This window comes from Camelina sativa, chromosome 4 (genome assembly GCF_030686135.1).
Source record: "Camelina sativa cultivar CO46 ecotype springtype chromosome 4, ASM3068613v1".
Lineage (NCBI taxonomy): Eukaryota > Viridiplantae > Streptophyta > Magnoliopsida > Brassicales > Brassicaceae > Camelina > Camelina sativa.
This window is the reverse complement of record NC_141883.1, coordinates 510,429-649,884: the sequence shown is the minus strand read 5'-3', so window position 1 is coordinate 649,884 and position 139,456 is coordinate 510,429. Positions and strand designations below refer to the sequence as shown.

Here is a 139,456-nt window from a genome sequence, read left to right as displayed (position 1 = left end):
ACTGGAAACCTTAAAGGATCTCCAATACTTTGAGGGACAACCACAGAAGGTAACAGTTTTTGCACATGATTTCATAGTCTCCATAGCGGAGAGAATGTAAACCATAATCCAAACAACACATCACAGCACAAGCGGGTTTAGGGAGTGGCGGGCTGTCAGGATAGCGATGGGTGGCTGAGTATAAGTTTTTCCGGGCCGTATGATAACGAGATAAATCAAACAGAAAATCATTACCGGTTACCATGGCATCCGAAGACATCAGAGGATAATGATTTGCATCAAACAGCTGGAGGTAATGGACAGCCATAACCTCATTCCCTTGATAAATACTTAGTACCCCACATGCTAAGGTGGCATAAGCATCGGCTGGTACAATACGACTAGAATATCAATCCCACGTTGGATATCTCTATCCTCAGCCACAACCCTTAGCCCTTCGTAGTAAATGGCAATGGGGTTGCCAGCCTCAAAGCATCTGACGAAGAAAGGCATGTGCCGCCCTTCAATTTGGAGGCCACCATCAGGGGCTTTGGATGTGTTGATTTCTTATGAGGGATCAGTACAAAGGCAATAGATAGTAGTTGTCTTTAGAACTTCTTTACTGTATACTGCATTTTTTCCCCTACGACCAGCCCTTAAAATAGAACCAAGTGAGGATCATCCACCATAATTTGCAGCATATTCTGCAACAAGGGAAACGATTTTTATGAAAACGTCGTCGGGGAGATCCGGCATCTTGGGTGCTAGAGCAGACATAGTGTTCTAAAAAATAATTTTATTCTAGTTTGTAGTTGAGAGGTAATAGACTAAAAACGGGAATATTATAACTCAGACACTTGGTTCTATTTGTAGATGAGAGGTAATAAATAGACTAATAATTTTATTGTTAAGCATATTTTGGCGGGAAACCATAAGTTATTCCTGTAATATACTAATAATCCTAGTTATAACTCAGCCGTCAAGTCATATATATATTTCAGTCATCACTTACTATAACTCAGCCATCACATGAATATACGAGACCTTTCGTTTTCCCGTAAAACTATAACTCAGCCGTTAAGAAATATTTTGGCGGGAAACCGTAAGTTAACCTAATAATAGACGCGACCTTTCTTTTGATAACTATAACTCAGCCATCACATGAATCCGTAAAACTATAACTCAGCTGTAAAGCAATATTTTGGCGGGAAACCATAAGTTAACCTAATAATCGACGTGACCTTTCGTTTTCCTATTGTTTTTCCTTTATATTCTCTTAATTCATTGTATCGTTTCGGTTTCTTACTCATTGTATCGTTTCCTTCTTCTCCGCTCACAATATATTGCACCTACAAATCTCCTCTACAACCAATATCAATATATCCTTCGATCATTGCATATGTAAGTCTCCTCTCCATCCCCTCTCAATCTATTGCATATTTTCCGATCATTGCACCTATCAGTTGGTGACGGTTGTTTTTATTTTGATAGTTGAGCTATGGACAGAGAGGGTTCCAGTAAACGTCAAAAACGCAAGGCAGACGAAGCATTATCGCCAGCAAGAGTCCCAGATTACGAGTGGGAAGAGGAATCACAATTGGCCGTGTCCGAAACCATTTCTCAAACAAGAGCCGCGGCCGAGGCAGAGTCAAAGCGTCGCTACACAGAAATTCTGCGTATGATGGTTGAGCATATGAAGCAGAAGGAAGAGAAGACCGTCCTTGATAGAATCCTGGAGAGGAATCTGCTCCCAAGAACACACTCGCAAGGTCTTGAAGATGATCGGACTAAGTGGTGATGAACAATGGGTCGAAGATGCAAAGACAAGATCGACGAAGAAGGTGAAAGGGTGGTTTATACAGCGGATCGAAGATGGATGAAAGGTGAAATGATGCAGCGGATGAAAAGGGGGATTGAAATGAAATTCTAAGAGAGATGGAAATCTCTTAGACTTCAGGCTCGAATTCAACTTAGATATGACACACTAAGTAGAAAACAAGTTGAGAAGATATTACACACTTCTCATAATCAAACAAGTAAAAGAAAGGTTTTTGATTAAAATGTTTGATGAGAAACAAAGAAGAGATACATGGTCTTTAAATAGGAGAAGGGAAGGACGAGATAGAGAAGAAAAACCCTAGACAACCTTGGAAGTTCAAATTCGAGTTCATGCAAGATGTCTAGGAACTGACAAAACAATAAATGCAAAGTTTGAATGAGAAAGAGATAGAAAATGGGCCAAGGCCTTTGTGGAGAACCTTGGACCACGACTTGGGCTGGCAAAGGAGGTTTGAAAATGTTACTTAGGCCTCATTAAAAAACTTGTCAAGAAAACCCAATGGGACAAAACTTGACCAAGGGAAAAAAAGCACCAAAGTAACACTTTACCCTTTACCGAGCACCTTGAGCTGTGAGCAACGTCCAAGTGATTTGAGTCACATCTTCTAGATTCTTGTCCAGCTCCTTGAGTAGTCCAGTGATAGCTTGGTTGAACCTCTTGGACCGTGACCTTGTTATAGGACCCGCTGGGACGATCAATGCTTCCTCCGGTGCTTCCTCTGGTTCAGGCTGGTCCTCCGATGCTTCCTCAGGTTCTAGCTGCTTCTCACGTCCGTGTGTTTCGGTTGAGCCATCCATGGTCTCATCAACCTCTCCCACTTGAAAAGGATTTGACCTCAAATCCGAATTATCTGCACAATAAGGAAGAAGATCAGAAACGTTGAAACTGCCACTAACTTTGTACTTACCTTGGAGGTCGAGTTGGTAGGCATTGTTATTGATTCGTTTGAGCACGGTGAATGGTCCATCAATCCTCGGCATTAGCTTGGATGCTCGCTCCTCCGGGAAACGCTCCTTCCGAAGATGAACCCACACTTGATCACCCTCATTGAAGATGACCTCTCTACGCCCTTTGTTGGCATATTTCTCATACAGCTTCGTCCGGGCCTCCAGATTCTCCTTAGACTTTTTGTGAACTTGTTTAACTAAATAGGCCTTTTTCTTGCCATCAAGACTTGTTCTCACACTCAAAGGTAAAGGCATTAGATCCAAAGGAGAAGTGGGATTGAACCCATAAACAATTTCAAATGGAGAAAACTTAGTCGCTGAATGCATAGAATGATTATAAGCAAATTCTACATGCGGCAAGCAATCCTCACAAGTCTTAAGGTTCTTTTTGATAAGCACACGCAACAAAGTAGACAAAGTTCGATTCACAACTTCAGTTTGCCCATCAGTTTGCGGATGACATGTAGTAGAGAAAAGCAATCTAGTTCCTAGCTTAGACCACAAAGTTTTCCAAAAATAACTAAGGAACTTAGTATCACGGTCAGAAACTATGGTATTACGTATGCCATGCAATCGAACAACTTCCTTAAAGAACAAACTAGCAACATGAGATGCATCATCAGTTTTATGACATGGAATGAAATGCGCCATTTTAGAAAAGCGATCAACCACCACAAAAATAGAGTCCTTACCAGCCCTAGTCCTAGGCAATCCAACCACAAAATCCATTGATATATCAGTCCAAGGATGCAAAGGAATAGGTAAAGGGGTATACAAACCGTGGGATTGAACCTTAGCCTTGGCTTGTTTACAAGTCGCACACCGTTCACATAGGCGTTCAACATCTCTTTTCATGTGCGGCCAGTGGAAATGTTCTTGCATCACCTTATAAATCATAGCAACTCCAAAGTGACCCATTAGACCACCTCCATGTGCTTCCCTTAGAAACAATTCTCTCAAAGAAGAGTCGGGCACACAAAGTCTATTTTCAAAGAACAAGTAACCCTCATGCCGATAATACTTTCCAAAAGCAAACTTCTTACAAGATTGAAATATTTTGCTAAAATCCGAATCAGTGGCATACAAATCTTTTATCTGCTCAAAACCTAGCAATCTTGCGTCCAAATAAGTAAGCAAAACATACCTGCGAGATAATGCGTCGGCTACAACATTATCTTTACCTTTTTTGTATTTGATCACATATGGGAAAGTTTCTATGAATTCGACCCACCGCGCATGGCGTTTGTTGAGCTTTTGTTGACCCTTGAGGTGCTTAAGAGACTCGTGGTCAGTATGAATGACAAACTCCTTCGGCCAGAGATGGTGTTGCCACGTTTGTAGGGCTCTGACCAAAGCGTAAAGCCCTTTGTCATAGGTTGGATAATTGAGTGTAGCTCCTCCAAGTTTCTCACTGAAGAAAGCTATGGGCTTATGATCCTGCATTAAAACAGCTCCAATGCCTATCCCTGAGGCATCACACTCAATCTCAAAAGTTTTCATAAAATTTGGAAGAATTAAAACAGGGAATTAGTGAGCTTCTCCTTCAAAGCCTGGAAGGCATTTTCTTGTGCAGCTTCCCATTTGAAACCAACGTCCTTTTTAATCACTTACGTGAGTGGGGCGGCAATAGTGCTGAAGTCCTTGACAAACCGACGGTAGAACCCTGCTAGGCCATGAAAACTCCTCACCTCGCTCACATTTGTTGGACTCGGCCAATCTCTGATTGCCTTGACTTTCTCCTCATCAACCTAGATTCCATCTGCACTTACAACAAAGCCTAAGAAAACAAGATTATCTGTGCAAAAGGTGCACTTCTTAAAATTCGCATAAAGCTTTTCCTTGCGAAGCAAATCCAAAACAAGTCTAAGATGCATGACATGATCTTCTAAGTTCTTGCTATAAACCAAAATGTCATCAAAATAGACCACAACAAAAACACCAATATGCTTCCTAAGGACATGATTCATCAACCTCATGAAAGTACTAGGCGCATTAGTTAACGGCATGACTAACCATTCATATAACCCTTGTTTGGTTTTAAAAGCCGTTTTTATCTTTCGAATTAATGTTAATAAAAGGAATTTGATCACCTTCTTTCATACGGATTTGATGATATCCACTTTTAAGATCAATCTTAGAAAAGATGCTAGAACCATGCAATTCATCAAGCATATCATCTAGTCTAGGGATAGGATGGCGATACTTAACCGTTATGTTGTTGATGGCTCGACAGTCCACACACATACGCCAACTCCCATCTTTCTTAGGTACTAGCAATACTGGAACGGCACATGGACTCATGCTTTCTCGGATATGTCCTTTGTCCATCAGCTCGTTCACTTGTCTTTCAAGCTCCTTTGTTTCGGTTGGGTTGGTTCGAATAAGCTGGTCGGTTCGGTAAAGCGGCTCCTGGCACAAAGTCGATTTGATGTTCGATCCCTCGGATTGGTGGTAAGCCAATGGGATTATCCTCCGAAAATACGTCCTTAAAATCTTGCAAAACCAACTCAACTTTACTCGGTAGCACCGGTTTAGGGCTAGTAGAACAAGCAAGTGTTTCTTTGTAAACAAATAGCAAACTATTGTGACTTACCTTGCTCTTACCCTTGTTATCGATTGGTTCAGTTTGTTTGGTGGTTTGCTGTTTCATGCTCAGCTGATCTAGATAGACCTCATGCGGCGTCATTGGAATGAGAGTCGTCTTTCGGCCATTGTGTTTGAAGGTGTGTCCGTTGGTGAAGCCATCGTGATGAACTCGCCGGTCTGATTGCCACGGTCGTCCAAGAAAAATGTGGCTAGCGTCCATCGAAAGTACATCACACATGATCTCGTCCTGATACTTACCAATTGAAAGCGGCACTTTGACTTGCTCCTTGACGGACATCTCACCTTTTTCGTTGAGCCATTAAAGTGCATAGGGTTTTGGATGTTTGAGCACTTCTAAGCCAAGCTTTTCCACTATAGACCTGCTTGCAACGTTAGTACAACTACCACCATCAATAATCAAACTACATACCTTGTCTTTGACTAAGCATCGCGTGTGGAACAAGTTTTCTCTTTGCGCTTGTTCCTCGGATTTGGTTAGAACACTCAAAGATCTCCTAGCAACAAGCAGCTCTCCTTTAGCTGGGGCTTCCAAACCCTCGTCCACAGAGTCGCTTTCCGAACGCTCTTCTTCAGACTCCACCTCGCCGTTGTCTTTAAGAACCATGATCCTTTTGTTGACACATTCGCTTGCATAATGCCCAAGTCCTTGACACTTAAAGCAACGAATATCCCTTGTCCTTGTGATCACCTCCTTACATTTACCTTTCGGGTCTGACTCAAAACGGTTTTGGCTTGACGGATGGCTTGTAGTCCTTCTGGTAGCCGGGCTTGTCCTCCTTTTGGTAACTCGGCTTTCCTGAGCTGTAGCTGTTCTTAACTGTGCTGTAGCTGGATCGAGAGTTCTTCCTCTTGATTTGCTGTTCGAACATGACTGCTTTGTGAAGCATCTCCTCAATTTCCTCATAGTGCTGGGTCTCTAGACGTTCTTGGATTTCGCGGTTAATTCCTCCCATGAATCGCGACATCATAGCTTCTCCGTCCTCATGAATATCGGCTCTAAGCTTTAAGGTTTCCATTTCCTTGAAGTACTCTTCAACTGACCTGCTTCCTTGAACCAAATTCCTCAATCGCTGATGAAGATCACGATGATAGTGACTCGGCACAAACCTCCTACGCATCACGGTCTTCAACTGGTTCCATGTCTCGATCGGTATGTCTCCGATACGTCTACGGCTGGTAACAAGCTGATCCCACCAACTTAGAGCATAGTCGTAGAACTCAATAGCAACAAGTTTAACCTTGTTAATCTCGGTGATCTCTTGACAAACAAAAACTAACTCGATTTTCTGCTCCCACTCCAAGTAGGTATCCGGGTTGCTGGTTCCGTGAAAGGCTGGGATCTTGCACTTGAGGCCTCCCAAAGGATCTCTTGGTACTGGACGTTCTCGTCGACGCCTCCGCTGACTGCTGTGTGGAGAACCGTGACTGTAGTACTCCCAAGTCTCGTCGTTAGGTCTTGGTTCCTCCTGATTCGGGCGTTGATGCTGATTAACTCCTGGATTGGTTTGATTCAAGTTAAGAGCGCCAAATCTTGCATCCAGCATGGTCGTTACAGATTTAAGGATCTTCTTTTCCAAGCTAGAAGTTGATGACTCTTCCTCTTCCGACGTCACCATGGTACCTGAAAAGAAAAACAAAGATCCACCAATAAATAGTTTCAAAAACACGTAAATGAAAACGGATCTGGGAAAAATATGAAAACGAATCCAAAAATTCTCAAATCAATTTCCAAAAATACTAGACTCGTTCCTGATTCTAAAACAGTTGAGTTTATAATTTTTGAACGAGTAAAACATTTTATAAAACTCTCGCAAAATGAAAAGACAGATCTGAAAAACGAGAAAGTGACGATTGGAATTCAAAACCTGTTTGCAGAGTGGTTGCTCTGATACCACATGATAGACTCCTGGAGAGGAATCTGCTCCCAAGAACACACTCGCAAGGTCTTGAAGATGATCGGACTAAGTGGTGATGAACAATGGGTCGAAGATGCAAAGACAAGATCGACGAAGAAGGTGAAAGGGTGGTTTATGCAGCGGATCGAAGATGGATGAAAGGTGAAATGATGCAGCGGATGGAAAGGGGGATTGAAATGAACTTCTAAGAGAGATGGAAATCTCTTAGACTTCAGGCTCGAATTCAACTTAGATATGACACACTAAGAAGAAAACAAGTTGAGAAGATATTACACACTTCTCAGATCAAACAAGTAAAAGAAAGGTTTTTGATTAAAATGTTTATGAGAAACAAAGAAGAGATACATGTGGTTTAAATAGGAGAAGGGAAGGACGAGATAGAGAAGAAAAACCCTAGACAACCTTGCAAGTTCAAATTCGAGTTCATGCAAGATGTCTAGGAACTGACAAAACAATAAATGCAAAGTTTGAATGAGAAAGAGATAGAAAATGGGCCAAGGCCTTTGTGGGGAACCTTGGACCACAACTTGGGCTGGCAAAGGGGGTTTGAAAATGTTACTTAGGCCTCATTAAAAACCTTGTCAAGAAAGCCCAATGGGACAAAACTTGACCAAGGGAAAAAGAGCACCAAAGTAACACTTTACCCTTTACCGAGCCCCTTGAGCTGTGAGCAACGTCCAAGTGGTTTGAGTCACGTCTTCTAGCTTCTTGTCCAGCTCCTTGAGTAGTCCAGTGATGGCTTGTTTGAACCTCTTGGACCGTGACCTTGTTATAGGACCCGCCGGGACGATCAATGCTTCCTCCGGTGCTTCCTCTGGTTCAAGCTGGTCCTCCGATGCTTCCTCAGGTTCTAGCTGCTCCTCACGTCCGTGTGTTTTGGTTGAGCCGTCCATGGTCTCATCAGTCCTCGTGCATCAAGTGGAACTAATCGACGCTCAACTATCCCAACTGAATCAAATCTTGGGTGGAGAACTTGTCGACTTAGCGACAGAGCACAAGAGGTTAGAGGAGATGAGAGAGATTGCGGAGGCCGATGTCGACCAGTGTGTGGTTCCTCCTCCTCTTGATTGGGATTCACTAAAAGCTCATGGTTCCTCCTCCTCTTAATCGGTTTTTAAAAGTGAATTCCATTGTAATGTCGTGTCTTCTTCTTTATGAACTCCGAACTTGTTTTTTTTTTTTTTTTTTTTTGTAATGTTTCATATTAATATAACCCAGCCGGTATTATGATAAATCAGCCACTAAAGATTTATAAATCACTATAACTCAGCCGTTCACATGAATCGTCGAGACTTTTCGTTTTCCCGTAAATATTATAACTCATCCGTCAAATCATATATATCGTTCATTTACTTTCAAATTGTTTCTTGTAATAACTCAGCCATAAGTCACTATAACTCAGTCGTTACATGACCTTTCGTTTTCCAGTAATGGTTATAACTCAGCCGTAAAGCGATATTTTGGCGGAAAACCATAAGTTAAACTAATAATTTTAATATTCAAATTGTTTCTTGTGATAACTCAGCCGTTACATGACCTTTCGTTTTCCAGTAATGGTTATAACTCAGCCGTAAAGCGATATTTTGGCGGGAAACCATAAGTTAACCTAATAATTTTAATATGCAATTGTTGGCGGGAAACCATAAGTTAACCTAATAATATTAATATTCAATTGTTGACCCGAGTGATGTTCTTCTTCTTAAAAACGAAAATCCCTAAATGTCGAATGCTTAAACCCTAAAAAATCAAAATCTCGTAAATCATGAGCAATGTATCTGGAGACTCGAGTTGTGCATCAAATGTCCGAGAGAGAGGACGAGGTACAGTTGTTGGCGTACCTAAGAGATGTTGGTGTGGAGAAGCAATCGTGGCCAAAAATTTGAAATCGGAGTCAAATCCTTGTCGACGAAACTTCCGTTGTGGGTATGCAACTGCGAAGAAGGTAGAGTCTGTTCTTGTTTATGTTGAATCTGTTCTTGTTGGTTTATGTTGAATCTGTTCTTGTTCCAATTGTTGTCTCCATCACCTTGATAGCTTATGAATGATGACCACGTCTTCAAGTGGGTCGATGAGGCACTGTTGTATGAGGTAGAGTCTTTCTCTGTTCAAACTGTAAAACTACAAATGGAAATGGAGATTGAGAAGAAGATGCAAATGGAGCTTGAGAAAGAGCTATTTGAGAGGGTTGAAGACGCAAAATCAGAATTGAAAGCAAGGATGAAGGTTATCAGTCGTTTGCTTTCAGATTGTTTGTTGTGATACCTCAGCCATAACTTTACTATAACTCAGCCGATAAATGAGAGGAGATACTAAAATGTGGAAAATAGGGACCTTTAATACATGAAAAAAGATACTCGCCTAAGAAATGGAAAATAATTATTTTAAAATAAACATAATTTAGAGTCACGAGTTGATAAGGTAAAACTGGAATTCACTGCTGGAAACCCTAAAGGAGCTCAGAGACTTTGAGGGACAACCACCAAAGGTAACAGTTTTTGCACATTATTTGATAACTGTCTCCACAGTTGAGAGGATGGAGACCGTTGAGATGATGGAGACCGTTATCTAAATAACACATCACAGCACAAGCGGGTGAAGGGAGTGGCGGGCTGTCAGGATAGCGAAGGGAGGTTGTGTATGAGTTTTTTCGGGCCGTCTTATAACGAGATAACTCAAACATAAAATCATTCCCGGTTACCATGGCACCCAAAGACATCAGAGGACAATGATTTGCATCAAACAGCTGGAGGTAATGGACGGCCATAACCTCATTCCCTTGACAAATACTTAGTACCCCACATGCTAAGGTGGCATAAGCATCGGCCGGTACAATACGACTGAGAATATCAATCTCACGCTGGATATCTCTATCCTCAGCCACAACCCTTAGCCCTTCGTAGTAAATGGCAATGGGTTTGCCGGCGTCAAAGCATTTGACGAAGAAAGGCATGTGCCGCCTTTCATGTTGGAGGCCACTATCAGGGGCATTGGATGTGTTGATTTCTGATGGATCAGTACAAAGGCAATATATAGCAGATGTCTTTAGAACTTCATTACTATATACTGCATTTTCCCCCCTATGACCAGCCCTTAAAATAGAACCAAGTGAAGACCATTGATCTTCTGCAGCATCTTCTGCAACAAGGGAAACGATTTTTATGAAAACATCGTCGGGGAGATCCGGCATCTTGGGTGATCGAGCGGACATAGTGTTGTAAAAAATAATTTTATTCTAGTTTGTAGTTGAGAGGTAATAGACTAAAATAACGGGAATACTTGTATATATACAGAGATGGAATAATATTATATTATTTGGTTGGACCAGAGTACAAGAAAGTTATTTGGAAGATGAATTTCGTTTTCCCGTAAATATTACAACTGAGCTGTAAAGTGAATATATCAGCCATTCACATTGTTTCTTTTGATAACTCAGCCATAACTCACTATAACTAAGTTGTAACATGACCTTTCGTTTTTCCGTAAATAATATAACTCAGCCGTCAAATCATATATATCATTCATTTACCTTCAAAATTTTTCTTGTGATAACCCAGCCATTACTCTCTATAACTCAGTTATAATATGTCCTTTCGTTTTCCGTAAATATTATAACTCAGCCGTCAAGCGATATTTTGGCGGGAAACCATAAGTTAACCTAATAATAGACGCGACCTTTCGTTTTTCCTATTGTTTTTCCTTTATATTTTCCTCATTCATATGTCTGACTCTCTTTCATCTCTTCTTCGTTTCTATTGTTTCTCTTTATCTTCTCTTAAATCACAGATCTGTCTATCTGTTACATCTTCCTATCGACATGGAAGTTGTTCCTCACATCGATGGACAGTTTTTTAGAGATGTCGAAGCGATCATTTGCGCCACTGGTCGGGAGAATATTCCGGCTCTAAACCCTGGTGTGGGTTCCTTGGTTGACAAAACCATTGTTACGTGGTTCAAGTTCCTTCACGTTCTCTCTATCGCGATTGGAGGAATACTTCAACACAACTGGCACCATGCGTGGCCGACGTACCGCTTGATTCCCTTCCACTTAAAGAGATGGTGGTTTCTCCTCTTCGCTGTAAGATCAATAAAACAAACCATATTGAAATTATTCTATACTCTTATCGTTTCTTTCCTTTAATTGTAGCATAAATACACGTGGGATCCAAAGCATACTTTAACGGTCTGGACGCAGTTTAATTTGGTGGCTAGAATGTTATTCAGATCCCAGATACGTGCTCTCAAGAGGATATGGGCGAGTGGTGGCAATAAACCCAAGATGCTGACTAGCATAGTTTGGAATGATTTGGTCGATATGTTTGAAGAATTTGGCCCAGATGACGTCGGTTTCAAAAAGTGATTTTCATTGTACTTTTGTGTCGTCTTCTACATGAACTAATGAACTATGAACTACGAACTATGATTTTGTGTTTTTTTTTTCGTTTATGTTATCTTTCATATTAATATAAATCAGTCGTTATTACGATATCTCAGCCATCACGGAATGATAACTCAATCATAAAGTTCAATAAGTCAACCACAATATAGAATAACTCAGCCATCACTTTACCGTAACACTTTGAATAATAATTTTAAATTTAAATTTGAGTTATAATAATTTTAATATTCAATTGTCGGACAAATACTTTTACAAAAAATAAAAATGCGTGAAACGTTTTAATAATATCGAGAGGCGTTTTAATACTTTAAGAAAAATAAATTTTTTAATTCGAATAATAATTATTTAATTATTTGCAATAATATCTTGTGATAAAAAGCTCAGTTTATGAAATTATTATGCGTGTGGATTTGAGCAGGCACAGAATTAGTGAGCTTTTGCGTTTCCCTAACAACACTTTTGTAATATCGAGAGACGTTTTAATACTTATTAGGAATCTGATAAAACAAAAGACCCAAGAAAGAAAGAAGAATATGTTTTCATATCTTCATATTATTGAGAAGACCCTAAACGATAACTCAGCCATAACTTTACCATAACTCAGCCAACCCCAAATTAGAATGACTAAATAACCGACCATACCGAACCAAACCGGAAACTATTTTTTCCATTATTTTCGGTTAAATACGGTTATATTCGGCTTGCTATCGGTTATATTAAGTTAATCCACCTAATTTGGATAATATTTGGGTTATTTATGGTTATATATTCGTCTAACCGACACATAACCGGAAATAACCGAAAAGTAATTTAAAAAAACAATTTAAATTTGAAAAATGGTTATCATATTAGTATATCCAAATTACCACCTTAAACCAAACACAATATAACCAAAACCAAACTGTTATATTAAAACCCATAATGTTGAAAATATGAAACATACACCTCTAACCCTAACCCTAACCCTAAACCCTAACCCTAACCCCTAAATGTCATGTTTTGAATGTTTTACACATTTTGATCAGAATGTGTAAAAATCAATCTTTGTCTATAACTATTACTTTTTATTGCTTATTATGATTGTAATATTTATTTTGTCATTCTATATTTTAATTTTGAGTTATAATAATTTTAATTTACAAATATTTGATAAGTCAGCCGTGTGAAGTATGTAAATCAGCCGTAACTTAACCGTAAACCAGACATAATTTTGAAAATAGACAAATCAAAGTTTTACAAATCCAAGTACAATTCCAAAAGAAACGAAATGAAGGACATAATGCATTATTTAATCTGAACTCAAAAAATCAGGTGCCTCATCGTAGATTTCTGCTGCCATTTTAACCCGTATAGCCTGGATATTTTGATCACTGATTCCATCGAAAGAAACACCAAGCGCTAGACATTTAATAAACTTTAAAGCGTACACACCACAGTCACCAACATGTACGTTTTGAGGGACCTTGGAGGCACTCTTCCTCCTGAAACCAAACTAACTGGTAGTAGGTGTACGAATTTCATGAGGAACGTTCTCGTTCATCATTACTGGAATCATCCGCTTAAACGCCCTACAAGCATTCAGCATTCTAAGCTCACTGTCTACGGTTACTTGTCCCACGATGCTATCATAGCAATCAATATGCCTTCTGATGAGATCCACGTGCAGCGCCACCCAGTGATTGCCTCCAGTTTGTGGAGTAATATACAGGTGATCCACATCTTCAATCCACTTCAAATTAGTCGGTTCATCTAGTGGTAACAAACCTTTAACTAAACCTTCATAATTATTGCCAGTCATTTTAAAAAACTTGGGTTTCATATCGAACATCTTATAATCACGAATCATCGTTCTGGTGAACCACAGGTCTATAAACGCAATGCGTTTGTTGTGGAATGGGAAGGGATCTCGTTTGTACCTAATACTGAGGAGTCTCATAAACGCGCCCATGTGCTGTAAAACAGAAAACTGATTAGTAAACAACAACTCAGCCATAATGTAATATAAGTCAGTCGTAAACAATAACAAATCATACCACTGCCACCTACTATCATTATGTATTATAACACAGCCGTAAACATAATAACTCAGTCACTATGTATTATATCTCAGCCGTAAACATAATAACTCAGCCATTATGTATTATATCTCAGCCGTAAACATAACAACTCAGCCATTATGTATAATATCTTAGCCGTAAACATAATAACTCAGACATCAAGTTAAATTTACTTTATCAGACAGCCACCCAAATGTATCAGACAGCCAGTTCTTTCTTTCGGTGATGAGAGTCCTATAGAATTCAATATTTGGTGTTGATTTGCCTAATGGTGTACCCCTAAGAAAAAAATAAGAACATGTTAATATAATTTTAACAAGATGTGATTAACAAGGGTCTAAAGGGTCATACTCGGCTGTCTTTAGGTACTCCAAAAGTTTCTGCAACTTGACCGGATCAACAGGTGCCAGAGGATCATATATTCCAGGTCCAGGTGAACAGTTCTTCCTCATGCACGTCAGTCCGTTGTCTCCAATATAAGGGAAAATCCTCGCTTGTTTAGCTTGTAGTTTATTCAATGAACTTCCATCCGGGAATAGCTTAACATTCTCCAGCCTTAAAGCTTTGATTCTATCAAGCCAAATCTTTTCCTCCTCATCATCCTCAGATTCAGGTTCAAGGATATTGTTTTCAGCCATAATCTCGGCTATCATATCACATATACTTCTGTCAGCAGCGTCGGCACCAGCGTTTGCACCAGCTTCGGATACTTCCTCATTCAAATCAGGTTCTACATATTGCAATTGAATGACGTGATTAGGCTTAGTAGTCTTTCTACCTCTTCTCTTTGGCGGATTATTTCCATCCTTCTTTTCCGCCAACTCTTTGACCTTCTTTGCAGCCGCCGCCTCATCTTTTGCCTTCTTTTCCGCCAACTCTTTGACCTTCTTCGCAGCCGCCGCCTCATCTTTGGCCTTCTTTGCAGCCGCCGCCTCATCTTTGGCCTTCTTTGCAGCCGCCGCCTCATCTTTGGCCTTCTTTGCATCTAATTCTTCGTCCTTCTTTCCATCTTTGGCATTTTTCCTCGTGTTAGGCCATTGAATTGGTTTCGTAGCAGCTGGAGACTTCTCAATGAAATTAAGAGGATCATCTTTATCAAACTCTTCATTCAGATTCCTACTAACCCCAGCCAAACCATTGCCAACTACCTGTATAACATAGCGAAGACAATTAAAGGTAATGATAACTCAACCTAAACAATCTGGAAACTCAGCCATAACATTAACATAATTCAGACATTACCGGAGGACTGTTGATAGAGTAGTTTTGGTGCATTTTTCCTGGAACTACTGGTACTGGTGGACTTTTTGATGGACTTTTTGGTGACAACAGTTCATCCTGAAGGTCTTCTGGTAAAAGGTTCTTTATTTTGAAATTTTTCTAATTTTTATAAGTGTTTTGTGACAACAGTTCATCCCGAAGGTCTTCAACAGTGTTTTGGCCAGTTTGCCCAACACCCAAGGAAAGCACGTTCTCTTTCATCTGCTTGAGATCACTCTCAACAGATACAAACCTGGTTTCAAACCTTTCATTCATCCTCTCTTCTATTCTATCTCCAATGTTTTATTCCAAGGTGTCAAACCTTGAGGTTAAATTAGACACCAACTCAATGAGAGTTCCAACCGGTCCACCACCCTGACTGTTGGAAACTACCACCTTCTGTTCAGCTCCTTCACCAAATCCACCACCCTGACTGTTGGAAACTACCACCTTCTTGACTTTCTGCTTCTTAGAGTCAGAATCAACTTTCTGCTTCTTTGCGGGAGGAGAGTCAGAATCAACAGCTGCTTTAACATCCCAAAAACCTTTAACAAACTTATCCTCATGTATGTCTTGGATAAGGCGATCAACTGCTGGGTCGTCTTTTTGATCTGGCCACGTATGAAATAGCTCGCGTACATCATCCTTCATAACCATTTTAGTCACACGCAGCTGTAACATAAGAGAATATGAGACCCATCAGTGAATAATAACTCAGCCAACACTAAAGCATAAATCAGCCATTACTAAAACATAACTCAGCCGTTATTAAACCATAACTCAGCCATAACTAAATCATAACTCATCCATTACTAAACAATCACTCAACCAGATATAAACCATACCTCACCAAACGCTTTGATCTCTTCAGCAATTACCGATACCATCGTAGAACGTGTACGGTTTCCACCCCATTGAAGCATCGGTATGCCACCATCATTAGCTGATGCATTCCCAAACCGTTCTCCAAATTTTTTGATGGACTCATACGCCCAAGCCTGTAACACGGGTGTAAACCCACTGAGGGTGTACGACTTTCCCGTAGGGTTCAACATCTTTATGGAATCAACAAGAGCTTCAAATGATGACCGACCCCATGGATACGTCTTCATTGCTTCATCATCAAAAACTCTTTTGGCACTTTCATATGGAATTCTAGAGTTATTATGCAAACCATAAAGTCCAATGTGTTGAAGAAGCAAAACCCCCAACCATTTACGATGATCAAAGTTAACCCATCCCCGGCACACTTTTAATGCTTCCCTGAGTTCAAGTAGCGTTGGACCTGCCCCACCAGGCACTTTCAAAAGTCTGAAGAACTCTTTGTGTTCCTCTTCAAGTTCAAACCGTTCAGTAGGCATTGGGTCTATGTTTAACCCCGTCAGATAATGAAATTCATTCAACCTAAACCTGATAGGTTGACCGCCGACCACAAACCAAAGCTCCTTCTTATGTACCCTTAACTGGTTACATAGTAGGAAATGAACAACCTTACCAGACCAGACGAATTGGCTATCAACTAGCTTAGAGATTATTCCAATAGGTACATCCTTCGTTTTTTCCCACGCATCCAGTCATATTGATTCCCTAATCTGAGGTAATTCTAACATCGTGAAATTGGTGTTAATTTGTTTTGTATGTAGAATAGACTTCATTTCTGGCCAAAGTCTTGGTGGGTAATCCCTTGCTTGTTCTTCAGAAATATCCTTAGCCATCTGATAGTAAAACATAAAATAAATCTGCCATAATATATGACAAACGCAATGCATATAATAATTCCACCACAAATGCATAACTCAGCCGTAAAGCATAAGATAACTCAGTCCAAACTCAGCCATCAAAGACGGCGACAATCACCCGTAACTCAAAAATAAATAGGAAGACACATACCGGAACTCGAAGACGAGATGGCTTAGACGGAAACGAACAAGACAGCGATGACGAAGAGAAGAAAGAGCGAATGAGGATATCGAGCAGGACAGCGAGAGATGACGGCGAGAGAGTAGAAAAAGACAGATTATCGCCGGCGGAATTAGGGTTAGATTTCGCCGACGATGGGGACAGAGAGTTTTTTTCGCGGTTTAAAAACTATTCACTTTCCCTCTCATTGTAACTGTCGATTCTGGAAAGATAACTCAGCAGTCATAAACGGTATCTCAGCCAACCCTCAAATTAGAATGACTAAATAACCGACTAAACCAAACCGAACCGAAAAAATAATTTTACCCAATTTGGTAATTTTGTATTGGTATGTTTGCCTAGTTTTCTTATATTCGGCTTATTTCGGTTATATTATGCTAATCTACTTAATTACAATATATTTTGGGTTATTTATGGTTATATATTCATCTAACCGACCATAACCGGAAATAATCAAAAATTAATTTCAAAATGGTACTCATATTAGTATATCCATATTATCACCTTAATCCAAACACATTATATCCAAAACCAAACTGTTATATTAAAAACAAATAATGTTACCTCATCTAAACCCTAAACCCTAAACCATAACCCCTAAACGACATGTTTTGGTATGTTTGACACATTTTGATCAGAATGTGTAAAAATCACTCTTTTTGTCTATAATTATTATTTTTGTTGGTTATAATAATAGTAATATTCATTTTGCCATTCTAAATTTTAATTTTGAGTTATAATAACCTTATTTTACAAATATCTCATAACTCAGCCGTTTAAGTCAATAACTCAGCCGTTTAAGTCAATAACTCAGCCACTACTTAGTCAAATTACTGACCCCTTTTTTAATAATAAATAAAAATACATGAAAATTTGAATTCAAATTTTTGAATTTATTTTTAATAATAAATCGTTTAAATATTTTTATTAAGCGTATGGATGATAACAAGAAACATAATTATTGTTTGCGTCTCCCCAACAACCCTTTTTGCATTCCCGAGTGGGTATATAATAAATTAATAGGGTGGCACCATTATTAAGGCCGTTGCATAAGTCAGCCATAACATAGTTGTTAATTTAACTGACTATCCTAAGTCAGTCATGTAAAGAACACAACTCAGCCTTCAAGTATATTACTGTCGAACGACGTCGTTCGATATATTGTTTTAGTATAAATTATGAGATTTGTTGTGATTTATTGCTTCAGTAATCGAGATCGAGTCAAGATGATGGCAAATAGAGATATCTACGGCGGCAACTCCAGGGCTGATGAGAAAACTGCTTCTGAAGCACTAGCTGAGGTAGATCTCTGGACTATCTGAAATCTCAAAGCATTATCTTAATATTGTGTTTGTGGAACTGTAGGAGCTGAATCGTAATGAAATAAATATGAAAATGAGGTATGGCAAAATCCGGAGGCAAGACAAGGGCGTTCCAATCGGGTGTAATTGTGGTGCGGTGCTTCTCGTTGCCACTTCTAATGATTCTAATGACATCACAGATGTAAAGATTTTTGTACTCTTATTTTTGAGTTTTGTGTTCTGCTTCTGACTTTTTTTTTAGTCTAATATGAATTATCTACTATTTGTAAGGGTCCTGGTCAAGGCTGCGGTTTCAGGAAGTGGTGGACTGATGCATTGCGCGAAGAGTTTAGGGTTATTCAGGAGGAGAAGAATGAGATGAAGCAGGACTTGGATGCATCCAAGAAGCGCATCGAGATTCAAGAAGAAATGATCTTGTATTTGGAAAAGAAATATGACGCGCTGGAGAAGAAGTTTGAGAGCTTGAACAAGTATCTGTGAGATTAGTCAAGCTCCGTTGTTTTTTTTTTTTTTGGAATTGATATGAACTTTCTATGTTGTGGTGTTTTATCAATCTATTTTAATAACTCAGTCATGATTAATTATAACTCAGCCGTCATAAACGATATATCAGCCAACCCTCAAATTAGAATGACTAAATAACCGACTAAACCGAACCGACCGATAAAATAAATTTTCCAATTTGATATTTTTGAATTGGTATGTTTGGTTAATTTCGGATATATTCGGCTTAATTTCGGTTATATTAGGCTAATCTAATTAACTACAATATATTTTGGGTTATTTATTGTTAGATATTAAGATAACCGACCCATAACCGGAAATAACCAAAAAAAAAATGATTTTTTGATTTTTTTAAAAAATATTCAAATGGTAATAATATTAGTATATCCATATTAACACCTTAAACCATACACATTAAAACACATTAGAACCAAATCCAAAAATCAAATAATGTTACCCATCTGAACCCTACATCTCAAACCCTAAACCCCAACCCTAACCCTAACCCCTAAACATCATGTGTTGTATGTTTTACACATTCTTGGTGAGAATGTGTAAAATCAATATTTCTCTATAATTATTACTTTTTGTTGGTTATAATAATTGTAATATTCATAATTCAATTGTACATTTAAATGTTGAGTTATAATAATGTAAATTCACGAATATTTCATAAGTCAGCCGTGTAAGTCAATAACTCAGCCATCATTTAGTCACTTTGTCGGAATTTTAAGATTTTTTATTCGAATTTTGAGTTCAATTTTTTAATTATTTTGTATAATATATTGTGAAAAAGCTAACTTTATAAATTGATTACGCGTGTGGATCTGAGCAGGCACAGAATTATTGTTTGGGCTTCCCCAACAACACTTTTAATAATATCAAGGCACGGCACGAAAGACTAAACAAAGCCGTACCAAGTACATAACTCAGCCATAACTCACTCATCCGTACGAAGTAGATAACTCAGCCGTTCGAAATATATAACTCAGCCATAACATATATGTTTATTTAATATTTAATTATAAGTCAGCCGTGTGAAGTACATAACTCAGCCGTAACATTAAAAAGATACTAAACAAAGGACTTTCTTATCCAAGTACAATTCCTACCAAAAGAAATCCAAATTTTTTCAATATCAAAGTACAATTCCTACCAAAAGAAATCCAAATGTTTTTTTACATATCCAAGTGCAAGTCCTACCTACCAAAAGAAATCCAAATGTTTTTTTACATATACAAGTGCGAAATACAAATGTTTTTTACGTGAACTGATTCATAAAATCAGGTGACTCTTCGTAGATTTCTGCTGCCATTTTAACACGTATACCCTGGATGTTTTGATCACAGATTCCATCGAAAGACACACCAAGCACTAGACATTCTATAAACTTTAAAGCGTACACGCCACAGTCATCAACATGTACGTTTTGCGCGACCTTGGAGATTGTCCTCCTCCTGAAGGTAAACTGTTTGAAAGTAGGTGTACGAATTTCGTGAGGAACGTTCGCGTTCATCATTGCTGGAATCATCCGCGTAAACGCCCTACAAGCATTCAGCATTCTAAGCTCATTGTCTTCGATTACTTGTCCCACGATGCTATCATAGCAATCAATATGACTTCTGATGAGATCCACGTGCAGCGCCACCCAGTGATCGCCTCCAGTTTGTGGAGCAATATACAGGTGATCCACATCTTCTATCCACTTCAAATTAGTCGGTTCATCTGATGGAATCAAACCTTTAACTAAATCTTCATAACTATTGCCAGTCATTGTAAAAAAGTTGGGTCTAATCTCGAACATCTTATAATGACGGTGAACCATTTCACTGGTGAACCACGGGTCTATAAACGCAATGTGTTTGTTGTGGAATAGGAATGGATCTCGTTTGTACCTACACCTAAGGACTCTCTTAAACGCGCCCAAGTGTTGTACAACAGAAAACTGAGTAGTAAACAACCACGCAGCCATAATGTAATATAAGTCAGACAACGACAACAATAACTAAGACATTAAGATAAACTTACTTCATCAGTAAGCCACCCATATTTACCATATTCTTCTGGCCTCACTGGCCAGTCCTTTTGTTCGGTGATTAGCACCCTATAGAATTCAATTTCGATTCCGCCTTTGCTTAACGGAATATTCCTAACAAACAAATAAACACAAGTTAATATAATGTTAACAAGCTGTTATTAACTTGTTAAGCAAAAGGGTCTAAAGGGTCATACTCGGCGCTCTTTAGGAACTCCAAAAGTTTCTGCAACTTGACCGGATCAACAGGTGCCAGAGGATCATATATTCCAGGTCCAGGTGAACAGTTCTTCCTCATGCACGTCAGTCCGTTGTCTCCAATATTAGGGAAAATCCAGCTTGGATGATCTTGTTGTGTATTCAACGCACTCCCATCCGCTGACAGCTTAACACTCTCCAGCCTTAAAGCTTTAATTCTATCAAGCCTAATCTTTTCCTCCTCATCATCCTCAGATTCAGGTTCAAGTGAGTTGGCTTCAGCAATAAACTCGTCTGTAATATCATAAAGCTCAGCACCTTCTGCACCACCTTCTGCACCAGCTTCTGCACCTGCTTCTGAACCAGCTTCTCCCTTATTCAAACCTCTAGGTAGTACAAATTTCAACGGCTTAGCAACAACAGCATCAGTAGGATTTTTAGGCGCCCTACCTCTACCTCTACCTCTACCTCTACCTCTACCTCTACCTCTACCTCTACCTCCACCTCTACCTCCAGCCGCAGCTACTTCTTTGGCCTGCTTTGCCATAGCTACTTCTTTGGGCTTCTTTGATGCAGCTACTTCTTTGGCCTTCTTTGCCGCCTCTAACTCTTTGGCCTTCTCTACCGCCTCTAACTCTTTGGCATTTCTCCTCGTGGAAGGCTGTGTTTTTGTATCAGCTGGTCTCTTAGTAGCTGGAGACTTCTTAGCATCTCGGGAAGTCAAATAGTTCTTTTCCTGTATATTAAAATTATAATAACTCAGCCTAAACATTCTGAAAAATCAGCCATAAAACAAAGATAAATCAGACATTATGATAGCTCAGCCTAAACATTCTAAAAAATCAGCCATAAAACAAAGATAAATCAGACATTACCTTCTCTACCGCCTCTAACTCTTTAGCCTTCTCTGACGCCTCTAAATTTTTGGCATTTCTCCTCGTGGGAGGTCGTGTTTTCGTATCAGCTGGTTTCTTAGCAGCTGGAGACTTCTTAGCATCTGGAGACTTCTTAAGAGAAGTCAAATAGTTCTTTTCCTGTATATCATAGCGAAGACAATTAAAATTATAATAACTCAGCCTAAACATTCTGAAAAATCAGCCATAAAACAAAGATAAATCAGACATTACCGGAACTTTTGGTGGACCTTTTGATGTCTGAAGTTCTTGTCCATGTCCCAGGTTATTTAGTTCCTAACCCAAATTTAAAATCTGGTCAGTCGTGCTCTTTGAAAGCACGAGCTCTTTCATCTGTTTGAGGTCCGTCTCAAAAGATCTAAGCCTGGTTTCAATCCTTTCATCCATCTTCTTCTCCAGATTTGCTGATACATTTTCAATGTTCCTATCAACGGTGTCAAACCTTGTGTATAACTTACAGATCAATTCGTAGATAGTTCTAACCGACTCATCTTCGATAGTTCTAACCGACCCATCTTCCCCAACATCTTCCTCCTCACTTACCTTTTTTCCTTTCTTCTTCCTCTCCTGTGCAACTCCTTCACTAGTTTCCAACTCCTGACTGTTGGAAACTTTCATCTTCTGGACTTTCCGCTTCTTTGCGGGAGGAGATTCAGACTAAACAACTACTTCAGCTTTCTTTTTCTTTTTCTTCTTATCACTCCTCTTAACATCCCAAAAACCTTTAACAAACGTATTAATATGTATGTCTTCGATCAGGCGATCGATTGCTGGGTCGTCTTCTTGTTCTGGCCACGAATGAAATAGCTCGCAGCCATTTTCCTTCATAACCATATTAATCACACGCAGCTGTAACATAAGAGATTATGAAACCCATCAGTAAGTTTTAACTTAGCCAACACTAAAGAATAATTCAGCCATTACTAAAACATAACTCAGCCAACACTAAAGCATAACTCAGCCATAACTCATCCATTACTAAACAATCACTCAACCAGATATAAACCTTACCTCACCAAGCGCTTTGATCTCTTCAGCAATTACGGTTTCCAGCGATGAACGTGTACGGTTTCCACCCCATTGAAGCATCGGTATGCCACCATCTTCAGCTGATGCATTCCCAAACCGTTCTCCAAAGCATTTGATGGACTCATACGCCCAAGCCTGTAACACGGGTGTAAACCCACTAAGGGTGTACGACTTTCCCGTAGGGTTCAACATCTTTATAGAATCAACAAGAGCTTCAAATGCTAACCGACCCCACGGATACGTCTTCATTGCTTCTTCATCAAAAACTCTTTTGGCACTTTCATATGGAAGTCTAGAGTTATGATGCAAACCATAAAGTCCAATGTGTTGAAGAAGCAACAGTCCCAACCATTTACGATGATCAGGGTTAACCCATCCCCGGCACACTTTTAATGCTTCCCTGAGTTCAAGTAGCGTTGGACCTGCCCCACCAGGCACTTTCAAAAGTCTGAAGAACTCTTTGTGTTCCTCTTCAAGTTCAAACCGTTCAGTAGGCATTGGGTCTATGTTTAACCCCGTCACATAATAAAATTCATTCAACCCAAACCTGATAGGTTGACCGCCGACCACAAACCAAAGCTCCTTCTTATGTACCCTTAACTGGTTACATAGTAGGAAATGTACAACCTTACCAGACCAGACGAATTGGCTATCAACTAGCTTAGAGATTATTCCAATAGGTACATCCTTCGTTTTTTCCCATGCATCCAGTCCTATTGATTCCCTAATCTGAGGGAATTCTCTCATCCTGAAATTGGTGTTAATATCTCTACACTCTATATTAGAGTTTCCTTCAACGTATAGTCTTGGGGGGTAATCCCTTGCTTGTTCTTCAGAAATAATCACCATCGACATCTGTTATAGTTCATAAGTAAATCATAACATAAATCAGCCATAACATAAAACCAACTCAGCCATAACATAAAACAAACTCATACACAAAGCATAACATAACTCAGCCACAAACACATAACTCATATGTAAAGCACAAAATATCTCAGTCACAACTCAGTCATAACTCAGCCGCAAAATAAAACAAACAGTAAATCAGCCATCGAATCGAATAAATCTAACAAATCAGCCGTAAACCCTAAAATAACTGGCAGCAACATAAAACAAAAAGTAAATCAGCCATCGAATCGAATAAATCTAACAAATCAGCCGTAAACCCTAAAATAATTGGCCGCAACATAAAACAAAAAGTAAATCAGCCATCGAATCGAATAAATCTAACAAATCAGCCGTCATTAACAACGGCGACAATCAGCCGTAAATCATCGAAAAAATCTACATTCAGCCGGAAAACTCGAAATTAAACAGTCGACACATACCGGATAGACGAAGACGAAGAAGACGAAGAGAGAGAGAGAGAGAGAGCAAATTGAAGAAAGAGAGTGCGACGACGAAGATAGAGAGAACGAGTAAAGATGGCGAGAGATGACGGCGAGAGATGACGGCGGGAGATTGACGGCAAGAGAGTGGACAATGACAGTGTATCGCCGGCGACAAGAGACGAGAGTTTCGATAATTTTTTTTTTTTCGCGGTTTGTGAATAGTTAAAACTATTCACTTTCCCTCTCTTTAATATAAACAAGAGAAACAAAACTATGGATCTAAAAAAAATTGCTTAATGACGTGTTAAATCATATCTGATGTATATTTTAATTTGCTGATGTGTATTTTTTTTATTTTTTTACTCCAATTCGAAAAACAAAACCAAGGGGTAAATTGTAATTACACCCAGGGCACTAAACATTCTAGTAATTTTCAAAAGATTTATAGATTTGAGTAATAAACCAACTTTTGGATAACATTTGAGTAATTTTAATTTTATCTGATTGTACGCATTTTTAGATTGATGTTTTCGATGGCTTCGTGCTACAAAAAAATAATTCCTCTGTCTCACATAGATTGAAGTTTTGAAATATTTTTTGTCCCACAAAGATTGATGTTTTGTAAACTTCAAGAAGTAATCATTGAAAATATTTAAAATTTTGAATTGTTATTGGTTTAAATTTAAATAGTATCTCTTTAGTCAAGGAAAAAATATATTTAAACTCACTAATCATTGTTTTTTTTAAATATGTAAAAACTTGTAAACATCAATCTTTGTGTGAGACAGAGGGAATACCTAATAAACAAAAGTAACACAATGATAATCTAGTAATCTCTTACTACTATATTTCAAAAATCTGTATTAATTTTTTACACCCAAAGACATATGGGTGAATTATTATTACCATAGAACCTGGGAAGTGAAACAGTATCATGAGCTTGAGTTCAGCTTTTTTTAAGGTCAATTTTAATTATCCACTGGAAAAGCATAGTTCAGTTCTCCATCAAAAGACTCAAAACTAAACTAAAAAGCCCCTAACTCCCTATTTTTATAGATTTCACAAAAGGTTAAATGATTCTCTCCATCAGACTTATAGTAGTAGTACTACTTTCTTCAACATTTAACTTTTAAACTACAAGTATTATGAAAAAAAAAATCATAAACAAAAACTAATATCAAAATGTCTAGATCCACATCATTTTTTTTAGTACTCGATCAGATCTTGTGATCTAAACAAAAAATACACATCACGATTCACAATTCACAACAAACCTCAAATATGAAGTGATGTTAAATTAAGGGTGAATGTCATGAAAACCCACTTTGGGTTGAGTTCTGTCACAAAAACCCATTTTCCACTCATGGTATACTTTCCCAAGTTTTTTGCTTATGTGTCCATTTTCCTTTTACATTTTTGCCCTTACTAACAACTTACCTCTCTTTCTCTCCTTCTTTTCTCTCTTTTTCTCTTCTTTTTTGTTGTTAACACTTTAACAAAGTAAAATATATTTATTTGTTATCATAAAACAAATTTTCTATTTATTTATATAAAATATGTTATGATTATATATTTTTTACATTTTAAGATACATATTGATATATTTTTTATGAATTTTTAGATTATACAGTATCCATCAGTCGTTGAACATTTGTTCAATTATAAGTGGATAATCAATTGCAGTATTGTTAATAGATAGTTACTTGTGTTTATTCATACAAAATATACATACATAAATTTGGTTAGATCTTTATCCATAGCATATTATCCATAACACAACATAGACCAAATAAGTACAAAACCCTTTAATTCTAAATTTTAAATCCTAGAACATAAACCCTTGAACCTAAAACCAAAACTATTCACTTTAAAAAAAAACAAAGTTTAGTGGATAGAAAAACTGTGGATAGGTCTCCATGGATTTACAAAGCATATCTAGACATTAAGCTGAAGAATAGCAGTTGAATGGTGGCTATGGATATGATCATGTGGATATTTTTTTGTGGATACCAATGTAGACAGACCAAAGAATCATCATACAACATCCACACAATTAAATCCATAGACACCATGAGCTCCTTGCTTCATATTTTGTGTTGGTCCAGAAACATATACACTCATAAGTGGTTAATAAACAAAATAAAAATTAACAACATTGATTTATTTAGAACATTGAATATCAATCATGTGGATTAGTAGTTATGGATACTTATCTTATAATATCTTGCTCATTCTTTACATGAGCAGAAATTTGTCCAAGATAAATTAGCCACATAGATTTCTTTTAGCTAAATGTTTTTGTACTATTTTTCAGCTAGAAGTAGGTATATTAGAACTTAGAAGTGTCACTAGAAGCATACTACACAATAAACATGGTCATTATTAATCTCAAAGCCTATCCACCAAATTCTGACCACGTGGACAAGTAATCCAGATGAAATTTATTGACAAGTTTGTTGCATGGTCAAACATCACTATAGTTTAGCCACTTAGATGTCTTTTAGCCAAATGTTTTTGTACTATTTTTAAGCTAGAATTAGAAATATTAGAACTTAGAAGTGTCACTAGAAGCATACTACACAACAAACATGGTCATTATTAATCTCTAAGCCTATCCACCAAACTCTGACCACGTGGACAAGCAATCTAGATAAAATTTATTGACAAGTTTGTTGCATGTTCAAACATCACCATAGTTTAGGGTTTAGACTTTAGATGGTATATAGATTCAATGTCTATGTTTTGAGTTCAAGTTGTATTGTCTAAGGTTCAAGGTGTAGGATTTAGGGGTTAAGGTTAAAAGTTTAGGTTTAGGTATGTGGATGATGTGTCTATATTTTTAATTCATGGTTTAGGATTTAGGGTTCAAGGTGTATGGTTTAGGGTTTAGGATTTAAGATTTAGGGTATAAGGTTTACGTTTTTGGGCTTATATGGATTTAGTGTCTATGTGGTGTTAGGATTTAATATTTAGGGTATAAACCCTAAACCCTAAACCCTAAACCCTAAACCCTAAACCCTAAACCCTAAACCCTAAACCCTAAACCCTGAACCCTAAACCCTAAACCCTAAACCCTAAAAGAAATCCTTCTAGCTGAAAAATAGTACAAAAACATTTAGCTAAAAGAAATCTATGTGGCTAATTTATCTTGGACAAATTTCTGCTCATGTAAAGAATGAGCAAGATATTATAAGATAAGTATCCATAGCTACTAATCCACATGATTGATATTCAATGTTCTAAATAAATCAATGTTGTTAATTTTTATTTTGTTTATTAACCACTTATGAGTGTATATGTTTCTGGACCAACACAAAATATGAAGCAAGGAGCTCATGGTGTCTATGGATTTAATTGTGTGGATGTTGTATGATGATTCTTTGGTCTGTCTACATTGGTATCCACAAAAAAATATCCACATGATCACATCCATAGCCACCATTCAACTGCTATTCTTCAGTTTAATGTCTAGATATGCTTTGTAAATCCATGGAGACCTATCTACAGTTTTTCTATCCACTAAACTTTTTTTTTTAAAGTGAATAGTTTTGGTTTTAGGTTCAAGGGTTTATGTTCTAGGATTTAAAATTTAGAATTAAAGGGTTTTGTACTTATTTGGTCTATGTTGTGTTATGGATAATATGCTATGGATAAAGATCTAACCAAATTTATGTATGTATATTTTGTATGAATAAACACAAGTAACTATCTATTAACAATACTGCAATTGATTATCCACTTATAATTGAACAAATGTTCAACGACTGATGGATACTGTATAATCTAAAAATTCATAAAAAATATAGCAATATGTATCTTAAAATGTAGAAAATATATAATCATAACATATTTTATATAAATAAATAGAAAATTTGTTTTATGATAACAAATAAATATATTTTACTTTGTTAAAGTATTAACAACAAAAAAAAGAGAAAAAGAGAGAATAGAAGGAGAGAAAGAGAGGTAAGTTGTTAGTAAAGGCAAAAATGTAAAAGGAAAATGGACACATAAACAAAAAACTTGGGAAAGTATACCATGAGTGGAAAATGGGTTTTTGTGATAATACTTTAGTAGAAAGTGGGTTTTTATGACATTTGCCCTTAAATTAAATGGAAATAAAGATTTAAGGTTTTTTACACTGTTTTATTTGTATATTTACCTAAAGTAACAAAGTTATGGTACGATAATAAGAAAAGAAAATAAATTTTGTATGTGTGTTCTCATTTCATAGCCTTATCGCTTTCGAGGTGTAGATGTTATACATTATTCATTGGTCGTCGAGCCCCCATCACAACCATTCTTTTTTTTTTTTTTTTTTTTAATTTTCATCCAGAATAAATATCTTTTTATTTTAATATATAAAATTATTTGGTAAATATTTTTTTTTGAAAAGAATAAAAATTATTATTAGTTCGTATGAATGATGATTGAAGTGGTAGTAGCAGTGAAAAAACAAAGCAATCCATCCCCCACCCTTCCCCATTGCTTAAGATTCTTCTTCTTCTTCTCCCTTCTTCACCTAAAGAGAAGTCACATGTCCCTTCTTCTTCATCATCCTCCCCTATACCTAATCACCAAACCCTAGAGATCCCAGATCGGAGCCATGAAGAGAGATCTTCATCAATATCAAGGTCGATTGCCCAATAACCACGGAACCTCTTCTTCTTCATCTTCATCATCTTTACCCGTTTCTAAAGACAAGATGATGATGGTCAAGGAAGAAGAAGACGGTGCAAACATGGACGAGCTCCTCGCTGTGTTAGGTTACAAAGTTAGGTCATCGGAGATGGCAGAGGTTGCTTTGAAACTCGAGCAGTTAGAGACTATGATGGGTAATGTTCAAGAAGATGGTTTATCTCAACTCGCGACCGATACGGTTCATTACAATCCATCGGAGCTTTACTCTTGGCTTGATAATATGCTTACGGAGCTTAACCCTCCTCCTCCTGGTGCTTCTTCTAACGTTTGTTTAGATCCGATCCTAACTTCCCCGGAGATTGTTAACAACAACTCTTTCCTCACCGCCGCCGGAGGAGATTCTTCAATAATCATACCGGCTTCGGATTACGACTTCAAAGTGATTCCTGGAAACGCGATTTATCAGCAGCGATCTCAATTCGCGATTGATTCTTCTTCTCCTTCTTCAAATAATAATCAGAACAAGCGTTTGAAGTCATGCTCTAGCCCTGATTCGATGGTTACGTCCACCTCAACGGCTACTCAGATTGGTGGAGTCATCGGTACGACGGTGATGACAACCACCACCACCACCACGACAGCGGCGTCGGCGACGGCTGAGTCAACTCGTTCTGTAATCCTGGTTGACTCGCAGGACAACGGTGTACGTTTAGTCCACGCGCTCATGGCCTGCGCTGAGGCTGTCCAGCAGAACAATTTGACTATAGCGGAGGCTCTGGTGAAGCAAATCGGATGCTTGGCTGTGTCTCAAGCTGGAGCAATGAGGAAAGTGGCGACTTATTTCGCCGAAGCCCTCGCGCGGCGGATCTACCGTCTCTCTCCGCCGCAGAATCAGATCGACCATTCTCTCTCCGATACTCTTCAGATGCACTTCTACGAGACTTGTCCTTATCTCAAATTCGCTCACTTCACGGCGAACCAAGCCATTCTTGAAGCTTTCCAAGGTAAGAAGAGAGTTCACGTCATCGATTTCTCCATGAACCAAGGTCTTCAATGGCCTGCGCTTATGCAAGCTCTTGCTCTCCGAGAAGGTGGTCCTCCGATTTTCCGGTTAACCGGGATTGGTCCTCCGGCGCCGGATAATTCTGATCAGCTCCACGAAGTTGGGTGTAAATTGGCTCAGCTCGCGGAGGCGATTCACGTCGAATTCGAATACCGTGGATTCGTCGCTAATAGCTTAGCCGATCTTGATGCGTCGATGCTTGAGCTTAGACCGAGTGAGATTGAATCTGTTGCGGTGAACTCTGTTTTTGAGCTCCATAAGCTCTTAGGTCGTCCCGGCGGGATTGAGAAAGTCCTCGGCGTTGTGAAACAGATTAAACCGGTGATTTTCACGGTGGTTGAGCAAGAATCGAACCATAACGGACCGGTTTTCTTAGACCGGTTTACTGAATCGCTGCATTACTATTCCACTCTGTTTGATTCGTTGGAAGGAGTTCCGAGCAGCCAAGACAAAGTCATGTCTGAAGTGTACTTGGGGAAACAGATTTGCAACCTCGTGGCTTGTGAAGGTCCTGACCGTGTGGAGCGACACGAGACGCTGAGTCAATGGGGATACCGGTTCGGTTCGTCCGGTTTTGCGCCGGCGCATCTTGGGTCTAACGCGTTTAAGCAAGCGAGTATGCTTTTGTCTGTGTTCAATAGTGGCCAAGGCTATCGTGTGGAGGAGAATAATGGATGTTTGATGTTGGGTTGGCATACTCGCCCGCTTATTACCACCTCCGCTTGGAAACTCGGCGGCGCACTGAGTTGACTATGATGGATACGGTGGTGTGCTATGGTATTATTGGGAACCGATTCGGTCATCTAAGTTGACTCGAAGAAGCCGACGGTATCGGCGGCGCTATGGTGAATGGATTACTCGGTCATTTGAGATCGAATCAGTGGACCGGTGATGACATATGTTCGGACCAGACCAAAACCGAACTGAATCGAACCGTGTTTTGCCTTCTGTTTATTTATTTAATATTTATTATCACCTGTTTAAAATTTTATATATATGAAATATCGTTTTGGTAGGTCATTTTTCAATTTATGCCTTTTTTGGGATCAATTTTAAATAGGCTGAGTATGTATTTATTGAATCATATTTATGAATTCTTCTTAAAATAAAACTATGATTTAATCTCAATTTCTTGGCAGAAAGATTTAGAAACATTTTCTTCTTAACTTCACAACGTATGAATGGGTAATGTAAGAAGTATAGTGATATTAGATATTTCTAGTTTAGTATGTTAATGAATAATGAATAATGAATTTTCTAAAGTAAAGTTGAGAAAGAAAAAGGTATGAGGGCGAGATATAATTATTACGAAGAGTACTAACTACTACTATTTCATGAAAAAGGTTTTCATAACTTTTTATTGTGGAGTGTGATTCAACTATTTTTGCTTACTATTTTTACCTATTTCTTATTGGCTGTTATCACATGATGTTAATGGGTCATTTCATATCGAACAAACAAAATTTATAAGTTGGTGAAGCTATTATTTAGATCTACATATCAACTTTTTTAGATCTGATGTATATAATCTTTTGATAAATGGTAGTAAATTACTTTGTGCAGGGGTTTGTAACTTATAAACGTGTTCTTTGTTGTTATAGGTATCAGTCGTCATAACTCATAAGACACATACGAGATAGAGATTAACATTTTGATTTGTCTACACGTATGACTGTCTTTTTAAAGTCTAAAATCTGGTGTAGATGCATATTTTATGTGGATGTGAAAAGTACATGATATTATTATAAACCGCCGGAACAAATTAAAAAAATAAGAACAATGCGTCCTATATATTTAAATGTAACCTGCACATTTCGAGCTCGACTCGAAATGCTAAAGGAAAAAAAAAATACTCTTAAGTTTTAGTTAGACGATTATAATAACAAGGTTCAAGAAATTAGTAGATACCCCACAACACAAGGCAGCTCAAGTCTCAAAAGGATTGAACCGCCCCATATCATTCATTATTAAACCATTTAATCACAGACATGTAAATCAATAATCTCGATTAATAATGAGTAATTGTCCACATTTTCTTATTCACTGATGTAGGCTTAATTATTAATCTTATCTGTTTCTTAAGAAAATGCAAATTAATTAGATACAAAGGAAGGTCCCCATGGCCATATGCATGAAATGCTTTTTAACCAACAAATTGCCAACATGCATGTGTGCAAAATTCTCCTTTGACCCCACGCTCAATTTTAATAAGTACCATATAGTATTTTTTTTTTTTCTTTCCTCTATCACATCGAGTTTCAATTTTTTTTAATATGATATAGGGGTCCATTTAATAATCGATCATTGTCCTTTCAAATATTTCATCACACAATATATATAGTTTTTATATACGTCAAAGCATATAGAAACATTGGATTTGGCAATTATTTCTCTGCAAGATATTCGATTTTCTACAACTTTTATAATAGTGTGAATCGAATTTTCGTTTTTGCTTATTCTCAATATATTAGTTTGGTAGAAAATAAGTAAAGTTTTTTTCAAAAAAAAAACAACAAATCTTTAAACCAGATATCTATCTTAATCTTTTTTGAGTATATTTTTGTGTCATCCTTTCTTATATTTGTATCCAAACAAATACCAACTAAATTCTCTACAATCCGTACAACCAAATACAATGATTTCCTTATTTGATAATATTAATTTCTTAAAATCTATCTACCTAATTTAAAGCAATATGTTAGATTAAAATATAATTCTCCTTTCACTTTTATTTAATCTTATATTTAATTATTTAAATTACTATTTATTACATAAAGTTAATAAAATTTTAGATTTTTTTCAACATATGATGTGATTTGAATTTTTATAAACGGATATATATTTTAAAAATTGTTTTAGGATTTTTGTAACCAAACAAGTATATTCGAATATAGATTATTTTACATTTGAGTTATTTTAATATATAATGAATATCTATCTTAACATTTTTGAGTACATTTTTGTGTCATCCTCTATATATTATCCGGATTTTCACAAAATACACTTAGGTTTAGACAATTAATCAAAGTTTATTAAGGTTATTTGTGTGATCTTAAATGTCGGGTCGGTTTTAATTCTCAAATCAAAATATGATTGCACTAATCAGATTTTTTTTAATTATATAAAAAAATAAGGTAAACATGGAATTCTACAAATAAAGGAAGAAAATAATATCTATGATGATGTGAATAACAAAACTGTTTTCAAATGATAGAAGATACAATTAATAGATTCCGATAAATAAGGTAAGATGATTTCATTTTCCAATTATAAAGTTTTCTCACAAAACATAAAATCACACTCATTAATACATAGGATATTAGAAGCATATTCCGAATATAGTTTCCCGAAATTTTCATTTGGAAATCACATCAATATCTTCTAAACTTGCTCATCACGATTTTTGCGAATCCTAAATGAAAAACCCTACAATCTTACCTATACACTATAAATACTCTTCCTTCACTTCACCTTCAAGCACCAAACTTTTCCACTCTTCTCTTAAGCGAAAGCAACTAAACTATGGCTTTCATTCACCTCACAAAAAATAGACTCATGAGTTATCTATTTCAAATCTTTAAATTGGTTAATCATTATCAATTTCAAAACAATCCAGTTCGTAATAGTTATGTTATTGCTGCAATTCATTATAACAGGCCATATGTAAGTCCATCCAGTAAGTGATATTTTGTATTGGTAACTATCAAACAGAAGATATCCAATAAAGCAAAACCATCAACTATTCTTATTTGTGCTAATACAAATAAGAAAAAAAGTTGATCTATTTATAATATATACTTTAGATAACATAAATAAATTATTAATTACTGTGAAAACACATATATATAACAATGTAACATTTATATTAAAACTCAAAGAAACTTAATCTATTTATAATATATTCAAAAGTTTGTTTTTTTAAATTGCCTCGTGGTGTACCACGGGGTCAAACCTAGTATTACTGTCAAGATCGGATCACCATTCTAATCCCCTCATAAGCATTCCCTAATTCACACCAAAAGATCGATATTGCATATATTAAAAAAGGTCCATTGATTTGTGTAACGTCAGAGATTATATTTGGGACAGTAGTAGTAGGCGGACCAGATTAAATATTGCTTTACGTCGTTTTCATTATTTTACTTTTATTACTTACTTGTATAGTTGTATTAGTTGTATATAATATGAAAGGAGGTACTTACCTTTCTATTTATATCTTCTTCTTTTTTTTTCTCTCTTTGTCAACTTTTATATATAACTTCTTCATTATACTACGATTTATATATTTACATTTTATATAGACAACTACATTAATAAGAAAAGAAGATTTTTTTTGTTTTTGCCAAAGTTTAACCATAGGCTTTTTACTTTGTAACAGCTAAACACTTACACTTTTCTAATGATATTAACATTCACAGCAAAAAAAAAAAGAACCCTTATAAAAATGTTATTCTAAATGGAATAATAATTCGCACTAAGATTTTCTTATCATTATTGGGCGAACCTGGGAATAGAACAGTGCATGTCAACGAATGTGACATTTGATTTTTATCCACATTCGGATGTTCCATTGTTAATTTTGTTTTTACTTTTTCGGACGAACAATTCATTTTGTTTATAATAACTGTATTTATTGAAATTCATCAGATTATTTTGTTTGACCATATAGCCAATAAATACTGATTGTTAGATATAATACAGCCGTAAAAAAAAACGTTAATGAAGTCCCAAAGCCAACTACATGCATGAAATACAGATTATTTAACTAGTTTTGTTAGATTCAACTAGTTTAACCAAGATAAAAAAATTAATGGGCCTCTCTCATTTCATGCATTTCGATTGTTAGATATAATACAGCCGTAAGCAGTACTGCTACTGGCTTTGTAAATGGACATTTGAGTTAAACGTTCCTGATATTGGAGTTTTGGTACCTCATAGATGGAAACTTTCTGAAGTTGAGAAATAAACAAATGGTGCTGATGAAATAATGGTCATAATAGTGTTCAGATTAAAAACCTAAAATATTTAAAATGGGCCATCGATGAAGTCCCAAAGCCCATTTCCACGGTTTCTTTACCCCGCCCGTCCATTGTGATGAGTTTTGTCGACGCTGAAAGCCCGTTAGAAGTCTCTTCCTCCACGGTTTGTATTTTTTTTTGTGTGTGTGTTTGGGAGCAAAATCTCAAGGGGGAGAGAGAGAGAGAGAGAGAGAGAGAGAGAACGTGATGAATAGTTGGGGACGAGATCGCAAGCACCAATCCCATTTCTCTCTCTCTGTCTCTCTCATTTTAGATTAGTCTTCGTCTTCTTCCTCCTTTTACCATCATCATCATCTCCAAGAAGAGACCTAGTCAAAAAGTCCTTTCTTCTCTCTCAATTCCATCGATGGATCAAAGGCCTCTTGGATTGCTCACGATTCACGTCAAACGAGGGATTAATCTCGCCATTCGCGACCACCGTAGCAGCGATCCTTACATCGTTATCACCGTCGGCGATCAGGTTCCATCTTTTATTCTTCTTCTTTTTTTCTTCTTTCTCCTGGGGAATCTTGAAATCTATAGAGAACAAATCGCCTTATATTCGTAAAAAAAAAAAAAAGAACAAATCACTTGGGATCCTCTGTTGTTAGTTTTCTTGAATTGTTCATATGGTGGTGATCGTCACTTTTATTTCTTCCAAATCCTCTGTTTTTTTCTTCTAAAACAAGAATGAAACAAAAATGTTCAGACATTGAAGACACGTGTCGTGAAACGAAATTGCAATCCAGTGTGGAACGAAGAAATGACTGTTGCAATCAAAGATCTCAATGTCCCAATCCGCTTGGTAAACAACATTCAAGCTTTGGTTCAGACAAGTACTTACCTTGTTCTGTTCTGTTTCCTGTCGGGATAATAACATTATTGTGTTTTGTTTGTTGTTTATTATGGAATGAAATTTGTTCAGACAGTGTTTGACTGGGACAAGTTCACGGGGGATGACAAAATGGGAGATGCGAACATTGACATTCAACCCTACTTAGAGGCTTTGAAAATGGGGATGGAGCTTTTGAGGCTACCTAATGGATGTGCTATCAAAAGGGTTCAACCGTCAAGGCACAATTGTTTATCAGATGAAAGTAGCATTGTTTGGAACAATGGTAAGATCACGCAAGACATGATCCTTAGACTTAACAATGTCGAATGTGGCGAGCTTGAGATCATGCTTGAGTGGCATGAAGGTGCTGGTTGCAGAGGTATCACTTCCGTTGCCAAAGAAGGCTCGTCCTCTACCTAATTAATAATGTTCTCTGTGTGTGTTTTTGTAATGCATCAGTTGTTGTTGTTGTTGTTTCGATATTGTATAAGCAAGCAATTATGTATGTTTTCTTGATGACCATTTTCAATGCATGATCAAGAACAGAAGCTGGAAAAAATTTGAGACTTTTTTATGAGTTTTTTCAATTTCTGTTTTGGATTCTCAAGTTTTTGTTCTTCTTTTGTAATTTTTGCATATGTGATGTATTTTAGATGGGCTACAAATTTTAAACTTCAGTGGACCATTCCTTAGTAGATACGGCCCATTAATATAACACAGACTATGTACGCAACATGTTTATGGGATGGGATTGTAACGGACGCATTTATGGGGTTCTCTCGTAGCTTCATTGGATTCGTAGGTCAATTATAGTGGTTCGTACTTTGTAGTTTGCCTTAGTCATATGACTCATATCTAATCTTCATGGGCCAGTATATTGAATGCATATATATAAAATAAGATTAACTAACTGTACGAGATTTAATAAAGATAAGGCACTAGCTACCCGGAAAGTCTCATTTCTTAAATTAAATGAACTATAATATAGTCTGTCTATTTCCCGTCATGGTCATCAGCTCACAAATCACAATTATGTATACATACATACACGCAGGTCGCAGGTATATAAAATATGGAATAATGAGCAAGCATGGTCGATTTTGACGATGTCTAAGAGCTTCTCCAACAAACCCTCAAACCTTCAAATTTGAAGGGTTTTTGAACTCCAACAAACCCTTAAAGTTTAAGGGTTTGAATAGTGAGCCTTCAAATTTGAGGGTGCACTATTGAAACCCTCAAATAATTTTACAAATTTCATTTTAGTCCTTATAATATATATATATATATATATATATCTTACAAATAATTTTATCTTATTCAATTGTTATAAATATACCTATATAAATTCAAACACACTAAATTAAAATCATTGATATATAAAAGATATACCATTTACAAAATATTTTTTTTACAACAACAATGCAATAATTTATCATATATGGGAGCACTATGAAAATAGTTATATTGAGTAATTTTATTCTTTTACATGTAATTTTCTTTTATGTTTTTTGAAAATTACATATTAATTTGTTTTATCATATAAGGTATTTTATTTTTTAATATTGTTTGATATAATTTTTTTTTGTGTTTTATATATAAATATATTTATATGTAAGTTTTAATCATTATGTATGTAATTTATATTATCATGTAACTTTTATTATGTAATAATGTGTGTTGTATAATAAAATAAATAAGATTTTATGTTGTACAATATAGAAAATATATGTTATAGATTTATTTATGAGTTTGTATCATTATTAGTGAATTTTGGAAATATTAAGGACTACTATATAGCAAATTAATTAGTTTTTAAAGATTTTTTTGAGGGGTTATTGTTGGAGCAAACCACCCTCAAATCTTCATTTTAATGATTTACTCCCTTCAAAATGAGGAGTCTTGTTGGAGATGCCCTAAAGTGCGCATATACACATGGTCCTGAATATTTGCTTATATGTATTTTTTCAAGTCTTAAGAATATCTTATTATATACATATTGGGTCTGATTGGTGACCACGTTTAAACGAAGCGGTTAGAAAAGTACGAGCGGTTGTAAAGATAGCAGTTAAAGATAGCAAATAGAAAAGATGATGTGGTAAAAGAGAGCGGTTGAGTATTTAGTTTGATTGGCAGCATTATAGCGGTTGATTAGTGGAATGATATTAAAAATTACAATAATTTAAAACTAATTTAATTATATAGTAAAAATATGGACGAAGACATTATATTTTATAACATGAAAAATTATAAAATCAAAATTTTTAGTGGTTGTGATAATTATCTAAAATATTTAAACAAATAATTGTAATTTAGTCTCATCATTAGGCTAATTATATGTTTTTACAAGTCAATTTGTCATTAAAAGAAATTGTGTTTTTTTTCTCTTTTGTAAAACAATTAAAAATTGTTAAAACCAAAACTATTAATAAAACATAAAGCTTATTGGGTCAATTTAAAAATCCATTGAGATATAATTTATTTATGTGCATTATCACAAACCCGTTATCATCTTCTTCTTTTTAATAAACCTGCCATTTTGAACAAATGTTTAGTGCAAAAAGAAAAAAAAAAAGTTGATCACTTTGTTTGCAACAGATGTTGTCAAACGCTCAAATTTTTTGGTGGTTGATTCCCACTTTCTCAACCACTCAAAATCAGCTCCAGCCACCTCTTCCTTCCACTAACTCCAATTACTCATTCCAAACACCTTCTCCAACCGCCTTGATGATTGGTAACCAATTGAGCATTTCGTTTCCAAAAGAGGCGTTTAAGTGCTTCCAATCAAAGTCGTTGATTGATGGTCATTGGAGTGACTAGTTTGCAAACAAGGCGTTTGGGCGCTTCCAATCAGACCCATAGTGATTGTAAAAGAAGTGGTTTAAAAGAAAGCGGTTTAAGTTAGCTCATGGAAAATGTGGTAAAGTAAAAGAAAGCGGTTGAGTATTTAACTTGATTGGTAACATTACAACGGTTGAATAGTATAAGTTATAATAAATTGTAAAAAACAAAATTAGTTAAAAATTAAAAAATTAAATGAAATGATAAATTATTATCTAATTCATAATATAAAATATCAATATATTTAAATGATATTAACTAAATGATCAAATGTGATATTATCAAAATTATCAAATGTATATTGTTAAAATCTTCATTATATGATATTAACAAAATCATAATCTTCATTAAAAAAAACAGCATGTTACTATTTAAATCATAATCTTGATTTACTAAATTTTCTTTATTTTTGGCTTACTAACCTTTTCCTAAAAAAATATTGAAAAGAATAGCAACATATATCAAATCAAGATTATGATTTGAATAGTGAATAAAGAAATAAAAAACTGTGCAACCTTTTGCCCAAAAAAATAAAAAGAACTATGCAACCTCTTTATAATGTCAAACGTTGGTTTTTGTTAGTGGTTAGGATTAGTGTTTGTAACCACTAAAAATAAGCTCTAACCACCATCTTCAGCCGCTTTCCCTAACCTTAATATATATCCAACCGCTTTCTCCAAAAAACTTGTTGATTGGTGGTCATTGTAGCGGCTCGTTTGCAAACGAGGCGTTTGGGTGCTTCCAGTCAGAGCTTATTTTTAGTGGTTGGATATATATGAAGGTTGGAAAAAGCGGCTGAAGATGATGGTTAGAATTTCAACCAATCATTCGAGTTTTTTTTTGTTTGTTTACTTCAAATTGTGGACATATCATTTTTTATGTGTGTACGAAGTTTCTTTCTTTCGTATCATTTTTATTTTATTTTATTTATGATTAGATGAGAGAACCCTTTTTATTCGTCTATGGGTTAGAGCTTACTAAGTTGGAGTCCGGTTTGTGGTTCGTAGTTTTAGTGGTTTTCGAAGGTTGCGTGCCACATAACTTGGTTTGAGGATTGAGAGATATGGCCAAGTTCAAAGAATTCTAGAACAACACCACTCATTATCTATACTATTCAATGGGGAGTACATCTAGAGATAAAAAAATAAAAGGAAAAACAAAACATATATCCATGTTGCCAAACAGACCCACTTGCCTATATAATTAAAAAAAAAAAAACTAAACAATAGTGACAATTATTAAAGAAATAAATGCTTAACTATTTTTATAATTGGTTATAAGTTATAACGATGGATACTTAGATTTCATATATATATATATGGATATGGGTGTAAAGCATAAATAATTAATTTTTAATATATTAAGTTTTTCAAATAGTTTTCTAAATTAAATATTAAACATTTATAGTTAGGGAGTAAAAAAGAAATAAAAAATGCAGAATTCCATTCAATACCCTCTAAAAAAAATTGAAGAGCAATCAAAAAACAAAAAAAAAAAGGTAGTTAAGGGCTAAAAACTCAAAAATTTAAACCATATGTAAAGCTATCCGGATCATGGATAACCCGTTTGGATCTGGACGGAGAAGGACGCAGATCCTAATTTTAATGCTTAATTTTTGGATTAGTTACCTAACAAAATTAAAAACAAAAAAACGTGAATAATCTTATTAGGAAATAATTAAACCATTACAACATACTTACCATGAAATGAAATGTGGAGTGAATAATCTTATTTCATCATTCAAATAAACATATTCTCGAATCCTATATAGTACATACCATAAAAAGTGGAACAATAATATATTGTAGCAAAATATAGTTACCTTTTGAAATTAATACAACTAGAAATTTAGAATCCTCTAAGTGGCATATTCTCCAAATATTCGAACATAGTATTAGTACCTAAACAAAATCATTTACAATCTTCTACAAATCAAATTTGTTATGTCATGAGTTCCTAGTCTTCCCTTAAATATTACTATCATTCATTTTGATTGAACTAAAAAAATATTTTCCCTTAATCATATATTTAACAGTTACTTACTTTCTAAGATATTTTGAGATCACCTCAACAATAAATTCGACGCCTACCTTCTTTATAAATACCAATCTTTACTCAACTTTGAGACTCATCAAGAAAATATATATTTTCACCTCATTACGATCTTTATTCGACTCTACCAAAATGCTTCCTTTGTATTCCAAAGATATGTCAAACGGTACAACACATCTTGACATAGTTTAAGTGAGGGTTCTTCAGTGAGAAAGGAAAAGCCGGTGTACCCATGAGAATGGGAAACCATCGAAAGCTTTGGCTTCACTTATGCAAGTGGTCTATTCTAGCCAACCAATCTCAGTTTATTTTTCTAATGACATGAACGACTGTATGTGGCCTTTTATTTTATTTTTTGGTCATCATGTCTCTTTATGTACCTCTAATTTAGAAATTTAGAACTAATAGCAAAATGAGTTTTGGAAAAAATAATGGAGAAGTGGTCATATATTGTTATTCTTATCTCTCTCTTTTTTTTCTAGCTCTAGCTTTTCTGTTATATCAGTTTTTTTTATTCTGTACATAACAAAAACTGAAAACATTGATAATTGGACATGTCAAACAAAGGCAAATGAAAAAAACGATTAGTATAAGATACATGGAATCCTGCCATCTACATTGTTAAACAATATTTGAGAGTACATGCTCAAATTCTTACGCCTTTGAATTATTAATGGAGTCTTATTACCATAGTAAGAAGATAACTGTATATACTAGCTTACTCATTCTAAACTCCTCTTTCTACAAGTAAACAACTCTTTAGGGCACCTCCATTAGTTATACATGAGATGTTTTCTCTATTTTTTTTAATATTAGACTAAAGACATTTATCAAGATAGAGAAATAAAAATGTCTTTGAGAAGACATTTAAGACTCTGCTGAATACACTCTTAAATAATATGTTATATTTTGATTGGTTCTAATTTATATAAATTAATATTTTAAAAATAAAATTAAGTAAAGACATTTTTGAAGGGGTTGTGCGATGAGGATGGTCTAATGGAGTCACTATGCGATTCAAATTCAATAGCAAAGAATTTCGGGTGGGTGGATATATTACTTATTTCCCCATTTTTGTTCAATAACATTCTTAATTATTATCTTGAAGCCTTTCAGTACAACCAAAATTTGCGGGTGGGTGGATTTGAGTGCTAAAATATTTCAATCCGAAAAAAAATATTTAGCAAGGTAGAGTTTTATAAAGGGTAAGTTTGATATAATTTTTAGTATATTTTATGGACTTATGGTTTTTTTGTATACTTCGAAGAAAAAAAATATATATAATAAATTAAAATTTAATAATAAAAGCTTATAGTGCAAAATTTTCAATATAAAAAAAAATATGAAAACTAAGAAAAAATCACTTAATGTGGAGTAATAAAAATTACTACAAACAAAATACCAAACTACCAATTCACTTTGTTATTAAATAATAAAAGTTTAAATTTAATAACGGTAAATATGATAACAAGTCAAATAAAAAGTAATACTATAATGCTTTAACTAACACTTAAAAGATTTAAAATACAACAAAAATAAAATATATTCAAAATACAATTAAACAAAAAATTATCTTGTTGTGTACCCCATGTTCAAACCTAGAAACAAAATGTAATCTAATATAGGTGAACCATATATAATATAATAAAAATTAAGAAGTCAATTAATTTTGTAATATTTTTATTATAACATATGATATATAAATATACTATAAATTATATTTCTGTTTATTCCATATGGGAGTTCGAGAATTTATGTTTTCGTCCTGTCCCGTCTCGTTTTCAATTGAAAATACATATTTGTCTCATATCTAGAATGTCCCGTATTGGTAATGAATTCTCTTATGCAATAGGAATTTGAGAACGGGTGGAGATCATAATGGAACATGACAAAACGGAAAGAGAATTACGTCCACCCCTAAATATTTGTATTTGTCTCGAACGGGTTGTCATTGTTGTTAGCGGTTATATATCCAGTTTGATAGTTCACAAATTTAATAAAATCTAACCAATCATTTATTTGATTTAGTTTGTTGCCCATCCAACCGTTATGTTGTTTAAAGTTTAAAATACTGATGAAACCATTTTTAAACATTAATAAACTAAACCAAAAATCAAACTAAAATCTTAATTAGTATGAGTTTGACTATATATACAAAAATAAATTTGTTTATAAACATAACCTCGCGTGTACGTGCGGGTCCAAACCTAGTAGATATTAATCAAGAATTAAGATAATGATCACCACATAAACAATTGTAACAAAAATAGCATACGAGGGTGATATTGGTGATAGTGTTCGTGATAGTAGTGATGGTGATGATAATAGTAATAATGGTCATGATTGTTGGATATGGGCTACGCCCAATATGCCACTCGGCCCAACGACACTCATTAGTTGCATTCTCGGCCCAGCGAGAATGGAAGCAAGTCATTAATTCCCGCAAAAGGGCAAACTCGGGAATTCGTGAAGGGAACCCTAAACTCTCTTAGGTCAACAGTCTCCTATAAAAGGAGAAAGCATTTATTGGGATCACCATCCTGACCCGCGGACAATACCCCCAGAGCAATACTTTGCATCGAAAACTGCTATTATCTTTCGTATAACTCGTCTTATTTTCAGTTCGTCATTTTAAGCTTACTAGTTCGTCTGTGGACTAACAAGCTCTAATACAATTTGTTTAAGTGACGATCTCACGTTTTCCCCGATTAATAAAGAACTTGCTCGCTCTTTCCCACTAAATCTTATTTGTTTAAACTGTGTAATCCCCCGGTACAAACAATTGGCGCCCACCGTGGGGCAAGAGTAAAGCGTTTCTTTTAACGACTCAAAACCGACGATCCTCACTTCCTCGAAATCTCGAAAGTCATGATGAACCCCAGCGAAAACTTCGACGAAGCAACGGAGCAGCCAACGGGGCAGCGATGGGGGCGAACGAGAACGCAAACTGTCCCCCTGCCGAGCTCCCTGCCAAGCTCCCTGCCAACTCCCTGCCTAGCTCCCTGTCGAGCTCCCTGCCGAGCTCCCTGCCGAGCTCCCTGCCAAGCCCAACCGAAGGCTCCCTGCCGAGCCCAGACGAGGGCCCACTACCGAGCACAGTCTCTCCGCCGGCGCCTGACACATCCTCCGAGCCTCTCGTAGCTGCGCACGCCAGAGCCGGACCTGTCGCAGACCAACTAGTTACCAACGCCGCTGCCCTCCTAACCGCCACTCTCACCAACGCTACCGCTCCCCCCAGCGCCGCTCTCCCCTTACCTGTGCAAAGAAACAGACTCGACGATATGATGCAGATCATTCTCGGTCGTCTTGATGGCCAGGAAACACGAACGAACGAACGGCTCGAGGCCATCGCAGCCGCACAAGAGGCCTCACAGAACCAAATTAGCAGGCTCCAACGAAGGAGGGGCGAGCGCCGAAACGACAGCAGTCCTGCCGGCGAGAACGAGAATCCTCCCCCAGCGCAACCTTCTGTGGAGGACAGATACGACGGCCACAGACGCCGCCCGACGTCCATTATCGTAGGATCCGTTGATCGACGCAGTCGAGAGGAGCCAAATGAGGAGCTGCGAGACGGCCATGACCAAAGGAGCGGTAGCCCGCCAACTCCGACATTGCCGATCCAACAGCCCGAAGCCGACCTCAAGGATGAAACCATACGACGCCTAGAGGCGATGGTCCACGAACTCTCTTCCAGAGTCCATCGAGCCACAAGCTCTGCTCCCAACCTCGATCGAGTGCTCGAAGAAGTCCAACGCTCACCGTTCACGGCACGAATCTCCCGCATTCAAGTCCGCTACGTAAACAAGTTCAAGTTCACCCCGTACAACGGATTAGACGATCCGAAACCATTTTTGACGTCAATGAGTTTTGCAATCAGCCGAGCTCATTTCAGTGACGAAGAGTACGAAGCTGGCTGCTGCCAGCTGTTCGTTGAGAATTTAGCCCATGAGGCTCTAGGGTGGTTCTCCCGGCTCCCGCCGAACTCGATAGGGAGCTATCACGAGCTTACCACCGCCTTTCTCCAACATCACTCTACATTCAGGATTCGGGGCGCATCGAACGCCGATCTCTGGAACATGTTCCAGCGAAACGACGAATCTCTCCGAGACTTCATGGAGAGGTTTAAAAGAATCGTGTCAAAGTTCTCGATTGCCGACGACACAGCAATATCGGCTCTCCGAAATGCTCTCGCTCACGGCTCCCGATTTAGGGAAGACATCATAATACACGAGCCCCTGACTCTGGATGACGCACTACACCGCGCTAACAGATACATAGAGTTAGACGAAGAGAAGGCATCGAGGACAAACCGTCCAGAACCCCCGGCCCCTAAATCATCCAAAGGAAAAGAGAAGGCACAAGACGAGCATCACGAGCCTCGTCAACACTTTGACAAAGAATACGCCGATAAGTTGGACAAAGGAAAGAAAGTCCAAACGTTTGCAGTTAGTAATCAAGATCCCAAGGCATCTGCATCAAGGCCCTGGAATAACAAGTGGATCCGAGACCCATCAGGAAAGGGTGGCAACAAATATTGCGAATACCACAAGCGAGCAGGTCACTCAACAGAAGAGTGCCGCACCCTCCAACAAGTATTGCTCGACAAATTTAAGGAAGGCCAAATTGACGTCGATCTCGAGCGACGTCAAATAGCCGCTCACAGGGATAACCATTTCTTCAATCCTGAGAACGAAAACCCGAGCAAGCAATATGACGCCGCCACCGGGCCACAACCGAGACCCGAAATTCTACCTTCACCCCCACCAACCCATAAAAGGAATCCCGAGCGAACTGAGGATGCCAACCCTCCGGCTCCACGCCGAAGAATAAACATGATCATGGGTGGTCTGGCGACTTGCCGCGACTCGGTCCGTTCTATCAAAGCTTATCGACGGGGACTAGAGGCCAAGCGAGGATGGTTAGCTCAAAGCACGCCACCTACTACGAACTCCGATCCAATCGTGTTCACAGAAGCCGACGCATCAGGTCTCACTGGACCCCATAACGACCCACTGGTGGTCGAGATGGAGATCGGCGAGAGCATGGTTACCTAAATCTTGATCGACACAGGTATTTCGGTAAACATCATTTTCAAAGACGTGCTCATTCAAATGGAAATCGACTTGCGGACCACCGAACACGATGTTCAACCCCTCACCGGATTCGACGGTGACACGGTGATGACAGAGGATACGATCATGCTGCCAGTCTATGTGGGCGGGACGATGCATTGCATCAATTTTGCTATCGTCGACAAGCCGATCGTATACAACGTCATCCTCGGCACTCCTTGGTTGCATAAGATGAAGGCCGTGGCGTCAACTTACCACCAGTGCGTAAATTTCCCAACTCCTAGACGAATATTTACACTACAAGGGGACCCGCTGGTAGCACGAACCTGCTTCATCATCGAACGTCAACAACGCCACGCTCGGACGTTCACCATTTCGGACTCAGCCGAGCGCCCAGACAGTCGTGTTCGCCCTAACTCTGAATCTATCATCCAAGTAAATATTGACTCTTCCGACGCAACTTGATGCGTGGGAATCGGGACCGACCTACCACAACCAATCAAGGACGAGCTCGTAAAGTTCCTGTGCCAGAACGCAGCGACCTTTGCATGGAGCATGAACAGTTTGACCGACATCGGCCCAAATGTAACCTGCCACGAGCTCAATGTGGACTCGACGTTCAAACCGATCAAACAAAGGCGTCGAAAGCTCAGGCTAGAGCGTACCGCCGCCGTTAACGAGGAGGTCAAGAAACTACTCGAGGCTGGATCCATCCGTGAGGTTAAGTATCCTGACTGGCTGAGCAATCCTGTAGTGGTGAAGAAAAAGAACGGCAAGTGGCGAGTGTGTGTCGATTTTACCGATCTCAACAAGGCATGTCCAAAGGATAGCTTTCTCCTACCGCGCATCGACCAACTAGTCGAGGCGACCGCGGGGAACGAGCTCTTGTCGTTCATGGATGCGTACTCAGGATACAACCAAATTATGATGCACAAGAACGATCAGGAGAAAACGGCTTTCATCACCGATTAAGGAACTTACTGTTACAAGGTTATGCCATTCGGCCTCAAGAACGCTGGTGCAACCTATCAGCTCCTCGTCAACCGCATGTTTGCCGAGCAGCTCGGACGAACCATGGAAGTTTACATCTATGATATGCTGGTCAAGTCAATCCAGGCCGTTGATCACGTCTTGCATCTCGCTCAGTGTTTTGAAGTGCTAAACCGATACAATATGAAGCTGAACCCAGCCAAGTGTTTGTTCGGCGTGACTTCTGGAGAATTCTTAGGATACCTCGTCACGAAGAGAGGTATCGAAGCTAACCCGAAACAAATTTCGTCGCTCACCAACCTCCCATCTCCACGCAACACCCGAGAAGTTCAGCGCCTCACCGGGCGGATCGCTGCTCTGAACAGATTTATTTCACGCTCTACCGATAAGTGTCTACCTTTCTACCAGTTGCTTCGTAGCAACAAAAAGTTCGAATAGGATGATAAATGCGAGTCTGCTTTCCAAGAACTCAAGCACTACCTAGCTACTCCCCCTGTCCTAGCAAAGCCCGATCAGGGCGAAACCCTATATCTGTACATCGCTGTCTCCGGTTCGGTGGTCAGTGGCGTACTAATCAAGGAGGACAGAGGAGAACAACACCCAATCTTCTATGTGAGTAAAAGCTTAGACGGAGCCGAGCTCTGATATCCCACGTTGGAAAAACTCGCTTACGCCGTAGTTATTTCAGCCCGGAAGCTTCGGCCGTATTTTCAATCCCACACTGTTGAAGTCTTAACCAACCAACCCCTGCGAACCATTCTCCACAGCCCTAGTCAATCGGGCCGCCTGGCGAAGTGGGCAGTGGAACTCAGCGAGTACGACATCGAATATAAAAACCGCATTTGTGCAAAATCTCAGGTGCTCGCTGATTTCTTAATCGAACTCCCCCCCCCCCCCGAGCTAGAGTTTGGCTGTCCGCGAGAGGAGAAGTGGACACTGCACGTCGACGGCGCATCCTCTCGACACGGCTCCGGGATCGGCATTCACCTCGTTTCACCAACGGGTGAAGTACTCGAGCAATCGCTCCGGCTCGCCTTTCCCGCCTCGAACAACGAGGCCGAGTACGAAGCCCTAATCGCCGGAATGCGATTGGCAAGGAGAATAGGGGTGAAAAACGACCGCATGGATGCCTACCTTAGTGGCGATTACGAGGCGAAGAACAACCGCATGGATGCCTACCTTAGAGTTGTCCAAGATATGTCCAACAATTTTGAGACATTCGAGCTGAACAAAATTCTCCGAAGTGACAACGCACCGGCCGACGCTCTGGCCGTCCTTGCATCCACCTCCGATCCTGACTTACGCCGAGTAATCCCTGTCGAGAGCATCGATCGACCAAGCATCAATCTCCTCGCACACGCCGAGCCCAATATCCAAGATAAGAAAAAGAAAAAACAGATTATCGAACATGAGACTTTCAGCGATCGAGTCTCGAAAAAGCAAAGGACAGAGGACAGCGACCCCGTACTCACGCTATTCGTCATTGAACCACCGGCAGATGTGCCACCTGTGGAGTGCTCGGCCGAGCAGGGATCCGCAACCAGCGAAGAAGGACGAACTTCGTCGTCTCAGGAACAATCGTCACCATCTCACGAACGAGCGTCATCATCACACGCCCAACCCAATCCTGAACTTCATGAGCGACCACACGATTGGCAAAAAGATATCCGTTGTTTTATCGCAGACGGTATCATCCCTTCAGACAAGTGGGAGGCCCGGCGCCTTCGAACTCGCTGCGCGCATTACACACTTCTCGATGGCAACATCTTCCGTTGGACAGCATCTGGTACACTTTTGACTTGCGTCGGTCCCGAAGAAATCAACGATGTAATGAGAGAGGTTCATGAAGGTTCCGGCGGTAATCACTCAGGAGGTCGCGCACTCGCACAACGCATACGCAATAATGGTCACTATTGGCCAACCATGAACGACGACTGCGATAAGTTCGTCGCTAGATGCGAGAAATGCCAGCGCCACGCTCCGATCATCCACGCGCCAACCGAACTGTTGAGAACGACCTCTCCACCATATCCTTTTATGCGATGGGCAATGGATATTGTTGGCCTCTCCCTGCGTCCCGTCAAAAGAAATACATTCTCATTATGACGGATTATTTCACCAAATGGGTTGAAGGCGAAGCCTACGCAAAAATCGGAACAAACGAAGTCCAAAAATTTGTGTGGAAGAACATCATTTGCAGGCACGGAATTCCGTATGAGATCGTCACCGACAACGGCGCGCAATTCACTTCGCTCCAATTCAAAGGTTTTTGCGCGAAGTGGAGAATCCGTTTGAGCAAGTCGATCCCCCGCTACCCGCAGGGCAACGGACAGGCCGAAGCGACCAATAAGACCATCATTGACGGACTAAAGAAACGACTCGAAGATAAGAAAGGTCTCTGGGCCGACGAGCTCGATGGCGTTCTATGGTCGCACCGAACTTCCCCGCGCCGATCAACAGGAAAGACACCGTTCTCCCTTGCGCATGGAATGGAAGCCCTCGCACCGGAGGAAATCGGCGTACCTACCTTACGACGCTCAATGCTCGTGCACGATCCTACTCTCAATGCTAAGATGATGCTCGATACCCTCGATACCCTCGAAGAAGAACGCGACAAGGCTCTTCTTCGAATCCAGAACTATCAACAGCAAGCCGCTAAATATTACGACAAGAAGGTGAAGCCACGCCACTTCGACGAAGGCGACCTCGTCCTCCGAAAAGTCTTCGAGAACACGGCCGAGCTCAACGCAGGAAAAATGGGCGCTCATTGGGAAGGCCCTTACCTGATTTCTAAGGTCGTCACTCCCGGCGTCTACCAGCTGCTCGCCATGGACGGCACACCAATTCCTCGCTCATGGAATTCCGGCAACCTTAAACGTTATTACCATTAGAACTTGCTTACCAAAAAAAAAAAAAACAAAAAAAAAAAAAAGAACGCTCGTACTACCGAGCTCTCCCTTTGTAATACGAACTACGAATGGCTTGATCCCTTTTCTAAGGGTACGTAGGCAGCCCGTCACACGGCACAGCTATACCAAAAAATTAAAAACAAAAGTTTCAACCTATCAAAACACACGAGCTCTCTCGAACGAGTCCGTCTCTGCGAGATGTCCAGCTCTTACATCGACCCTCTGGCCAAGGGAACGATTTAAAACGCGTTCCTCATGGATGCAGCAGTGAAATAATCTGCATAAATAAGCCGACCCAGATCGCATTCAGCTAGCAGGCGGTTAAGTTTGTATAAGCCAAGTTCTTACTTGCACTCTCTTGCCGACCTCGTGGTACACACAGGGTAAGCCGGACACCAGAGCCGCACCTAAAAGGTACGACGAGCTCATCTCAACTACCACCCTAAACATTTGGTATTCGAAACACGTAATAGGATAAGCCAGGAGACGTCTTGCACCGTAAAATACAACTCGATACCAAAGATAGGAAAAACACAAAAACATTCTTATTTCATAAACATCCTTATTCCGGAAAAACACAAAGACAAGGCAACGAAAGCCAAACACGAAAGGCCACCTTCGGCACGGAAGAACTAACAAAACAAACAAAACTCAAAGCGCAAACTTAGTCTTCAAATCCAAGATCGGCATCGGAGGGTTTATCAAACTCGAGCTCGCCGATCTTCACATGCCAGACTTGGCACTCTCTCCGCAGACTTTCCAGCGTGTGCATCGGAACATTCGCACCCCTAGCAGCCATCTCCTCGAGATACGAGCGAATCCCCTCAGCACGGTTGCTTTCAACGAAGAAATGGTCCGTGCACTCTAACTGGATAATATAACGACGCAATTTGTCGACCCGAGTCCGGCATGCATCGAGCTCGGGCCGACCTTCAAAGGGCCTGCTCCCAATAGGATCGAGATCGTCCGGTTCAAGGACGGGAACCTCCACCTCAGCCATTGATTCCTCACGACGAGAGCGCTCCTCTAACAAACGATCCCACCTCCATTTCGGGACCAAAAACCCCTCGTCGATCATAGTTTCAAGATATCCGATAACTCCGTCAACACGATGAAATCAGAAATGACGCTCGAACTTTCGTCGCGTAACGAGAATGTAAGCTCTCAACCTCTGGATCCGAGCGCGATAAAACTCCATCTCAGAACGAACTACGTCGTCGGACCTCACAGAGAGTCGCTCTCGCGCCCTCCTCAGCCACGCCGACCTCGTTGTCACAGGCATATTACCAATCTCAACTACCCTTCAAAAGGAGAGATTTATCTTTAAAACAAGAAAGGAGGATGATGAGAAATGAGCAACTTGAAGGCCAATTTATAGAACAAATAGTGCAATTTTCGAGGCAAAGCAATCAATACCGCAGTTCTCGAAAAACACATCCATAGAAAGATGGACACATATCGTAAAACCAGCAGACAACACATAAAGCAAGTCCAATCATAATGCAAAGGTTCAAAAAGAAAAATACATCGCCTAAACAGCCCAACATCCGTTACAAAACGGGAATAGGTTCTAATAGAACAACAAGATAAAAGCGAGTCACTGCTCGGCAGCAACCTGAGCGTCCGATCCCGCAAGTGCCCCTGCCATGACAACCTCCTCTCCTACGATCACGGGAACCTCCGCCGCCTGAAGGTTCGTAGGAACGATCGCAATCTCTAGGAGAGCCTCGAGGTCGCTGTCCAGAACGTCGGCGATATCGAAACCAAGAACCTTGTCCTCCCACATCTTCGCATCAGCCTCCAAGCCGAGCAAAGTCTTCGACGGAACGATCGTACCACTCTTCGCCAACTCCTGAAGACAATCATAGGTGCCGCTCACCTGGCTCAAAGTCAGAAGAGACTCCTGCGCCGCTCTGTTGTCAATAATATGCCTCCTCATCCTCTCAATACGAGACCTGTAGCCAGCAACCTCGATATCGATGCCATGCCGCTCCGCTTGCAGCTGCTGCAACTGCGCCTTCTGAAACGCGTGATCAACCTCGAACTGCTCGAGACGAGAGCGGGAAGCATCAAGAGAAGCCTTGAGATCGGCCACTTGCTTCCTGAAACCGGCAGTTTGCTTCGTCAGAACAGCAGAAACCCCTCGCACTTTATCGAGATCCTGACGAAGCTCCTCAGCCGATCTCCTTGATGGTTCAGAAGTACGAGAATCAGCAAGTTGCTTCTCCAGCTCGGCAATGCGACGCTCGTACGAGACGACCATGCGATTCACGCCACCACCATCCTGAAATGCAAGAAATAAAGAATCAAGACAATCATTGAGAAAATTCAACCAAGAACATAAAGAGAAATGCTAACCTGGAAATGTTTCCGAGCCCACGACCGATACAGCTCGGGATCATAGAGAGAACCCACAGAAGGGAGCGGGTCGAACGACCCGCGAACCTTGCTAGCGAGCTCACCACAAGCAGCAGCGTTGTTGATGAACAACTCATCCTTCGTCTTGTAAGAAAAGGAGAACGAATCATCAATCTCAGTGGTGTCGCGCGGTATGCCATCCCTCCTAGATCTCTTGGATGACTCAGGCTCGAGAGCAACCACCTCACCATGCGAGGCTCTCTTCCTCGATGGAGTAGGACGTCCAGAATCAGCGACGACGATCGCTAGAGCATCAGAAGTCTCGCCACGTGATTTCTGCGCACGCGGAATAACAGCAGGAATCTTGGCAGCCCTTTTGTCGGCACGAGTGGTGGCAACCTCCGCCGATCTCAAATCTCCTGCAACTCGCGGATCGGGTGACGGGTCAACAACTTCAGTGTTGGCAGTGCGCGAAGAAGACCCAGCGTCAACGGCCTTCTTGAACTGATCGGCGTATCGAGGAAGACGAGTGTTAACTTTTCCCATCCCTAAGCGCGGTAGACCTAAAAAGGAAAACAAAAATGTGACAATCCAATAACCACTAAGGAAAGCAACAATCGATACAACGAAATAAGAAGGAAACTCACGAGATCTCTGAGTAATCGAAGGCCAATGAAGCGCCCCTAGCGTTCGGATATGTCTGAGGTTATCGAAAAAACCAGGAGGGTGAGCGCGCAAACGAACGACAGGCTCTGCAAACACCAACAAGAACAAGGAAAGGGTCAGAAACCAGCCAAATGGCAATCAAACAAATATGAGAAAGAAACTATGAAGCTACCGGGAAACATATTCCACTCGGTAGCACAAAACACATCGAGATCGTCAAATGAAATCTCGTCCCCGCTTGACAAAGAAAAAATAACGTTGCCAACGACGAATCTTCTTCTCAGCCCCGACGATTATCTGATGACCCGATTTAGAACTGGTGTAGAAGTACCCCGGACTACCTCTAACTTTCGTGAACTTGGTGGCTTCCTCCAAAAAATGTACATCGACTTCTATACTACAGTTTGTGCCAAGTATCGCCAAACCGACCGCATTACGGATACCTCCTACTGAAAGCTGAGAAATGGCAATCCTACGCCTCGCACAATAACGTATCAAAAATTCCGGCAAAAGGAACCAAAGACCGCATTCAGTGAAGTAATGCTCAAAAAGCGCGATAAAACCTGTCGGAGGCGTCCAAGGACGTTCGTGAGACTCAGGAACCCGGAAAACCAGTCCCTCGGGCATCTTACACCACCGCGCCATCTCAGCAATACTATCCGATGTGCACAACGAAGGACCGTGATCGGCCGGACCAACTGAAAGATTGGCAGCAATCGACGCAGCACTAAGACCCAAGACAGCCGAACGAGGACCAGTACCCTCAGTCGGGACAACATCCATAGGACTCCCACCAGGACCGCTGTCGCTATCCTCGCTGAACTCGAGAATATCAGCGAAATTGTAGTCTTTGGCCAAACTGTCAAGATCTCCACACTCTGCTCCAATGTCGACACCAACATCATCAAAAACATCTTTATAAGCCTCGTATTCCTTGGAGAAAGCGCGTTGGATTCTTGCAAGAGTCTTGCCACGCGTGCATACAGAAACTGGTGGTCTTGACGCGGGCCGATCGTCAATCCCCGATATTTGGCCGACCACAGCTCTCGGCCGCTCTCTCTCCCAAAAGTCGAATCCAATGTGATCTCCTCCGATCGACCCAATATTGCGAGTGTCGGACTTGCTCAAATCACGCCGACCTCCCAATATCTCCGTGTTTCGGCGCCCTCCCATCATAAGATCTGGGTCGCCATCGTCGGAATCAAACTCGTGGGAGATATCAACGAAATAGGAATCAAGTTGACCAACACCCTCAACTATGCCAGCCTCGGACATGCCTTCCATACCAATCTCACCGACGCTAGGCCGAGCTCCGAGACTCCTCATCCCGATCTCACCGATGCTAGGCCGAGCTCCGAGATTCCTCATCCTGATCTCGACAACGCCAGGCCAAGATCCGAGATCTCCCACGCCAAACTCGCCGGATCCAGCCATTCTCGGCGGAAGAGCGCCGATCCGATCCGCCGATCTCCGCCGATCCACCAGGCACGGACGCTTCGCCTCTCACAACAGGACTCACGAAATCGACACGGCGCCGATCTCCGACCATCCGGGCACCGATCTCGCTCTCTCGGCCGACCATCCGGGCGCTGACCTCGTCCTCTCGGCTGACCATCCGGGCGCCGATCTCGCTCTCTCGGCCGACCATCCGGGTGCCGACCTCATCCTCTCGGCTGACCGTCCGGGTGCCGATCTCGCTCTCTCGGCCGACCATCCGGGCGCCGACCTCGTCCTCTCGGCCGACCATCCGGGCGCCGATCTCGTCCTCTCGGCCGACCATCCGGGCACCGATCTCGCTCTCTCGGCCGACCATCTGGGTGCCGACCTCATCCTCTCGGCCGACCGTCCGGGCGCCGATCTCGCTCTCTCGGCCGACCATCCGGGCGCCGACCTCGTCCTCTCGGCCGACCATCCGGGCGCCGATCTCGTCCTCTCGGCCGACCATCCGGGTGCCGATCTCGCTCTCTCCGCCGACCTCCGAATCTCCCTGTTGGGACCCGTCGATCTCCGTCGATCGGCCGGATTTACGCACATCGCCTTTCTCGGCCAAGCTCGCAAGACTCATATGTCGCCGTCCGCCGACCATCAACGATCTCCGCATGAGAATCTCGGCGGCGGCGGCTGCTAGGTCTTCAAGGATGTGTGACCAAACAAAGGGGAGAGAAAAGTAGAGAGAGAAAGAAGTAAAAGCATAAAAATAAAAGCATAGAGAGAGAAATTTACCTTTTTATGGAGAGAAGGAAGTGAAGAAAAAGGAGGAGATGGGGAGACATAAATAAGTAAATAAAACGGAAATTTTACTGCCATAATCCGTCACCTCGATCCGCGACACGCCCCGTTTTCGGAAATTTATCGAATACCGCGCTCAAAGGAAGGACCGTCGGATATTCACGGTGTCTCTCGAAAGACGAGCCTGGCATTTACAAAAAGAGCTACTACAGCAATTTCTTCCCTAAAGGCAAACCGAGACAATCTGTGCCGAGCAGGCATATTACGAACGATTTAAGTATGCCCACCGATCGCAGAAAGACTGCCACTCTCCGGACTAAGGGGGGGGACTATTGTTGGATATGGGCTACGCCCAATATGCCACTCGGCCCAACGACACTCATTAGTTGCATTCTCGGCCCAGCGAGAATGGAAGCAAGTCATTAATTCCCGCAAAAGGGCAAACTCGGGAATTCGTGAAGGGAACCCTAAACTCTCCTAGGTCAACAGTCTCCTATAAAAGGAGAAAGCATTTATTGGGATCACCATCCTGACCCGCGGACAATACCCCCAGAGCAATACTTTGCATCGAAAACTGCTATTATCTTTCGTATAACTCGTCTTGTTTTCAGTTCGTCATTTTAAGCTTTACTAGTTCGTCTGTGGACTAACAAGCTCTAATACGATTTGTTTAAGTGACGATCTCACGTTTTTCCCGATTAATAAAGAACTTGCTCGCTCATTTCCACTAAATCTTATTTGTTGAAACTGTGTAATCTCCCGGTACAAACAATGATGAAGATAATGATTATGGCGATGAATAAATATGATGATCATCATGTTCATGATGTCTATTATAAATTTATTAAAATGTGGCTTCTACAACTTTTTAAGATATCACATGTTATTTTCTATTTCTTGAGTCACATTTTATGTTCTATTTCCAAAATCACCATCAAAATCCAAAATTACCAAAATACCACATACATTTAAATATATGAAAGGTTAAAATTTAGCAAGAGTTCAACATTCTCTAAACCTAATTTTTTTGTGACAGTATTTGAATTATGATGGTAAATTATAATCTTACCAGAAACATTTCAATTAATTAATATATGAAATAAATACCAAAAAAAATAAACTAGTGTAGTTTAGTCTTGTAATTTCGTTAGTCAATTTATTACAGAGAACTGTTAGAAAAAAAAACGAAAGAATAATAATGTTTAGAAACGGAGAAAAGAAAGAAAAGTAAAAAACTAATAGAAAAATTGGAAATAATTTTTTTATAAAAAAATACAAGAGAAACTTATAAAAAGCTCAATGCTTTTGAGTTTAGCAAGGTGCATGTTTATGTTTTTTTAACAAAATTACATGTAGTGTTTCATCTTGAAATTACTCAATACCCTTTGTTCTTATTTCACACAATCCAGGAACTTCGGGAAGAGCATTCAACACTTCAAGAAAGAGATATTATATGGAGTTTCCGCTTTTTGTCAACTGCTCTCCTATTAATTCGTGTAGGAAAATGGAATAGGATATCGTATAATACATTTGTCAAAATTACCTCTATATACTTTTCTTTCTGTGAAGTCAAAGAATTTTATAGTTTGAATCCAACCAAGGAAAGATGTTTTTACAGATAAGAATTATTTTTTAAGTTGCTCTCTTGATCAATGTATAACTTAGGATCAACAACACTAATCTACCACAAAAATTACCACTTTGTAATAAACTCTTACCTCTTCTCTCACACCAAAAAATGTCAAACGATTATAAAATCTTTTCCCGTCTTTTAACGTTTTAAAGGATTTTTTTTGGATCTAGAGACTTTTTCATATATGTGAACATCCTTTCCCTTTCTAACAAAGGCTTTTTCTTATAAGGAATTTTTTTTGTGGATCTAGAGACTTTTTCTTAACAAAGTCTACTAATTACATAAGAAAATATTATTTCTAAATTAATCTTTATTAAATTAATACTTTCATATCTCATTTAATATTGCAAAAATCTTTAAAAGTCTTCTTTCGTACTTTGCTATAATAATGTTTAATTATTTTATTTTTTTCGTGTACAGCACAAACATTGTGTAGAAATTATATTTAGAAATCGTATAAACTCAATACGTTAGGTTAGTAAATATTTACTGCTAATTTCGATAGTGTTGTAAATCATAATTCACGTTTTCCAAGTTGTTATCATACAATAAAACAACAAGTATTAGGTTTGACGAGATGCATAAAATAACCACTATCCTCGTCATCGTTATATTATATATATCCACACATTTAGAAAAAAGTAAAGTATAGACTTAAGCAATGATTGTGTTCATGGAACTCCGATCCGAACGTCCAACATATGAAGATAAGAGATACGGTGGATTCTCTCTACGAACGGTGTCTTTTTTTGCCTTTTCACGTCGTGAAAAAAGAAAACTATCAAACCCATCTTGAATCCTCTAATCTAATGATCACTCTGTAAAGACTATTAGACTATTATACTACAACCTTTTTAAATTCAACTGTTTTTTTTTTTTGTCCATTTTCCAAATATTATACTACAACTTTATACGTACGTACTGATATTTATTTCTTTATATACACTACGACCAATAAATAATGATACAGTACTACTCACGACGAATTTAGAAGAAAAGATGAATGCTACAACCTATATGACCATACAAGGACATCATTTATTACTCTATAGTAAATATAGAAACAAAGACAGCAATAATAGTACAATAGTAGCATATGAATAACATAATCACTAAACACTATATATATATATAATGAATGCTGTAAATGAGTAATACAACCACTAAAAGGAACGACAAAATGACCAATAAACACAACCACTAAATACTGTATATAACTAATGTGCCCCTTGGGCCTTGTGGAACTGATACATTTTTTTTTTGTTGTTGTCAAAAGTGGAAGCTGATACATTTATAGTGCAAATTTTTTTTTTTTTGTGCTAAAAAAGATAAATATTAGTTTACTTTAAAATCATTAATTAACAAGCTACGGATACATGTAAGGATGAACACACATGAAACCTCAACCATATTAAACATCATCAAAGCATATGCATATTACAGTAGATGAAACCATACATATGCGAACTGACATTTATTGTATTTAAAACACCATACACAGATACATGATACACACGAACACAAAAGAAGAGGGTGGGTGATGATGATGATGATGATGACAGGTGATGGTTTGAGGTGAAAGGGATTTAGGCTTTGAGAACGTGATCGTCCATGTCAGCAGCGAGGCTCTTGACGAACTTCATGTAATTGCTGGGCTCAGGCATGTCATCGTTTTGCTTCTCCCAGATCATAGTGACCTTACAGATGATATCATCAGGCGACTTTTGAATGAACTGAAAGATGACATCATACACTTTAAGTTGCTCCATCACATGACCTTCCAGTCCTCTGAACGTTACCGCCATGTTCTCATCGTCTATCTCTCTCCTCTCCTTGAACACCTCCGCTTTCCCATCTTCATACATATATATGTACATGTTAATAATAATTTTTATATATTCATAAATTAGTACCACATGCATATGAGATTATGAGATGAGTTTACATATATATGGTCAAACCGTATGATAAATGGATTCTCTGTATACTTGTGACAAATTGGTACCACTATAAATATATATATATATATATATATATTCATTTTCATGTGATTTCATATAGATAATCAAAGGATAATTTGGCAGTATTCTTTACAAAAAATCCCCAGTTTTCAGATTGAGTTATATAATTTAAGTAAGTTACCGCATGTGTAGTTCCAGATCTTGATGGCTCCATGGGAGTCCCATTCGCCGTCGTGGACGGTGACACCTTGGATGAGGTGTCCAATGGCGTCGGGGAAGAGGTGGTTCTCACTCCGCCACCGCTTATAGTGCTTCTCCGCTGATCCTTTCAGTGGAACCTCCGTCACATATGTACCCGACGTTGCCATCTCGTGAAGTGGATGTTTTTTCGTTTGTTTGTTTGTTTCTTTGGTGTATGAATACTTTCCCTTCTGGTTGCCTTCGTTTATATAGAGAAATGTCACGGTTAAAACGTAAAAAACATTCTTTTTTCTCCATTTGACTAAAACTCTTTTTTACCACGCGCTTCTGTGTCGATTTGCATTATTGCAGATTGGACTTTTAGAAAAACAATGGCCATGCATATTTATTACTCACAAGTCTGTCTTCATTTTACCGAGCCTAAATCTAATTAGGTTAAAATTTCACGGTGAATTGAGTTGTGTTGATTCACGTTTACCAAATTCTTATAAAATAAAATAAAAAAACAAAAAAAAAAATAGCTAGGATGAATTATTTCTTGAACTCGGAACATACAATATTGAACATTCACCACCTCACTTGAATCGTAGTTGTCAAAATGAATATATTACATTCCTAGAAAATAATAATCAAGCGACAGAAATCATATTTTTAATGAAACTGTTAACAATCACTATCGGCTTTCTACAAAAGAGAAAATAGGTGAACCGATGGGAAACCTGGTCGACAATGACTGCATGTTTTTTAAATGGTGATTTTAAAAAACATCTTTTAAAAAGTGTTTGAAACCTTTGACCGAATTATAGGGGTGATCAGTAAGTTACTTGGTCAAAATAGTTTAAATCCGATCCAATCTGAAAGGAATAAAAACAATCTATCCAAAAGCCAACCCCTTTCATCTTAAGATAGTTAGATTCAAGTTACATGCATGAACCAGAGATTGAGGTTAGTTTTAAAGCTGATCGGGTGTCGGTAATCTGGTGGTGAAACGGAGCCATTTTTCTCATTTTTTCAGAATGATGAGTTGAAGCTCTCTGTCTAACATGGATGGGGGCTACCTTATGAATACGACAAGGCGTATATGAATGTGATACCTTTAAAAATATATTATTTTCATTATTTTTAATATCCCTATATAACTTGTGTGTGTTCGGGCGCGATTTGGTTTTGATTCGGATTTCATGACTTGATATGATGACATCGGACGTTTAATCAAATGATTTTTTTTTTTTTTTTCTTGTCCAGACTCCAGATTAATGAAAGATAATAGCAAATTAATTATAAGTTTAAGGAGATCTCAAATCAAACAATTAAGAGATGGATATTATTGGCCAAACGTTTTCCACGCTTCCGCTGTCCCATCGACAAAAAAATCAATAAAACTGTAATCTGAGAAGATAAGAGATTAGACAATGAATTTATTATGACGATGGGGTCGAAACATCTGTTTCTTACACTACAACAATCAATACTAGTATAGTACTACTACAAACTACTAACTGAAATGATATATAGTGTATGTTGTTTTTTCTTTCTATATGTCATTTTAGAGTAGCTAGACGTCCTTCTAGATAATATTAGACGGAATCTTACATTCATACTTACTTTTTATGCATGTATATAGATAGAGATGATGAATACAGAATACCATTATTCACTCGATTTACTGTAGACTGAACTACGTTTAGTAATTAGTATGACCACATTTGTGTAGTATACAAACAACTCAAATACTACAAATGTAGCAGAATTTGCTAGACAAAAAAACACAAAAAGACCACAAAATGAGATATTTAAATGTTAAAGAAAACAAATACAAAATAAATAATTTTGTTTGCTTAATAAAAACTGATTAAAGAATGGAATGGTCACACAAAAAAAAAACATGCTTATGTCAAATGAATAATTTAGTAGACAATTTCATAAATTTTGGGGTTTCACACCTCACCTTATTCAATTGATTTAGACATGGTTGACGGCCTTAAATCCACACTACCACTTGTCACAGTTTTGTGAATTATTGAAGAACAAAAATCACAAAAGAAAAAAAGAAGAAGAAGAAGAAGAAGAAGAAAAGATTTATTATTTTTTTTCTGGCATTGTTGGGCTTACTTTATTGGGCCTTTTCTTGAATAAATTGGGCTTTAAAAATTTCAGAGACAGAGGGGACTGCATATTTAAGATCCACCGTATAAAAAAAATCAGACGATCACGGCAAGAAGAAAAAGAGATGCTTGCGAAACAAAACGCCATTAACAATACAAAATGGCCTCGGCAATCGGTTTTTTCGGTTTAATCGGGTCGGTTTATTTTGTTTTCAAAAATTTCGGTTATCTTAAAATTTTGCCGAATTAACCCGAATAAAAGTTTGGTTCGGGTTATTCGGTAATCGGTTTATTCGGATCGGTTATCTGCTTTATAATGTATTCCAAATAAAACCGAATTTTTTTCTACTTCGGTTTATTTTAACCGAATTAGCCAAAAATACTTAAAACCCCAACAATGAGCCTAATTTCAAACCCAAACCCATTACATGATTACGGATTTCAAACCCAAACCCATTTACAATAAATGTTTGCAATGAAGTAGTTGCCGGCGAGGCTGCGACGGAAACGATAATAGCAAAGGCAACCGTTCGATCTCCTCGTACTATGAGGCTTCCCACCAGATCTATCAAATAAGATAACAACGCAACACTTCAAAACTAGAAAATTTCAGTTCTAAATTTCATTCTTTTAAATTGTTATAGCCTGTTCGCAGTTCGAGTTATTAGGAAAATAGACATATTTTGTAATAGAGAAAAGTATATAAATAACGGAGATTCTCTTCCTTGTAAAAAATCCAACAATTAATACAAAAACCCTACTTTTTTACTTGTTTTTGAGCGAAACCCTAACTTCTCCTCAAGAGATTTCAATTCCTTTTATTCCTTAGGCTTTGATCGAGTTTCATTGAGAGAGTTTTTTATTGAATTTGTTTCTCCCTTCAAACAAATTCATTGTGTGAAACCCAATTTCTACATACGTGAAGATTGGTTATTGACTGGTTATCAACTGGTTATTTCTGGTTCACTTAGTTTGGGTTAATGAGAAGTTTGTATATAAGAAGATTAGGATTAACTTCCTAAACTAAGCTTTGTAATACATATTTATTTTCTGTTAAGAAAGTTAGTTAGAACTTTAATGGCTCTTCTCTTCTTCTTCTTCTTCGTCGTGTTCTCCAGTCAATCTGAATCTTAATAGATGAACATAAATGAAACCTCAACCATATTAAGCAACATCAAAGCATGCATATTACAGTAGATGATATGAAACCATACATATGCGACCTGACATGTATTGTATTTAAAACACCATACACAGATACATGATACACACGAACACAAAAGAAGAGGGTGATGATAGATGCATGATGGTTTGAGGTGGACCGAATTCGAAAGGGATTTAATTAGACTTTGAGAACGTGATCGTCCATGTCAGCAGCGAGGCTCTTGACGAACTTCATGTAATTGCTGGGCTCAGGCGTGTCATCGTTTTGCTTCTCCCAGATCATAGTGACCTTACAGATGATATCATCGGGCGACTTTTGAATGAACTGAAAGATGACATCATACACTTTAAGTTGCTCCATCACATGACCTTCCAGTCCTCTGAACGTTACCGCCATGTTCTCATCGTCTATCTCTCTCCTCTCCTTGAACACCTCTGCTTTCCCATCTTCATACATATATATGTACATGTTAATTATAATTTAAATATATTCATAATTTAGTACCACATGCATATGAGATTATGAGATGAGTTTACATATATATGGTCAAACCGTATGATAAATGGATTCTCTGTATACTTGTGCCAAATTGGTACCACTATAAATATATATATATATATATATATATATATATTTATATTCATTTTCATGTGATTTCATATAGATAATCAAAGAATAATTTGGCAGTATTCTTTACAAAAAAACCCTAGTTTTCAGATTGAGTTATATAATTAAAGTAAGTTACCGCATGTGTAGTTCCAGATCTTGATGGCTCCATGGGAGTCCCATTCGCCGTCGTGGACGGTGACACCTTGGATGAGGTGGCCAATGGCGTCGGGGAAGAGGTGGTTTTCACTCCTCCAGCGCTCGTAGTGTTTCTCCGCTGATCCTTTCAATGGAACCTCCGTCACTTATGTACCCGACGTTGCCATCTCGTGAAGTGGATGTTTTTTCGTTTGTTTGTTTGTTTCTTTGGTGTATGAATACTTTCACTTCTGGTTGCCTTCGTTTATATAGAGAAACGTCGACACGGTTAAAACGTAAAAAACATGCTTTTTTCTCCACTTGACTAAAACTCTTTTTTACCACGCGCTTCTGTGTCGATTTGCATTATTGCAGATTGGATTTTTAGAAAAACAATGGCCATCAGTGGCGGACCTATGCATGGACCATTTAGTGGTAGTTGTGTTGATTCACGGTGAATTGAAGCTCTCTATCTAATCTAACATGGATGGGGCTACTTTATGAATACGACAAGGGGTGTGAATGTTATGTGATACTTTAAAAATATATTATTTTTTCATTATTCTTTATATCTCTATATAACTTGTGTGTGTTCGGGCGCGATTTGGTTTTGATTCGGATTTCATGACTTGATATGAAATCGAACGTTTAATCAAATGATTTGTTTTTTTTTGCTAGTCCAGATTTAAAGACTTATAATAGCAAATTAATTATAAGTTTAAGGAGAACTCAAATCAAACAATTAAGAGACGGATATTACTGGCCAACCGTTTTCCACGCTTCCGCTGTTCCATCGACAAAAAAATCAATAAAAACTATGATCTGAGAAGATAAAAGATTAGACAATGAATTTATTATGATGATGGGGTCGAAACATCCGTTTCTATACTACAACAATCAACACTAGTATAGTATGATCTTGTGGCAAACCAAATCTGAATGGTGGCGTCCTCTTTGTTGTCGATAGTACTCAGCCTATTCCGTACGTTTTTGTCTATTATCTTAATCAATTTTTCCTCTAGCGAAGGTTGGTTGACGTGTCGCCTGTCATTCCTTTCTCGCCAAATGAAGTATAAGGTGGCTTGGAAAGTGTAGCCAATAATGAACCTTGATGCCTTATCAAGGTCTGTACCGCCGATCAGTGCTATGATGTGTCGCCAATCTGCAGTGTACTTGTGCAAAAGCAGACCTCTAGTGAGCTCTTCCCACACCTCCTGTGAAAAAGAGCAATGAAAAAACAGGTGATCTCGTGTTTCCATGAGGCTATTGCATAGTTTGCATCTCGGATCAACATTGAGGTTCCAGTTTTGCATCCTGTCCCCAATAGAAAACTTGTTCTTCATGACCAACCAAGTTATAAAAGCATATTTCGGCGTACAGAAGGGGAACCAAACCGCTCTGTAATTTGCCATTATTGGACGTGCAACTCGGATGAGAGACCAAGTGTCCTTAGTCTTAAAGCTTCTGCTATAGACATTGTTTTTACCTTTCCAAAGAACGACATCTTGTTCTGTAGTTCTTCTCAGTTTGTGTTGTTGTATCTCCTCTTCCACCTGATTGAGTAGAGGTTGTCTATGTCTCCTATGCCTGGATTGAGCCATAACTTTTGCCATAGTACTCGCTGCAGAGACACCAAGAGTGACTGTCCCTCTATCCCCAACCTTGTCATGTAGACAACCCATAGAACTCCAATTGTCAAACCAAAACAGAGTAGTTTCACCATTCTTAACGTATATCCGATGGAACTGTGCAGCTAAACTCCTGTACTTCAAAATTTTGTTCCATATCCAAGAACCAGAGGGAGAAAAGGATTTCTCCGTCCACAAAGAGCCACTTTTGAGCAGATATTTTTTTACCCAATCAACCCATAGCGAGTCCCGAGCAGATAGAATTCTCTAGATCAGCTTCAACATACTAACTTTATTGGCTTCTACTATAGATCGCATGCCTAGTCCTCCTTCACTTTTAGGTAAGCATACCTCTGTCCAAGCCACCTTTGCTTTATTGGGGTTTAGAGAAGGGTCAGACCACAAGAAAGCAGAACATAACTTGTCTATTTCCTTTATGCAAGCTTCTAGAAGTCAAAAAGCAGAAATCCAAAAGTTTGTTAGGCTAAAAATCACCGAACTTAGCAGTTGTAGCCTGCCAGAAAAAGAAAGCGACCTAGCAGTCCAGGAGCGTATTTGCGATCGAATCCTTTCGAGAAGAGGAAGATAATCAGCTGCAGACATTCGTTTGGGAAGGAGGGGCAACCCGAGATACCGAACCGGTAGTGCACCAGACTCGAAAGGAAACTGTTGCAGAATCTCTGCCTTTGTATCGGGAGAAATACCTGCCATGAACAAGGTTGATTTCTCAAGACTAATCTGTAACCATGAGTGATGAGCAAAGTCGTCAAAAACCTCCAGTACCCCTTCCACTGATCGCTTATTCCCAGCAGTAAAGACCATTAAATCATCCGCAAAACTCAGATGAGTGAGGTTTAGCTTGTGACATTTTGGATGGAAGTCAAACTGCTTGTTTTGAGCGGCTTTGTCAAGCTTGCGAGACAACACATTCATGCAAATGACGAACAAATAAGGGCTCAGCGAGCAACCTTGTCTGAGACCTCTCTTGCTTCCAAAATAACCTACAAGTTCTCCATTAACTTGAACAGAAAAACAGGCAGAGGTGATACATCTTTCAATCGAGAGGATAAATTGGTCAGGAAAATCAATAGCTCTTAGGAACCCCCACTGCACTGAGTCAAAAGCTTTGGAGATATCTATTTTCATGGCACAACGAGGGGAAATGGATTCCTTATGGTAATCTTTGACAAGCTCTATGGCTAGAAGCACATTCTCCATTAACAATCTGTCTTTGATAAAGGCTTATTGAGTGGAGGAAATGACCTTGTCTCCATTAACAATCTGTCTCCATTAACAATCTGTCTTTGTAGCAAGAATCTTGGAAATGACCTTGTACAAAACATTGCAGCAAGAAATTGGCATGTAATCCTTCATAATCTTGGCCTCGGTTTTCTTAGGTATGAGAGCTAAAATAGTGGAGTTAACACCCTTAGGGAGAAAGCCTGTCCTGAAGAAAGATTGAACTACTACAGCAAAATCATCCCCCACTATGGTCCAGGACTCTTTAAAAAACTCCAAAGTGAATCCATCAGGACCTGGAGACTTGTTAGTGCGCATAGCAAACAGAACCTTCTTAATTTCCTCCTTAGTAACCTCCTTTGCAAGCATAGACTTATCAGAAGAGTCACATTTAAAGCACAATATGTATGCCAACTCCTCAGTGGTCCATTCGACATAATCTGCAGGTGAAAACTTGAGGAAGTCTTGAAAATATCTCACCGCTTCCTCCTTGATGTCGTATGACCACATTTGTGTAACATACAAACAACTCAAATACTATAAATGTTGCATTGCTAGACAAAAAACACAAAAAGACCACAAAATGAGATATTTAAATGTTAAAGAAAACAAATACAAAATATATATATATATATATATATATATATATATATATTTCTTTGGATAATAAAACTAACTAGGTAACAATCTGCACATAGTGCGGAATAAATCGATTTAAAGAAAATTATTATAAGTAAAATTATTATTCTAGAACCAATATTTGTTTGTGTCAAACATAATATGTAACTAAAGTTTTTTATTTATTTATTCAAAGCTGTGTTTTTCGTGTAAAAAAAATGTTTTACCCGTGAAATCTTTAAATGTGTAAGAGAAAATATTGATAAAATGTTACTATTTATTGCAACATGTCTTTTGTATGGTTTAAAAATCAAATTCATATCTCTTATATTTTATTTTGTAATCATAACAATTTTGCATGTTTCTTATGTAACCATAACAACATATACTAAATTAATTGGTAGTTTAATTAATTAATTTTATTATATGTTAGTAACAATCGGATTCTAAACTAAAATTTCTGAAGATAATCTAATTTATTGATTTAATATTTCTGATTAGGCTATTTAAATCTTTTAGTTAGTCGGTTTGTTAATATTTTATATAAATAACGGATTATTACCTAAAAAATCCATTATGAAAAAATTAATGAAATTTCAAAATCATCGTATTCGTGTAAGAATACATTTCACCTGTGAATTATGTGAACGTGGTAAAGAAAATATTTATAAAATATTAAAATTTATGGAAATATATATTTTTGTGTGCTTTAAAAATCAAATTTTTATATTTATGGTTAATCGAGTAACTATAACAATTTTTCATAATCTAATAATCATTCATTTTAAATATTATGATTTTTTTGGGTACTAAGTTTATTTATAATGATAAAAGTTATTGTCTCATTCCTTTTTAATAGCACATAGATTAATGTAAAATTAACGTATATTCCTATTTGGTTATCAATATTTCCACTTTTAAAGAATAATCACACTAAATGTTGAGATTAATTAGTTTACATACTTAGATATATATGAATAATCACACATCATGATATCCCCTAATTGTTGTCATTTTTATATTTATTTATGAATATATATAAATCTATATTTATTGGGAATTAAGTTTTCTTTAATGAGTTAGAGATAATTCAAGGGTAATATATTTCTTTTTATAATCAATTATAATAACTATTGAAAACTTGTTATTTAAATTATTATGATAATAATACTAACATAAAAATAACAATTTTTATATGATTTTGTTAATAAGTTATATGTTTTTTATTTTTATTAACTTTATATGTTTTTATAGCATTTTTAGAATATTTTATTTATATTGATTTTAAGAAATAAATATTTTTTATTGATTTCTTAAAAATAATATAACTTTGACTTGTATATTTATAAGTAAATTTTAGTGAAATTTTGACTTAAAATAGTATGTAATTATTTAATTAGTTTTAATATGTGATATTTAAATTTGTGTGAGAATTGATCACATATCTAATTATTATTCAGTTAATTGTTTTTTTATAAATATAATGGCATGTTAATGTAATTAAGTAGAAAGTTTAAGGGTTTTTTTGTTAAATGTGTCTCGAGTTTTCTGGCGACGACAAATCAGGTTTTTCAAGAAAGTGGTTTTCTATTAATATATAGAGATTAAAGAATGGAATAGTCAAAAAAAAAAAAATCATGCTCATGTCAAATGAATAATTTACTAGAAAATTTCATAAATTTTGGGTTTTACACCTCACCTTCTTCAATTAATTTAGACATGGTTGACGGGTAAGTCCTTTAAATGCACACTACCACTTGTTACAGTATCGTGAATCATTTAAGAACAAAAATCCAAAAAAAAAAAAGAAGAAGAAGAAGAGAAAAGATTTATTATATTTTTCTGGCACTGTTGGGCTTACTTTATTGGGCCTTTTCTTGAAGAAATTGGGCTTTAAAAAATTTCAGAGACAGAGGGAACTGCATATTTAAGATGTACTGTATAAAAAAATCAGACGATCACGGCAAGAAGAGATGCTTGCGAAACAAACGCCATTAACAAAACAAATGCTCTCCGAGCTTCTACGAGCAAGTTCTTCAAAATTGAGGCAGCTTAAGAAGATCCATGCGATTATACTGAGGACAGGTTTCTCTGAAAAGAACAGCCTCTTAACCCAGCTGTTAGAGAATCTTGTGCTTATGGGTGACATGTGTTACGCACGCCACCTGTTCGACGAAATGCACAAGCCAAGGATCTTCCTTTGGAACACTCTTTTTAAAGGGTACGTTAAGAACCAGATCCCTTCTGAAACTGTCTTACTTTATAAGAAAATGCGTGATCTTGGTGTCGGTCCTGATGAGTTCACTTACCCGTTTGTGGTGAAGGCGATCTCCCAGCTGGGGGTTTTGCCCTGTGGATCTGCCCTTCATGCCCATGTTGTCAAAAATGGTTTTGAGTGTCTTGGAATCGTTGCAACTGAGTTGGTGATGATGTACATGAAGTTTGGTGAGTTGAGCTCAGCGCAGTTCTTGTTTGAGTCAATGCAAGTCAAAGATTTAGTGGCTTGGAATGCGTTTATTGCTGTTTGTGTTCAGACGGGAAACCCCGCTATAGCTCTTGAGTATTACCACAAGATGTGTGCGGATGGAGTTCAGATTGATTCTTTTACAGTCGTGAGTATGCTCTCTGCTTGTGGTCAGCTAGGCTCTTTAGAGGTCGGAGAAGAAATTTATGATCGCGCGAGAAAAGAAGAGATTGATTGTAACATTATAGTCGAAAATGCTAGGCTTGATATGCACTTGAAGTGTGGTAACACAGAAGCTGCGAGGGTATTATTCGACGAAATGAAACAAAGGAATGTGGTTTCATGGAGCACGATGATCGTAGGATATGCAATGAATGGAGATAGTGGAGGAGCCTTGGCATTGTTCACTCTGATGCAAAACGAGGGACTCAGACCTAACTACGTGACATTTCTCGGGGCCCTCTCTGCTTGTAGCCATGCTGGACTAGTGAACGAAGGAAAAAGGTATTTCAGTCTCATGGTTGGATCGAATGATAAGAGTCTTGAGCCGAGAAAAGAGCATTATGCATGTATGGTTGACCTCTTGGGACGCTCTGGTCTTCTAGGGGAGGCTTATGAATTTATCAAAAAGATGCCAGTGGAACCAGACACCGGTATCTGGGGAGCTTTGTTGGGTGCTTGTGCGGTTCATCGCGATATGATATTGGGGCAGAAAGTGGCAGACGTACTTGTAGAAACAGCTCCTGATATTGGTTCATACCACGTACTACTGTCTAATATCTATGCAGCTGCTGGTAAATGGGATTGTGTTGACAAAGTAAGGAGTAAAATGAGGAAGCTGGGCACCAAAAAGATTGCTGCTTACAGTTCCGTTGAGTTTGATGGTAAAGTTTATTTTTTCAATAGAGGAGACAAATCACATCCGCAATCAAAGGCGATATATGAGAAATTAGATGAAATCTTGAAGAAGATAAGGAACATGGGGTATGTTCCTGAGACGGGATCGGTGTTTCATGATGTGGAAATGGAGGAAAAAGAGTCTTCTCTCAGTCATCACAGTGAGAAGCTCGCTATTGCATTTGGTCTCATTATTGGGAGGGCGGGACATCCTATACGGGTTATGAAGAACTTGAGAACCTGTGATGATTGCCACGTTTTTTCCAAGTTTGTTTCCAGGCTTACTTCGACAGAGATCATCATGAGAGACAAGAACAGGTTTCACCACTTTAGGAATGGTGTTTGCTCTTGCAGAGAGTTCTGGTGACTTCACTTATTGATATTCTGATTATTAAGAGGGATCTGATGAGAAAATATGCATTCACAGATTTGGAATATATCCGATGCTCTGAAATTGATTCAGAAGACGAGTTGATGATGCAAAGCCAAGTTATTGATCCATTAAACTTTGTAGATGGCAACAAATCTTGAAGCTTATTGTTTCATTTTCTGCATCAGTCAGAGAAGCCTGAAACAGAGAGACTCTATTGAATAAGGTAGCTTTATGTCAATCTGTACATAATAATTACTCATCATTAATGCTTGTTTGGGTCTTTAATTTCTCATTAATTATGTAGATCTTTCCCTTCCTAACGTTTTTGCCAATTAATTAATGGGTTTTGTATCTTTCTTAGTATATATTCCAGATCTTGTATTGTAATCTCTAGTGATGTAAAAATTAGCTGAAATTGAACTACTTTCATACCTTTTTGTCAGGAGATTAAGAAGGGTAAAAAAATGTATGAATTCGAATTCAATGTTAATGTCAGTCATGAGATGGCTATTGACACTGATAAAAAAACTGAGTTTGCCTTTGTTTATGGTTTTCAGGCAAGAAATAGAAAAAAGTTCTCGTGAAAGACAGAGAGATAGATGGAGACAAAACAGAGAACAGAGGTTATCTCACTTGTCGTCAAGACATTCGAAGCAAAAAGACTCTGCAACAACGGTGTCTTTTGGGGTTCAAAATTTAGCAAAACTAAGGTAATCCTCCATTAAAAGCACAACTTGCTTTAACTAGTAAAAACACTTTTTACATTAACCATCAATTTGATTTCACCAGTCAAAATACCATTCTCTCTCTTCTCTCTCCTCTCAGAAAACATAAATTCGTTTCTTTTTTCCCGGGGACAACGGCTATTAATACTGAACTGTCCACTGCACCATCTCCAAGCAACATGGCAGTATTGTAATTTTTCGTTTATTAGATAAAAATTTTAAAAGAAAAAGAAATTTAAGAAGAGAGAACAATCAAAGCATTGGAGGAGGAGGTTAGATAAAAATAAAAATAAGTTTCAAAGTTAAAAAAAAATTGAGTATAGTACAGATGTGAGAAGGTTCTCTCCCAGGAATCAAGGGTCAAGATCGTTTGATAAGACCCATAAGATAATGAACAACTGAGAAATTAAAATAAACAACACACAGAAAGCTAATTCCATAAAATAAGAAAAATCTTTCATTTCATCTTTCTCCTCTCTCTACTTCTTCTTTCTTTCTTTCTTTCTCATTATCCAAAGAGACTCAGACAAACTTTTTTGTTACTTAGACTTCACTCAAACCAAAAGAAAGTGTTTTGTCTTTTGGGTTTTATCTTCTTACCACCACTGCTCAAAATTACTCACTTTCTTTTCAAGAAATTATTATTATAATCTACTCAAAACCCATTTTTTTCTCATCAATTTGTCGAATCCAAAACCTGCTCTGCACTTTCAGACACAGACAAAGAGGAAATAAATTTCTGTCACGAGTAAACAGAGAGAGAGAGAGATACAAACTCAGGGTACTCTGTTTTCACAACCTCTTCATGGTCTAAAAAAACTTCTCTTTCAAACCAGCCATGGAGACTAGTATAGGAACCGAGCAAGACAACAGAAGAAGTAGAAGAAGACGACGAAGAAGAGGACTCACAACAACCTCCACAGTGTTCTTTTGGGGAATCTTGATATTTGCTCGTTTTGGTCTGTCTTCCTCAGCTCTATCTCCTGATCAATACCGTCACCAGCCCTACCCATCCGCACCACCGAGAAAGGCTGGTCCTTTCCATGAAACAACGTCGTCGTTTCGAGCTCCAAAAGCCTCATCAGTGTCGTTCACGGGTCCACGTCGAGAAGAAGAGAACAGAGATGACGTTTATAAAGACGACAAGAGATTAGTTCACACAGGTCCAAATCCTCTTCACAACTGAAAAGCTAATGAAACAACACGTGTCTGGTCTCTCTTCGACCTCCAACAAATTGCCTTGAGATTCTCTTCAATCCTTCGCTCTGCTTCGAAACGTATGAAAAAACAAAAAAAAGATCTCTTCAGCTACTTTTTTTTTGTAGTTTTTTTTTTTTGGTTGTTGTTGGTTTAGTAAGTATGAGAATGAGATATGGATCATTATCCTTAGCCTTTGTTTAAGGGCTAAGAGTTAATGATCTTGTTTCTCAGTTGTTGTAACTCTTTTGCTTCAATGGCTTACCATCAAGAAGACCTTCAAGATCCATATGAATTAGTCAAAGTAGTTTTTGTTTTTATTTTAATTAGATTAGTATTTTGGAATTTGTTTTAAAAATATATACTAGAAGAAGGATTTAAAAAAGGGTTGAAGATTCGAATGCATGGATTTCTTCGAAGATCATGTTCTATGCAGAAAAAGAAGGTTGTCTTTTTGTGATAACTGTTTAATTATTGTTATTTAACCCATATAGTATATTTATGTTTTTTTTAGATCGATGTATAATAAAAAAAAAAACAATTGTAGTATATTTTGTATTATTAAAATGTTTAATTTTAGATATATATGAACATGGAAGATGTTGAGTGTTGACTCCTCTTTCGCTCCTGAAAAAAGGAGAACCAAAAACTTGGTATTTGGTAAAACTCACGGCATTATGACTAGTATTTAATTATAATGATGAGCTCATTGTTTTGGAATTGTTTTAGAAGTGAGAATATGAATATGGTAGTAGGCTATAGTTGAAAAATATATAAATATTTGTTGGTGGTACATTAAGCATTCTGGTAACTCTTTTCTTTTTAAACGATCTTGGGTGTAAATTCAGTCGTCTAATCATATATAATACCCTTTTTACAGTCAAAATTGCATGAACAGAACATGAATTTCACACACCGACCTTGGCGGACAGCGTCGGATCTTGGGCATGTCGGGTGGATCTGTGGCGAATCAGTTTTCTGTTTTGTCACTGGTGGTTTGTGGCGGTTGGATGTCGCTGGCGGTTGTCACTGGCGAAACCAGTGCTTTGTGGCTTCAGAGAGCAGTGAGGGCTGAAGCTTTCTTTGACAAGCTTCAGTGGTGGGGTTTAGGTTCTTCTTCAAATCTTACCTCTCATATCAGCCATGGCGGTGTCCTGCAGCAAGGGTGGTGGCGTTTTTGTTTTTTGTTTTTTTTTCAGTCTGGCCAAGTGGTGAATGTCTCGTAACTGAACGGAAGTGATGTCGTCACTTTGAACTTGCACGGTGAGGTGATGATATGCTAATATATGCTCCAATTTCTAATTTTGATGATTAGCATTCTGGTTTTGTATAGTTAGTTCGGAGAACCATCTATTTCGCCGGTTATTATAGTTTCATGACTCTTCATAACTCTTGGTCGGGTTAGTCGGATGTATTGTCCGTTTTAGGTTTAAGACCGGAACAGAGAAAATTGGAGAGACCAAACTTTTCTGATAATGCGTCTTTGGTGTTGAAGCTATTGAGACAAGTTCTTCACGTCGATCATGAGGATCTCATAGCTGGGTTTTGAGCTGATTTCAGTATTAGTTTAGCCCTCCTTTGTGTTAGTATTTGTTTTCGTGTCATTTATGTCAATTTAGGTGGTTTAAGAGATGATTTCACTCCGAGTCGTGGAGTGTTATCTATCTCATTATGGTTAAAAAAAATGCAATGGTTCTTGATTGGGTAGTGTTGGATCCGCCTAGTGTTCCAAGGTTGTGCTTAATCAACTAATACATTTGTTTTGGTCTAAGTCTAGAGAGGTGAATGTAATGTGCTTTTGATTTGATTGTAACTTTGATTTAGTGAATGAAAGTTGATGTTGAGCTTAAAAAAAAAAAGAACATAAATTTAAACATTTTACATCAATATTATCGAAAAGTAGTCCATATAGTATATCGTTGAGACTTGAGAGGTTAAGGTTTCATTGATAAAAAAAGAATGAAAAACTTATGATAAAATCGGCTAAATGATTATTGTGACGTGGGAGAAAGAAACTATTGACAGTAGGCCATTTGATGGTTTAGCTTTAATAATTTTGGTTTCATTTGAATGTGTTTGATGAACTTAATGCATACGGTTCTCTCGATGGGGATGCCTGTCCCCAAGGACCCACAAGGACCTCCTCACCCTCTATAATAAGTTTTCTTTCTTTTTGAGAACTTCTATATTTATATACGTACAAACATAATTAATGCTCATTTGATACTACTTTTACTATTCACTCACGGGTTAATTTTTCTATTTTATTAAGGTTTGTGACTTAAATACAGAATTTTCTAGGACAACCGAATTAAATACCAAATGGTTTAGGCAAAAAATAAACGTTGATCTTCGTCCCTTTTTAAATTTTTTTTTTATATATTTGATCATTATTATGATATGTATTTACATTGTTTAGAAATAAGACATACATGAAAGTCAGAAAGTGTATATATAATTACTAAAATGCAAATTTGGTGCTGAAGATTATGACTCTTTATGTGTAAAATAATTTTAAATTGGGTCCATTTTGGTTAAAGAGGAATATCCTCAGAGAAAGAGAGGTTGTTGCATGTGGAATGTATGTTTGCACAGTGGAGCCATAAATGGTGAGATTTAAGGAGCTCTACTGGATTATTCAACTATCCCATATTCTAAATCTCCATCAATTTTTTTTCTTCTAACAAAAGTTTTGGAAATTTATTCTTGAATTCAATTTTTTTTATGGGTGGGCTGAAAACGAGACATTCGGCTATAATAACTAGGTTCCATCCATTCTACTACCAGTTTGAAGCCCATCCGTTAAACTATAGGATGTCAAACCTTTTTCATGAAATCTTTCCCTAGCTTGCTTTGGCCTAAACCTGATACACTAAACCTAAACCAGCATTGTTAAAAATCAATACTATAATTTACAAAATCACTAATGGATATCTTACTTTAGGTCGTGTGACGTGTGCTGCAGCCTAAACCGAAAGTTATTTTTCTTTCGTTGAGCTTAATTAGAAAAATTACCGGTATAACTCGTTAAACACATTTTTAATTTATAGTATTATTAACTTGTAACTCCCTTCCTTCTGCTTTTGCAGATTATATACATCTTAATACGATTTTGGTTTATCATTTATCCCAAAATAATAAAATAATTTGGGGTTATCTACAAAACACGTACATGACTAAAGGCAAAGTATGGTAGACCCAAAAATGAATCTATTTGTAGAACCATGATCTCTCTTGGCTCTTGCATCACAAGTAAACCTCATCATTCATTTCCACACAGCATTGAAAATACTCAACCATATTACTACTCTCTCCCAAATACCTTTTCCCCCTAGCTATAAACTTGGAGAGGTTCAGAATTCCACAGCAACAACAAAATAACCTTTTTTATATATATATAAAAAAAGCTTTTCTCTTTTACGTATGAGAATTTGGCAGAACTAACAAACAAAAAAACTTAAATTAAATGAGAGTAATCATTCTAACTATAACTCTAATATTCTATGTATTTTCTATAATATTGACAATTCTGCCCCTAATACATAACAAACGGTTAACACATTCTCACTTTTTCACCCTCTTCTCACCTACACCCTTTTTACCATAAGAAGAGAGGTTTCTATTTTAACTAATTTTTATCCGACTGTAAAATGTTTTTGGGTGGACAACATTTTAGAAACCATCATCACCTTTCACTCATTACTATTTTATTTAATTCTATATTATTTTATTTTTCTTTCATATAAACCAAAACTTTCATACATATTTTTTTTAAATAAATTTAAATTTAATTTCAAAAATTCAAATCCTGATATAAAAAAATACTAGATTTTTCGTTAATAAAAATTATGGATTTAAATTAAATTTTAAAACAATAAATATAATCTAAAAATCTAAAAGGGTAAAAGAAAAAAAAACAAATAATCACCACTCCTCGTTTTTTATCATGTGCATGTGTCTTTTATAAGGTCAGTTTTGTCTTTTTGTCAAACAAAATAGTTAGTTACTACATTTCCATGTTTAATATGCTATATATTCTTCATCTGTTTTTTAGATTGGCTATACGGCAAATTCGCCCTTTACATATCCACCTAAACCTTCCCAGAATTAAAAGTGATTAGGGCAAAGTTTGTGTTTCTAGATAGCAAGCATGGGATACGTCTCCGACAACAACCTCGTCAACTATTTTCCCCTCTCTACTAATACTACTACTCAACCTCATCATCTTCTTATCACACACTGTACCAAAACCCCTACTAGCTACCTCCTAATTACTTACATATAGAGACTTAACTCAAAGTCCATGCGTATATCTTCTTTGGTTGTTAATACTTACAAAATTTTTTTGTTTCAGGCGAGATTAACGGCAACGATCACCATCAGCTCGTCCCTGCATCCTCAGGAGAACACGACGACGGTAAAAGTAACATTTCTGTGGCGGCGACGACTTCGAGATGGAATCCAACACCCGAGCAGATCACGACGCTAGAAGAGGTTTACAGGAGCGGAACACGGACGCCGACGACAGAACAGATCCAAAAGATAGCATCCAAGCTCCGTAAATATGGCAGAATCGAAGGGAAGAATGTGTTCTATTGGTTTCAGAATCATAAGGCTAGAGAGAGACAAAAACGACGCCGTCGTGAAGGAGTTGCTACTAACAATGTTCGTGAACCACATCAAGACGTCAAGGATTCATCATCAGGTACTATATAGATTTTTAGGATAAACAGTTTTGATTATTTTTTGGGGGTTAAATTAACGTATATATACAACTAAAGCTAATGTTTGTCTACTTAGAATTTGATGGAAAATTACTTATAAGTCGTTGTGCATGCTAGTTGAGGAGTTATATAACGTGGCAATTAACAGGTGGTTATCGAGTTGATCGGACAAAGAGCTGCTTATCTTTTCCGCAAACAGACCCACAGCCACAGGTATCTTATTAATTTATTTAGGTTTATATATATTAATGTATGTGTGATTATGTGTATATGCAAACAAATAAACACGTTTTAGGCTACCAAAAAGAAAAAAACATAAATGTAATCCCATCTCGGTTAAATATTTATCATTGACTTAAATTTCAAATATATTTGTTAATTATCTTGAGAAGAGTTATATTGTTTTGTAATTTCTGCCCAGCGTGAATTAGTTCCGGCGAGTTACAATAAAGACGACAATGCTAATAATGAAGATTATGGGAGGACAAAAGAATCAGAGAGGGCATCCGAGGGTGGTAAAGACATCACGTGGAGAAATCTTGTTACTTCGTCGTCGGTAACTCAAGAAGAACCAGGAGGAGAAGTTGAAACGAGGGAGATCCGAACTTTAAATCTCTTCCCGGTTCTGGAGAACCAAGAGAAAACCAGCTGGTTTAAAGAGAAGAAGAATGCGAATGCAAACCAAGCGTGTTGCGACTACTGTTTCTACTAAGAGTTCTTGCCTCTGAAGAACTGCAACCAAAACCCATGTGTGAGTAATAAATAAGACTAGAAGGATTTAATGAAGTTTTATTTGTTGTTTTGTCCAAAAATGGTAAGTGATGTGTTCTTCTTAGATGGACGAGAAGAGTCTGAAAGATGGAGACGTTTAGTAAATGTTGGAAGGGTTTGAAGATTATTATTGTTATGACTTATTACCTAAATGTGAAGTTGGACCATGTTAGTAAATGTTGCAACTATCTATCTATATATGTCTTAAAGTGAAAGTGAAACCTTCGATGGTTCCTTGTCTGTGTAAGGAATATATATATTAAATAGATGTTTTCTAACATATTCACATGCTTTCTCATCTTCTTTTCTTCTTACACTGCAATTGATACGGGAATCTCTGAGAGAGACATTCGATGCTGACATTGCACTGTGTTTAGAATTCCTTTAGAATTTTTCAGTGAATTTAGCAAATGTGCGATTAATTATCAAAAGAGTGCGTACCGTTGGGGAAACTAGACTGACATTCGAGTTTTGATGGAATGAAGACAAAAAAGGTCTTTAATGTTTTCCCATTTCTCATTTGTTTTCTGAAATTAATAGAAACAAAAGAATCGACCAATACAATTTAATCATAGAAAATCAAACAAGAGATGCTCCAAAGGTCTTAATCACATAAATGTATATATTAACTTTTGATAATGTCTATAGTTTCCGAGGGTTCTTGTGCAAAATCCTGACTTAATAATAATCTACGAGAAACAGAACATTGATCCACCCATCTTTAGTACCCTTTTAAGATGATGAATGTATAATGGTGTGAAATTTTTTCTTGTTGAGAGAGGATGAAGAACACTTCCTAAAGACAACTACACAAAGCATTTATCATCACTTTGGCCATAACTCTTTAATTGACTCTATTGTTTCTGCACCTAAAAGATCTGTCTCACGTTTTCTTTTTTGCCCTGGTACAATTACAATAGGATAGGGCCATTCCTCCAATCACATTAACATTTCACACAGTTTGGCAAATTTTTAATTAAAAGCTGTATCCAATGGTCACTCTTTCCTCTACATACAAGTCTCAAAATGTTTACGCGTCCTAACTTCTTCTTATGACTTTCGTCAATGTTTAATTACTGTGAATGCAAAGAAACATCAAGTAACCCCTGTCACACTTTATTGACCACTGAGTTTGGTTATCTAAAGACAAAACTACAGAGACCAAAGCAGAAACAAATTGTATTTCAACAAACAAATGACACAAGAAGGCCCTTTTAGCCATGTTCTTATTACTTTCATAGTTCTCACAAGAAATTTGATAAACAGCAACTCCAATGTTTTTCCACGTCTAGCTTGAATCAAGGAAGAACATAGAGAGGCTCCGGCATTAATTCTCTTTGTATCCTAGCATTAGCATATGATTGAATTGTAAACATTCCACGGCCATCAAAGGAGGAAAAGACTTGGTATGAATTGAACAAAGCTTGAATCTTTACTTACCAGTTGTCTTTTGCCCATTTACATCCATCAGATTCTACTACATGTAAGCTATAAGCATGTCTTGACTTCGGGGATAGATTCTCGAAACTGCATACAGAAAGTCCACATTACAAACAGTACACATCATGATTTTTTCAGAGCTCAACAAAATCTAAACTATGAGTAAGCTACATCTTGTATACAAGATGAAATTTACCTTTGATGAATTAGATCACCATGAATGGCAATCAACGAGCCTGCTTTCATTTCAATAGGCACAAAATCTTTCTGCTCGTAAGATGGGGATGGCTGATCAAAGGTTACACCATTTCCCCCCCGGATAAACCTTCTAACTAGACCATCTGAAACGAAGCAGCGTAAGAAAAAAGAATGTCTAGGTAAGCGAAAGAACACGTATAAAGAGAGGTGAAAAAAACCCACTCTTGTGAGATCCAGGAATAGCCCAAAGACAACCATTAACTTTTGTAGAATCTTCTAAAGCAATCCAGAGACCAGTACAACTCTGTGGATCCGTGTACACAAAAGAATTATCTTGGTGCGGCACAACTTCGCCTCCAATTCCAGGTTGCTAGTAAAATCAATTGTCCAAATCATAAGATTGCATAGTGAAAAAATTTCCACAAAGTACGAAACAGAAGCTAAAAAACTCAATGTTTCAAAAGAGGTAAGAATACTATCTAGAACATTTGCATATTATATGAGAATCACAGTTCCTAATTCTTAACAGCAATCAACATACAGTGTGAACACATCGATTTACAGCAGTCAGACAATTCCATTGATCAAAGTTTTAAAAGATACAAAAAAAGAAACAAAAAAAAAAAAAAGTTTAGATGTACCTTGAAAATGTACATAGACTGCATGACTACTGGTCTCTTGTAACCTAAGGATGATACCAAACTTGAAAAATTTGACGAATATGTGAATTCCTTATACAATGGGTCAAGCTCGTGCAGTGCTGCAAAAACAACAAAAAAATTCAGCATATGTGAGCCATTCTTTCTCTACGCAGCACGAAAGGAAAAGTAATAAAGCGAAAAGATGAGATACCATGTCCAACTTTGTTAATAGAAAGCTCTTTGGGTTGCTTCAATAACCCATCATCACCAAAAGCTTTTTCTGAGATAAAAAAACACAAGACAAGACTATTTTAGCTTATAGATGGATTATTATAACAAAAAAAAAAAACTAAACGATCAATTAAGGATATCCTCCTAGAAAATTGCATCCTATCCTAACCAAGTTATATTACAAAGATCGGAAAAAAAAAACAGAGTATTTGCAAAGATAACATCAACATAAAAAAAAAAAAGTGGCAAGAAGAGAAGATCATTAGGGATTGATTTACCTTCAAAGAAGAAGGAGATTTTCTCAGCGCTCTCAAAGAAGTAATTATCGGTTGTATGCTTCTGCAATACCATTAAGATTTAAGTAAGTAAAATCTTGATGATTGGATTCAAAAACTTTGGTATATATAGTAGAGAGATAGTTTCTTTTAAAAACCTGATTTTTAGTGGAGAAAATAGAGGAGGAAACAGAACAATCAAACTGAGTGAGCAACTCATCCATCCTCTTCCTTAAGCCTCTAATCTCATCCTCACTCGCGAACGATTCGATTACCAAATACCCTTTTTATTGAAATTAACAACAACAAATCATTCAGTTTCTTCACTCAGATTTCAGAGTTTACGACGCAAAGTTGAAATGAAAAAAAATTAACAGAAAACAAAACCAAACCTTGCGAGTGAAAAAGCTCGAGCTGATCTGGAGTCAAGCTTCCGGTGATTCCCATAACGCGGTGGTTGGTTCTTCGGTACAGATTGATTGATTTCGCCGCGAAAGTGATTTCGTTTTGTTTTTTTGTTTGTGTGGGAAAACGAATTTTTATCTGATAAACACAAACAAAAAAAAAAAAAAAAAAAAAAAAAAAATCCTTTTTATCCAAATATCTCTATGAGACCTTTTTCTTTGCCCAACCCACGCGTGGGTGTCATTTCCACGTTCATTATATGGACGACTCTCCCACGCGCCTGTGTAGCGCGCGTACAGCAGTTTGCTAAAAAGGACAACAAGAGTTAAAAACTTACACGTTTGCTTAAACCAAGTTTAAACCAAGAGTATCAATCTTTTTAACCGTCGTAGCAACTGGCCCTTCGTATTAATGGGCCAATAGAATGGGCTTCGTCTGAAATTTTGCAAACCTTTATATAATAAAACCTTGGTGTCAATTGTTCTATTTCGTTCTAGATTATAAATAAAAGCTTTCCCGAGTTTGATTTTTTTTTTTTTTTTTCTCTCGTTAGGTTTTTGAATACGATGAATAATAACCCTACGCGGGGGCAGGCTAGTGCTTTAACATCGGTGTTTTGGGACATCAATCTGTGTCCGGTTCCCAATGACTTTGATCCTCGTCGGGTCCGTCCGTGTATTAAACGGTTTTTGGAGAATCTTGGTTACTCTGGTCCTGTCACCATCACCGCTGCTGGCGTTCTAACAAACGTCCCTACAGAGATCCTTAGTGGAGTCTTTTCCAGTGGAATCTCTCTCACTAACGTCCCCTACCGTATATATTTTCTCATCCTCCTCTTTCCCTTATGTACACAGCAGTGATATATATATATTATTTCTTTCCTCTTAAATTAAAGTCTTCTGAAACAAACAGGTTATGGTTCTTATGACACTAGCGATGTTATTTTTGCGTTTACCGAGGAAAATCCACCTTCTTCATCTAATATAATGGTCATATCCGATCCGAAAATCTTCACTGGTGTTTCTAACGTCCTAAATATGACGGGATACCACCTTATTGAGCCATGTCCCTTTGGTTCTCTTCAAAGCCTCCTTCTTGAGCAAGAAGGTGTGTGTATTGTCTCGCACCTGATGAGGAAACAGTTGAATCTACCTTATGGGATTGCTTAGTATGCTGCCGTGATCCTCCTGGACATGTCTTTGAGAATTTCCTCACGCATCTCCATGGTGAAGAACATCAACAGATGGTATAATCAAGCCAAATCTATTTTGATTGTCTTTTTACACAAGTAGTTTCTAGTTTTGACCCCATGTACGTGCATATTTTTTTTTTTTAAGCAGGTGTCGGACTTATTGCCTTTAAATAACAATATATAATGCTGTTCAACGTCTGCCTCCCATTGATGAAAATCTAGTGAAAGGAACTCTCATGGTGAGGATGCAACCAAAGTCATAGTTTTAATATCTGATAACGTTAAGATTTCTTCTAACATTTTGGTTTCGTTTGCCTAAACTTGACCCCCTTAGAAAACCTCTCTTACCACAAATTATGTGCCGAACAAGTAAAGCTCTGATACCAATTGAAAGTGTGAGAACTTATGATCTGAACAATGAAACAATGATTTCTTTAAACTCCCTTTTGATTGATAGAAAATCTGTTTACAAGTTTGTTCTAAACAATTTTCTAATCTCTCAAAACTCTCTTTAAAGAAACCTCAAGCTCTTTCTAAGTTCTTAGCTCTTCTCTTTTCTTAAAGACTAAAACTTAGTAGCTAGGTTAACTTTCTCTTGTTTGTGCTAAGGCTTACAATCAGCCTTCGCACCCTATTTATAGAACTAGGCCTATGTCACACAATGACAAATTACCTATTCTAATCCTAATAGGAATTGTACAATTTCTTTTTTCTTTATCAATTAGGAAATTTCCCACTTTCTTCATGTTTACATTCCTATCATAAACATGAAGCTCTTTAATCTTCTAGAAGCTTCTTGGGCCTTCTAATCTTGTGTAAATCTTCCAGCTTTATAATTGCCGACATAAATAACTTGATACTCTATTCTTATACTAGTGTTGAGTCCTTCTGACGTAGTTCATCCTCTTGTTCAAATGTTGCATCTTCAATCTCCCCCTTTTTAACTTTGACCTTCTCAAGCATAAGAATTATGTTGTTGGTTTAGACTTAAAACAAATAACTTTAAACCATAGTTAACCGTTCAAAAACATAAGCCAAAATGATCACCGAACCATAGTCAAACATTCAAACACAACGAACCAAAATGATCGCCGAAAGTCGAAAGTTTTAATGAAAACAAATAACTCCCCCAGAGTCTCAGACCAGCTTACAAAAACAGAAAACTCCCCCAAAATCTCAGACCAACTCACAAAAACACTCCCCCAGAGTCTCAGACCAGCTCCTTCTCTTTCTCCCCCTGATTGAGAATACAACAATTAAAAACATCTCAAATCATCTTGGAAAGTGGATGATTTTGTATGAGCCTCTGTACTACTTCCGTAAGTCTTTGCAGAGCTTGTGCTGTATCGACTAATGCTTCATACGAAATATCAACATCCTCTTGACCAATGTGTGGCACACGAATGCTACCCAACTGAATAACCTCAGAAGTAGAAGAAAATCCCTCATCAGGTTGCCTGCCAGCTGGAGATACTGGTGTCGACTCTTTAGTCTCAGGAATCAGTTTATGCTTAACATCATAGATATGTCATGTTCTGGCATCCTTTGTATAAAACTCAGCATATACATCTTCCTCTTCATCTAACCACTCAAGCGGACCTTCTTGAACCCTAAGAGTTTCAAAGATTGTTCTCGGAAACACCACATAGCGAGAAGGATCTTTCCAACTTCAGAAAGATAATATTTTCTCATATCTCGAGCAAAATTTTCACAATATCTCAGCCATCAACCCTCGGTTTTCAATAAACCAACACCAGAACCTTCATGTCTAAAATCAAACTGTACCAACATCAACAACCCTATCTTCTCCGATACCAGCTATTGACCCATCTTGTGAATGCTTCACATCTCACAAACACCAATTGAATTTCTCAAGGTAGAGAATCGATTAAAATCAAGAGCTTTTGTGAAAATATCAGCTAATTGTTCCTCAGTATCAACATGCTCAATTACAACTTGCTTTCTTTCAACCAGTTCTCTGATGAAGTGATGTCTCACATCAATGTGCTTTGTTCTTGAATGTTGAACTGGATTTTTAGAAATATCAATTGCACTCATATTGTCACAATAAACTTGCAGCTCCCCTGAATCCATGCCATAATCTGCTGACATCTGCTTCATCCATAACAACTGAGTACAACAACTCCCCATTGCTATATATTCTGATTCAGCTGTAGACAAAGATACTGAATTTTGTTTCTTACTTAACCAGGCTATTAAATTGTTGCCCAGAAAGAAACATCCCCCACTAGTTCTCTTTCGATCCATTACACTTCCTGCATAATCTGCATCACAGTAACCAACTAAACCCTTGTTTGAACCTTTAGAATACCAAATTCCAAGATCAACAGTTCCTTTAACGTACTTGATAATTCGCTTGACTGATTCAAGATGAGACTGTTTAGGTTTTGACTGATACCTTGCACATATACCCACACTGTAACTCAAGTCTGGCCTACTAGTGGTAAGATATAACAAGCTCCCAATCATCCCTCTTGCTTGACATCTACATCCTTGCCATCAACATCTCTTGATAGTTTCAAAGTAGTACTCATAGGTATCACAGCTTCTTTGCACTTATCCATCTGGAACTTTTAAAGAAGTTGTCTAGCATAGGTACTTTGTGAAATAAAAATACCTTGTTCTGATTGTGTAATCTGCAACCCAAGAAAATACTTTAATTCTCCAACCAGACTCATCTCAAATTCTTGTGTCATACAACTCACAAACCTATCCACCAACTCCTTTGAAGTACTTCCAAAGATGTCATCCACATAAATTTGAACCATCATGATATCATCACCTTGTTCCAAAATAAACAGAGTCTTGTCCACACTTCCTCTGTTATAGTTTTGTTCCATAAGAAAACTAGTCAGCCTTTCATACCAAGCTCTTGGAGCCTGCTTCAATCCATAAAGAGCCTTTTTAACTTGTACACATAGTCATGCTTAACTGAATCTTCAAAACCCTTGGGTTGTTCAACATATACTTCTTCTTGTAAGATCCCATTTAAAAAAGCACCTTTGACATCCATCTGGTATACCTTGAAATTCATGATACAAGCCATACCCAAAAAACAATCTAATTGATTCAAGTCTTGCTACTGGAGCAATGTCTCTTCAAAGTCCACTCCTTCGATCTGAGTATACCCTTGTGCAACCAACCTTGCTTTATTTCGAACCACAACTCCACTCTCATCAATCTTGTTTTTGAAAATCCATTTAGTCCCAATGATATTCACATCTACTGGTCTACGAACCAGCTCCCAAACATCATTACGCTCAAACTGTTCTCGTTCTTCCTCCATGGCAATTATCCAGAAATCATCTTGAACAGCTTCTATGTGATTCTTTGGTTTAATAATTGACACAAAACACTCAAAGTAGACAGTTTCTAGTGCTGCATAATGACTAGTCATCTTTTTAAAATCAATCTGAACTCCTCTAGTCTTCATTCCTTCATTTATGTTTCCAATAACATCTGATGCAGAATGATTCTTGTGTACTTGTTTTGTTTCTTCAGATTTTGGAACACAATCAGAGATGTCTAGTCCAGAATCTTCATTTTGCCCTTCAGTAATACTTACTTGTTCTGCATCACTGTCTGAATCATCATTATCTCTTAAAGCAACAGACCGATCATTAAACACCACATTCACTGATTCCATAATAATCCCCGTGCGTTTGTTAAATACCCTAAATGTTGTACTACTCTCAGCATAGCCAAGAAATATCCCTTCATCACTTCTTGAATCAAATTTCCCAAGATAATCCTTGTCATTCAAAATATAGCATTTGCACCCAAAAATATGAAAGTAACTCAAATTTGGTGTTTTGCCTTTCCACAATTCGTAAGGAGTCTTTGTTGTATCTCTTCTTACATAGACTCTGTTAACTATGTAGCATGTTGTGTTCAATGCTTCAGCCCAAAACTTCTTAGGAACCTGATTTCCATGGATCATTGCTCTTGCCATTTCTTGAAGAGTTCTATTCTTTCTTTCTACCACACCATTATGTTGAGGAGTTCTTGGAGCTGAAAACTGATGTGAAATCCCATGATGTTCACAAAATTCTTTCATAGACTCGTTTTGGAATTCTCCACCATGGTCATTTCGGATTCTCTTGATTCCACCCCTTTCATTGAGCAACTGTAAAGCCAAAATCTTAAAGCTATCAACTGTATCTGACTTCTCTCGAATAAAACGAACCCAAGTATATCTGGAAAAATCATCTACTAGCACAAATACATATTTCTTCCCAGCCAAACTTTCAACTTGCATTGGTCCCATCAAATCCATATGAAACAGATCTAGAACTGATTTTGACTGTACTTTTGGAACCTTCTTATGCTGAATTTTGACTTGCTTTCCTTGATTACAAGGTCCACATACCATATTCTCCTCTCCTTTAAGTTTAGGTACTCCTCGAATAATATCTTTATTGACAAGAGTGATTAAGTTCCTTATATTTATATCACCTAGTCATTGATGCCAGAGATCTATACTGCCTTGAGCACTAAAACATTTGAACGAATTTCTCTGCCACATGTAGCAATTGTTCCCTGACCTTACACCATAAAGCTTGACATTGCCTGATTCATCAACCGCTTTGCAGTCTATTTTTGTAAACATAACTGTCAAGCCTTCATCACACAACTGACTGATACTTATCAAATTCGCTCGCAGTCCCTGTACTAGGTAGACATTTACTAGTTGTGGAAGTTCTGTATCACGTGTTGTACCTTTACCTTGAATGTAACCATTACTTCCATCTCCAAAGGTTACTGTGCCTACTTTCAATTTCCTAATATTTTGCAAATTACTCTTAGTTCCTGTCATATGCCTTGAACACCCACTATCAAAGAACCAAGGCTCAGAGTCTTCTTGTTCCTCAGTAATCATAGCCATGTTACACCTAAATCCTGATGATATTGCTTATGTTTGATACAGATCATTCTTCTTCATCCAAACCTGTCTCTTAAATCCATTCCAGAAAAATCTCCCTTGTCGCTTTAAATTATAGACTCTTTTCCAGAATTTAGAGCAATAGTGCTTATAGTGTCCAAATTTTCCACAAAAATAGCAGCCTGAAGACTTCTCATATGCGGATGTTGATGCTTTCAAATCAGAGTGATGCACTCCAGCAGTAACAAATTTAGTTGTTGTTTTCTTGTCTCCTTGGTTCTCAATAAAACCCAACCCTGTATGAGTTTTCTCAGTTCTTACATAGCTTAAAATCTTATCAAGTTGCTTTGTTCCTGCAAACATGTGAATTTTTCTGTATTGCTGATCGAGTTCAGATTGAAGTTCTGTGGATTTCTTCTTCTCTTAATTAATTATTTCTCAAGCTTGTCTGCTTTTGCGGATAACACCAACTTTTCTTTCATTAAATCCACAGATTCCTTAGCAATCTTCTTTTCGTCCACCAAATCATTCTGTAGTGATTTGATCACAACTTCAAGATGAAGTTTTTCTTTGATTAAGTCTTGATTTTCCTTCCCTAAGGTAATGAGTGTTCCTCGGACTTCCTTGTAACTTTGAACAATATCAAGAACTTCCTCATCTTTTAATTCAGAATCTGTTACCTCTACTCCATTCTCAGATTTAGTAATCCCCACCATTGCTACTAGATTTATGAGTTCTTCTTCACTACTGCTACCATCATCTGAATCATCTTCAATACTTATCATAGACTTCTCTTTCTTGTGTTTAAGGTTACTCACACATCCCTCCTGTGTATGTCCTGTACCTCTGCAAATAGTGCACTTTGCATCTCGAAGCTTAATCGTTGGACACTCACGAATGAAATGTCAAAACCCTTTGCATTCATGACAATGCATATCAGCCTTCTTATCTTCACTGGTCTTTTTGAATACTCCAGTCTTTTTTTGTGAATTACCTTGTTCTATTCTTCTTAAAGCACGATCAAATCTTCTTACTAATAAACTCACAGCATCTTCTTCTCCTTGATCTGATGTGTCTCTACTAACCATTAAAGCTATACCTTTTGGTTTCTTAATTCCATTAAGCTCCATCTCGTGAGCTTGCAGCATTCCAACCACTTCACCATAACTGAGACTGTCTAGATCATGAGAAACAGTTAGTGCAGTCTTGTATCCCATGAACCTTGAAGGAAGACACCTTAGAAATTTCTTGACCAGCTTCTGATCCTTATAAGTCTTTCCAAGAGTTAATGATTCCTGAGCTAACGCACTTAACTTTGAACTAAAGTCTGATATTGATTCGTGTTCTTCCATCCTTAGATTTTCGAACCGTGAAGCCAGCATGTCTTTTCTTGAGCTTTGCACTTTTGTGGTTCCTTCATACTGGATTTGTAAAATATCCCAAGCTTCTTTAGCAGCTTCACACCCCTGAATTAGATCGAACTGCTTCCTTCCTACACTGCAATGAATAGCACTCAATGCTCTTGAATTGTACTTGGATTTCTTCTGTTCTTCATCAGTCCAATCGGCTTCGGGTTTGGGAATTCGCTTGCCTGACTCGTCCTTGATCGTCGGTTCCTCCTACTTTTCCAGAACAGTCTTCCAAGCAAGACGATCAATACCTCCTATGATAGATTTGGTCCTTGATTCCCTAAACCCATAGTTTCCATCATCCAAGACAACTTTGTTATTGTTGATCAGATCTCCGTAGCTCTCCATCTTGTCCGCAAAATCTCACCTGTAGTAATCCGAACAAGTGAAGCTCTGATACCAATTGAAAGTGTGAGAACTTATGATCTGAACAATGAAACAATGATTTCTTTAAACTCTCTTTTGATTGATAGAAAATCTGTTTACAAGTTTGTTCTAAACAATTTTCTAATCTCTCAAAACTCTCTTAAAGAAACCTCAAGCTCTTTCTAAGTTCTTAGCTCTTCTCTTTTCTTAAAGACTAAAACTTAGTAGCTAGGTTAATTTTCTCTTGTTTGTGCTAAGGCTTACAATCAGCCTTCGCACCCTATTTATAGAACTAGGCCTATGCCACACAATGGCAAACTACCTATTCTAATCCTAATAGGAATTGGACAATTTCCTTTTTCTTTAACAATTAGGAAATTTCCCACTTTCTTCATGTTTACATTCCTATCATAAACATGAAGCTCTTTAATCTTCTAGAAGCTTCTTGGGCCTTCTAATCCTGTGTAAATCTTCCAACTTTATAATTGCCGACATAAATAACTTGATACTCTGTTCTTGTACTAGTGTTGAGTCCTTCTGAAGTAGTTCATCCTCTTGTTCAAATGTTGCATCTTCAATCTCCCCCTTTTTAACTTTGACCTTCTCAAGCATAAGAATTATGTTGTTGGTTTAGACTTAAAACAAATAACTTTAAACCATAGTTAACCGTTCAAAAACATAAGCCAAAATGATCACCGAACCATAGTCAAACATTCAAACACAACGAACCAAAATGATTGCCAAAAGTCGAAAGTTTTAATGAAAACAAATAACTCCCCCAGAGTCTCAGACCAGCTTACAAAAACAGAAAACTCCCCTAGAATCTCAGACCAACTCACAAAAACACTCCCACAGAGTCTCAGACCAGCTCCTTCTCTTTCTCCCCCTGCTTGAGAATACAACAGTTAAAAACATCTCAAATCATCTTGGAAAGTGGATGATTCTGTATGAGCCTCTGTACTACTTCCGTAAGTCTTTGCAGAGCTTGTGCTGTATCGACTAATGCTTCATACGAAATATCAACATCCTCTTGACCAATGTGTGGCACACGAATGCTACCCAACTGAATAACCTCAGAAGTAGAAGAAAATCCCTCATCAGGTTGCCTGCCTGCTGGAGATACTGGTGACGACTCTTTAGTCTCAGGAATCAGTTTATGCTTAACATCGATTGAAGTTGTTGGACCTGTTGCCAAAGATTGAGTGCCCTGAGAAAAACAAGGAGGCTGTAACAATGGTATTTTTGGACATCAAAATGTGTCTGGTTCCCTCTCGTTGTGATCCTCGTCTGGTTGGTCCGAGTATTAAACGGTGTTTGGAGAAAAGTGGCTACACTGGTCCTCTCACTATCACTGCTGTTGGCATACTAATAGACGTCCCTAATGACATCCTGAGAGGAGTCTATTCCGGTGGAATCTCTCTTGAGAACAACTCCTACGGTTAGTATCTTCGTGCTATTCCTACAGTAATGAATATTTTACCTTGATGTGTAGAGAGAGGCTCAATTCTTTTACTTTCTGAAACAGATTCTTCAAGCATTGAGGATAGAGTTTTGGATTTATTTTTTTTTGAATCTAATGTTAAATTATATTCAAAAGAAAAATAAAAACGTTAACTTGTGCAACATAGTTTGAAAGTAAAGAGCTGAATGAAAAACCAGTTCAATCCTTAGGCTAAGCTCTAGATTGTAACCACATTTGGAAAGCCTCCTCATACCGCCTATCTCCCATGTAGCCTATGGCAAGAAGTTGGTCTCGCGCTTGCCTATCCACCCACGCAATGATTGTAGCTGCAAGGCTTCGGATCCTCACCATGCCTGCGACCATTGCGTTCTCTCCAAATCGTGTAGATAACTGCTTGAAAGACATAGCGAAGAAGAAAACCCTCCACCCGCAGTAGTTGAGAGCTAGAGATGTGATCAAGAAGGGAACCCCAGTCAGTGGTGAACCGGCTTTTTAATAGTCCCTTGGCAAGAGCAGACCAAATAGGGGAGACAAAATCACAGCTGAAGAACAGATGGTCTTGGGTTTCCATGGTTAGGTTACATAGCACACAAGTACCCGCAGTCCTCCCATTCCACGCAACCATACGCACACCCGTCGAGAGACGATCTAGAACAGCCAACCAAGCGCAGAAAGAGAACTTAGGTGTTGTGTGACCAAACCAGACGCCCATGTGCCATGACACCGTAGTAGACGTCGCCCTAATGTGATTCCAAGTATCCCGGGTTGAAAATTTTTGCCTGAAAACATCATTGCTTCCTCTCCAGAGCACTCTATCAGAATATTGCTTACGGTGTTCCCATTGCAACAACAAGGCGTCCTCAATCGCATTCAAATGATCAGCACGGTGTCTTCTCCGACGACGGCGAGCCCACACTGCTGCCACAGAGCTCTGCCAACTGATCCCCATATCAAAAACACCATGATCGCCTACAACATCAACGAGTGCACCCATATTTGACCAGTTATCAAACCAAAAAGAGGTATTCTCCCCATTCCCCACTTCAACTTTACAAAAAGTTTTTGCCAAATCCCGATGCTTAAGAAGTTTGGGCCAAATCCAAGAAACCAAGCTAGTTGTACTCTTGAGCGACCAAAAGGAAGCTTGCTTTAGTAGAGTTGTGTGACCCCATTGCACCCATAGGGAGTCACCCATAGACACAATCCTCCATATTAATTTTAAACAACACACGACATTAGCCTCATGCAGAGACCTCAGACCAAGACCACCCTCACACTTGGGTCGACAAACAACCTCCCAAGTCACCTTAGCTTTCCTAGTGCTCATCTCTATCCCCGACCAGAGAAATGCAGAGCACATGGAGTTTATCTCATCTAAACACTCCCTAGGTAACCAGTAAGCTGCCAGCCAAAAATTGCAAACGCTCCACAAAACAGAAGAGATTAAGTTAAAACGTCCTACAAAGGAGAGGTAACGAGCCGTCCATGATCCAATCCGTTTCTGAATCTGCTCCAACAAAGGGGAACAGTCCCCAGTTGTAAGACGTTTGGTGACTAAAGGTAGTCCCAAATAGCAAACCGGTAGTGTACCTATGGCAAATGGGAACGAGGCAGAGTCCGGGGGATGGGCTATGTCCCCAGCCAAATATAGTGTGGATTTCTCCATGCTTATCGTGAGACCTGAGAGCTTCGCAAAGTGGTTAAAAACATCAACAATACCCTCAATAGATCGAGTCTTGCCATCAGAGAGAACCATGAGATCATCAGCAAAACTTAGATGTGTGAGACCAAGAGTCCTGCAGCATGGGTGATACCCGAATAAGTGTTCACTCGCTGCCTTGTCAAGCAATTTGGAAAGGACATCCATACATATGACAAACAAGTAGGGAGACAGCGAACAGCCCTAACGAAGTCCCTGAGAACTGCAAAAAAACCCGGCGAGTTCACCATTTACTTGCACAGAGAAAGAAGCTGTAGTAACAAATAACATAACCCAGTGGATGAACATTGGTGGAAACTGCATTTTAGTCAGGACCTTAGATAAAAAAGACCATTGAACCGAATCAAAAGCCTTGGAAATATCAATCTTGATAGCACACCGACCAGAGATTCCAGGTTTATGATAGTCCTTAACAATTTCAGTAGCCAACAACACATTCTCAAGCAATAACCGGTCTTGCACAGAAGCCGACTGGTTGCTGGAGACAAATTTTGGGAGAATCCTCTTAAGCCTATTTGCAATGATCTTAGAAATGACTTTATAGAGCACATTTCAGCAAGTTATTGGCCTATAGTCCTTCCTCTCCTTTGCAGATACTTTTTTAGGGATCAAGGCAAGAATAGTAGAGTTAATACCTTTAGGCAAAAAACCCTTCGCAAAGAAGGATTGGACCGCTATGACAAACTCTGAACCCAGGATCTCCCATGTAGATTTATAAAACTCCGAAGTGAAACCATCAGGACCCGACGATTTATCGTTAGGCATGGAAAAGAGAACCTTCTTTATTTCCTCACCAGTGACTTCCCTAGATAAGACTTGCTGATCCACTGCAGAACATCGAAACGGTAATAACAGTTCCATCTCCTCTACTGTGGTCCCTTCAAAACTGACTGGGATAGTCTGCAAGAAGTCTTTAAAATACCTTTCCACCTCTTCTTTTATATCAGCCTCTTTTACCAGCACCCTACCACTCGAAGTCAGTATCTCCTTTATCGTGTTTTGGATTATACCAGTGAGAATCCACCTCCAGCTAATATAGTGGTCATATGCGATCCAAAAATTTGCGAGGTTACTTTTGAGTACCTAGTTTGAAGGGGGGATACGACCTTCTTCAATATGATTCTATTCAAAGCTTTCTTCCGGCAGTTTCAGGGGCACTTGAGGGGGATAAGTGCAGTGAGATGGGTGAATCTGCCTGCTGTGTTTGCTCAGATTGCTGCCGCCATGATGTTGAGAAAGACTTTGAAAAATTCTCCACGCATCTCTCTAGTAGAGCACAGAGACGGAAGGTACTCAATCATCCTACTAGACAAACCGGACCGACTTACTGTATTAATAAATGTCTCTAAGTTTACCTTTCTCACTTGTAGTTTTGTTGCCTAAATTTTGACCCCTTTGTGCATTTGTTTTTCAAGCAGATGTTGGACTTTTTGCCTAGCAAAGCTCGGTTTTCCCGTCAGGAGGATGCTTCCTACCATGGTGGCGGATCAAGAAAAGGCAAGAAACGGAGGCGTGAACAAGAGGAAAAGGAAGAGGAATAAGAAGACCCTTGGTGTTGGTTCTTTAGCAATTATCTGGCTGTACCAACATAATCACTTCTTTAGAACACGACTCATGGAGCACAAATTTTATATAAGAAAGAATCAAATCAATATTGAAAATAATTTTCTCAAAGAAACACAAGATTCACCTCCAAAGAATCATAAGAATATGATGAAATAAATTAAAACCCCTATTTCAAAGAATTAAAAAAAAAAAAGAAGAAGACACTGAGAGTCTCTCTAACCAAATCAATATACAAAACTTTTCGGGCAGCTTCGCCTGTCCTTTCTCTACATATCTCCTAACACAAAAGACTCTTCTTGACGCCTGCGTTTACAAAATGTACAAAACGCAAACGCTTCAACCCGAAAAACACCCCCCTAAAACCAAAACAAACAAAAAAAAAACCAAAATCCAAACGCTGTCCTATTTTCTTTGCTCAGCAGCAGCCAAGGGAATGAGTTATAACTTCAATTTCGTCTCTCCTGTTAGATACGTCAGCTTCAATGTGTTAAAAGTATCAAACAATGTTGTGGCTGTTACTCCTCCGCCAACCTTCCTGGAGATATATATAGACGACTCCGAGACCCCTCCATACGTTGTCTCCCTACAATTCTGGGCAGGCTGAGTCTCTTAGTCCTGTCTGATTTGAAAGAATTACAATTACAAGGAATGAACACACGGCCTTTAGTAGAGGATTCTGGAAGGCCTATAATCAATAGTGTGTTTTCAGGTGGCAGGGGATGGTCTGGAATCTGGGCTTGTTGTTTTGTTCCTACGGGACATGCAGTCAGGGCAAGGAAACGTGTAAATGGAGTCATTAGGTCGTTTTAGCTCAAACCCCTTTGAGTCACTATGAGACCTCATGTTTAGCATCTGACGTTTAAAACTCCGCCATCTTCGCCAAAAAAAGAAAACAAACAGAAACAGCGTTTCAGCAATAAGAGATGACACAGCAGCAACAAGGTCTCAGATTTGCAGATGAGTGCAAACACACAATGCTCAGGAGAAACATTGGTATTGTATGTGGAGCTTCAGTAGGGCTTACTGAAGATGTAGAGTAGAAGAAATAAGTACCCGATGTTGGGATTGTCAAAGAGGATTGCTAACTTTCGCTTGTCCGGTCTTATGGTCTTGGAATGTCCTCCAAACAAATATCTCCTATGACCCATGAGGAAATGAGGAAAGTTTCCACCTTGTGTGGTCACAAATACCTCACTGTGGAGACAGACCGTGTAATCTATTGCAGCCATTCTGGACGAGAAGTTCTAAACACAGTCTCAAGTCAGATATATTATTCATCACGAGATATATACTCCTCAGAACAAACACCAGGGAAGAAGCAAACCTTATATGGAGCAAGTTCCTCCTCTGATGCAAGCATCTCCTTAGTTTGTAAATTTGGGAACATCTCTAGTAGTGGGGCCATAGTTCTATTCGCATCATATATCTCACCAGATGCAAGGTAAATATATGTGCTTTTGTTGAACCCCATTCCTCTAAGCATTAAACCCACCTGAAGAGTTAATAAATAATGTATAAGCCAAACAGAACAAGTCACACTATTACTCGCAAGGGTTTGCGGAACTATTCTGATGGATGATTAACTAATGAGACATCCGAGACTGCATATATATTGTAGACAGTAGGAGCAGTGTCCAGAATCAAGCGAATAAATTCGTACCTCTAAAGGAGTTAAAGGGCATTTTCCGTTTTGCCTGATAGCACCAGGTCGTATAACACGGCCTGGTTTTGTGAACTTTCCTTTCCATCCTCGTTCTCTTGCTGCGATCATATCTTGTTTTTCTTGGTTCCCACCATCAAATATACAACAGGAGAAAGCTACCATGTCCTGCAATAGATTTAGTTTATTAAATCTCTCACCTCAGACACAAAGCTCACCATTCAAAAATTTACAGCCATGACAGTGGGGATTTTTTAGATCTCTCTCCTTTACATGGAACAAACCTCTTCGAAACGCAGATGTACAGAAACGTACTTTGCACCGTGGTTTGCACTTTGCTCTTTCATTCTCTTCACCAGAGTTTCTCCTAGGGTCAGTATGGGGTTCGAAAATCTCAGGGCTTCGTAATTAGCCAAACATCTAAGCCTCTGGACAGCTTGAGGAGCATCAAATGAAAGTCTATTTGCAAATGGGGATATTCGTATAATCCTGTGCCATGCAAAGATAACATTTCTTCAATGACAAGTACTAAACAGATCCAAAACATATCTTCCGATAAAAAAGGTAGTTTACTATATCCTGTTAGTAACAAAGCGTTTTTAATACCAACAATGCGTGATCAACTCTACCATATGAAAACAATATCTTCTAAATAGCAATTTGTAACTTACTTCTCCTCAAGTAGCTTCGGCAAGATCGAGTCTCGATAATATTGAATAGGTGACCATGCTTTAACTCTGAAGTTGTAGACATTTGTCATGTTATAGTCAAAACGCTCCATTAGATATTCAGGAATTGTATCAACCACCCGCACATCATTTGCTAAGGTATTGACAAAGAATTCTTCATCATAGATGTCCCCAAATTTACTGAAAGAAAACCCTCTGTCAGAAAGCAGTCTACAAGAGATGGCTTTGATTTAAACAAACAACGGCAAGACAAGATTTTCAGAAGAAAGCAATCTAAAACCTTGGATCTCTCCATATGCTGTGGTAGTGAAAGTTGGGAATTACTAGAGTTGCATTAAGATAGCCTGCCACAGCAACCGCATTGCATATCTAAGCATAACATGGTAGAAATAAGTCAATAGTTTTGATAAAAACAAGATCGCTAGAAATGATTGAGCTAAATGCATAGATTTCATGTATCATGAAAAGATCAGCAAACCCACCGATGTCCGCTGCTGATTCAAGCCTCCGTTCGCCTCGACATATATGAAACCATTTGACTCGGGCAAATCTACAATTGTAAACCAAAAAAAAGCAGATATCCAATTAATCAATTATGATATAAACAACAGGCTAAATCTGAGATCCTGGCAAAACTTTTCGGTGTTTACTCTCGTATATCAAACTCAACAGCCCAATTTAAATCCAGGTAGCGGCATTTGGACAAGAAATGCTTCATAAACATAGAAGCTTACTGCTTGTGAGAAGCATAAGTATGAAGAATTACAAAAGCAATGTAATACCTCCAGTGGACTTGTTCACGTACGGCTTCCATTCCCCACCTTTATAGGAATGTTTCCAAATGGTTGATATCTGAGAATGATTTACAATTCCAATGATGATAAATATAAAAAAGAATAGCAAAGCAACTATACTAAGATTGTCAACACATCACTCAAACCGGCGAAACAGAACCAATGTAGCAATCGTGATATATGGAGTTATCTATTCACCAAAATCTAATCTAACACTAGTTTCAAGGGTAAGGAAGATAACCAATACGTCCATATACTTATAAGTCAATAGAGAAACATGTTTATAAAAGTAAACTTAAGGAGAACCATCACCATTATCCAATCTTATGAGCTTGAATTCCTCTAGAGCAAGTTCAATCACGAAACCCTATCAGTCAATCACTAAATACGAAACACTAATTTAAGCTCAAGAGCAACGAGTCAATCTCATGTCGTGATCCAATGATTCAGAGCAAATTGCTAAGGAAGGATTCACTAAAAATCTAGAGATAGGAGGAGCTATGAAAAATTCAAAGGAAGAAGCAGAGAGAATCACAATGTATATGTAATAGATGGGAGCTGAAAGAGAAGAACACAGACCGCATCAGCGGTGGAATTATCGGCGTCCATCTCAGGGCGGAGCTTAGCGTAAACCTGGGGGCTTTTGTAAACGGATCCAGGGGGAGGTCGACGCTGGATGATCGGGACAACATCGAAGGAGACGGTTCCCATGTAAAGGAGCATACAAGAGATGTATATGAGAGGAGCGAACAGGAAAATTCCTTGACGACGGAGAAGAACCGATAAGAGGATCCAGGAGAGGCGATGGGCGAGGGTACGACTTGGCTGAACCGTAGGAAATCTAGTACCGGCAGCGGCGGCTTTAGAACGGCCGTGACGGTAACGAGGAGAACGGCGAGGAGACGCCGGAGGAGACGGAGTAGTGTGGCCGCTTCCAGGCAGCCGATTCTTGGCTAGCATTTGAGAAACAAAATCGACAGATCTCAATCCCTCGTATCTTTCGTCAACGCCTTTTTTACATCATCATCATTAGTCCCTCATATCTCCGGCGGCGGCGGGAGGTCGTGAAACGCAGCGAGGCGGCGATGTAAATCCCCACGGCGGAGACGGTGGTTGTGAGATGAGAGAGAGATTTAAACGCCGGGAAGCGAGAGAGAGAGTGTATCTAAAGGGGAGCTTTTTTTTTTGTGTTCCTGTTGAGCGGTGGAGGAGACGAAGCGTGATCAGTCACATGCCCACCATTACCCTTTTCTTCTCTCTTCCTTTGCCTTTTAGTTTTTCTCTCTGTCTTTTTTTTTTTTTTTTGACAACAATAGATTAGCTCAAACGAGCCAATGCGTAGGGAACTTGTTTACATACAGAACACTTTGCGGAGAAGTGCGCGCATAGCGTGCAAGAAGATCCGCTTTTGAATTTGCATCTCTGGAAATATAAGATAAGGAAAAGGAAGAGAACTCCTCCCTGTCCGTCCTTATGTCATGTAGGTAAGTCGAGAAAGCCGGCCAGTCGTGCGGTGAAGACACCATCTTCACCAAGTCAGCGCAGTCCGAGTAGAAAGCCACATCACAGTAATCGTGTCCGATCATGCAGCGCATTGCCCAAATGAAAGCTTCCACTTCAGCGTGTAAGGGGGAAAGACTTTGCCGGAAATTAGTAGCACCCCTTCCTGGCCTTGGGTCATGGGGCTGGATACAGAACCACCCTGCTCCTGCGAACCGATCATTGGATTTCCAAGAACCATCCACAAAACATCGGTAACCTGTAAAGAACAAAGGTAGAGAGCCGTTGGGCCGCTGTGGGCGGGATTCGGCTACCGTAGGTTGGTCAGAGTTAACCCCATCTTCACCTCCCTCCTGAGCCTTATGCCAGGATACAGCCTCACCTTCAGCTATCCGGACCGTTTCCTCTGGGCGTTCTGTAATATTTTCGAAAACCTTTGCATTACGCGCCTTCCATAAATACCACAAAATCCACGGGAAAGCGGACACATGAGAGCCCGGGCTATTGGGGTCCAATAAATGATCCATATTTGCAAAAACTGACTCCACCGGAAAACACTGTGAACCGACCGGTACCTGGGATAATGCCCACACCTGACGTGCCGGGGGGCAAAGGAACAAGACATGATTTACTGTCTCCTCCTCTGCACCACAACGTGAGCAGGACAAATCACATGAAATGCCACGTTTCCGCAAATTTCGTGAAACCGGGATACACCCTGACAAAACCTGCCACATAAAATGGTGCAGTTTTGGTGGGCAACGCACCTTCCAAACACTAGCCAGAAGAGAAGTAATCTCTGGTCCGACCCCAACCGCCTTAAAAGGCCCTGTTTTCGTCAAACGGGCCACATGATAGCCAGACTTAACAGTATACCTCCCATTTTTCGTAAAATGCCAACCAAGAGTATCATCCTTGGGGCAGCTTCCTAAGGGCAGTGCACCTATCAATGCAACATCGCCAGGATCAAAGTGGTCCGAGAGCACATCCATCCGCCATGAACGTGTCCGAGAATCAATCAAGTGTGAGATTTTAAGAGAAGGGTCCTTAAAAGGGCCCTTACTAAGAGCTGGTCTCGGGGATTGAGCTGGTATCCAGGGGTCAGTCCATATTGAAATGGACTCGCCCGAACCAACACGTTTAATAAGCCCTTTTTGTACCAGAGAGCGAGCTGAAATTATACTCCTCCACCCGTAGGAAGGAGAGTAGGAACGAATCGGTTCCATGGGATCCGAGTTCCGATAGTACCGACCCTTAAGAATCCTGGCAAACAAAGAATCCGGATATTCAATAAGCCTCCATAATTGTTTTGCCAGCAAAGCCGAATTAAAATCATCGACATTCCGAAACCCTAAGCCGCCCTGTTGCTTACTACAACAAAGCTTCTCCCAGGCAAGCCAGTGCATACCACCCGTCCTTCCATCCGAACTCCACCAAAAATTTGCCACCGCACTGGACAATTTGGATGTGATCGTCTTCGGTAGCCGAAAGCAAGACATCACAAACGTCGGTACCGCAGTAGCAATCGATTTGATCATAACCTCCTTCCCTCCTTTAGAGAGCAGTCTCGCCGACCAACCCGTCGTTCGACCCTGCAATCGTTCCCGGACAAACGAAAACACTTTTGTTTTCGACCCCCCTAAACTCTCGGGCAGCCCCAAGTACGATCCCATACCACCCTGAGCTGTGATCCCTAGAACCCCTTGAATCTCCAGTTTTGTCTGTTCCGCAACCGTGTGACCAAACTGGATGGAGGATTTCGCAAAATTAATTTGCTGACCCGAGGCGGCCTCATAATTCCGTAAAATCCTCAAGATGGCCTCACATTGGTCCTTGGCGACCTTACAGAAAAAAAGACTGTCATCCGCAAATAAGAGATGGGTGATTGGGGGGCATTTGTTGGCCACCTTAATCCCTGTAATTAATTTTTCTGCTTCCGCCTTCCGAATGTTGGCAATTAAAACCTCTGTGCATAAAATAAATAAATAAGGAGATAAAGGATCTCCTTGTCGTAATCCCCTTTCCGGAATAATCAGACCATTCGGTTGACCATTCAGAAGAACTTTGTACTCCACCGAACTAACACAAAACATAATCCATCTAATCCATTTCTCATCAAACCCCATCTTGTGAAGTAATTTGTCAATAAACTCCCATTCCACCCTGTCATATGCCTTGCTCATATCTGTCTTAATAGCCATAAATTTCTCTTTACAAGACGGATTAGTCCGTAAGCCGTGAAACATCTCCTGAGCAATCAGGATGTTATCCGAAATGAGCCTTCCCGGGACGAAAGCTGATTGTGTTTCTGAAATAAGGTCCGGTAAAAGCTTCTTTAGCCGTTGACACATGATCTTAGAAATAATCTTATATCCCACGTTACACAAACTAATTGGACGCAGCTCCGTCATCCGAGTCGGCTTAGCCACCTTCGGAATGAGACAGATATGCGTAGTATTCAAACCTCTATCAAAAACCCCCTCCTCGAAAAAACCATTAACTAGTGAGACAAGGTCTCCTTTAACAATCTGCCACGCTTTTTGGTAAAACAAAGCGGTCATCCCATCTGGACCCGGAGCCTTATCCGGATGCATCATAAATAAAGCCGCGCGGACCTCTGATTCTGTGACCCGGGCTGTTAACTGAGCATTGGCCTCAGCTGTAATCACTGGGTGTACCTCACGTAAGACCTCATCAAAATTTGTCGGATGTAATGTTGTAAACAGATCAGCAAAATACGATACTGCAATATTGCAGATGTCCTCATCCTCCGTAGACCAAATCTCATTTTTATCATAAAGACCAATGATCCGATTGCGGGCCCGTCTTTGCTTGGTCAGAGCGTGAAAGTACTTTGAATTTTGGTCGCCCATCTGCATCCATTTATTGCGACTCTTCAAATACCAATACACCTCCTCATCCTTATAGGCTTCCCACAGTCTAGCATTTAAATCAGCGATAACCGAAAGTGGAGTTGCATCGTCAGCCTGCGCGACAGACAACTGGCACTTTAGATCCTCAATTGTTTCCCTACCAAAAGGAACGTGGTCCTTACGCCACCTAGAAATAGCCCGTCTACAAATTACAATTTTATCTAAAAAATTGGGTGAGCTCTGAGGAGTCCCCCCAACCCATCCTGCCTCGATTGCCTCCATCAACCCTTCCTTCCCAATCCACCGTGGGTCAAACATAAAACGTCTTTTTCCCCGTGGCCTTTTTGCCCCTATATTGACCACAACGGGCTTATGATCAGAGGCAATCATAGGTAAATACTCGAGTACCGTATCTGGAAATAGATCATGCCAATCTTCATTGCCGAGGGCTCTATCCAACCGACACCGGATTGGCTTTTTATCCCGCCAACCTCGCCAAGATAAGCAATCTCCTAGGAATGGAAATTCCAGAAAACCACAATCTTGGATCATTCCATTGAAAGGAAGAAATGAAGACGGATGCCGTAATTTGCCTCCTCGTTTCTCATGATTACCAGTTAATTCATTGAAATCACCAACAGTAAACCATGGAGAGGACCGAGACACACCAATACGCAATAACCGCTCCCACACCATGTCACGGTTCTTCGGGACTGGATCACCATAAACGAACGTTAAATAAATGACCCGTCCTTTATAAACCGCTTCAATGTCGATTAACCGATTAGACTCAAATAAAATTGTAACATTAAAATCCGCTTGACTGTAAAAAAGTGCCAAGCCCCCACTTGAACCAATAGGTTCCACTGTGGTTAAATCTGTGTAGCCAAAATGCGGTTTTCTCTCTGTCTTTCTTTGTTTTTTTTTTATACTATATTTTTCCCTTTGTGTTAGATTTCAAATTTTAATTTAATACTATTATGAAACGATATATATATATTCTGGATCAAGTGATTTAGCTTAATCTCCATTTTTTTTAATTAGAAAAATAATACTACTAGAAAAGTAGAAAGTCTAACTACATTTTTTTGAGTACCTGCACTAATTAATTAATTAGTATATAGGATGTTTGTGACTTGTTTGTTTTACGTTTTGATTTTATTCGTATAAAGATATGGAAAATATCCAACAAGAGAAACTCAACATTTTCTTTTGTCATGTTTTGGAAGAAACATTATATATTCAGAAATATATATATTTTGTATATCTTCTCGTTACAGTTAAACTAATCTACAATTGTGAATTATCTATTTCTATTACAAAATAAATAGAAATCAACCATTAAATGTCTACAATCAATCATATTGCAGGATATATTTTTACATCAATATTTTCTGAATTTGATAGATATAATTTATTAATCGTTGAAAACAACCCGTATATTAGAAATATTTCAACTGTAAAAGAAAAAAAAAACACCCATCTTTATCATCTACGTGTTATTCGAATAATAATATATAGTTGTATTTGAAACATCATCAATTAATATATGATGACAATTTACAAGTATAAAAATAAACAACTCTCAGAAGACAAAGCCAACACGACAAGCAATGTTGATTCCATGCTCTCTATTTATAGCTAATCTTGAAACGGCACGTGCTTTGGTAAGGAATTAGGGTGTAATTATTTTTGATGACAACATTATAATTTTCCAAAGCATGATTGCTTCCTAACACAATGCAATCACATTTTTTGGAACAATATTTTTTCTATAAGTATTTTAAATGTTGACTTGTGAGTCTCATATAAGATTTAGATCTCCACTTGTGGATGACACCATCCGACCCCCACGTAACTATACCAAAAAACATATTTAAATAAAGCTTACTCTGTAGTTATGTGGGAATTTGTTGTTAAGTTTGTGACTTATACATGTGTAAATAAATTAATTAAAAGTAAAAAAAAAATGAATGCTGGTTGTTTTGGAAATACATAGGGGAGTTCATTATAATCATGTGAGTTTTACTAGAAATTAGCTTAGGCTGTGGCTGTGTTGCATGTGCAACTGAGATGGCGAGAGACAGAGAGAGAGAGTGGTTGGCAACAGCGACGACATTATTTATTTTTACCACAAAAAAAAAAGAAAAGATTCCCAAATTTAGCAAGATACTATATATGCCATTTTTCTTTAGGTTTTAGGTGACATTTTTTGTTTTTTTCAATTGAGTAATATTATGACACTTGCAAGTTGCAAATAAAACTCTCTGTGTTTTGTAAATTTTATTCGTAGTTATTACAAACGATTCGACGATGATGTTTTCGACATCTTACACTATCAGTTAAATCATGTCATCAGTTTTGTTTTCAAACAGATTCTTTGGAATCAGCCGTGTAGTAGAGCTTTTTTAGCTATGTTTTATATGAATTATACGCACAAAATACAAAAATAAATGACAAGACAAGGATTAGACATTAAGATAAAGACAGTTATAAATACCAAAATCCAACGAGGGGAAATGATGAGAAACAACAAAAGTTTTCAATCAAAGTTAATTAGTCGATGGGTAAAATTATTCTTCCCCTGAACACAAAAACTAACGCCACCAATAAACCCACTAGCTGAGACTCTCAAAGACTATGCTTATTTTAGCATTTTCTTCACACTACTCGTCGTGTGCAATGTACTGAACTGAACTGAGGATGTCTTTGTCCCGGAACAGATGATATATACTTAAGTCCATCATACATCATCACCACACGAATTTATTTACAGAACTTTCTGCAAAAGAATGCGATTGAATGAACGTTGGGATCAAATGTTTCATTTCGTTCCGATTATTTGGAATTATAAGGTTTCAGTGCAACTGTGCAAGATAATTGGCTAATTAAGTTTGATTCACGCTTCTAAGGTTTTTTTTTTTTTTTTTTTTTTGTCACTGTTAATTAATCAAACCTTCAAACGAAGGAAGAGAAACAAAAATATGATACAAGGCCGGAGGACACATGTAAGTCCCCGGATATTTAGCCGGCGGAAACGAATATTCCCCGGAGCTAAAGCACAACCCAAAATTACAACAACATAAGCCAATTAAAGGCACAAAACCACAATCAACCAAACGAAACCCAAAAATGAATCCCTAGTTATTTCCTTTGAGAAGCATCTGAGAACACAAGCACTTCTTTTCCGAGAACTGAATTTTGTTGATAATGACGGAAATCACCGAAAACTCTGAACTACTCGTCTTCTCTTGTTAATTAAATAGACTTAAGCAATTTAAACATCTACTTGGAAACCCAGCTTGATGGGGCTTCAAAGATGAAGCTTTGGAACCATCAAATACATGTTGACACCGGTAAAGTCGATAATTCACTCGGCGGAGGACCGAACATGCAAAAGTAGACCTTTCAGATCTTGATCCAAATCTGATTGTGAATTCTTGTTGACGGAAGCCTGAAGGAGCTGCCTAACCGCATCATCACCCATCACGCCTAAGAGGTAGGGATCAAGGTTGATTTCGAGAGTCGGTGGCTTAGGCACATCATTGAACACCACGACATAAACTTTATTCGGTCATGAACAACCGAGATGTAATCGGAGAAATCTGATCTGGGAGATACTTAAAGCTATTCAAATTCCTCAGCAATGCAGCTATAAAATCCCTAAACTACACTAGTACTCAATCCAATAGCTCCTTTAGATATCTTCTGAAATCAAACCCCAAATTTTGGGTCCCAAAACTAAACCAAAGACACAACGTAATTGCAGGAGATTCATAGTCATGCAACAATCCATTCGATAAATTCTGGATTAGGTTTGGACTCATCGATTAGCCGTACCACAGTCGATATGATGATGATAAAACATCTGATAGCCTTAGATACCGATTCGATCTTGTCCGATTGTCGATCTCAGTTTTCGCTTTTCAGAGACTTTCGGGAGAGAGAGAAGAAGAAGAAAAAAATCGGAATAATTTTTTTTTATGTATTAAACCTTCTTCCAACAAGACGGTGACACGTTTTAATAAGAGACATCTCTTATTGATCCGAAATTAGAGCTGCCTCTTATTCTTTTCTCTATTTTTGATTTATTTTTCATCTAATTTTCACATAACAACAGGGAAGACGAGCTATTTCCCCCTAAAAACTATCATATCTAGTTAGATAGAACCCGAACTTTAACCTCAATCTAGATATCCTCGAAAAGAAAATTTGATTTCTATTTCTCCCTAAAAAAACAGTTCTACACTTATATCTCCCCGATTTAAAAGTTTGAAATCTAATTACACCCAGTCCTGGGTTTCTACTGGTTTACTCTTTACTTAACCGTCTAATAAAGAACCTAAACCCAATTAGACCAAACCAAACCTCTATTTGACCGACTATATTTTTTTATATATTATATTGCCTTCTTTTTTTTATTTGTCGACATCGTCTTCACTGTTTTTTTTTCACACACTATTTAATTTTTGATATTCCGATCGTGCTCATGGACGGGAACCGAGTTGACTCAGTTGGAAAGGTGGGAGGATTGGTGAAGATGATAAAGAAGGAGCCGAGTGGGAACCGAGTGATGAGATCCCATCATCACAATTCGCGATCTGAAATGAAACCTTCATTCAAAGCCAATAACGGCCACCAATAGGAGGTATAAAGGATTTATTCCTTCCATAGAAGGAATCAAACACTTGGCGTTTGTCTCCTCTTAATCGAAAGAGATTTACTCACTGCAAAAGGAGAAACAAAACAAACAAACTAACAAAAAACAAAAGCCAAATCAGCTAAAAGAAACTCGCACAAAGACGAGAGAAAACGATCTCCGGGATGACTTTTTATCAGAAATAAATGGGTTTTTAAAAGGTTTTTTTGTCTGATATTTTAGTTTTTTTTTTTTTTTTTGCCGGCTGATATTTTAGTTCTTCATAAAAAAAAATTGGAAATCAAACATTAGTTTTCTTGCTATAATCTTCACCACCAAATAAATATCATTTCAAAGAAGGAAGAAAAATAGAATAAAAGAGAGAATCGATCAGTGAAGTCAAACACCAATCCATATCTGATTTTTGAATTAGAGACGGCGGAGAAGATAATACTCCGATGGGATTCAACCATGAGATCTGAAAATTTTAAATTCCTGGGAAAAAAAATTCAGCAAAGGGAAATCAAATCTCCGAAACTCCAAATTGTCTGAGAATAAGATCCATTCGATTTTCATTAAAGCTTCAATTACTAAGATAAGCTATGGAGATTTGGCGATTGGTGAAGGAGAACGAACCATTTTTTTTTTATCAGATAATATTTTTTTTAATGGTTTATAGTTAAAAGAATGTTGGGTCCGGTTTTAATTGGTCTAATTTTGAGTGTATGTGGGTTGATCTTGGGTTCACAATCTAAACCAATGTAATTTTGGTTTGGGAAGATATAAGTGTAGAACTATTTATTTAGGGAGAAATAGAAATCGAACTTTCTTTTCGAGGATATCTAGATCGGGATTAAAGTTCGGATTCTATCTACCTAGATATGATCGTTTTCAGGGGAAAATAGCTCGTTTTCCCCATAACAATTCTAAATCTCCCCGTTGGAGAAGCTCTAAGGTCTTGTTAGGGGGTTTTTAAGATTGATTTATTTGGGAATTTCTTTGTATATTTTGTTGGGTCAATAATGGACCTGGACTTTAGCCCATTAAGTTTTGTAAAATGATCTCTCTTTGGTACTTTGGGGACGAATCGATGGAGGAGTAACTTGAGCTCGGCGCGGAGAAGGAGAATGGCGAATCAAAGCACAGAGACGAATCAACCGTCGAATATGCAGACTTACGGTGTACCGATTTACGCCGCCGATTGGATCCCGGAGGTTGCTGTTAGATCTAAAATCATTATGGATCAGGAGAATTCCGAAGAAGAAGATGAGTCTTCGTCGTCGTCTCGGAGCTGCATCGTTTTGTCCGGCGGAGGCGGAGAGGGACGAAGCGGAATCCCGAATGTTATCTTAATCTGTCGTGTTGATCTCGACACCAACTCTCTCTCAGAACAACCTGTAAGTGCATGTGCTAGGATCTCTAGTTACTTTTGTTTAGATCCGTTACTTAAAACGAATGATCCAATTTCAGCTGGGTAGGCTTGTTCTTGGCACTGATCTACCTTACCGGATGGCTGTTCATCCAAGCGAAGGTGGTCTTATCTGTGCATTGCCAAGCAGTTGCAGGTGAGTTCTCTCATTCGATTTCACGACTCATCAGCTTCGTGATTTGTAGGTTTTTGCTATTAGAAATGAGGCTTTATGTTTTAGTTTGAGTTTTCTGTATATAAGTATAGATAAATCATGTCTGGTTTGGAGTAGAGAGAAAGTTCAAGGGGTGTGGTTATATAACTAGTGCTGTTCTCTTGATACACAGACTGTTTGGTTGGGATAACATTATGAGCCCACGAGAGGATAATCAGGCTGGTGAAGAGTCTGAGGAAGTGATTCAAGAGTTAAACGATGTTGGACAACAGTTGGCTCTGACGTTTAATCCGGAGGGATCTGTCCTCGCTGCTGGTGCGGAGGTAACGATTCAATCTCTTTTAAAATAACAGAGAAAGAAGGTTTAGTGGTGGTTCTTATGCATTTTGTTTTGATGCAGTACAGGATGGGACTTTGAGGGTTTTTGAATGGCCCAGCATGAATTCGTTACTTAATGAGTCTCAGGCACATTCATCAGTCAAAAGCTTAACTTTCAGGTCTGCTTTCTCCTTTCATATAAGGAAACATTTTGTTATCTGGGAAGGGGATTATCTTTGATCAGTGATTGTCAGATATCCTGATAGTGAATATTTTTCGTTTACAGCGAAAATGGTAAATTTCTTGTATCTCTTGGAGGTCCACTTTGTCGGGTTTGGGAAGTGAATGCTTCAACTGCTGTTGCCAGTCTATCAAAAGACAAGGTCAGTTGGGTTTTGCTTTTAGTATCTTTTTTAACTTTATATACACACAATTCCAACATTATTGTCGTGGATCTGATGAGTTGAAATACTGAAACGCAGGATGAGATGTTTGCCTCCTGTAGATTTTCTGTAGACAGTGCAGGCAATGAAGTTCTTTACGTTGCTGCAAATACTGGTAAACTTATATTCTGACAGTGCAAGAACATAGAACTTTAAATTCTACTTTTCTGTGGCTGCTAACAACAGAGGATTGATTTGTTTTCCGTAGAACGTGGTGGGAGTATTATAACATGGGATACAAAATCATGGAAACGAAAAGAGTCAAAGCCTATAAAAAAAAACTCTATATCAGCCTTTAATGTCTCACTTGATGGGAAGCTGCTTGCGATGTAAGTTTAGCTTTCTTCTCACTTTTAGAACCGACAGATAAGAAGTATTACTATTTTTTGGTAAGCATGATTCTTTCTTAATTGCAGAGGAACCCTTGAAGGAGATGTTTTGATACTTGATTCGACGAGAAAGCAAACTATCCAAATTGTCAAGAAAGCGCATCTCGGTTTGGTCACAGCACTGACTTTCTCCCCTGATTCAAGGTTTTTGCTGTACTCATTAGGGCTCAAGTGTTTACCCAAGAACTATCGATTCAATGATTACAAAACAAGCAAAAACATAAGAAAAAAAATTCTGAAGTTTGAATTTTGGGTTTGGTTTTGCAGGTGCTTAGTGTCGGTATCTTTTGACTCAAGGGCAAGGTTAACCGTTATTGTAAAAAAGAATGAAAAACGTGCGTATTACGGTATCTCCTTTTAACTCTCCGTTTTAACAATATGGTTTCCGATCAGAAACCTAACTGGTTTTTGATGATGAAATTGCAGCTGGAACAAGGTGGTGGATACTGGCAATATTGTTTGTGATTCTATACGTTGTTGCATATTATTTTTTGAAGGCAAAGGGGATCATACCTTAAAGAGGCCTTTCGAGTGAACCTTCCAGTGAACGACCCCGGAAGACGATACATCGGAGGGGATTGTAACCAACATATCTATCTCTTTGAGTTAGGCTTTTTTCGTTTGTGCTTTGACAATGTCTCAGGGATTCTTTAATTTTTACCGCATGCTTTTATATCATAAAAATGTAAACTAATACTGATACAGTAAACATAGTGAAAGTACAATATTGTGGACTAATAAGACCCTTTTGGCTTACTTGTGAGTTTTTTTTTAATACTAAACAATGATAGTTACAATGTCTGGGGGACTCGGTAAACAAAAAGAAACGCTTTTGGGTATATTTACAGTATATTGGATATTCCCACAGGTTAGCATTCGACCCTTTTTTTTTTTTTTTCTGTGATTAGATTATTTTTGGTAAAAGCAAATAAGTAAAAGAAGAAAGGAAAATTATTACCAGAGAAAGAATTTTTATTAGTGGCGCTTCCTTTGGTAGAGAGAGTAACCAACGAGCGCAGACATCAAAAATGTCCATAGAACCTGTTTCCACCATATTTGTTACTTTTTATCATCATATAATGTAAACAGGAAGAAAGTAAAGATGTGACTGGTGTTTTAACACGATGATCTTAAACGATACCGTATTAATGGTGTGCCAACGTTCGAGTCGTTTAATTCTTGACTGCATATCTTCCAAAACGTTGTCTATGGAAGAACCATCTCTTCTTGGTGATGATTCCGAGACACTGTTGCTACTTCCCTTTTTTGATGTAAAACCATTAAAAGGCAATGAGAACCATTTGAGAGACATCGAAACTTGGAATGAGAGAAGAGGATTGAGGAGACTTTTGATTACCTGAGATTGTATGAATTCCACAAGTTCTTGCAACCGTGCAGCTTGCTGTGTATGGATTCCACTTGAACTTCTCTGCACTGGTGGCAGTCTTTCCAACACTATTTGAAGGTAACTCTTCATTCACGAAAACACAAAACCGACTAAGATTGGTTGTGTATCATACGCAAGTGAAGATCAAGAACGAAAGGTTTTTCGAAATGGAACCTTTGTTGTGTATGAACCATCCAGTTTGAGAGCTGAACCAGCAGCTGTCACAGCTTCTTTGTTTGCCCCTTTGATCTGTATGTAAGGACTTGGCACATCTTGGAGATGGTCAACCTCAATAAGAATCTTCAAAGCCCATAAAAAAAAAATAGATACGAAATCGGTTTCCAATCTCAAGAAGCTTGTTTTGCATATTCAACTAAGAGCAATGCAAATTCACCTTTCCGTCTTGGTAAATGAAGGCAGATGCTTCGATATACGCCACTGCTTGATACCTGAAACCAGAATGGAGAATATATATATACAGTATTAGCATCTGATGAAATCTGATTGGATGAAAACTGTTTACTACTGCAAAAGCAGAAAACTATTGAGGATGACTAAAGAGAGAATAACTTATTTGATTTCTTGCTCACCCGAGATTAAGAAGACCTGCCACAGTACTTACGCTAATGTCGAAATCTACTTTGGGCTGGATGATGAAGTTCCCTTCCCTAATTGGCTGTAACATGTGAAAAGATTCATGAGACATTAGAAAAAGAACTGATGAGTTCAACAATTAACAAAGCATTTATGAATTTACAGATATGAATATCAGACCTCACGTATAAGCACTGCAAACCTGCCCTCGCAGATTCTTACGCGTATGCAGTCACTATCTGACAACTGACCATTGGCAGGAAGCCCAGATAGCCTGAGATATATATCGATAAAATTCTGAACGGAACTGCAGAATTTTGTCGAATCAAGGATGCTGAGAATATCCTGATATGGAACCTTATTAACCACATGACGAGTCGTGAGTGTTTCTGTAAATTATGAGAGCTCAGAATGTGTTTATATTTTAATCCTTACTTGTTTATTGCTCTTCAAAACAAACAAAGAGCTCTCGGGAGAGAGAACTGGATCAAAATCATTCCGAATCTTAACCTGTATTATTGAGAAAACTATTAGTAACGGACACAAAGATCATATACTTGAAATCCTGTCTTGAGTACATTTTTTTAGAATTGGGATTGATTTATGTTTTTTAAAAGCTAATAATAATCCCAAAAGAGTAGGCCAACACCCAACAGTAACACATTGAAGGAAAATTTGTAGAGAACGATACTAGTAGGTGAATTCTAGAGTCTAAGGTAGTCAGGTGTACTCACGTGTGCATGAACTAGATGTGGCTCGATGTGTTGCTGGAACATTGGAAATACGGTCATCATTATCTCATTCTGAGACATGAAACACCCAACTCGACTTTTATCCCTCTGGACTCTAGAGATAAGATGTGAATGAACACCTCCCACCTGGTTTATGAAGAGAAACAAAAATCAATATGTTCTTGATAATAAAAGAATTATAAATGGAAGAAAAGGAACAGTGAAGCAGAAAAGTATCTTACAACAGCAACCCAAAGGTCTAAAGATTGTCTGATTTCTGGATGCAATGCATAGACCCCCTCGAAGATGATCTGAAAAACGATGTGATATTGAAAAATCATCAACTACGCTAGGAAAACAACAAAGACAATCACCATATTATATGTAAGGACTATGATCACTAACCACACCACACTCTTCAGGAACTTCTAGTTCCTTAAAGCCACATCTGGTGCCAGTCTCCATGTCAAATACAGGCAGTTTGGTTCTTCTACTATTCGTTATGTCCGCGATGTTCTGCAAGTGAAGTATAAAGAGATTTCAATTCTAATAAAACTAACCCAAAGGATGACAGATTACCATATCCTTTACGTTCAAAAGCCAAGCGTTACCTTTGAGAGCAACGGCAAATCAAGGGAACTGAAGTCGTCATGCTTGAAATCTTTGATTTGTTCGGACTTGAAGTAACTTTCAAGGGAAACCACTTCACAGCCAACTATATTTGCCATTTTATGAGCCAAGCTAGTCTTACCAGACCCACTAGGACCACCTACAGTGAAATCAGGGTGACAATATAAGGAATAGGAAATAGCTTTTAGGCTAAACAAAAATGACACAAACAGCGAACAAGCAATATTACCTATTCCAACAATAACAGGGGGTCCCTTATTCTCCAGCAATGCCTGATGATTATAAGCAAAAGAACCCTTACTAGAGAAAACAAGTGCAAGAAGAAGCAACTTTTGTACTTAACAGAAGATTTCTCTTATCTTCTTGCAATCCCATTACCTGTATTGCTTGAACGGAAAGTAGCAACCCTCTGTCCAAGTCGTATGAATCAGGCATAGGAACAAGCCGCATATTATCCCTGAAAGAGGAATCTGTGGCTGCTTGATGAGAAAGCCTAGGCATAAATGCACGATAATACTACCGAAATACATTTCATAGACAATGAAACTAAGAGAGTGAAGATATGAAAACTCATCGATCTTCCAAAAAGACGGCCATACCTACAGCAGAGCTTACTGAATGAGGTGGATCATAAGAGGTGAAATGCCAAGTTGCAACCATCGGTTCCATTTGAGATTTGGTAGGAGATCGAGTCCAAGGCTGCGATAAATCCTCAAGGCGGGTAACAATGTTTGGGGTAGTTCGAATAGGTTTTGGTGCAACAATTTGCTTCTCTTGGTTGGTGATTACAGGAGACGGTTGCAAAAGTGGAGGTGTATTCAAGCGTGGTACACCTGCACATGGGTTAGTTTGCAGAATTTCAGATTCTGTTGCATTGCAAAGCATAAGAAAGGACGAAAGTGGAAACAAACATGCTATATCTATTTCACTGACCTTTACTTTCGAGGATCAGTTCGAGGTATGATTTGGTGATCCAGGGCCCAGTGATACCCATTCTCAGAGCTTCAGCTCCCACACTCTATGCAAAAAGATCTATTAAAACATGTCTATGAAAAGGGATACTGAATAAGCTAAATCCTCATTGCTGACAGAGAGGAAAAAAAACAGTAAAGAACACGTGTGCTACAGTTTTTCTGCATTGAAGATCAATGAGCTTGGTCTTAGAGATGATTTTGGGTTATTACCTTCCTATCTGTCCCTCTCAGTACCAGGAAAGTCTCTCCAAGTGTATCGATCGTTTCACGTGACAGGGATAAATTACCATAACTGACAGCAGTTGAAGCCCGCTTATAACTCACAACAACATTGTAGCCTAAAGCTAGCAACCCTCCAAGTGTCATGCGTCCAACCTGCTAGACATTAGAAATTAAGTCACATACCTAAGGATAGTAGGGAATATAAGGATGTGTGCAAACTGTCCCCCATCTTGACCAGATTCCATAAATATAGGCATGCCTCTTCAGTAGAGAATATCGGAAATTAACAAAATCGAGGAAAATACTGGACCAAGAACCAAAACAGTAAAGTTCAACATAACGATAAAGAGCTAGGACCCTACAGACCTAGAAAGAAGGAAACACCAAAGAATAATTGAAAACTTGGGAATTCCATGTAATAACTCACCTCAAACTCAGCTTTCGGACGGATAATGAAATGCTTGTCGACAATCCTTTGGTCTCCAAGTGACAGATAGTACCTTATACCAGCTTGACGAACTTTTATCCAGTCATTTATCCGTGCCTCTTCGCTTGCAGAAGGAGGTCTAAGGTACATCTCAATAAAACTGAAAGCAGCACCAAGGGAACCAAGTCAGCATGCATATGAAGATCCAGTGAAAAGCTTAAACCATTCACATAACTAGAACAACCCTTCTTACTTATCCTTCTGCACGTCACTTTCTTGAGCAAATGAAGTTACAATCTGTTACATGAATTAGTCAAGTGGCAAACGTTATTAAATAAATCAAGGTCACGACAAGGAAACACAATAATTGGAAGAAACTACAGACCTCACTTTTGCATTTCAGTTTGTATATGGCTTCTCGAAATGATGAAACAAAACTATTGTTGATTCTGATCTGCACACTCCCAACAAACGGAGAAGTCAAACTTCTGAACACTAAAAATGGAGAAAGAAAAGAAGAAAAAACCAACCTGTGCATGATGAAGATCGGGCTCAATGTGCTTTCTAAACAATGGGAAAATGCTGTCGATAAGGTAATCAAGGGAACACGAATCTCCAATATCATAACGGACTTTAGAGAGAAGGCTGAAATGAACTCCACCAACCTTATCACATAGAGAATAAAGGATATCATATTCACGGTATGTTGTGGATTTCCATTAGCTAGGCCAATAAATAACGGCTGTGGAGGAGAAAATCTTACCACAGCAACCCGAATATCCAGTAAGGAACGCAATCTTGAATGGAGAGCATAGGTTCCATCAACAATAACCTACAATAAACCCAAAACGAATAAAGCATAACAGCCACACCAAAACCAAAAGCACATTTGGGACTTACCACTCCAGAGGATGTCTTCACCATCTTGGAATCAACACGCCTCTTTTGCTGGAAATCAAAAACCGGAACAAGAGTATCTTTTCCTTTGATCAAATCCTATTAATAGAAAGAGCCAAGTTAGTTAGTCAACCTCAGTCAATACAGAACAACACAAACAAGAAACTTCAGAGTCTGAGAAAAGATGAGGATCAAAAGTACCTCCAAGTTGAGGACTAATGCATCAAAATCTAATGTTTCCAATTCATTTCCATCGTCCAAACTGTCTCGGTAATCCTCCATAGCAATAACAGTACAGCCAATTACAGATGCAACTTTCTCTGCCAAGCTTCGTGCATTAACAAAAAAAAAAAAAAAAAAAAAAAAACATGAAATCGAGCCTATTCAAAGAAAAAATCACAAAACCTCTGGCCTAAACAAACAGTTTCAGATCAGTTACCTTGATTTACCGGAGCCGCTAGGACCACCGATACCAACAGTAACAATGCCGTCCTTCTTCTCTCTAAGTTCTTGAATGGACTTAACTAAGAGGTAATAGCCATGATCGAACGCCTATTCCAAACAGAAAAGCACAGTAATCAACGGACCTCGATGATTGATTATGTTCTCCTCCTAATCCTAGTCTAAAATTGTCTAGAAATTTCGAAAAGAAGCGTACCACATGAAGAGGAAGAGATTGAAGAATCGAAGAAGACGAAGAAGAAGAAGAAGTAGAAGGTTGCTGCTGGAAGAAATCTCGTCCTCCCTCTTGGAAAACTCGCTGAACAACCTCGTCGTCCATGGATACCGAGGTTTCGGCAAACTCTCGCGATGATCTCCGATGGAGTCGTGAAATAAAAAAAGACGATTCCGATGAACCCGAGGATCGGAATTAAAAAAAAAAAAGGGGAAGATCGAGAGAGATGAAGAAGAAGTGTGTTGGGAAATTTTTGAAGAAGAAAGATCGAACTAACTAACAACAAAAATCAGGAATCAAAAAAAAATGAGAAACCAACACTTTTAATTATAAAAGAAAAAAAAGAGAGAGAGAGAGAGAGAAAGAGAAAGAGAGAGTTCTCAACTTTTTATTTTGCTTTTTTATTTTTTATTTAATTTGTTTTATTTTTTTATGAAAAAAATTAGGAGAACACTTTGCTTGCAAGCATGAAGTCTCCCGCTTGTTCTTCCCCGTCCGTCTCTACTCTCTCTGCACCGAACAAGAAAAAAGGAAAAGAAACAAATATAACTGAAAGCAACTCTCTGTTTTAGATTTTAATCTTTTTATTTCTGTTAATTAATTACTACTATCTCTTAAGCTTGTTTTCGATGATTTATAGATCACTCTAAATTAAATTTATTTTCTTAATTATTGCTAGTGACAAGAACACGAAATTCTTATTTGAATATATATAATTTTAGCAGATTATTATAATATATCGGTGTTTTGCAAAATGAAACCGGGGGTGTTGAAAAGCTTGAATTTGCAGAGCTAAGTAATGTAAAATTCATTTATTTAAATCAACAAGCTAAGTATAATAGCATACAGTACGCTTATAATTAACGGATCGAGTATTTTCATAAAATAACGGATCGAGTATTTTCATAAGATTTTCTCAAATTATAAAGGGTCGTTACGAAAAAGAAAAACTAATCACGCCGTAGACTTGCTTACTTAATCAGCCCAAATAGAAGGGAAGAAATTCAATAAACTGGCCCGTATATGGCTTTTATTAGCAGTCAAATGTCTAAGGCCCGTTAGCTAACTCTTCTACAATAATGTCAACTTGAAAAATGGAAATGAACTACTTAATAAAGTGCTGTTCATTTCGTGATCTAGACGCAATATTTGGATTTAGTATCTAGACGCAACATCCAGATACTGTTCGTTTGTGTTTTTGGTTTAATTTATCCAGAAATTGTATCTAGAACAAACTATGTTTGTTTTGTCATCTGGTATAGATATCTAGATAAAATACATGAAAATAACCAAAATACCCTTCATTTTGTGGTTTAGTGATTTTGGTTATGTTTATAGTTAAATAATTTTCTTATAAAATTTAAATACATATCTAATAAATATTTAAAAATGAAATCATCTTTTATGATTTAAAAATACACTATAAAAAATATTTTGGTTATATCAATTAACATTAAACATGTATTTTCTAAAATAACACAAAACACATTAAGCATGTATTTTGTTTCTAAAATAACACCAAAAATAACTTTAATAACTTTAATAGGATCCAACAAAACCTTATAGTAATTTTCTAAAACATGAACTTGTTCAAAATATGTTTTATGTTTAGAAGATAACAAATTCAAAAGTGGTCCATCGATTTGAACAAACACAACAATACGAGTGTGCTATCAATTTGAAAAATAAGTGTCCACTTCTCTCAATGTGCCATGGTTCCCCTGCAACAATCACAACTCATGTCTATGGACCCATGAGGGATGATCCTCCTCATTGAGACATCCTCCTCCTTGAGACAAGAGTATCATGGTTCCCCTGCAACGATCAGAACTCATCATAAGCCATCAATTAGACATTCACATCTTTACCATGGTACATGAACAATATCAAGTACTAGTGTCATAAAAACCTCTCCAATATTGACCAAACAAAGCCATAAAAACAATCAACGAGCCAAATCAACATAAGGCTAGTATTATGAATGCAAAAATCTCAAAACCAAACAAGAATCACAACCAAAACCTCTCCAATATCTCTCTAATCCTAGCCGCTACATGAACAAACAAAACAAACACAAGAATCAATGAAAGGAGTGTCGTACCATAGTCTATAACATCACGTAGAGCCTCCATTGCTCTATCACCAGTTGGAATGTAAGGAATATGTTCAATGTTACCTTCTTCTTCATTTTCTACAGCTTGGTCACCATGATTCTCATAATCATCTACCACCTCCCAATAAACAAAATCACGGTCTTCATAGTGTGAATCTCGAATAAAGTTGTGAAGTGCCATAGTTGCTGTCACAATCTTTATCCATTTTTTCATATCATACTTAGGATGTTTCCTATCTAAAATCCTCCACTTTGCTTTCCAAACACCAAATGTTCTCTCTATCATAGAACGCAAACTAGCATGTCTACGGTTAAACAGCTCTCTAGTGCTAGTAGGTGGTCCTCCCCTTGCAAACAGATCAAGATGGTACCTAGCTCTACGATGAGGCCCTAGATAACCATTTCTAGTTGGGTAACCTGAGTCTACTAGATAATACTTGCCATTTGGTGGATGAGGGAAGGAAGGTTCATGAGTAGCACAATGTGTTAACACCTTGGTGTCATGTGCTCTACCAGGAACTCCAACATAAGCAAATATAAATCTCATGCTGAAGTTACATATCGCTAGAACATTTATTGTTGGTTCTGATTTTCTACCTCTATATGCTTCTGCACTATTAGATGGAGGGCGAACAAATATATGGGTTCCATCCAAAACACCAATGCAGTTTTCAAAAAAAGGCCAATACCTACCATCTTTAACTAGTTTAGGACTAGGTTTTGCAAACTCACCTTTGGATGGCTTCACTATATCTGCTGCAAGCTTCAAAAGAACCCCTAAACATCATCTAACTTTCTTTTTACTATATCCAAAGAATGTTGATATCGTTCAGCTAAGACCCGGACTGTTACATCTTGTGCCACCATTTCAATAAACATCGCTACACTCTCTTCAAGATAGACATGGCATGATTCTTCAAGTTTATATTTATGTGATAGCACCTGACATAAACTCAGAAACGTACCTTGATTCATACGGAGGATATCAAAACACTGTTTCTCAGACTCATACATAAATCGTTGCACCCGACGCCAACCTCCTTCTCGATCTGTCCTTTGCATCTCTCTATTAGTATTAACTCCATAAACTTCTTGAATTGCAGAATACATACGTTCTTCTTCCTCTAATATCAAGTCCATGTCATCATCCTCAAATGATGGTCTAAATGTATAGGAACACTAGATTCATAAACAAGAACGAGATTCATAAACTAGTGGACAAGAACAAATAGGAACACTTATTTCATAAACAAGAACGAGATTCATAAACAAGAACACTTATTTCATAAACAAGAACGAGATTCATCAAAGTCATACACACACACCAAACTACACACACACACACACACACCAAACTACAGATTCTCTACACACCAAACTACATATTCTCTACTTCCACCAGTCTTTGCTTTATCCAGTCTCTGCTTTCACCAGTCTCTGCTTTCACCAGTCTCAAACTCCAAGTAAAGAACTTTGTTCTCATCATCGTTAAAGCTTATGAACGTTTGACGGTTGGTAGCGTCTTCCTTGAGATGTTTCATAGCTGCTTTAAACAATGGAGACCACATTCTTATACTAGACAGTGAATTTAAAACCCTCATAGCCCTAAGCTGACTACAACTATAGTCAGGGTGACTCTCCATGAGTTTATTCTTGTAGGAAAGTATCTCATCACGTGATTGAATACTATCCCTTATCACATCTGCCACTGCTTGTCCTTCCACAGCTTTTCCTGCACGTCTTTTCCGAGTAAACTTTGGTACATTGGAAGCTGCAGGAGCATTGGAAGCTGAGGGAGCATTGGAAGTTGCGGGAGCATTGGAAGCTGCGGGAGCATCATGTTCTTGTCTTGATTCAGATGTAGCCTCATCGTCATCTAACATCATGTTGTTGTCTAAATGGCTTTCACCCTGTTGAGCACTCCAACCCTCGGCTCCAGTTATATGAATTGACCCTAACATTTGTTCCATTAAATCAGCGTTTGGCATTGGTTTATCCTTTATATTTCTAGATCCAGGCCACTCCTAAAATAAAAAGGATACTTAATAAACTAGAGACCACAGAAGAAGAAGAAAACAAATTCTAAAGAGGAAGCTATATATACTTATAACGCTCATCCCACCAATCATCACTCATGTCTATGGACCCATTGGGATGATAGCTCATTCCAGTTCTATGTGTAATTTCTTGAAACCTGAGTATTGCTTCTTACAAGTATTAAACTTGTTCCTAAATTTTATCCAAGTATGCTTCTCTCCAAATGTATCATAGAACTTGGATATAATCGTTTGTCTCCCAACTTCATTCACTATGTGTTTTCTTATATTGCCTTTTAGATTCTCTTCAAGTCGAAGTTCAAGGTACAATCGGGTTTGTTTATCACTCCATATTAGATTCTAGAAACACATAAAGCAAACAACACAGCTCATAAAGCAAACGATGATTTATGCACTCTCAATGGCATCAACACGGCTCATAAAGCAAACAAAGATTTATGCACTCTCAATGGCAAACAAACAAAGACTTATAAGCAAAGCCATATTACTTGGCCAATAACTAGACTAAGCGAGACTTCAACAACAAGCAAAGAAAATAGGCAATCAAACTAAACAGAAGCAAACACAGCTAAGCTAGTAAGAGAGAATGCAGATAGAACCATAAAAAGCAAAGGCAGAAACAAAATAAATCAGATCACAAATCACAAACATAAGTAGCAGAGAAATAGAAGATGATACTTACATCACTGCCCGGTATAGATGTCATAATTTCTCCTTGTGTCTGCGATTAAAATAAGTAAATCTTAGAACATAACCTTTGCTCATATAAAACTAGAATAGCGAGACTACAAACCTTTGCTTATCTAAAAATTTAACAACCCATTTTAATAGAAGAGAATACAGAACCTTTGCTCTCTCACCCTTGCTCTCTTATATACAACATCATTCTACTAAAAACCCCACAGAGATATTGAATAGATCATTCACAAACGTAAAGTCACAAAACCACAAACGTAAAGTCACAAAACCAACATAAAAACATGATAGAGAGATCCATTCAAATCAAAAACTAAAAGCTCACTAGAAGCTCAAATCAAAAACTAAAAGCTCACTCATATGAGCATCCAAAGCATCTAAAAGCTCACTAAAAGCTCACTTATTTCCCCAAATCTCAACTAAAAGTTGGAATCCATCACTAACAAAGAGAAGAACACAACTAAAAGAGATCGTTGAAGGGATGAAGGATTCAAAAGTCTTACCTCTGAAATTCAAAGAAGCAAGGGACGAGATGAACGATTCAGTGGGAGCAGCTCAATGAGAGATGCTTTGTTCTTCTTCCGAGATGAGACGTAGAAGGAGGAGAGAAAGCCCAATTCGTTACAGGTGATATGGAGAAGGAGAAGAGGAGAGGAATGTGGAGAATCGTCGGAGATCCATCGAGCTTCTCCGATGGTGGCTGAAGAATTGGGGATTTTAGGGTTACTTCTATATTAGAATTTTAGAGATATATTTGTAATTGTTTGATAAAATATAAGCGTATATTGGACTTTTAAAATGTTTGGATGAGTTTACTGTAGCCAAATTCTCATTTTTTTCTTATCCAGAAATTCAAATTTTTTTGGATGAGATTTTAAAATGTATCCAGATGAGTTCATAATTGTTACTAAACGAACAACAATGAGCATTTGCATCTAGATATTGCATTTGGTGCACCAAATGAACATGACCTAACTGATGATAGATAGAGTCGGCATATATATACATATCTACGTAGGGGAGTTGAAATGTGAGATGGAAACTATAGATACTATTAGGTGGGAAAAGAAATGGTAGCACTCAGAAAATTAATTAGTAATCGCCTCATCACCTAATGACGGAGAAATCTAAGAACAAAAAATTAATCAATTAATGTCTAAAGGTTGAGAGTAAAATATTATCTAAAGACATATCAACAAATTCACAAGACTAGAGTTTTATCGTATGATTTCCCACACTAACATTGGGTAATGTAATCGTGATCGCCTATATATATATCGGCTTATGGTTAGTGTGGGAAGGGAGGATTTAACGATTCGTGAAACTAAAGAATCATTTAAAGTGTGACGACTGAGCCAGCCATAATGAGAACTCATCTATATAAAAAGTCACGTCATTACGTCCTACTAACCATATATAGAAATATCAACCAAGCAAAACATCCGGCCCGACATCCAAGATACTATATACGAACCTAAAAATATGTATACAAAATACAAATACTTTTTGCTAAACAAAGTATCAACATATACTTTTTCAAATACTTTTAATACGTCAACATAACAAAAGGGATCAAAGCCTAACGACACTAGCTACTTAAGCTTTTGTAAAGTATCCTGACTTAAAGGTTGTAGTGTTCGCAGAAGACACCACATCGGTCCATAGAGAATATATATCTTTATAGCTCCTCAGCAGGAGATATAACAAAAACTAATTGCCTCAAGAAGTATCACACTTAATTTAATTCTCAAATACAAACGTCTATGTATTAATAATAAGAGTTTCTTTGTCAATATCATGGTTTCATTTTCCGTACGCTAACTTCTGTCAAATTAGGAAATTTTGATGACAGCTTTTTCATTTTACAAATGATCACTTGCAAGTCAGGTCAACTGATTAGTGAATGTAAGGTTGATTTTGCAAAACAATTGTTTTCTCATTTATTTTAATTAAATGATGAAAAGCGATAATAGTAAATATATTTGACTTTTGGCAAAATTAATAATCTCCATATAACGTTGACTTTAGAGGGGAAATATAAAACAACAGAAATATAAATACTCCAATATCGGATATGATGGTTCTTCAGTTCGGAATTGGCTCGCAAACTGTGAAAACCATCTATGCAGAACTCAGAGATGGATGTGACAAATTTACTCATTAGATGAATGTTTGTTCTACCTTAGAAAAAGTTTTTTCGTATCTCACATGTGAGCATATATATGCGTCGGACCTCCTTAAAGATCGGGTTGTTTATTTCTGTACATTTACTTAAAGAAAAAAGTAATAACTAATAACTGCCGCAAGTGTATACGTCGTTGTTACGTGGAAAGTTGACGACCGTGATTATAAATTATAGAAACAGTAATGTAAACGGTGACGGCCCACTAGAGTAATGAAGGGACAAAGCCAGCAAAACAAATACCACAACTTGAGCAGAGCGCACACCGTCACAACTCACAAAACGCACCGTTTACAAGGATGGATGGGATGGTCAACAATGATGGTGGGAGACTCGGAAACCTCTGTGCAACGAAGAGACTTTCCTAGAGAGTTTGAGTTTCTTAAAACGAAGTCGTATCAAGAAGGTACGTAGATGAAAAAGACAGAAGGGCAACAACGAGCCGTGTCTTCCATAACTGGGAATATATATATACACATATCTTATCTGGTGTTTATGAATTATTCCGTGAAATTTGGGCACTCGAAGATAAGATAAGGTAAGGTATATATATGGGCTCACATTTTTAGGTATTTCTTTAATCTCCCTTTCCTTCTCTATTCTTAATAATTCCATTTTTAAATTTATTACAGTGATTAAAAAGAAAGCTCACTTATACGAAATATTGTTCAATACATACATGACCATCCATCCCAACTTTAAAAAAGTATTACCAACTACACAAAATATATGTATTGTATGACTACATATACCAAATATATAATGACATGTGCTCAACATCACAACGTCACAACATCCGGTACACCGTTCATCATAATCCGATATTGACCAGTATTGACCGGCGTTGACCAATAAAAATATGCAGTTTTTTTTGTTTTTAATATTAGAAACCAAAAAAAATTAATTGAATTATTTAGGAATCATTTATAGTGTTTTATAATTTAAAACATATATGGATCCAAAATAAAGATATATTGTATATATATTCCATTAATTTAGTTTTATAATAGTTATCTTTTTCAATTTCAAAACTTAACTAAAATTGAAATAAAAGTCATTCATAAGATATTAAAACTTAAATTCAAACCAGATAATCTTGTTATAATAAATCAAATAAGAAAACTATTTTTTAACTTTATTAATTTAAAAACATCAACTTCTTACTTAATTTATCTAAATAATAAATTAATATTCTCAACCACAAAAAATATTTCTACAACAAAAATACTTAGAACCAAACCCAATACATATCAAAATCATAAGAATTATTGAAAAATGTTATATACTCATGGTAAAATAAAAATTTTAATATCTGAAAAAATTATTAATGGTTTTTCATTTCACTTTTATTAAGTTTTGAAATATAAAAATATATTATATATCTGTTAATTCATCCAGTCTTATAATAGTCAATTTTAGTTAAGTTTTGAAATTGAAGAAGATAACTATTATAAAACTAAATTAATGGAATATATATACAATATATCTTTATTTTGGATCCATATATGTTTTAAATTATAAAACACTATAAATGATTCCTAAATAATTCAATTAATTTTTTTTTTGGTTTCTAATATTAAAAACCAAAAAAATTGTATATTTTTATTAGTCAACACTGGTAAATACTGGTCAACACTGGATTCTGATGAACAATGTACTGGAATAAGATGGTTGTGATGTTGAGCACGTGTCATTATATATAATTATGCAATATATATATTTCGTGTAATTAATAATACATTTTTAAAGTTGGGATGTGTGGCTATACATTAAACAATACTTGCGGTAGCTAAATATTTTTTTCTATTTTTTAATCCTCCATCTAAATTCCCTGTCAGATTATTTCAGCGAAAAAGAAAAGAGTCCTTTTCAGGATTTCTTTTTTGTCTTATCCAACTTTTTATTTTATATTTGAGGCAACTTGTTTAACTATTATTTTTATCCATAATTAAAAGGTGTTTAATTTAAGAGAGTAATCGGCAAAAACTGAAATGAGCTGTTTTGTCTTGAAGCGAATTTATATATAAAAAGCGTGTGTCCCCGTTGTTTTTTTTTTAATTTCAGACCATAATCGTTTGCTGCAGCTTCGTGGAAAATTATTCTCTTTCTTCCAAGATAATCTTAAAGGTTTGTCCTTTTTTTTTTTTTTCATTTCCTTTTTCTGGGTAAAATTAGGGTTCTTCCTTGTTGTGAAATATAGCAATATTGATCTAGGAGGTACTCAGGATCTGTTATTTCTGGGTTTGTCCTTTTGTTTTGATCTAATGGTTAAAGTTTGTAAATTGGATCTAGGGATTTAGCTGAAAGCCTGAAAGAACGTTTTTTTTTTTAAATTTTCTTTTTCTTTGTGCTAAAGAAGATTTATTTAAATGTTGTTGGTAGCAGTGAAATAAGATCAATAACTATGTTGGAGAAAGAGTTTTTCACGGAGTACGGTGAAGCAAGCCAATATCAGATCCAAGAAGTGGTGGGCAAAGGAAGCTACGGAGTTGTTGCTTCTGCGGAGTGTCCTCACACGGGAGGCAAAGTTGCCATCAAGAAGATGACCAATGTCTTTGAACATGTCTCAGACGCCATCCGGATCCTCAGAGAGATCAAGCTTCTCAGGCTTCTTCGGCATCCTGATATCGTGGAGATCAAACATATCATGCTCCCTCCTTGCCGCAAGGAATTCAAAGATATCTATGTTGTTTTTGAGTTGATGGAGTCTGATCTTCACCACGTTCTTAAGGTAAATGACGACCTCACTCCTCAGCATCATCAATTCTTCTTGTACCAACTTCTTCGTGGCTTAAAATTCATGCACTCAGGTAAGGTTTCTTTGTTCCCTCTCTCCCTCTCTCTTTTCACTGTGTGTTTTTTTTCTTGTTTTAGCTCTTTTTTTTACAGTTTCATCTGAAATTTGTTGTGGTTTTCCTTTGGATCATAATCCTCTGCTGGCTCCCTTTGTTGTTTTTTGTGTCTTATATAGCGCATGTGTTCCATAGAGATTTGAAGCCTAAGAACATCCTCGCTAATGCTGATTGCAAAATCAAGATCTGTGATTTAGGACTTGCTCGTGTCTCCTTCACTGATTCCCCTTCTGCTGTTTTCTGGACTGTATGTGTATCTTTCTATCTCTTTCAGAGTTTGTTAGTTCCAATTCACATGTTCTTGAAATATGCTAAGTTTGAGTTTTTTGTTCTGTAACTGAGAGGTATGTATGTTGTTGTAACGCATTCGGTTTCAAATGATTCAATACTTTCGCTAAGTAACTAATCTTGTCATTTGCTTTTGCAAGGACTACGTTGCTACAAGATGGTACCGTGCGCCAGAGCTCTGTGGCTCCTTCTATTCTAACGTAAACTTCTGAAATTCTTATTACTTGTTTCGTTTCCATATAAAAAAACCTTATGCATAATGTGATGTGTGATCTTATGGAGTTGGTATGTTTGGGCAGTACACTCCGGCGATAGACATGTGGAGCGTTGGCTGCATATTTGCCGAGATGCTAACTGGAAAGCCCTTGTTTCCTGGCAAAAACGTGGTGCACCAGCTAGAACTCGTCACTGATCTGCTTGGAACGCCGTCGCCGATAACTCTATCCAGGGTTTGTTTTGTTTTTATTTTTCCCGGAAGCTAACTAAAGTCCCAATACAGAGGCTTCTCTCTCCCAGATAGACTTGCTTTGGATGCAAGTGTTTTTTTTTAGCTTTGTGTATCATCAAGTTGTTTGTAATGAATCTGTAGATTCGGAATGAGAAGGCTAGAAAGTATTTGGGTAACATGAGGAGAAAGGATCCTGTTCCTTTCACCCATAAATTCCCCAATATCGATCCTGTGGCGCTGAAGTTGCTTCAGCGTTTGATCGCCTTTGACCCAAAGGACCGTCCCTCTGCAGAAGAGGTAACAGGAAAACACACTTAAATGTTGGTTTTTTTCCTGTGCACTTTTTCATTCATTTTTTCATGATTCTTGATGCTTTTGTTTCCTCAGGCATTGGCTGATCCGTATTTTCAAGGATTGGCAAATGTGGACTACGAACCCTCGAGGCAACCTATTTCGAAACTCGAGTTTGAGTTCGAAAGGAGGAAATTGACTCGGGATGATGTGAGGGAGCTCATGTACCGAGAGGTAAATAAAAAAACCCGTCAAGGATATATATATGCTTAAGAGACTGAAGAAAAATTATTTGAGTTTTAGGAATCTCTCAAAACTCTTTTTTGTTCTCTTTTGTGTTTGTATGAGACAGATTTTGGAGTATCATCCACAGATGTTGCAAGAGTATTTACAAGGAGAAGAGAACGTCACTCTCATTTTCTATACCCGAGGTTTGACCCATTTTCTTAATAAACTTGGCTATTCATTGAAAAGAAATTGTGCATGATCTTTGTGAATCAATCTTGACATCAGCGGAGTTGATCAGTTCAAACAAGAGTTTGCCCGACTGGCAGAACACGAAGACGATGAAGAGGAACATAACTCTCCACCACATCAGAGAAAGTACACGTCACTCCCTAGGTGAGTTAGTCAGTTCTTGAAACTGAACAACCATGGTTTAAGCGGATCAGGCTATTATATATAACCTGTTTGGGGGTTTGTTGCAGAGAACGGGTGTGCTCATCAGAGGACGAAGGTTCTGATTCGGTTCATACCCAAACGTCTTCGTCGTTAGTGGTGGTTACACCTCCACAGACTCCAAACACAGCAACTGGGTTATCGTCACAGAAGACAACAAAAGTAGACAAAGCAGGAGCAACTCCGGTAAAACGGTCTGCATGTCTAATGAGGAGTGATAGTATCTGTGCATCCAGATGTGTGGGTGTCTCCTCTGCAGTTTCTTAGCCAGAAAAATTGATACTCGAGTTGTTTAGCAGCAAACCATTGATTGTGTTCTGCCTATTCTGTATGATGATGTTGTCTCTCTGAGTTTTCATGTAACTCTCTTCTTCATCTTCGTCTTCATTGCTCTCTATCAGTCTCTCTTGTTCTCTGTTATATTGGAATCTCTGTGTAATGGTTTCTCTTGGAACTTGAAAATTCACCATATTATTTACCCTTTAGAACCATATTTTTATTACAATCCACCAGTTCATAGATAAATTAATTAAAATCTAATCTATTCAAAATCTGTTCCATACTAAATCTTATACACTTAAATTAAAGAATTGAAAGTACCATAAAAAGTTTAATCTAGGTTAAACTAAAATACTCCCAATCAACAATGGTCTTGCAATTTCCAAAATAATTCAAGAAGTGTGGATAAGAGAAAATGGTATAATCTTCATAAGACATGATTACGACGAGTCTTCTTCATAATCCCATGAACATTAACAATTTCCAAACTTCATAATTACGAGTCTTCTTCATAATCAATCAAAATCCTCATTATAACGGAAGTACAGAAATGTTTTGTATACTAAATAATTTTAATAAGTTGGTTACAAATATGTTATACATTAATTGATAGATTAATTGGATACAAATAGGTTATACCAAAAATCTGAATGAGAATATTCTAAAGAATCATATCAACTAACTTACCATATTAATTTTTTTTATTAAATTATTCATCAAATAAAATCTTTTGATATATAATTTAACATATTAATTTTTTATTATCATTATACTTCACCTCTCATTTTTATACATGAGTCTATTTTGTAAAACAAATAAATAATCATATTATTTATTATAATAAAAAATAGTTTTATTTCCGGATATACCATAAGTTGAATTTTTAAAAACAAATATAAATTGTAAATTTATATTTCTTTTGTTAAATTATTCATCAAATAAAATCTTTTGATATATAATTTAACATATTAATTTTTTATTATCATTATACTTCACCTCTCATTTTTATACATGAGTCTATTTTGTGAAACAAATAAATAATAAATAATATGATTATTTATTATAATAAAAAAATATTTTTATTTCCGGATATACCATAAATTGAATTTTTAAAAACAAATATAAATTGTTCAATCTATAAAATATTCAAGCTTTAGTAATATTATTCTTTAAAAATAATATCTATTGAATTAAAAAAATTACTGAGCAACGGGTCAAAATTTGAATATTTAAATTCAATTTAATATTTTTTTTGTTAAATTTTATAATTTTATATAATATAATAAACTTTAAATAATTTATTTTAAAATATTTTTTATATATTGAAACTTGATATAAAAGTTAGAAACTATAAACTCTCCAAATTAATTTGTTATAGCAATGTCAATAATATGAAAGAATTTCAAGAAACCAAGTATATTAAAACAAAAAGTATAACAATAAATTAAATTACTCATAATATAATAAATCGCTTTTAAAAAACCAAATTTACAAAATTATGTCTTATAATGACATTCAAGTCATGATGTAGAATATACATTATTGAAATAACTTCACATATATAACCTAATACAACATATTAAAAATTTATTTTAAAATATAAAATATACAAAATTTTATATAAAATAAAATTTAACCAGTATTATAGAACGGGTACTTATCTAGAATCATTATCAATATAAAACTTACAAAATAGATGTCTTTTTTCAACCATCATATTTAACATATGATTTTATTGCATAATGTTTTATCTAAATTTTTTTTTTTAAATACAATCACATAAATTATATTTTATATAAAAATTACAATATAAATAAAATGAATTTCAACCCGTGCTCTAGCACAGGTCTTAATCTAGTCTATATATATAAAGTTAACTTTGCTCACTTCTCCTTTCTCCACATCAGCATCCACCTAATCATTTTTTTTGCATAAAAAATATTATTTTTAATATTTATTCATTGCATATCTATTACATATAATTAATAATAGTAAAAAAAATTAACTAAAATTAATTAAATTTTAAAATAGTATAAACAATAATATAATATTTTAGTAAATAATAAAAATAATAACTATCTAAAAATAAATTTAGTAAGATAAATGAAAATTTTAAAATAGTAAAAATAATACTATAAATTTGTTTTAGTAATAATGTTATTATTAAAATTATAACCAAAAAACGATTATATTCCAAAATTTAGAATGGGTTAATAAGTTTTAGAATGTAAGTAAGATTTTAATGCATGGTGGAGTAAAAAAACAAGTTATGTAATTGTATTTATAAAAATCTAAACATGAAAATAAGATTGAAGTGAAACAATAGTTTCTAAAGAACATATACCATAAAGATTTATTATTAAATTTTACTTATAAAATGAAAATTAATTACTTAACTTAAAAGTTTTGATCTAAAACAAAGACATTGTAAGGGGTACACTTTTTTTTTGGGAAAACTATGAAAAAGAATTTTGAAAAAATAATCTATCTAAAAAAACAAAATCAATGGTTAGGAAATATAGAAAAAATGATATGTAAGCCATTACAAAAAGTGGTAATGTGATTTTTGTAAGGTATATTATCAACTGGAGGTACAATTTTATAATATGATATAAAACATATATAACAAATATAATATATATATATATATATATATATATTATCAAATGCTTTTAACCCAAAACATTGGCAAAAACAACATATTTAAAGTACATTATGATTTTTCTGAGAAGACGAAGTTGGGGTTGCATCACAAAATTAACATCTGCAAATAACATATGAGATTTTAGAAAAATATGTAACTTGGATTAGTGAATAGATATTCATTGTGAGGTTTAAAAGTTTCATCATTTAGCATTCTTGACTTAGTCGGAAATTCTATTATGGTAGATGATGCATTTGGACAACTTCATTGTAGCAACATAGCACTAAAACTGTTCATAAAACTTTGTATATTCGCATTTAATGTAGGATATCAATATGTTTAAATAGTATCTATAATTAGGTCAATGATCGATATTGACGTTAGAATTTTTAAAATTATGAATATAGAATGAACTCTTTTAAAGTTAAAAGGTCAGAAGATTGTCGACAATATTATTGCGGCACTAGACAATATTTGTTATATATAGATTATTAAAATAAAATACAGCATTTATATAGATTTATCTTTTAATCTTCAAATTATATTCATATTCAATGATTTTTATTGATAAAAAATTTAACTAAAATCCCACGTAAATCGCAAATAGATATAACAAAGAAATATTATCTTTAAAAATATATATGTTATATATCACTAAGTAAAGTAAGTTTAGTATTTATATAAATTTATACTCAAAAATTGAAATGATTATATTTGAGTTCAACAATTTCTATTGATAATAAATATTTTAAAATTAAAATTTTCGAGTGTGCATGGATACAAATTCTAGTATTATATAATATTCAAGTTAAATATTATTTTAGGAAACGATTAAAGTTAGACTTAACGATTCTGTCACCAAACGTTAAAGGTTGTCACTTGACGAAAGCATGCTACTTAACGCATGCACACAAAGCCCAATAGATGATTTCGAGAAAATAAACCGTAACGCTTCGTCTTCTACGCTTCCCTGGCTTTGTTATAGAACCCTGTCTCTGACTCTTTGGTTTCTCCAAATAACCTGATATCATTCACTTTTCATTTCGTATGTCTCTCCAACGATTTTGGTTCTGTGTCCCTTCTATGTTTTGTAGTTGATAAAAGCTAAAATTCGGAATCCTTTCTCTAACAGGAGTTACATGTGTTCTTTGTTCAGGTTGTAAGTGTGGATCTGTTTCTGTCACAAGATGGGTTCGAGAAAGAAGGGTTTTGATGATTGTGGAGATAAAATCAGCGATTTACCAGACGAAATTCTTTGTCACATCTTAACCTTTCTTCCAACAAAAGAAGCTGCTTCAACTACTGCTCTAGCAAAAAGGTGGAAGCTTTTGCTTAAGTTTGTACCCAATCTTGATTTTGATGACTCCATCTATTTCCATCCTCGACGAAGTAAGGATTCTCTAAGTTTTATGAATTTTGTGAATGGTGTATTGGCTTTGCAAGAAAATGCTGCGTTGAAAAGATTCCACCTCAAGTGTGGAGATGATGTCGACGAGTCTCGGGTGTTGGATTGGATACCCAAAGTGTTGAAACGTGGTGTGTTAGATATTGATCTACACCTCTATTCGTCTCGGAATTGTGCCTACTCTTTAAATATTCTGCCTTCTGAGATCTTTGTGAGCAAGACATTGGTTAGGCTGAAGATACAGTTTAGGAGTGGCGTCAGCATTGAGGTGGACGGTGATGTTTCTCTTCCGAAGCTTAAGACCCTCCATCTTGACTGTTTTCGGATCGATACACGTATGTTTAACAATCTGCTTTCTGGATGCCGCGCTCTCGAAGAATTAGTGCTGGTTAATTTGATGTGGGACGAGCGTGTGGAACCTAAACCTTACTTCGCGACCGTGTCTATCCCAACCCTCAAGACACTAGTGTATTCTCGTTTTGATGAGACTAAATTTTTTGATGAGGGTGATGATTTTAACCAGTTTGTGTCATTGTTATTTGACAACCCAAATCTGGTCTACCTCAAGTACTCGGATACTATCGCGGATAGGTATCAACAAGTGAGTTTTAACTCGCTCGTTGAAGCTAAACTCAAACTTAGAAGGACATCTGGCGATATTGCAAAGGACAAGATTAATGTCACAAGGCTTCTCACGGGAATATGCAATGTCAAAATTCTCTACTTGTCTTATGCCACCCTCAAGGTTAGTCACATATCTTTCTCCTAATCTTTTTTAAGTTGATGTTCACAATTCACAAGTGGTTAGTGATTATGTAGTTGATTTGTTTTTTTTGTACATCAGGTACTTGGTCTCTGCCCTGTAACAATGCCGGTATTCGAGAACCTGATTCAGTTAACTATTAAGACTGCACTAGATGTAGGATGGGAACCATTGCTACCTCTACTCAACAATTCTCCAAATCTACAAACCCTTGTCTTCGAGGTAACCCCCATATACAAGCTTTTAAATCAACCGCTGACATAATTTAGTTTTTTTATATTGACTCTTTTATGTTTTAGGGACTGCATCACAAATATGCAGTTAAATGTTGGGACGGGGAAGATTGTGACTGCGAATATCAAGATGAACCATGGGTGGAAGAGGTTGTTGATACTTGTCTATCATCAAGCCCTGTGAAGGTTATAAAGATATTTAACTTTGGTGAAATTTGTTATCGGGAAGAAGACATAAAGGACCAGATAAAGCAGGTCATGCAATTCCTAAAGACAATGCCGGAACTCGAACAAGTGATATTGTACTACGATACACCAGAAGATGAAGATTTGATGAAACTATACAAGGGCCTTCACGAGCTTCCTACTGTGGCATCAGCCAATTGTGAGGTCCGGCTAATCTTCCCCAACTTATCAACTACTATCTCCATTAGAAAGGGTAATCTTCTTTAGGAGTATCCTTTTATGGTTTCTTAGCCATGGACATGTTTCAGGCAATCAGGCTACAAGTTTGCATAGCTGCTGAAAAAACTCTAAAACTCTGCTGTTTCTGCCGTGTGCTTCTTTCTTTTTCTTTATTGGCTTTGTATTCCCATTTTTAAAGACTCGTCGTGTTATTGCTTTCTCCTTTTTGTCGACTGAGAATGTTTGATATCTTTTATTTGTCTCTCTTCTTCTTATCTGTTGTCTCTTTTCTTCTTATCTGTTGAATAAGGTTAGTGTTCATTGTTCTCTTCTTGAAATGGATCATAGTTTCTTGATTATGTCGAGTTACTATTTACTGTGGATTAGAAAATGAGGGAGTAGTCAAAAATAGGCGTTCGATAGCACCTTATACCACCTGCATAGCGTAGTCAATGTGCTTGATGAGAAGAGCTTGCGGATTGGAGGGCTCACCATGCCGACGAGCATTTCGTTCTCGCCACAGGTGGATTGAAATAGGTAGCGAAATAGAAAGAGGTGAAGCCGTGGGAGTGCCGGACTTGTGAGCAGAACAGTCAGTTGATTCCAATCAACAGAATAAGTCGTGGTTAGGAGCGGTTGAGCGAGGTTCCTCCATACTCCCGCAGCAAATGGACACAAGAAGAAGAGGTGGTTCCTGGATTCTTCTGCATTGCTACAGAAACTGCAGGTCACCTGTTGGCCCGAGTTCCATTTCTTAAGACGGTCACCGGTGGATAAGCGATTGTGCAGTGCATGAAAGAGTATTTTGGAGTAGAGTAGGTGAACCACACTCCCTTGTACCAAGCAACTCTCACATTTGGCCTCCGTATGTTCTGCCAAGTATGTTTTGTGGAGAAGAGTTTGCTGAATTTGTCACCCGAGGTCCGCCAAAGAGGTTCCCCTGCTATTATATCGAACTGCTTCAGTTTCATCAAATCTCTAAGCACCAAATGCGCATCCCTGTATTTATTTACTAGGCACCTTTCTTCCAGTTTCACCCGAATTAGAGAACGACGAAGAACCAAGGTACCTTGTAAACCATAAAATTGGCCAATACATGATGGGAAGACTCAAGTTAAGTTAGTTGTTAAATAAATACAATACAATACAGTAAGCAATCTAATTGAAGATTTAAGAAAAATTAAACCCTCTAGTCCCTTCTTTCCCTCTCTCTCTCTCTCTCTCTCTCTCTCTCTCTATTTCTCTCAAAGGGCTCGAAGCTGCTGTCCAAAGACTCCAACTTTAACTCGAATCGTGCTCAGGAACTTAGGGATTTGAAGTCCTTTTCCCAGCGAAGTCGAGCCATAATACCCAATTCTAATCCTGTGTTGGCTCAATCGAAATTTATCGCTCGATTCTGGTCGATTTCGATTTGTCTGTAATTAGCCTCACAAACCCTTTCGGAAATCATTTAGGAAAGCCATGTTTTGATCTCCAATGGCGGCAGTGACTTTATCCATGGTGCAACCCTGTGGCATGGTACTCGCTCGCTCTTGTATTTAGGATTCTTGTGTTTCTTAGGAGAACGTATCTCTCACTGTCTTTATTTTTTTTTTAAATTTTTTTTGGAAACTTGTCTTCAGTGTTGTGCTGGTAGAAGATTGCGTAGTGTGATTGTAATCCAAGCTCAGAGAGGAAACTGGAATCGAATGAGGTACTCTCCTCTCTCATTTTCTCTTTAAGAGTTTATTTCTGTTCCTTTTGTTGTTTGTTGTTCTGAATCAAGCTGGTGGTTCTCTAGGTTGAGTAATTTCTTCTTCTCCAAAGTTTGGAACATATCTTATCGTTCAAAGCATAAATTTTCTGACAATATTCTCGAACAAGTTGAGAAGTATGCCACTGCTCGCCTCGAAAACCAGTCCAAGCTGATTAGCAAGGTTCAAATCCAGTTTTTTCTTTGTTTCTTTTATTGGTGTGTTCATTTCATGTCTCTCTATGCGTTTCAAATTCTTGTGGTTTTCTTACCCTGTTGCGCAGGTTTCAGCTTTGATGGAGTATGACAATGTTGATGATTTTATTGATAAGAAATCTGATGAGCAAGTTAAGAAAGATCTTGTATTGGCGTGTACGAGATTCCCTTCTATCATCCTTGGTGATTCTCGTCCGGTGGAATTATACGGCTATACCAAATCGTCCGATGAACCAAGGGGTATTCTTCCCACTCCTATGCATGGAGGATGGTTTGATCCAGACAATCTTTCCAGAACATTATCTTCCTTCTGTCCAGAGATTCAGAATGTTGATTCTTCCAATCTTAGAGAAGAAATTTCAGATGCTTCTTTTTTTACTAGCAAACCTGCAGTCTCTGAAGTTGAAACAACATCTGATGATTCTGCCGCTCAGCTATTCCTTGGTACCAGTATAGGATCTATGCCTGGGTTAAGTAAGAGGCATAGTAATCAGCTAGATACCTGCGGCTTTCACACGGTAGGCATTTGAAATTTTTAATACAAAGAAAGAACGTATTTGTCTTCATGGAAGGCTTAAACTCAGTTTTCAAACTCTCTATCAATGCAGATGAAGAAGCTATTGCATCATTTTCCTCGAACCTATGCAGATTTGCAGAATGCACAGGTTGATATTGAGGATGGACAGTACTTGATATTTGTTGGCAAAGTCTTGTCTTCCAAGTGAGTATCTCTTTTCTAAAATCATTCTAAATTTTTTTCTCAAACATACAAAAAAAAATCTTTGTCAAGAAATCGTGTCTATATTACCACTGGTTTTCTGATGATACTTTCTCAAATTAGCAACTTCATGTATGCCTTTTGTGTTGAGCCGCATCTACACGTTTTTGAAATTCAAATTTGACTTTTTTGCGGCTCAATGTGCAGGGGAGTTAGAGCCAGCTCTTCATTTTCATTTCTCGAGGTTATTGTCAGCTGTGAAATCTCAGACAGGGACAGAACTCCGGAGAGTCTGAGTTGTAATGATGAAGATAAAGCAAGAAAATCAATTTTTTTGCATCTGAAGAAGTTTTTTAGGGGGACTCGCTTTACCTGGCAACCCTTTCTTAATGCAATTCAAGAGAAACATAAAGTCGGGGACCTTGTATGCGTTAGTGGGAAGGTAATTTCGTTGCTTCCCTCAAAGTTGTCATGTATTTCTATCTTTTGCTTAGGTAGTTTACTTGTTCGCATCAGACTGCCTCATTAGTCTTTCACTCTCTTTTTGAGTACAAATATTAAAGCTTGGACTTGTTTTAGCACGATAAAAGATCACTATAGCATCAGACTTACGTACGAAAGTTTTTGACAACTGTACTAATTCAAGAATCTGTTGATAATCTCTTTTACATCTAGGTAAAGTCATTACGTGCAGACAATCATTTTGAAATGAGGGAATACAATATTGATGTACTCAAAGATGACGAAGAGTCATCTCTTCGAGCCCAGGGGAGACCATATCCTATATACCCTTCAAAAGGAGGGTTGAACCCAAAGTTCCTTAGCGATGTCATCTCCAGGTTTTGTTTCATTGTCTAAAATTGAAAAGTAATTGAGACAGCAGTTCTGAAATGCCATTATCAGGGAATTGTTAAGTAAAAGCCTCACCTTAAACCTGATTGAGTGTTTCAAGACTGGCCTGAGGATAAGAATTGTTCTTCATATGTCATAAAATTACCAACTTCCCAGAACTAAAAATTAGATATTTCGATGATTAGTCCGCTTTTCTTATCACACCTCACCCATTTTTTCTCTCTTAGGGCTCTGCGGATTCTTCCCGCCAATATGGATCCGATTCCTAAGGAAATCACAACAGTTTTTGGCCTACCATCTCTTAATGATGTAAGTCTTGCTTCTTTGTTGAAGCATTGCTCTTTGATTAAATTCTTCTTTAATCCACAGCAAATAACATGTCTTCAGTTGCTTTTCATCCCCGGTTTTTTCCCTTGCTGTAAATGCAGGCATACGTTGGTATTCACGAGCCCAAGACTTTAGATGAGGCTGATTTAGCTCGCAAAAGGCTTATATTCGACGAGTTCTTTTACCTACAGGTAGTTTAGTGACTTGAATAATCGTCTTCTCAGAAGCAGAATTGTTAGTCTTCATCTAGTCTGCTGAATGTTGTTTTCATACAGTTAGCCCGCTTGTACCAAATGCTTCAAGGCCTTGGCACAAAAATAGAGAAAGATGTATTGCTGGAAAAGTTTAGAAAGCCAGTGCTTAATTCCGTTTATATTGAAGAATGGTCCACTCTCACCAAGAGTTTTCTGAAGGCTCTACCATATTCCCTTACTCCTAGCCAGCTAAGTGCTGTCTCAGAAATTATATGGGATCTAAAGCGCCCGGTTCCAATGAATCGGCTATTGCAGGTACTTTTGTCAGCTGATCTGGCTGGTGTTTCTTTTTGCTCGGTTATAGTTTAGTTCTTTTTTTGTAGGCTTATAGCCGATCTTACCAGACTATCAGAATTTAACTGTTGTGTCTCATTTGTTTATTTTTAACCAAAAGTGTCTTAATAGATCGGGTTTATCTTTTAGGGTGATGTTGGATGTGGCAAAACAGTTGTCGCTTTCTTAGCGTGCATGGAGGTCATAGGATCTGGTTACCAGGTTGGTTGATTAAATTTATCTACTACCTTCTGAAATTTCACCATGTGTAGTTAATTTCTCAATAAATCTTCTGATATAGGTCATTGACTCATTCCTTGCATGTAGTTGGAATTTGTAATTTGAGTTACCTTTTCTCATATGTAGGCAGCTTTCATGGCTCCCACAGAATTACTTGCCATCCAGCATTATGAACAGTGCCGTGATATGTTAGAGAATATGGAGGGAATAACATCAAAGCCAACCATTGGGTTGCTCACAGGTTCAACTCCGGCAAAGCAGTCACGTATGATCCGGCAGGCAAGTCATGCAATTAATATGTCTTTTTAAATCATACAATAAGTTTGCATTCCTTATAGCTGACAACTGATGACAGGATCTTCAAAGTGGAGCTATATCGTTTATAATTGGAACTCACAGTCTAATAGCTGAAAAGATAGAATACTCTGCATTACGTATTGCCGTAGTTGACGAGCAGCAACGGTTTGGTGTAATCCAGAGAGGAAAGTTTAACAGCAAGGTCAGGTTCCTAGAATATTTTTTATCTATCGGATAATTGCGTTATTCACCCTAGTTGAACTATCATGAAACAGTAATGATTCATGGTAATTCATTGGTCGGTGACTTGAAATGAACTTCTCTTTTATTTTCATTCTTCTTATCGATGTAAGCATATAATTCGTTAACTAAAGTGTATTGTGGTGTGACTTCTGCAGTTATATGGAACATCTATGATATTAAAAAGTGACTCATCTGACCCTGATGATACTTCCAAAACTGATCTCAGTATGGCTCCTCATGTTCTTGCCATGTCTGCCACCCCTATCCCGAGATCACTTGCCTTAGCTTTATACGGAGATATTTCTTTGACCCAAGTATGTAACTTGTTTCCATTTTATATCATCAGGTAGAAGAAACATACATGTGCCATGTGTTAAATGTCTATAATCATTTTAAATGAGTGCAATTCTTTGTTTCTTCAGATTACTGGTATGCCACTTGGAAGAATACCAGTTGAGACGCACATTTTCGAGGGAAATGAGAGTGGCATCAAGGAAGTCTACTCAGTAATGCCTATGAAAATAACTACAATTCTTTTCTTGACTCGCATCATAGAAACAATCATTCAAGACAATGCTTTTGATTTCTAAAATTGCAACAGTAGATGATGTCTAAACATGTCATATATCCATTGGCAGATGATGCTGAAAGACCTGAAGTCTGGAGGAAGAGTGTACCTTGTGTATCCTGTTATTGATCAATCAGAGCAACTGCCACAGCTCCGTGCTGCCTCTGCGGAGCTCGAAATAATAACCAAAAAATTTCCAACGTACAACTGCGGACTGTTACACGGAAGGATGAAGAGTGACAGCAAAGAAGAGGCTTTAAATAAATTCAGAAAAGGAGAAACACAGATACTTCTCTCCACCCAGGTGATAGAGATAGGTGTTGATGTTCCAGACGCATCAATGATGGTTGTCATGAATGCTGAGAGATTTGGAATCGCTCAGTTACACCAACTCAGAGGACGTGTTGGGCGTGGAACCAGAAAATCGAAATGCTTATTAGTTGGGTCAACTCCCAATAGCCTAAAACGGTTGAAGATGTTGGGGAAATCATCAGATGGGTTTTACTTAGCAAATATAGACCTTCTTCTACGTGGACCTGGCGATTTGCTTGGGAAGAAACAGTCTGGGCACTTACCAGAGTTCCCGCTCGCTAGGCTAGAAATAGACGGCAATATGTTGCAGGAAGCCCACATCGCCGCTTTGGTAAAACATTCATTATCCAATTGCATTACAGTGAAATGATATACTTCAAATGTCACTGGATTCATATTTTTCCTTTGATACTCTGTTTGCACAGAACGTTCTAGGAGATTCTCATGACCTGGAGAAATTTCCAGCGCTGAAAGCTGAGCTTAGCATGAGACAGCCACTTTGTCTTCTGGGCGACTAAAAAGGTTGCACAAGCCACAGTGTACATACTTGGTATGTCCTTTTGGTTATTTTGGTACTATGACATGGTGTAGTGGTAATATAGTAGTCTTTGGGTGTCAATTTCAGATTAAGCCTAGACGGGCGCATAGCATAGATCCAAAATGTTTTGGTGTCATGTAAGCTTTATGTTTTGTGTCCAACAAGAGACCCATTCATGTGAAAAAGAAAAGAAGGATACTTGACTTGGAGTTTGATGCCTCTGAATAGGACGTCAACTAATGGGATCTGTAAAAGTGAAAAATAAGTGGTGGCTTTATGCTTGCTATGTTTTTATTTGGAGAGTTTTGTGGAGTGTGAAGTAATACAGAAAGTGGTAATAGGAATGAGGAATGGTGTGAGTGGCACACTGGAGTCTTTTGGGGGGTAGCAACCAACCAATGAGGGAGATTCACGGGGAGAGGAGGGACAAAGAGACAAGTGGTGGCCCACGAAATGTTTCCTACCCAATCATCAAACGATAGGACCCACTAACCTCCTTGTCTCCTCCTTTGTCCTTCTCCTCCCATATTGAAACTTGAATTGTTGGCAACTTGTTTCACATCTTATTGACACTGCTTGTGCCTGAATCATTCTGCGTCTTCTTTATCTGCAATCTTTTAACACTTGCAAACTTTTTCATCACTCCATTGTACTAGCTTTTACTAATCTAAACTGTATGTATCGAGTCTATTAGGGATTCAACAACATGTTTCGGCAATAGATCATCATCGTTGAGAGAGTAAGTTTAGAACCATATCAAATACTAAGAATATTCACATATTTCTTGGTGTATGGCTATTATTGTAGGTATAATTGGTGCCGGTCGGCAAATATTTTGATGATGACTATGGTATTTTTACATCTTTTGAGATATATGATAAAACTAGCATGGGAGGTGGTGGGTTGAAAAAGACAATCATGATAAGACAATTCTCATGTTTAAT

At 37.6% G+C, this 139,456-nt stretch overlaps 18 protein-coding genes and 5 pseudogenes across 38 annotated transcripts; 13 read left to right on the top strand and 10 right to left on the bottom strand.

The window, feature by feature from the left end:
- Nucleotides 1-2,370: 2,370 nt before the first annotated feature.
- LOC147945158 (uncharacterized) lies at nt 2,371-6,989 on the bottom strand (annotated as a pseudogene).
- Nucleotides 6,990-9,051: 2,062 nt separating this feature from the next.
- Nucleotides 9,052-9,548, top strand: LOC104783425 (uncharacterized). The gene is made up of 2 exons (XM_010508584.2): nt 9,052-9,231; nt 9,324-9,548. The coding sequence occupies exons 1-2, from the start codon at nt 9,052-9,054 to the stop codon at nt 9,546-9,548; spliced, it is 405 nt and encodes a 134-aa protein (XP_010506886.2).
- Nucleotides 9,549-28,518: 18,970 nt separating this feature from the next.
- On the top strand, nt 28,519-31,090 carry LOC104779468 (DELLA protein RGA). Its single transcript, XM_010503833.3, has one exon. The coding sequence runs from the start codon at nt 28,865-28,867 to the stop codon at nt 30,710-30,712; it is 1,848 nt and encodes a 615-aa protein (XP_010502135.1). The 5' UTR covers nt 28,519-28,864; the 3' UTR covers nt 30,713-31,090.
- A 3,537-nt stretch (nt 31,091-34,627) lies between these two features.
- On the top strand, nt 34,628-36,422 carry LOC104779467 (protein C2-DOMAIN ABA-RELATED 10). The gene is made up of 3 exons (XM_010503831.3): nt 34,628-35,461; nt 35,690-35,785; nt 35,906-36,422. Exons 1-3 carry the CDS (start codon nt 35,348-35,350, stop codon nt 36,233-36,235), a joined length of 540 nt encoding a protein of 179 aa, XP_010502133.1. The 5' UTR covers nt 34,628-35,347; the 3' UTR covers nt 36,236-36,422.
- A 7,951-nt stretch (nt 36,423-44,373) lies between these two features.
- Nucleotides 44,374-45,759, top strand: LOC147945157 (uncharacterized). Its single transcript, XM_087511351.1, has one exon. The coding sequence runs from the start codon at nt 44,377-44,379 to the stop codon at nt 45,757-45,759; it is 1,383 nt and encodes a 460-aa protein (XP_087367477.1). The 5' UTR covers nt 44,374-44,376.
- Nucleotides 45,760-47,213: 1,454 nt separating this feature from the next.
- Nucleotides 47,214-48,873, top strand: LOC147945156 (uncharacterized). Its single transcript, XM_087511350.1, has 2 exons — nt 47,214-47,379; nt 47,447-48,873. The coding sequence occupies exons 1-2, from the start codon at nt 47,214-47,216 to the stop codon at nt 48,871-48,873; spliced, it is 1,593 nt and encodes a 530-aa protein (XP_087367476.1).
- Nucleotides 48,874-51,273: 2,400 nt separating this feature from the next.
- LOC147945155 (uncharacterized) lies at nt 51,274-54,026 on the bottom strand. Its single transcript, XM_087511348.1, has 4 exons — nt 52,958-54,026; nt 52,682-52,786; nt 52,035-52,597; nt 51,274-51,960 (listed from the first exon to the last, which is right to left on the bottom strand). The coding sequence occupies exons 1-4, from the start codon at nt 54,024-54,026 to the stop codon at nt 51,274-51,276; spliced, it is 2,424 nt and encodes an 807-aa protein (XP_087367474.1).
- A 3,871-nt stretch (nt 54,027-57,897) lies between these two features.
- LOC104779466 (MLP-like protein 328) lies at nt 57,898-59,086 on the bottom strand. Its single transcript, XM_010503830.2, has 2 exons — nt 58,705-59,086; nt 57,898-58,417 (listed from the first exon to the last, which is right to left on the bottom strand). The coding sequence occupies exons 1-2, from the start codon at nt 58,889-58,891 to the stop codon at nt 58,149-58,151; spliced, it is 456 nt and encodes a 151-aa protein (XP_010502132.1). The 5' UTR covers nt 58,892-59,086; the 3' UTR covers nt 57,898-58,148.
- A 2,889-nt stretch (nt 59,087-61,975) lies between these two features.
- LOC104779465 (MLP-like protein 328) lies at nt 61,976-62,969 on the bottom strand (annotated as a pseudogene). The gene is made up of 2 exons (XR_015596372.1): nt 62,740-62,969; nt 61,976-62,440 (listed from the first exon to the last, which is right to left on the bottom strand). The product of XR_015596372.1 is annotated as an MLP-like protein 328 (transcript).
- A 5,220-nt stretch (nt 62,970-68,189) lies between these two features.
- LOC104779463 (pentatricopeptide repeat-containing protein At2g01510, mitochondrial pseudogene) lies at nt 68,190-72,168 on the top strand (annotated as a pseudogene). Its single transcript, XR_015596371.1, has 2 exons — nt 68,190-70,180; nt 70,515-72,168. The product of XR_015596371.1 is annotated as a pentatricopeptide repeat-containing protein At2g01510, mitochondrial pseudogene (transcript).
- LOC104779462 (CLAVATA3/ESR (CLE)-related protein 16-like) lies at nt 71,521-72,168 on the top strand. The gene has a single exon (XM_010503828.3). The coding sequence runs from the start codon at nt 71,521-71,523 to the stop codon at nt 71,866-71,868; it is 348 nt and encodes a 115-aa protein (XP_010502130.1). The 3' UTR covers nt 71,869-72,168.
- A 3,774-nt stretch (nt 72,169-75,942) lies between these two features.
- On the top strand, nt 75,943-77,654 carry LOC104779461 (WUSCHEL-related homeobox 6-like). The gene is made up of 4 exons (XM_010503827.3): nt 75,943-76,120; nt 76,234-76,584; nt 76,752-76,816; nt 77,025-77,654. Exons 1-4 carry the CDS (start codon nt 76,030-76,032, stop codon nt 77,313-77,315), a joined length of 798 nt encoding a protein of 265 aa, XP_010502129.1. The 5' UTR covers nt 75,943-76,029; the 3' UTR covers nt 77,316-77,654.
- An 815-nt stretch (nt 77,655-78,469) lies between these two features.
- LOC147945154 (phytanoyl-CoA dioxygenase-like) lies at nt 78,470-80,795 on the bottom strand. Its single transcript, XM_087509675.1, has 9 exons — nt 80,552-80,795; nt 80,318-80,442; nt 80,163-80,223; nt 79,865-79,933; nt 79,654-79,772; nt 79,235-79,382; nt 79,011-79,155; nt 78,815-78,901; nt 78,470-78,718 (listed from the first exon to the last, which is right to left on the bottom strand). The coding sequence occupies exons 1-9, from the start codon at nt 80,604-80,606 to the stop codon at nt 78,673-78,675; spliced, it is 855 nt and encodes a 284-aa protein (XP_087365801.1). The 5' UTR covers nt 80,607-80,795; the 3' UTR covers nt 78,470-78,672.
- A 335-nt stretch (nt 80,796-81,130) lies between these two features.
- Nucleotides 81,131-81,816, top strand: LOC147945153 (uncharacterized). The gene is made up of 3 exons (XM_087511347.1): nt 81,131-81,377; nt 81,477-81,671; nt 81,734-81,816. The coding sequence occupies exons 1-3, from the start codon at nt 81,131-81,133 to the stop codon at nt 81,814-81,816; spliced, it is 525 nt and encodes a 174-aa protein (XP_087367473.1).
- An 11,426-nt stretch (nt 81,817-93,242) lies between these two features.
- Nucleotides 93,243-97,649, bottom strand: LOC104779460 (protein ESMERALDA 1). 3 transcript variants are annotated; one of them, XR_015596370.1, is made up of 10 exons: nt 96,905-97,649; nt 96,314-96,383; nt 96,014-96,081; nt 95,812-95,900; nt 95,514-95,711; nt 95,158-95,331; nt 94,843-95,010; nt 94,507-94,674; nt 94,236-94,426; nt 93,243-94,056 (listed from the first exon to the last, which is right to left on the bottom strand). XR_015596370.1 is itself a non-coding variant. In XM_010503826.3 (10 exons), the coding sequence occupies exons 1-10, from the start codon at nt 97,283-97,285 to the stop codon at nt 93,888-93,890; spliced, it is 1,707 nt and encodes a 568-aa protein (XP_010502128.1). In that variant the 5' UTR covers nt 97,286-97,649; the 3' UTR covers nt 93,243-93,887. The 3 variants fall into 3 exon arrangements, 2 of the variants coding, with proteins under 2 accessions (XP_010502128.1, XP_087365800.1); XM_010503826.3 differs by having other exon boundaries at nt 95,127-95,331; XM_087509674.1 differs by having other exon boundaries at nt 95,127-95,331; nt 95,812-95,875; nt 96,905-97,639.
- On the bottom strand, nt 97,648-100,980 carry LOC104783422 (uncharacterized). Its single transcript, XM_010508582.2, has one exon. The coding sequence runs from the start codon at nt 100,978-100,980 to the stop codon at nt 97,648-97,650; it is 3,333 nt and encodes a 1,110-aa protein (XP_010506884.2).
- A 5,191-nt stretch (nt 100,981-106,171) lies between these two features.
- On the top strand, nt 106,172-108,826 carry LOC104779459 (SEC12-like protein 2). Of its 3 annotated transcripts, none has more exons than XM_010503825.3 (10): nt 106,172-106,734; nt 106,808-106,902; nt 107,093-107,243; nt 107,326-107,417; nt 107,525-107,621; nt 107,721-107,796; nt 107,890-108,010; nt 108,098-108,214; nt 108,338-108,405; nt 108,497-108,826. In XM_010503825.3, the coding sequence occupies exons 1-10, from the start codon at nt 106,465-106,467 to the stop codon at nt 108,586-108,588; spliced, it is 1,179 nt and encodes a 392-aa protein (XP_010502127.1). In that variant the 5' UTR covers nt 106,172-106,464; the 3' UTR covers nt 108,589-108,826. The 3 variants fall into 3 exon arrangements, with proteins under 3 accessions (XP_010502127.1, XP_010502126.1, XP_087365799.1); XM_010503824.3 differs by having other exon boundaries at nt 108,338-108,417; XM_087509673.1 differs by lacking the exons at nt 106,172-106,734; nt 106,808-106,902 and having other exon boundaries at nt 107,102-107,243; nt 107,321-107,417; nt 108,338-108,417.
- LOC104783421 (uncharacterized) lies at nt 108,817-115,155 on the bottom strand. 11 transcript variants are annotated; one of them, XM_087509666.1, is made up of 26 exons: nt 114,591-115,125; nt 114,372-114,484; nt 114,134-114,260; nt 113,936-114,031; nt 113,799-113,867; nt 113,566-113,700; nt 113,421-113,489; nt 113,289-113,332; nt 113,036-113,195; nt 112,597-112,761; nt 112,346-112,430; nt 112,012-112,245; nt 111,791-111,882; nt 111,642-111,684; nt 111,394-111,551; nt 111,188-111,298; nt 111,025-111,093; nt 110,786-110,929; nt 110,487-110,561; nt 110,232-110,396; nt 110,048-110,133; nt 109,852-109,906; nt 109,632-109,757; nt 109,428-109,541; nt 109,212-109,331; nt 108,817-109,111 (listed from the first exon to the last, which is right to left on the bottom strand). In XM_087509666.1, exons 1-26 carry the CDS (start codon nt 114,711-114,713, stop codon nt 109,046-109,048), a joined length of 2,844 nt encoding a protein of 947 aa, XP_087365792.1. In that variant the 5' UTR covers nt 114,714-115,125; the 3' UTR covers nt 108,817-109,045. The 11 variants fall into 11 exon arrangements, 9 of the variants coding, with proteins under 9 accessions (XP_087365792.1, XP_087365790.1, XP_087365789.1 ...); XM_087509664.1 differs by having other exon boundaries at nt 110,232-110,408; nt 114,591-115,122; XM_087509663.1 differs by having other exon boundaries at nt 110,232-110,408; nt 112,597-112,764; nt 114,591-115,115.
- A 1,183-nt stretch (nt 115,156-116,338) lies between these two features.
- LOC147945152 (uncharacterized) lies at nt 116,339-117,368 on the bottom strand. The gene is made up of 2 exons (XM_087511346.1): nt 116,631-117,368; nt 116,339-116,423 (listed from the first exon to the last, which is right to left on the bottom strand). Exons 1-2 carry the CDS (start codon nt 117,266-117,268, stop codon nt 116,339-116,341), a joined length of 723 nt encoding a protein of 240 aa, XP_087367472.1. The 5' UTR covers nt 117,269-117,368.
- A 718-nt stretch (nt 117,369-118,086) lies between these two features.
- On the bottom strand, nt 118,087-119,492 carry LOC109125967 (uncharacterized; annotated as a pseudogene).
- A 4,200-nt stretch (nt 119,493-123,692) lies between these two features.
- On the top strand, nt 123,693-126,718 carry LOC104783419 (mitogen-activated protein kinase 17-like; annotated as a pseudogene). The gene is made up of 10 exons (XR_015596369.1): nt 123,693-123,783; nt 124,039-124,466; nt 124,628-124,755; nt 124,937-124,996; nt 125,096-125,245; nt 125,386-125,541; nt 125,632-125,769; nt 125,888-125,966; nt 126,049-126,156; nt 126,243-126,718. The product of XR_015596369.1 is annotated as a mitogen-activated protein kinase 17-like (transcript).
- A 3,278-nt stretch (nt 126,719-129,996) lies between these two features.
- LOC104779458 (putative F-box/LRR-repeat protein At4g00320) lies at nt 129,997-132,217 on the top strand. 2 transcript variants are annotated; one of them, XM_010503821.3, is made up of 4 exons: nt 129,997-130,181; nt 130,293-131,286; nt 131,386-131,526; nt 131,604-132,217. In XM_010503821.3, the coding sequence occupies exons 2-4, from the start codon at nt 130,324-130,326 to the stop codon at nt 131,988-131,990; spliced, it is 1,491 nt and encodes a 496-aa protein (XP_010502123.2). In that variant the 5' UTR covers nt 129,997-130,181; nt 130,293-130,323; the 3' UTR covers nt 131,991-132,217. The 2 variants fall into 2 exon arrangements, with proteins under 2 accessions (XP_010502123.2, XP_010502124.2); XM_010503822.3 differs by having other exon boundaries at nt 130,092-130,203.
- A 705-nt stretch (nt 132,218-132,922) lies between these two features.
- On the top strand, nt 132,923-139,255 carry LOC104779457 (ATP-dependent DNA helicase homolog RECG1, chloroplastic/mitochondrial). 3 transcript variants are annotated; one of them, XM_010503820.3, is made up of 18 exons: nt 132,923-133,460; nt 133,565-133,635; nt 133,723-133,858; nt 133,959-134,408; nt 134,499-134,611; nt 134,816-135,050; nt 135,284-135,447; nt 135,688-135,769; nt 135,889-135,978; nt 136,063-136,296; nt 136,465-136,536; nt 136,681-136,833; nt 136,910-137,053; nt 137,250-137,408; nt 137,517-137,600; nt 137,733-138,305; nt 138,400-138,524; nt 138,600-138,806. In XM_010503820.3, the coding sequence occupies exons 1-17, from the start codon at nt 133,419-133,421 to the stop codon at nt 138,490-138,492; spliced, it is 2,895 nt and encodes a 964-aa protein (XP_010502122.2). In that variant the 5' UTR covers nt 132,923-133,418; the 3' UTR covers nt 138,493-138,524; nt 138,600-138,806. The 3 variants fall into 3 exon arrangements, with proteins under 3 accessions (XP_010502122.2, XP_087365787.1, XP_087365788.1); XM_087509661.1 differs by lacking the exon at nt 138,600-138,806 and adding an exon at nt 138,854-139,255 and having other exon boundaries at nt 133,071-133,460; XM_087509662.1 differs by having other exon boundaries at nt 133,071-133,460; nt 138,400-138,496.
- The last annotated feature ends 201 nt before the right edge of the window (nt 139,256-139,456 follow it).

Coding starts and splice junctions, on each gene's coding strand:
- LOC104783425 (XM_010508584.2), top strand. CDS start 9,052: ATGAGCAATGTATCTGGAGACTCGAGTTGTGCATCAAATGTCCGAGAG. Junction 9,232..9,323: donor GGTATGCAACTGCGAAGAAG/GTAGAGTCTGTT, acceptor TCACCTTGATAG/CTTATGAATGATGACCACGT.
- LOC104779468 (XM_010503833.3), top strand. CDS start 28,865: ATGAAGAGAGATCTTCATCAATATCAAGGTCGATTGCCCAATAACCAC.
- LOC104779467 (XM_010503831.3), top strand. CDS start 35,348: ATGGATCAAAGGCCTCTTGGATTGCTCACGATTCACGTCAAACGAGGG. Junction 35,462..35,689: donor TTATCACCGTCGGCGATCAG/GTTCCATCTTTT, acceptor AAAAATGTTCAG/ACATTGAAGACACGTGTCGT. Junction 35,786..35,905: donor TCAATGTCCCAATCCGCTTG/GTAAACAACATT, acceptor AAATTTGTTCAG/ACAGTGTTTGACTGGGACAA.
- LOC147945157 (XM_087511351.1), top strand. CDS start 44,377: ATGGTCCACGAACTCTCTTCCAGAGTCCATCGAGCCACAAGCTCTGCT.
- LOC147945156 (XM_087511350.1), top strand. CDS start 47,214: ATGCGAGTCTGCTTTCCAAGAACTCAAGCACTACCTAGCTACTCCCCC. Junction 47,380..47,446: donor AACAACACCCAATCTTCTAT/GTGAGTAAAAGC, acceptor CTTACGCCGTAG/TTATTTCAGCCCGGAAGCTT.
- LOC147945155 (XM_087511348.1), bottom strand. CDS start 54,026: ATGAGGAGTCTCGGAGCTCGGCCTAGCGTCGGTGAGATTGGTATGGAA. Junction 52,598..52,681: donor TTCGATTACTCAGAGATCTC/GTGAGTTTCCTT, acceptor TTTCCTTTTTAG/GTCTACCGCGCTTAGGGATG. Junction 51,961..52,034: donor GGGCTCGGAAACATTTCCAG/GTTAGCATTTCT, acceptor CTTGCATTTCAG/GATGGTGGTGGCGTGAATCG.
- LOC104779466 (XM_010503830.2), bottom strand. CDS start 58,891: ATGGCAACGTCGGGTACATATGTGACGGAGGTTCCACTGAAAGGATCA. Junction 58,418..58,704: donor GATCTGGAACTACACATGCG/GTAACTTACTTA, acceptor ATATGTATGAAG/ATGGGAAAGCGGAGGTGTTC.
- LOC104779462 (XM_010503828.3), top strand. CDS start 71,521: ATGGAGACTAGTATAGGAACCGAGCAAGACAACAGAAGAAGTAGAAGA.
- LOC104779461 (XM_010503827.3), top strand. CDS start 76,030: ATGGGATACGTCTCCGACAACAACCTCGTCAACTATTTTCCCCTCTCT. Junction 76,121..76,233: donor TCATCTTCTTATCACACACT/GTACCAAAACCC, acceptor TTTTTGTTTCAG/GCGAGATTAACGGCAACGAT. Junction 76,585..76,751: donor CGTCAAGGATTCATCATCAG/GTACTATATAGA, acceptor GGCAATTAACAG/GTGGTTATCGAGTTGATCGG.
- LOC147945154 (XM_087509675.1), bottom strand. CDS start 80,606: ATGGGAATCACCGGAAGCTTGACTCCAGATCAGCTCGAGCTTTTTCAC. Junction 79,383..79,653: donor AGTCTATGTACATTTTCAAG/GTACATCTAAAC, acceptor TGATTTTACTAG/CAACCTGGAATTGGAGGCGA. Junction 79,156..79,234: donor TATTCCTGGATCTCACAAGA/GTGGGTTTTTTT, acceptor GCTTCGTTTCAG/ATGGTCTAGTTAGAAGGTTT.
- LOC147945153 (XM_087511347.1), top strand. CDS start 81,131: ATGAATAATAACCCTACGCGGGGGCAGGCTAGTGCTTTAACATCGGTG. Junction 81,378..81,476: donor TCTCACTAACGTCCCCTACC/GTATATATTTTC, acceptor TGAAACAAACAG/GTTATGGTTCTTATGACACT. Junction 81,672..81,733: donor CCTCCTTCTTGAGCAAGAAG/GTGTGTGTATTG, acceptor GGGATTGCTTAG/TATGCTGCCGTGATCCTCCT.
- LOC104779460 (XM_010503826.3), bottom strand. CDS start 97,285: ATGCTAGCCAAGAATCGGCTGCCTGGAAGCGGCCACACTACTCCGTCT. Junction 95,712..95,811: donor AGCATATGGAGAGATCCAAG/GTTTTAGATTGC, acceptor GTTTTCTTTCAG/TAAATTTGGGGACATCTATG. Junction 94,675..94,842: donor GCCCTTTAACTCCTTTAGAG/GTACGAATTTAT, acceptor TTAACTCTTCAG/GTGGGTTTAATGCTTAGAGG.
- LOC104783422 (XM_010508582.2), bottom strand. CDS start 100,980: ATGGAGGCAATCGAGGCAGGATGGGTTGGGGGGACTCCTCAGAGCTCA.
- LOC104779459 (XM_010503824.3), top strand. CDS start 106,465: ATGGCGAATCAAAGCACAGAGACGAATCAACCGTCGAATATGCAGACT. Junction 106,735..106,807: donor ACTCTCTCTCAGAACAACCT/GTAAGTGCATGT, acceptor ATCCAATTTCAG/CTGGGTAGGCTTGTTCTTGG. Junction 107,797..107,889: donor TTACGTTGCTGCAAATACTG/GTAAACTTATAT, acceptor TGTTTTCCGTAG/AACGTGGTGGGAGTATTATA.
- LOC104783421 (XM_087509663.1), bottom strand. CDS start 114,713: ATGGACGACGAGGTTGTTCAGCGAGTTTTCCAAGAGGGAGGACGAGAT. Junction 113,868..113,935: donor TGAAGACATCCTCTGGAGTG/GTAAGTCCCAAA, acceptor GGTTTATTGTAG/GTTATTGTTGATGGAACCTA. Junction 110,134..110,231: donor TTGCAGTGCTTATACGTGAG/GTCTGATATTCA, acceptor CACATGTTACAG/CCAATTAGGGAAGGGAACTT.
- LOC147945152 (XM_087511346.1), bottom strand. CDS start 117,268: ATGAGATTTATATTTGCTTATGTTGGAGTTCCTGGTAGAGCACATGAC. Junction 116,424..116,630: donor ATTAGAGAGATATTGGAGAG/GTTTTGGTTGTG, acceptor TGATCGTTGCAG/GGGAACCATGATACTCTTGT.
- LOC104779458 (XM_010503821.3), top strand. CDS start 130,324: ATGGGTTCGAGAAAGAAGGGTTTTGATGATTGTGGAGATAAAATCAGC. Junction 131,287..131,385: donor TGTCTTATGCCACCCTCAAG/GTTAGTCACATA, acceptor TTTGTACATCAG/GTACTTGGTCTCTGCCCTGT. Junction 131,527..131,603: donor TACAAACCCTTGTCTTCGAG/GTAACCCCCATA, acceptor TTTATGTTTTAG/GGACTGCATCACAAATATGC.
- LOC104779457 (XM_087509661.1), top strand. CDS start 133,419: ATGGCGGCAGTGACTTTATCCATGGTGCAACCCTGTGGCATG. Junction 135,051..135,283: donor TTGTATGCGTTAGTGGGAAG/GTAATTTCGTTG, acceptor TTTTACATCTAG/GTAAAGTCATTACGTGCAGA. Junction 137,054..137,249: donor GAGGAAAGTTTAACAGCAAG/GTCAGGTTCCTA, acceptor TGACTTCTGCAG/TTATATGGAACATCTATGAT.